At 41.6% G+C, this 144,179-nt stretch overlaps 1 protein-coding gene and 1 pseudogene across 1 annotated transcript; one reads left to right on the plus strand and one right to left on the minus strand.

Annotated features, from left to right (window-relative positions):
* Window positions 1-19,069: 19,069 nt before the first annotated feature.
* On the plus strand, window positions 19,070-62,377 carry LUZP4 (leucine zipper protein 4). Its single transcript, XM_032331756.1, has 8 exons — window positions 19,070-19,160; window positions 42,116-42,247; window positions 43,596-43,711; window positions 43,964-45,246; window positions 50,693-50,774; window positions 55,260-55,312; window positions 60,103-60,226; window positions 61,834-62,377. The coding sequence occupies exons 1-8, from the start codon at window positions 19,070-19,072 to the stop codon at window positions 61,930-61,932; spliced, it is 1,980 nt and encodes a 659-aa protein (XP_032187647.1). The 3' UTR covers window positions 61,933-62,377.
* Window positions 62,378-130,681: 68,304 nt separating this feature from the next.
* LOC116582333 lies at window positions 130,682-140,229 on the minus strand (annotated as a pseudogene).
* Between the last annotated feature and the right edge of the window lie 3,950 nt (window positions 140,230-144,179).

The raw sequence follows: 144,179 nt of genomic DNA on the forward strand, positions 1-144,179 counted from the left end.
TTAATGCCCTCAATAGGATGTTAGAAGAAAGTAAGAAACTGGTAGAAAAACAAACAAATTATAGGGTACTGAATGTTTTTCTCAATTATTTCTATTCTATTTGCTATCTCCTATTAACCTGGTTTGTAACCCAGCATCGCAACATAGCAGGAAATAACAGATTATTTACTTTCTAGGAAAATACTCATGGAACAATTTTGAAAAATGTGAACACAAGCTTCAATAAAAAGTTCAGAGATTACTGGAAATTTTTTAAAAATTTTCTTTGAAAGTTAATTAATCCACTCTTTATATGATTGTATACTCATACCACTAAATATCTGGAAATGTATTTGGCTACCTAATACACAGAAAAAGAGTCCTTTAAAGAAAGTGTTTTTAAAATATTCTAACAATATAATTAATAATCATGTTAGAAATATTAACCTTCAGGATGCCTGAGTGGCTAAGTGGGTTAAGCCGCTGCCTTTGGCTCAGGTCATGATCCTGTGGTCCTGGAATTGAGTCCCACATCGGGCTCCTTGCTCAGCGGGGAGCCTGCTTCCCCCTCTCTCTCGCGTGTCTCTCTGCCTACTTGTGATCTCTGTCTGTCAAATAAATAAATAAAATCTTTTTAAAATTTATTTATTTATTTATTTATTTATTTATTTATTTATTTATCAGTGTTGGGGAAATCTGAAGTGACCAAGGAAACCCAAGGGGCACATAGAAGTTAGGGAGAACTCAGCTCTATTATCACTGGCAGTCTCAATGGGATCGTTTCCCAAAAGCTGAGCATTCAACAGGGTTAAGGGTGAGTTTTTATGGTTACGGGTGATGGGGAATGGTAATGGGAAGTTTTCACCATCTCTCAGGGCCAATTGGTCCCCTTTATGTGGAAGTATAATCTATACGGAGGGAGGTGTCTCAGGAAAGTGCTAAATCATCTTGGAAGACTTACTTTTTTCTTTTCTTAACCAAACAGAATGGCCATTTGGTCTTTTCTTCTACCTCAGCAGGAGCAATGGAGAGCAGGGGACAGGAAGGGGCTGTGACCTGGGGGTTTCTATCCCAAGAGAGAAAGAGAGAGAGAGAGAGAGAGAGCAAGCAGGGGGAGCTACAGGCAAAGGGAGAAGCAGGTTCCCTACTGAGCAAGGAGCCTGATGCAGGGATTGATTCCAGGACCCTGGGACTATGACCGAGCCGAAGGAATAGGCTTAACCAACTGAACCACCGAGGCTGGGAATGTAATTTTTAACCAGTCCGACTAGAATTACCAGCTCAGTTCTAGTGAATAAAACTGCCTGACAGTTCCATCACTCCTTGGAAGGCAACCTTGCCTGAAACAATGCATTCTTTGCTAATAAACTTCCATTTCCTTTCCCCTTTCTACCTTTAGAAACTTTTCTTTTTCTACAGCTGTTTGGAGCTCCTTTCTATTTGCTGGGTGGGATACTGCCTGATTCATGAGTTGTTGACTAAGGCCAATTTTATCTTTAAATTTATTTAGTGGAATTTTGTTGTTTAACAGATTTGGTGGCAGTGCAGGGCTGAGGGAGTCTTCCAACAGCTTCAGGGACTATGAGAATCATGGGTTTGGCACCCAAAACCCCTTTTGAGTTCTCTTTCTTGCTATTTCTGAGAGCTATGGGTAAGTTCCTCTCAGTTCTGAGCTTGATTCTCTTTACATGGAGCTCCCAATAAAAGTGACTTTCCACTGGTCCCAATGCAAAACCTGGATTTAGTCCAGGATCAGAATGGGTCCAACTTAAAAACCAGAATGGGTTTGGATCCACACTGGATTCAATTTAAACTGGACAGGGTCCAGTGAGAGGCCTCAGGGGAATAACATTTTGTTTTAAGTAAAGTCTATTATTAATGGGAATCTTGGGGGCAAAAAAGAAGTCACAAAGTTGATGAACCTGGGTTGGGCACTTAGAAGCTGATACAGTACTTGCCTGCCACCTAGCTTGAAGAATCCCATGTTAGGATAAGTTGATTACAAGACAGTTTAGATGGACACTAGGTCACCTGCCAACCTCAAGAGAATTACCTTGCAGCAAGGTACATCGTAAAATACCATGCAATCCCCAAACCAGTGGCACATCCTTCTTGGGTGTTTGGTTCCAAGCGACCCAAACGTTTAGCCAGAAAAATGAGATTGTTAAAAGAGTTAAGTACAGGGGCGCCTGGGTGGCTCAGTGGGTTAAAGCCTCTGCCTTCAGCTCAGGTCATGATCCCAGGGTCCTGGGATCGAGCCCCACATTGGGCTCTCTGCTCAGCAGGGAGCCTGCTTCCTCCTCTCTCTGCCTGCCTCTCTGCCTAGTTGTGATCTCTGTCTGTCAAATAAATAAATAAAATCTTTAAAAAAAAAAAAAAGAGTTAAGTACACCACCTTCCAGCATGCCTCCCTAAGGCCATCAGCATAGTTCTTAGACATAAAATAAACCCAAGAGCTGTGCTTCCAGAAGCTATCAATAGCTGCAAAAATGGCAATATTCGGTGCCTGGGTGGCTCAGTCAGTTAAGTGTCAGCCTTTGGCTCAGGTCATGATCCCAGGGTCTTCAGATTGAGACCCACGATGGGCTCCCTGCTCAGAAGGGAGCCTGCTTCTCCCTCCTCCTCTGCCTGTTGCTCCTCCTGCTTGTGTTGTCTGTCAAATAAATAAATAAAATCTTTTTGAAAAACGGCAAAATCATGCTAAGTTCTTGTGTCCTGCAAACTGGGCTTGATAATCGTGCATTTGAAGGTTCTAAAATATGGCTGGACATGGGATGCCTGGGTAGCTCAGTTGGTTAAGTGTCTGCCCTTGGCTCAGGTCATGATCCCAAGGTCCTGGGATCAACTCCCGCATTGGGCTCCTTGCTCAGCGGGGAGCCTGTTTCTCCTTCTGTCTGCCTCTCTCTGTGTCTCTCTCTGGCAAAATAAATAAACTCTTTAAAAATATAAAATAAAATATGGCTAAATAAAATAAAATATGGCTAGATAGAAATGTAGGCTGTACCCTTTTTGTGGCTCAATTTGACTGGACCAAAATGTGGGTTAAATTCTAATTTTGGCAAGGTTCCTACCTAACTGCTGCCAGTCTTTAAGGGAATTACAATGGCTGTTTTGAGGAATGTTTGAATTAGGTAAGTTCACTTCTAAAAGTGCACTTAAAAGCAAGGGTTTCCAAATCAAACAAACAGAATGGGAAACCTATTTTAATTGGCATACAGAAACCTGCAAAGTGCTTCAAAATTCCAAAATACTTATGATGAAAGTTCTGTTGTGAAAGGCAATGAAAAATTAAAAATATAAGAGGGCCCTAAAATAATAGACTTTAAGACTAATGTAACCCCTACCACTTCCCTCTATCTTCCTTTATCTGAGTACTTATTCAAGTAATCCTCTGTCTAAATAGCTTTATTCACTTTAAAAAGTCTATTAAACTGTTTTACCTTTTACAGTAAGACCACCTAAGGCTACAGGTGACCCTGTTCAGCTATCTTTCACTTCTTGGTCAAAAGCCAAACTAAGGGCCATATTTAAAAATTTCCTAAACCCACAGAAAACCCTCAAAAATTTTTGTAAATGTAATATCTCTTAAGACTAATTGATAACGGGTGCCTGGGTGGCTCTGTGGGTTAAAGCCTCTGCCTTTGGCTCAGGTCATGATCCCAGGGTCCTGGGATTGAGCCCCACATCGGGCTCTCTGCTCAGTGGGGGGCCTGCTCTCCCTCCTCCCCCTGCCACCTGCCTCTCTGCCTACTTGTGATTTCTGTCTGTCAAATAAATAAATAAAATCTTAAAAAAAAAAAAAAAGAAGACTATGAGGAATTTTCTGATAAAGTTCTACATAATTCCCTTAAACAGCCAAGGGGAAACTAAAAATGAATGAAAAACTGGTGAATTCTAGTAGATACTAGAGCTTCTCTCTACTTTAAACCCTACTTGGAGCTTCTTGGGGAAGCTAACAAAAGCTGGCTAAGGGTGAGAATTCTTACCAGACTTCACTCTCCCAAATCTCAATAGAAAATGGAAAACAGGACGCCTGGGTGGCTCAGTGGTTTAAGCCTCTGCTTTTGGCTCAAGTCATGATCCCAGGGTCCTGGAATCTAGCCCCACATCGGGCTCTCTGCTCAGCAGGGAGCCTGCTTCCCCCTTTCTCTCTGCCTGCCTCTGTGCCTACTTGTGATCTCCCTTACTGTCAAATAAATAAATAAATAATTTTTTAAAATTAAAAATTTATAAAAAAGAACATGGAAAACAAAATATCTTTTGCATCCTCTTTCTAAATTTCTCTTGAATCCAAGGGGTTGTTAAATACTGCCAGAAATATTTACTGTTCCTTGCAGCTGAAAACCAACAAGCTATTTAAAGATATTTTTTAGCTGTTGGCTAAATTACAAGCTGATATTCAGAAGCTGATAGGACTTTTTTTAGGCCTTCTCCCTTAAACTACAATAAAACTATGTCTCAGGGCAAGTAGAGGGGCAGGGGGGAGTCTTCTAAAGCCTTTGTGGAAGTATTCCTAGAGCTCTTAAAAATAGGAAAACTAACCACCACCCCCCAAATTTTTAAAGTTCACATGTTCTAAGATAATCTTCAGTGAATAAAAGCTAGTTTAAATTTGTTAGTTTAATTTAAATAGACAGGTCGAGGCACCTGGGTGACTCAGTCTGTTGAACATCTGCCTTTGGCTTAGATCATGATCCCAGAGTCCTGGAATCAAGCCCCATGTCTGGCTCCCAGCTCAGTGGGGAATCTGCTTCTCCTTCTCCCTCTGCAACCCCCCTTGCCCCGCACATATTCTCACTCTCGCTCACTCTCTCTCTCAGATAAATAAATAAAATCTTAAAAAAAAAAAATGGACATGTTCAGGGGCACCTGGCTAGCTCAGTTCGTGGAGCATGTGACTCTTGATTTTGGGGTGTGAGTTTGAGTTTCATGTTAGGTGTGAGATTACTTAAAAGTAAATAAAATCTTTTTAAAAATAAAAAAATAGACATATCTGTACAGTTATCAACACTGAATAAATGTAATGTAGACATATAACTTGTATTCTACCTGAGTTTACTAATCTAAAAAGTAAATGGTTTCTCTGTTACAAAATTTATCAACCAGAAAAATAACATGGGATAGTGGGTAACTTTGTCTAATGTCTAGTGAAGTTTTCATAATTCTAAACATAATCTTAAGAACAAATGTTTTACGTCAATATAAATGGGATAAGAGTTGCTAGGTGAACTTTCAAACATCTTCCAAACAGCTGTTTGGTTACCCAAAAACTTAGTTTTGGTAAGTTAAGTTAAATGATAAGTTAATGCAAGTTCATTGAATATCTAGATCATCTCCAAATAAAATAAAATACTGAAACATTACTGAAAATAAGTTTATCCATGTTTGTCTTCCTTTTCAAAGGAACTAATGATATTCGGGTCCATTAGTAAACACATTTTGTGCCATACTGAAAAATTTACTATGAGAAAGCATGTGATTCTGAAAATTACAAAACGTATTTCTGTATTTGCCAAACCACAGAATGTTAGTGTAAGAGACAGTCCACAATGGTTTACTTCTTAATTTTCAGTAGATAATTAAGTTTTTAAAGATTAAAAACTCTAATATAATTAATTAAAGTTACTAGAAATTATAAAGGAAACATCTGTGTGTGCAAGGAAAGTAAAATCTATAATTTCAGTAAGAAAAGGTACAAGGAATGGAGATGCATTCTGTTGAAGGAAAAGAAATTAATTTTGTCCTAAACTGAAGCTGGCTTCAGAATGGGAAAGAGTAAAAACAGAACAAAATCTGAATGTAAAAAAGAAATTCACAGAGGGGCACCTAGTTGGCTCAGTCAGTAGAACATCCTATTCTTGATCTTAGGATTGTGAGTTTGAGCCCCACATTGGGTGTATGTATGTATGTATTTAAAATAGATTTAAAAGGGGCGCCTTGGTGGCTCAGTGGGGTAAGCCTCTACCTTTTGCTCAGGTCATGGTTTCAGGGTGCTCGGATAGAGCCCCATGTTGGGCTCTCTGCTCAATGGGGAGCTTGCTTCCCCCTCTCCGTCTGCCTGCCTCTCTGCCTACTTGTGATCTCGCTCTCTGTCAAATAAATAAATAAATAAAATCTTTAAAAAATTTTAAAAAATAGATTAAAAAAAAAGAAATTCCGGGGCACCTAGCTGACTTAGTTAAGTGTCTGCCTTTGGCTCTGGTCACAATCCCAGAGTCCTGGGATCGAGCCTTACATTAGGCTCCCCGGTCAGCTGGAACTTGCTTCTCCCTCTCCCTCTATCCCTCCCCATGCTCGTGCCCTCTCTTTCTCTCTCAAATAAATAAATTAAAAAAAGAAAAAAAGAAAAAGCAAAAAAAGAAATTCATAGAAAGCTTATGGGACAAAAAATCTTGGGAGTAGAAAAGTACAAGATTGCAGCAAAAGAAGAGTCTGAACCCACTTCCTCCCACAGACACACCAAATCTATATCTATGTATACAGCAATTTCTTCTGAAGAGGAACTGAGGATTGACTGAATAGCTTCTGCACAACAGGGATATAGGGACCACACAAAGAATGGCAGGAGAGATCGAAACACAGTAACAACAAAAATCTCTCCCCCGATGTCATGAAGTGTAGTGGAGATGGATAGCCCTGAGGGATCCACGTGCAAATTCACACTTTCTAGGACACAGAAAAAAAATCTGCAGTTTAAAGGGCAACTAGATTACAAGTAAACTAACCTTAGAGTTCCCACCAAATAATAAGGAAACTGCTGGAACTTTCTCTGGGGTCAGATGTACTGTTGAGCAAGATTGTTTACATTGTTTTTTAAATTGTTTTTTATTTTTAAGTAATCTTTATACCCAACATGGGACTTGAACCTACAACCCCACATCAAGAATCACATGCTTTACCAACTTAGCCAAGCAACTCCCCATCTATCTTTTTTTTTTTTTTAATATTTTATTTATTTCTTTGACAGAGTGGTAGAGAACCAGAGAGCACAAGTGGGGGAATGGCAGAGGGACATGGAGAAACAGGCTCCCCACTGAGCAGGGAGCCCGATGCAGAGCTCAATCCCAGGACCCTGGTATCATAACCCGAGCCAAAGTATTCTTGGTTATAAGAAAAGGTTTTTTCCTTTCAGCCCTTTGAATATCTCATGCGACTTCCTTCTGGCCTGTAAAGTTTCAGACGCTTAACCAACTGAACCACCCAGGTGCCCCACCCCATCTAAATAATACAAATGGGAGTAGGATCTGGTCACTGTAGATGACCTGCTGCCTCAGCAAGCATTGCCCGTTAGCTCACATCAGCCCCAGCTGATCAACTGAGCCACCCAGTTGTTTTGGAATGAAGCACCCTTCATTGTTTTGGGGTTTTTTTAAGATTTTTTTTTTTTTTTTTTTTTTTTTTGACAAAGAAGCAGTAAAAGAGCCAACACAAACAGGACCCTGAGATCAAGAGTCATGTGCTCTACCTACTGAGTCAACCACATTCTCCTATCAACTGATTTTTTTAAAAAAGTTTATTGGGAGGAGAGAGAAAAAGGGCACCAGCCAGGGGTGGGGGAGATGGAGTGGGGGAAGCAGACTCCCACTGAGCAGGAACACAACACGGGGCTCCATCCCAGGACCCTGAGATCATGACCTGAGCCAAAGGCAGACACTTAACCAACTGAGCCACCCAGGTACCCCTCAGCTCATTTTTAGCAGAAACTTTACAGGCAAGGGGCACCTGGGTGGCTCAGCTGGTTAAGCGTCTGCCTTTGGCTCAGGTCTTGATCTCAGTGTCCTGAGACAGAGCCCTATGTTGGGCTCCCTGCTCAGCAGGAAACTTGCTTCTCCCTTTCATCCCCACTCTTGCTATCTCTCCCCCTCAAATAAATAAATAAATAAATAAAATCCTAAAAAATAAAAGAAAGAAAGAAAGAAAGAAAGAAACTTTATAGGCCAGAAGGAAGTCGCATGAGATATTCAAAGGGCTGAAAGGAAAAAACCTTTTCTTATAACCAAGAATACTTTACCTGGTAAGGTTATCATTCAGAATTGAAGGAGGAATAGTTTCCCATAGAAACAAAAGTTAAACAAGTTCATCACCACCAAACCAGCCTTATAAAAAATGTTAAAAACTTCTTAAAGTGGAGGGACATGGGTCGCCTGGGTGGTTCAGTGGGTTAAGCCTCTGCCTTCGGCTCAGGTCATGATCTCAGGGTCCTGGGATTGAGCTCTGCACTGGGCTCTCTGATCAGTGGGGAGCCTGCTTCCCCCTCTCTCTCTGCCTGCCTCTCTGCCTACTTGTGATCTCTCTCTGTCAAATAAATAAATAAAATCTTAAAAAAAAAATAAAAAGAAACATTGACTTTATTACCTAGACTTTGACTGAAATGTCATATTTGTTTTGAAATGTCATATCTGGGCAGAGATGTGTGCAAACTCAAATATGACGAGAGAGGTTTTTTTTTTGTTGTTGTTGTGCTTTTTTAAAGATTTTATTTATTTATTTGACAGATCACAAGTAGGCAGAGAGGCAGCCAGAGAGAGGAAGGGAAGCAGGCTCCCTGCTGAGCAGAGAGCCCGATGCGGGGCGCGATCCCAGGACCCTGGGACCATGACCTGAGCCGAAAGCAGAGGCTTTAACCCACTGAGCCACCCAGGTGCCCCTGACCAGAGAGTTTTAAAGAAACTGTGTTTGAGGGGCACCTGGGTGGCTCAGTTGTTAAGCATCTGCCTTTGGTTCAGGTTATGATCCCAGGGTCCTGGAATTGAGCCCTGCATTGGGCTCCCTGCTTGGCGGGAAGCCTGCTTCTCCCTCTCTCATGCTTCTCCCTCTCTTACTCTCCCTTCTAATGTTCCCTCTTTCGCTGTGTCTCTCTGTCAAATAAATAAAATCTTTTTTAAAAATCTTAAAAAAACAAACAAACAAAAAAACTATGTTTGACTTCTTGAAGCCACTGTGTCCTTTGGAAAAATCAGCTTGGTACCTTGCTTATGAGGTTTCAACAAAGCAGCCTTAAAAAGACCTTAGGAGTGCCTGGGCGGCTTAGTTGGTTAAGCAACTGACTCATGATTTCCGCTCAGGTCATGATCCCAAGGTCTTTCAATCGAGCTCCATGTCAGTCTCTGTGCTCAGCAGGGAGTCTACTTGGGATTCTCTCTCTCCCTCTCCTTCTGCCCCTCTTCCCACTCTCTCCATCTCTCTGTAAAATAGGTAAATAAATCCTTAAAAAAAAAAAAAAGCTTATAGGGCCAATCACTATTCTTACAGCATTTATGTAAATAATCATAGTAAATTTAGTATAAACAAATTATCTTGGGGAAAAAAGGGAGGCTTAATTATAGAAAGGAAAATTATGTTAGCACCTTTTTAATATTAGATTCTAATTGTATTAATTGCCTTAAGGTTTTATTATACACCTATAACTGGACTGGGTTCTGAATTCTTCTGGTTTCCTCAATGATCTGGCTACAACTTTCCAAACTAACATTTCCAAGTTTCTCCCACCCTTCCAATTTGGAATCACTCAGGACAAAGACTACCCTTGAATCTTCTTGGAAAGGACTTAACTAGGTCTTCCTCATTAATAATATGGCAGGTAAATTTTAGGGCATTTAACCTTGGTTATATATTTCACAGCTAAAGAAGTCTCCACCTGATATCTACCCCTCAACACAGCTGAAATCTTCAAAATCAAATTGGGTAGGAAAAGAAGTAGATGACATCAAGGTAGACTGCTTCCTCCCAGCACTCTGGATCAAGACTTCTTACTTTAACTAAACATGAAACCCTTTCTTTTTCTCTTTCTTTCCTTTACTCTGTCATTGGCCTGAAAAGGTAATGTCATCATCTCTATCTCCCAGACAATTGCTAAGGAAGGCAATCCAACCTCCAAACAACTGTTGAATTTGCACAATGCTTCTGCTTTCTCTAGAACAGACTCAGCCCCCTCACTACTCTGTCATACTGCTTACCTGGAGGTCCATTTCGTTGTCTCTGGTTAATGATCCCAAACCCAGGGAAGCTTTAGTCTAAGCTCTACACAAAGAAAGAGAAACAAGGGCACCTGGTTGACTCAGATAGTTAAGTGTCTGCCTTAGACTCAGGTCATGGTCTTGGGGTCCTGGGATGGAGCCCCACTTCAGACTCCCTGCTCGGGGGAGACTGTTTCACCCCCTCCCTCTGCCTGTTCATGCTCTCTGTCTCTCTCTCAAATAAAGAAATAAAATCTTGAAAAAGAGAGAGAAAGCAAGCAAGCAAGCAAGCAAGCAAGCAGAATAAAACCACTGGTGTGGTCTATAGACCCTTACATTTTACTTACCCATGTGGCTGTACCAGAGGTCCTCGTGAATTAAAATTAGCTCCCTTTGACAGGTCCCAACTTCCCCATTCAGGAATAAATGTAAATAAGGTTATGAGCAAGAACATCTTCTTAATTCTTGAAAATATTACAGAATCTGTTGCTAATGCAACAGCTGTCTGACAAAAATCCTTGGACTTTCTGGCCAAAATTCTTCTTGATTATAGGATAGCCATTGATTATGTTTTAGCTGAACAAGGAAGTGTCTGTGCTGTGACCAAATACCATATGCTACACCTGGATTAACACTTCTAGGGAAGCTGAAACTTAGTTGCATAAGATCACTGAGCAAGGCACTTGCTTAAAAAGGTGACCCCTTCAATGGGGTCTTTGACTTATTTGATTTTAATTGGCTTGGGCCTTGGAGACCATAGCTTTGAAGTGCACTCCAGACATGGGTAATTATCTGCTTGTAATAATCATAGTAATCTCCTTGGCGTGCTATATTCTTTCAAAAGTTTAAAATGCATGTTTGCAGCTGCTAACCACCAAAAAAAAATAAAAATAAAAATAAAAAAAAATCCCTAAAACTGGAATGCCAGAAAGAGAATGAAGAAAATGACCAAACGAAAAATTGTGAGTCTGAAGATGCGACCTGTGTCAGCAAAATTGTTGTGACCTGTGAGTACCACACAAGAATCAGCAAAAACTGGGAGATCTTGAGAGGTCGCTGGAAGAAGCACTAATGCCTTAAAATTTGGTTATGTCTCTCAGCTGAGAGTTTGATTAAAGGGGCTGGGGATTGTTAAGAAAGAGACAATGGTCCAAAATGGAGTCACTTATGCCACATCCCGCATCACCACATTGAGACTTAATACTTAATGTAATGTGGTTTCAGCCTCTTCCAAGAATGTAATCTTTAACCAGTTGATCTGGAATTACTTAGTCAGCACTAGTGAGGAAATCTGTCATTAGACCCCTTCCGTAGGAAGGCAACCTTATCTGAAACAATGCCCTCTTTGCTAATAAACTTCCTTTTCCTTCCCCTTTTCTGAATTAAAAAGCTTTCCTTTCCTACAGTTCTTTGGAGGTCCTTTCTGTTTGCTAGGTGGGGTTCTTCCCAATTCATGAATCAATAAATAATGCCAATTCGATTTTTAAATTTACTCAGTTGAATTTTGTTATTTAACACAAGTAATAAGAATCACTGTATTCCCAAAAGTATGTTTTTTTTTTTTCCTTTAAGATTTTATTTATTTATTCACCAGAGAGAGAGAGAGAGACAGCAGAAGTAAGGAAGCCTCAGGCAGAGGGAGAAGCAGGCTCCTTGCTGAGCAAGGAGCCTGATGCAGAACTGGATCCCAGCCCCTGGGATTACAACTTGGCATTACAACTGGAGCCAAAGGCAGATGCTTAACCCACGGAGTCACCCAGGTGTCCTTCAAAAGTATCTGTAAAAGGGACATCTGGGTGGCTCCGTCGGTTAAGCATCTGCCTTCAGCTCTGGTCATGATCCCAGGGTCCTGGGATGGAGCCCCACATCAGGGTGACTGCTCCTCCCTCTTCCCCACCAGGGCTTATGCTCTCGTGCTTTTTCTCTCTGCCTCTCTTTCTCTCAAATAAATAAATAAAATCTTAAAAAAAATTTTTTTTTTTTTAAAAACCTGACAGACTGATAGTGGTCTCTAAGTCATGTGACTGCACTCATTGGCCAGAGAAGTCACCAAGTGTTTGTTTCTCCTGTAGACTCAGATTTAGAAGGAATCTCAGAGGTCATTGAATGTAAGCCATTGAAGTAGTCAGTAATTTAGTTTCTTTTTTTTTTAAGATTTTATTTCTTATTTATTTGACACACAGAGAGGAAGAGAGAGAGCGCACAAACAGGTGTAGCATCAGGCAGAGGGAGAGGGAGAGGCAAGCTCCCAGCTGAGGAAGGAGCCCCATGTGGGGCTGGATGTGGGGCTCTATCCCAGGCCCCTGGGATCCCGACTGAGATGAAGGCAACTGCTTAACAGATTGAGCCACTGAGGTGCCCCAGTAATTTAGTTTCTGCTACAATACTCCCAGCGTCAATACCTCAATTCGAGGCAGTTTATCTCATTGTTGTGGTTTTGTCCCACTATTGTAGTGTCTTGGAATGTCTCTGTTGAGTACAGAAATGAATTTTCCTGTAACTTGAACTTGTGCTGCCCTCTAGCGCTGCAGAAAATAAATTCTTTCCCTCTTTCCAGGATTTTTTTTTTTAATTTCTTTTCAGAATTCATTGTTTTTGCACCACACCCAGTGCTCCATGCAATACGTGCCCTCCTTAATACCTACCACCTGGCTCCCCCAACCTCCCCCCCTGCCCCTTCAAAACCCTCAAGTTGTTTTTCAGAGTCCATAGTCTCTCATGGTTCACCTCCCCTTCCAATTTCCCTCAACTCCCTTCACCTCTCCATCTCCCCATGTCCTCCATGCTATTTGTTATGCTTCCCCAGGATTTTTTTTAAAAACAATTATGTTCCCCTGAGATTTCTACAGGCTTAAACATCTGCAATTTCTGCAATAATGTTTTACATGACATGATTTAAAACCCCTTGCAAAATTAGTTGATTTCCCTTGTTTCTATCCGGTTTGTCAGTTAATATCATGGCAGCCAATACTAAAGCAAAACTCAACTTAGAGAAGTATTACTTCTCTAAGGATGTGATATTGATACCAGTAGGAACAGTGTTCTTAGTTGAATGGGATTAACTCTGGTTGCCTTAAGAATGGAAGGATTTTACTGGGAGTCAGTTGGGTAGCTCAAGAAATAGCTACAGACTCTAGAGAACCAGGCTCAAGAAATAGGACAGGAACAAGAAGGGATAGAAATTCAGAATTGTCACTAAAATCATACCTCAAAATTAATCTGATGGCTCCACCAATGCCGTATGCTGATGCTGGAATCATACCTCTGCCATTGTTGGCCCTAGGGACTGGCTGGCTGTTGTCTCCAGGATGAAATCTACACTGTCCCTACTTCTGTGTTGTACAATACCAGCTTCCATGCAGACCAAGTCTAGGTCATATGTTTTTGCTCAGTTTCTTGGAAATTTTCTTGATTTGTAATGGGAGACAGGCTCTGCCTCTCAATAAGATTCAAATGGTCAGATGTTCACAAGAATAGGAAGGGACTTCATTTGCTGAGCAGCTGACTAATGTTTTAAAAGCCTCATTTTAGCTTCTGTGTGGTGACTACACCAAGAGCCATGGCAGAACTGTGAAGAGTAGTTAGAATGCTATTTAAATAATCAAGGCAAGAAATGAGGTTGGCAGGAATCAGGATGGTAATGGAGGTGGAAAGAAGTGGTGAGATTCTGGATACATTTGGAAGGTAGAGCTCACAGCATTTGCAGATGGACTGGATAGGGCGTGATAGAAGGAACAAAGTCAAGAATGACTTGGAATGTTTGGTCCTGTGCAAATAGAGAATAGAGGGACCATTCAAACCGTAAAACAGACTCTGGGCTAGAGAGAACAAATTAAGGGTTGCTGGAGAGGAGGTGGGAGGGAGGATGTGTTAGATGGTGATGGGGATTAGGAGGTCACTTGTGATGAGCGCTGGTTGTTGTATTTAAGTGCTGAGTCACTGAGTTCCACACTTGAAATTGATATTACACTGCATGTTAACCAACTGGAATTTATTATTATTATTATTTTTTAAAGATTTTATTTATTTGACAGATGGAGATCACAAGTAGGCAGAGAGGCAGGCAGAGGGGGAGGGGGAAGCAGGCTCCCCACAGAGCAGAGAGCCTGATGCAGTGCTCCATCCCAGGACCCTGGGATCATGACCTGAGCCGAAGGCAGAGGCGTCAACCCACTGAGCCACCCAGGCGCCCCAACCAACTGGAACTTAAATAACAACTTAAAAAAAGGAAAGGATGGTGTTGCCATTCACTGAAATGGGACAGAACATGGCAAGAGCAGATTTTGTGAGGTAAGAATTTGGTCTGGAAAAATTAAACTGGTAATGACCATTTTATATCTGAGTAGAGATGCTGAGTAGGCATAGCAGTCACACTAACTCTCTGTAGAGAGGTCTGAGCTAGAGATTCAAGGGACAGCTCTGTATAGCTGCTTTTGAAAACCACAAGACTGGATGAGATCACAAGGCGATATATGTAAATACGGAAACTGAGTATGGATTGGGCTCTTGCTCCAGTGGCTATAGCAGTGGTTCTCAAAGTGCGGTCCCTAGATCAGTAACATCAGCATCATATGGAAACTTGTTAGAAACACACATTTTTCTTTCCTATTGCTGACCCACTGAATCAGAATCTCTGGGGGTAGAGCCAAGAAAGCTGTGTTTTAATAAGGTGACTCGAACATATGGGACAGTTTGAGCACCAGTGGTTTAGAGGACAGGGAGATGAAGAGGAGCTAGAAAAGAAAACATAAATGGAGCAGCCAGTAAGACAGTACTGTAGAAGGAAGCCCAGGAAACCAAAGTGTCTTAGTGATGTAGTTTTGGTATGTAGGTGAGGTTTGGTGGGGTGAGGTCAAGAGCTCCCAGCCAAGAAAGAATTCTTGAAATGTCTTTGGTGCAAAAGGGTGGTTTTATTAAAGCACCAGGACAGGACCTCTGGGCAGAAAGAGCTGCACTGGGGTTGTGATAAACTATTGATTACATACTATGGGATTGGGGGAGGTAAGGAAAAAAGGAGGTATCCAAAACGAATTTCATATGCTAAAGACCTTCACAATACTGGATGCCTGGCTATTATCAAGCTAAGGTTGTTTTTCCCTCTAGCAAATCATTAACATTAAGATAGTTGGAGGTTTCCTGGAGGAATGTCCCACATACCCCACCCAGGAGTGTATATGTGTGGGAGAAGGGGAGGTTGCAGGGTGTCATCTTATGCTTTGTCCTCAGCTAGACTTCTGCTCCTTTGTCATTAGGAGTCAAGACAAGAAAACATTTCAAAGAGGAAAGAGTGCTCAATTGCATCAAAGACTGCAAGTGTATCAAATAAATAAACCAGTTCCTGTCTTTTGGGAGGATAAACAATACTTCACACTCTTGGCCTTCACTTGATTCTTCTAATAAATCTTCTTTTTCATTTAACCTAGTTGGAGTAGACTTCTGTTATTTCCAACCAAAAGATCCTTGACTAAAAGATAACCAATTGTTCTACAACTGATTTAGAGAAACAACATTCTGAATTGTACATTAATCTTTAAGTAGCAGGGGAACTCTGGACCTAAGCCTATTTGAATGAAGGCAGAGCATTCTTCCTTAAAAAATTATGGAAGGGGGGCGCCTGGGTGGCTCAGTGGGTTAAAGCCTCTGCCTTCGCCTCAGGTCATGATCCCAGGGTCCTGGGGTTGGGCCCCACATCCGGCTCTCTGCTCAGCAGGGAGCCTGCTTCCCCATCTCTCTCTCTCTCTCTGCCTTTCTGCTTCCTTGTGATCTCTGTCTCCCAAATAAGTAGATAAAATCTTTTAAAAATTTTAAAAAAAGTTATGGAAGGCCAAACTCATTAAATAACAAAGTGTTGTCAGAGGAAAGAAGCAATTTCATGCAAAGCAATGTTATATGGAGTGCTCCCTCCCTCTCTCTCTCAAATTGGTCTCCTGGCCCAATTTCTACTAGACTTGATAGAGAACACTGTACTCTAAGTTGGTTGACCAAACCAGCAAGGGAATTCCAGTCCCTGTCTCAAGACCCTTCCGGGTTCTTCTTTCCTACCCCATTTCTGCACGTGCCCAAAGTACCAAGTATGTGGAAGTAGAAGGGTATAAATTCCCCTCCCAGTTTGTGCTCGGGGCTCACACCTTTGGAGAATAACGTCGTCTGAGCCCACAGGTGTTAAATAAACCCCCGATCCTCCAAAGTCCCCGAGTGCTGCTTGATTCTTCCGCCAGGATCCACTCCAGTTTCTGTAACCATCTCAATTCCAAAACCTAAGGAGGAAGGGGACTGCAAATTTAAAAACAGAACAAAACAAACCCCAAATTAACAACAACAAAAAGGTTCCAGTAAAACTCTTTAGGACATTGGGATCTAGAAGCATCACTTTGGGGTCCCTCTAGTAGAAGGGACCCAGAAGGAGAGACAGAAGTTCTCTATGTCAGCATGTGGCTTTTGACTTCTCAAGGGCTCCAATTCCTTATTTGTAGCAGGAGATGATGGAGCTTAAAGGAGATGGTGGTACCAGAAAAAGGGGTCCAGAGGAAGATAAAAGGAAAGAAATAGCGGAAGATAAAAGGATTACTGGATTGTTTGAGATTACATTTATGAAAGAACCCCCCCCCCAACTCACCCAGGAAATATTAGAGGAAACATATTTCAGGGCTCTAGATCCTAACCTTAACCCTACAAGATTATAGGGAAACAGAAAATATTGAAATTTATTACTATTAATGTACTACTACTGATATCATAGACTGAAGATGAGGCTTGGAAAAACGTGTGTGTTACACAGGGAATTTTTCACTTATTAAAATTCATCTTTTTAGTATATTTTTTCCCCTCCTATTCAAGACGATTCTTTTAATTGCACTCTTTAATTTCATCTTTCCTGTCTCCTCTAGGATAGGGAAATTGTTCAGTGATTATTTCCTATTCTCTTTATTTTTAATCCTTCTCCTTTCCTAGCTCCTTTTCCATAGCCTGTAAGTATGTTTATTAAATCTTTTCCACTAAAAAAACCTACTGTATAGGTGCTTGACCAGCTCAGTTGGTAGAGCATGGTAGGGCATGTGACTCTTGATCTTGGGGTCATGAGTTCAAGCCCCAAATTCAGAGTAGGGATTATTTAAAAAAAAAAAAAAAAAAAAAAAAAGCCAAACCCACTGTATTCTACCTTGTGAGAGTAGTGCTTAAAAGCATGAATTCCAGGGGCACCTGGGTGGCTCAGTGGGTTAAAGCCTCTGCCTTCGGCTCAGGTCATGATCCCAGGGTCCTGGGATCCAGCCCTGCATTGGGCTCTCTGCTCAGTGGGGAGCCTGCTTCCTCCTCTCTCTCTGCCTGCCTCTCTGCCTACCTGTGATCTGTCTGTCAAATAAATAAATCTTTTAAAAAAAAAAGCAAAAAAAAAAAAAAAAAAAAAGCATGAATTCCAGAGACAGACTGCCTGATGTTGAAAACTCTCCAATTTATTAGTTTTTTGTCCCTGGACGAATTTTGACATGCTCTGTGACTTCATTTCCTTACATGCATAAAGGAAATAATATTAGTTCTTACTTTCTGGGGTTATTTTGAGTATTAAGTGAATGGATATTTGTAAAGTTCTTAGAACAGTGCCTGGCGGATGATAAATGTTAACATGCATTCATGAAATAAAAATCAACGAATCGATCAATCCTCAACTTACAGCCTGTTAAAAGTCTACTAAAGTTTAGAAAAACAACAAACCAACTCTTAATTACTAAACTTAAGGAGTTTAGTAACTCCTTAATGAAATAACTGCAGACAGTTCTTAGCTAACCTGATTGTTTAGCAATACTTGACTTGGTGGTCCCCTAGTTTCTTCTTAGAACTCTCCTTTTATTTCCTGGATATTTCTTTCCTGGTTCGTCCCATATCTCTCCGATGTTTTCTATTCAATTTCCTTTAAAATTTCCTTGGTATTATGTCTTTGGTCCTCTTCCCTTCTTACTCTTAATTACTCTGTAATTCAATAAAAGTGATATTAAAAAGCGCTCCAAACCCACTGCAGGAAATTCCCTCCATAATCTATTCTCTGCTGATCTTTCAGATTCATCTTTCAGTACCCTACCACATGAAGTGGTTTGAACTTTTCAGAGTGCTGGTAGGGCTGTTTCCCCCGAGAGTAAATACCATTCCTACCCCTAAAATTATTCCCTAATTTGTCAAATCTTAAATGAATTTTTCTTGATACTTTAGGTGATTTTATCTTGTAATTCTCATATATATTTTATAGATAACATTTAAAATATAACTAACACAGTAAGGAGCTCAGTATTTACTGACAGACTGAATTATAACATCTACATTAATATTTTACATGTAATATTGCCTTCACCAACTGTATAGGCTTTGAGAAAAAGATTTACTTATTAATCTTTAGGTTCCTTGTGCTAAGTAACGACTTAAATACAACAGTTAAACAATCTGTATTTTAAAATCTCTTCAGATATTTATGTTGTGATTTCTGCAACAAATTAAATAAGTTTTCAGCTCTCAAAATCTATTAACTTGATTTTTATTGCCTCTGAAGACCCAGTGACATCCAGGATTCTTCTAACATTTAAAAAAATAGTGTGTAGTGAGCAGTATTAACATGGTAGAGAATGATTATATTTTTTTCTTAAGAAATGTCATGGACAATCTTTAGGGAAGTCTTCGAAAAGTTTGTGGTGCTGCAAGTTTGTGGGTGGACCCTAACTACTAGATTTGTGATAGATCTTCAATTTTGAAGGAATCAGAGAACCAGTCTATCACGTCAAGAACATAAGGTCCTAGTAACCAAGAATGCCAACAGCCAAGAGGACAAATGGTTTTTTCTTTGTTATGAAAGGAGGTCAAGAGGTCACAGAAGAAAAAAAGTTGCAACTGACTGAGTGGCAGATGTACACAAGAGACAGTTTCCAGAAAGCGCGGGAAAGAAATGGGCGTGTCTTTTTTTTTTTTTTTTTAATGAGCCAAGTTCCTGATAGGACTTCTGTGGAGGGGTAACTGCTAAGCTCCACCCCCTGAGCCTCAGCAACAGTGAAGGGAAAGACTGTGATTGGGTGACAAGTTTAGCCGAAACCTAGGAAGTACTGAGGGTGCGTGATATAGAAACTTACCTCAGAGCTGGGTGCAGTTACGCTGAGATGGCTTCGCTTTCCAACCCAACTGTTTCTGGAAAAGTGCTGAAAGAACCCAACAATGGGGGAAAGATGACCTATCTAGATATGTCTCTAGGTATGTAGACCCCAGACTCCAGCCCCCGCTAGTCTGGGCTCACTGGCTTTGAATAGCCGACCTCGGTTTAAGGCATGCTGAAGTGGCCCCATAAGCCATATGCTCCTGGGCAGCGAGGCTTGCGCTCTGTGTACTACTCCTGCCCCAACGTGGATAAAGTCCAGGCCAGCTTAGATCCCCTTCCTTTCTGCTCCCATATTCCTATGACTCCTCTTAGGTGGGAAACGGGCGAAAGCTGACAGGAATTGTGTGAGGCATAAGGATTGCTGCCAAGATTTAGGCTGAGGGAAATAAAAAGCCAGCGATCTCCATATATTTTGTTCTCCTAAGCATTGATAGCAAGCTACCCACCCAGTTAAAGCGTGGGGCCACAAGCTCCTCGAAATCACTCTTTGAATCTAAGAGCCTGTCACAAACGACTGTTTTCCAGGGGCTAGTTTACGAAGAGTGAAAGCGGGCAGCAAGACTGGGCAAAGAGGGGGGTTTATTTGCTTGCTTGCTTGTTGATTGGTGCTTATACACCTTAAACCAACTTTCCCCTCCCCTGGAACCCTCTAATCTCTTAACCTCAGACCTCTTCGGGACTATCACCCACTTTGGAAGTGGGAAGGGGGCGGGGGATGGGAGGGAAGACTTCATAAATGTGGGAGAAGGAGCGACGCTGGGAGGCTGACTTTTAAAATGGCGAGGGATGGGGTGGAGTGGGGATGGGAGGGCAGGAGAGCGGGGAAAGAGAAAACTTTAACAGTGGGGAAAAGAGCTGAAAGGCAAGGGCCTTAGAAATGAGAAGGGGAGGAGGATGAAGTTCTGAACTTCGAATGGGAAGAGCAACATAAAGAGATTTCATTTTGAGTTGAGGGTTGGAGAGCTGAGCAGGGAAGGTTGAACTTAGAAATGGCGGAAGGATCTGTTGGTAGGGGTAGGAAGGAAGATGCGAGAGTAGGAGCGGGAAGCCGGGGAAGGAGAGTGTGCCATAAAAATGAGGTGAGTAAGGACATGGAGGATGTACCTTATTATGGGAAGGGAGAGTCGTGAGGGTGGAGAAGAGCGAGATAGGCAAATATTAGGCATGGGAGGAGCAGAGCAGATGGAGAGATTTGGAGATGAATGGGAAAGAGTTGGAGAAGAGGGAGGCAGACTTCCAAAAATAAGAGGGAAAGCAGACTGAGCAGAGTGGACCTTAGCGAGGAGTGAGGAGTAAGGAAAGCTGACAGTAGACGTGGGTTTGAAGAGGAGCAAGACCAAAGACCCTAGAAATAGAAGGAGTAGAGTAGGGATGGAAGACCCTAGAAGTGGGAGGCTGGAGAGCAGTGAGGGTGGAACTTTGAAATGGAAGGGCACAGAGCTGGGAAAGTTGACCTTAGAAGTGGGGAAGGAGGATAGACTTTAGAAATGAGGAGGACAGCTCAGGTCATGATCGCAGGGTCGTGGGATCGAGCCCCTCATCAGGTTCCCTGCTCGGCAGGGAGCCTGCTTCTCCCCACCCCTCCCCGCCTCTCTGCCTGCTTGTGATCACTGTCTGTCACATAAATTTAAAACAACAACAACAAAAAAAAAATGAGGAGGAAGGAGCAGGGGTTGTGATATAAAATATGAGATAGGGGGCAGCTGTGAAGGTAATCAGTAGAAATGGGAAGAGAGAGGAACCGAAGAGTGGACCTTAGGAATGAGAGTGAATGAGCAGACAGGGAGGGCAGACTTCAGAAAGGAGCTGAGAAGTGCAGTCAGGGAAGATCTTAGATGTAAATGGCGAGGAGCAGGTAGAGTGGACCTTAAAAATGTGGTCTGAGGGAGTGGACTTCTGAAATGAAAGAGGGTTATCTGCCTTTTTATTATTGTAATAATTATATATATATATATATATATATATATATATGGAATGGTAGACCTTTCTCAGGTATACAATTTACAAATATTTTCTTCTGTATTGTGGGATGGCTTTTTACTTTCTTGATAGTGTCCTTTGAAGCACAAGAGTTTTTCCTTTTGATGAAGTATAATTTCTTTTTTTCTTTTATTGTTCATGATTTGGTATTCTAGCTAAGAAATGATGAAGATTTACCCCTGTTGACTTCTAGGAGTTTTCTAGTATTGGCTTTTACATTTATCTTTGATCCATTTTGAGTTAATTTTTTCCAAATGGTGTGAGTTAAGATCCAACTTCATTCTTTTGTATGTGAATATCCAGTTGTTCCAACATCATTTGTTAAAAAAACAAAACAAAACTATGGTTTCCCCTATTGAAGGGTCTCGGTAGAATTGCTTTCTTAACTTCATTTTTGGATAGTTCATTGCTAGTATATAGAAACAGGATTGATTTTTGTGTGTGGATCTTCTAGCTCACAACCTTGTCAAGCTTGTTTATTAGCTCTAATTTGTGTGTGTGTGTGTGTGTGTGTATCTTTACGATTCTCTTTATATAAGATCATGGCAACTGAGAATATAGATATTTTCACTTCTTTCTTTCAAATCTGGTTTCCTTTTCTTTCTTCTTCTTCTTTTTTTTTTAAATATTTTATTTATTTATTTGACGGAGAGAGAGAGATCACAAGTAAGCAGAGAGGCAGGCAGAGAGAGAGTGGGGAAGCAGGCACCTTGCTGAGCAGAGAGCCTGATGCGGGGCTCGATCCCAGGACCCTGAGATCATGACCCGAGCTGAAGGCAGAGGCTTAACCCACTGAGCCACCCAGGCGCCCCTTTTTCTTTCTTTTTCTGGACTAATTCTCCTGGCTAGAATTTCCAGTGAAATGTTCGATATGTGTGGTAAGAGTGGGCATCCTTGACTTCTTTCTGATCTTACGGGGAAGGCTTTTGTCTTCCCTATGAATCATCATTATAGCTGTGGGTTTTCCTAGATGCTTTTTATAAGGTTGAGGAAGTTTCCTACCCTACCCTGTCACCTCTGTGGGGGAATGGCCCCGAATAGCACCTAAGAGATTTTCTTGTTTTTTTTTTTCTTTTTCTTTAATGTGTTTTTAACAATCTATTTCATGATGGGTAACAATACGCCTTACTATTCTAAGACGTAAGCCTTGTGGATTCCAGGCTGTGGCTTGCCCTCCACCTCAGGCTCCAACATGAATTCTGAAGTATTTTGTGACATTAAAGTGACTTTTAAAAAATAATAATTGGGGGCGCCTAGGTGGCTTAGTCATTAGGCATCTGCCTTTGATTCAGGTTATGATCCCAGGGTCCTGGGATCAAGCCCCTTATCAGACTCCTTGCTCAGTGGGGAACCTGCTTCTCCCTTTCCCACTTCCCCTGCTCGTGTTTCCTCTCTCACTGTCTCTCCCTGCCAAATAAATAAATGGAATCTTAAAAAAAAAAAATAAAAAATAAAAACCTTACTTTAAAAAAAAGATTAAAAATTAGTATTTGGTGACTGGGCAGGATTGGGACTAAAGTGAGGCAAGTGAGGAACTTGCCAAGGGTGCAAAATTTAAGAAGGCAATAAAAATTCAATGATTAAGGGACGCTTGGCTGGCTCAGTGGGTAAGCATCGAACCCTTGGTTTCAGCTCAGGTCATGATCACATGGGTCGTGAGATCAAGCCCTGAGTACAGTGAGTCTTCTTGAAGAGTCTCTCCCTCTGCCCTCCACCCCCACTCTCTCTCTCTAAAATAAATAAGTAAATTTTTAAAAAAATTTGATGGTTGAGATAATTTTTTGTTTGTTTGTTTGTTTGTTTTAAGGAGCCCAGTGTGGGGCTTGAAGTCACAACCCCAAGGGATGCCTGGGTGGCTCAACTGGTTAAGCATCTGTCTTTGGCTCAGGTTATGATCCCAGGGTCCTAGGATCGAGCCCTGCATTGGACTCCCTACTCAGTGGAGAGCCCGCTTCTCCTTCTGCCCCTCCCCTGTTCATGATTTCTCTCTCAAATAAATAAATAAAATCTAAAAAAAAAAAAAAAAAAAAAAAAGAACTCACAACCCGGAGATCAATACCTGAGCAGAGATCAAGAGTTAGTCACTTACTGACTGAGCCACCCAAGAGCCCCAAGATAACATATGTATTTTTAAGATTTTTATTGTTTATTTTATTTTAGAGAGAGAGAGCAGGAAGAGGGGCAGAGGGAAAGGGAGAGAATCCTGAGCAGAGTCCATGCTGAGTGCAGAGCCAGATGTGGAACCCAATCTCATGACCCTGAGATCACGACCTGAGCTGAAATCAAAAGTCAGAGGCTTAACCAACTAGGCCACCTGGGCGTACCCTGAGATAATATCTTTAATGAAATATTTTTTTAAAGATCTAAAGGACAAACTAAAGCCCTCTGGCTGGTCACATGTTTTTGTAAATAAGGGAAAAGGGTGAAGCAAATTTGGCCATGTTGTGTGTGTACGGGGTCTGATCTGGTTTTTGTTGTTGATATTTTTTTCATCAGGGATTGTTCTTGCATTGATTTTTATTTTAAAAAATATTGTGTTGGGGTGCCTGGGTTGCTCAGTGGATTAAAGCCTCTGCCTTCGGCTCAGGTCATGATCCCAGGGTCCTGGAATCGAGCCCTGCATTGGCCTCCCTGCTTGGCAGGAGGCCTGCTTCTCCCTCTCCCACTTCCCCTGTTGCGTTCCCTCTCTCACTGTGTCTCTCTCTGTTAAATAAATAAATAAAATCTTTAAAAAAAAGTAAAGAAAGGCCCTTCCAGTTTGAAGCCAAGAAAAATACATCATAAAGAACAAATACATGTTGCTTCTGTGAGTTGATGAGAAATCCATACTCTTCCAGTAAATTTCCCCATGACCTTATTAAAGTGAAAATATTACTTTTAACAATGCATGTTTGTCTTTGGATAACTACACATGTACATATGAAAAGCAATTTTATGTTTACTTATGTCATTTATGTATAATTTTATATTATTTATGTAATTTATATTGAATGCAAGATACTTATTACTTCCATTTTTAGAAAAGATTTTATTTATTTTTACAAGAAAGAGAGCAAGAGAGAGAGCACACAAGCAGGGGGAGTGGCAGGCAGAAGGATGGGGAGAACCAGGCTCCCTGCAGAGCAGGGAGCCCAATGCTGCAGGGGTTTGATCCCAGGACCATGACCTGAGCAAAAGGCAGACACTTAAGCAAATGAGCCACCCAGGTGCCCTCTGCAAATTTATTTTTGTTCTTGTCCCTAGTAAACATTTTCAGAAGGTATTACAGTGCTTTATTAGAAACAAAAGGCAAAAATATGGGGCACTTGGGTGACTCATTTGGTGGAGCATATGAATCTTGATCTCAGGGTGTTAAGTTTGAGCCCCACACTGGATATAGAGATTACTTAAAAATAAAATATTAAAAAAAAAGAAATAAAAGGCAAAAGTAAAACCAAAATTGGAACTGGCAATTGCAAGAACTTAATGGGAACCCTACCTCTGTCTTTACCACTTCTGTTTAAAGGAGACTAAGCCCAAAGTACTGTAGTCTGAGAGAAAAACATCCCTTTCTCAGTGTAGTCAATCATGGATCCATAAATATTTATAAAACATCTACTCTGTATTAAGCACTGTGCTGGGTACTTGGTACACTGATAGATAAACAGTGGCTTCTTCTCAAGCTGATCATAATCCAGTTGGGGAGGCAGCTAAGTAAACATGTGCAATTATATGTTGTTTTCAGTGTTCTGGAAGTATGCATAGTCAGAAATTGAGAGGAAACTAAGTCACATTTTTTGAGGCTTCTGGTATTTTACATATTTAAAGAATGATAGAACAATGTTTACAAAAATCGGGATATATTTTTAACGTTCACAGATAATAAAATAGTGATTTCAACACCTTCTAAAATACAAAACAATATAATTGTGCTTTTTACAAGAAAATTGGTTCTATGACTTATATCAAAATTTGATTATATGGTACCTCAAGCTGGGTGATCTGTTGTTTCTTAAAGTTTATTTATTTAAGAAATCTCAGCACCCAACATGGGACTCAAACTCACAATCCAGAGATCAAGAGTCGGACGCTCTTCCAGCTGAGCCAGCCAGGTGCCCTGGGTGATCTATTTAATTTATTTAATTTTATTTATTTATTTATTTGGGAGAGAGAGAGAAAAAGATTGGGAGGACAAGTGTAAGGAAGAGCAGAGGGAGAAGTAAACTCCCTGTGGAGCAGGGAGCCCAACAGGAACTTGATCCCAGGCCCCTGGTATCATGACCTGAGCAGAAGGCAGATGCTTAACCCACTGAGCCACCCAGGCACCCCTTGGGTGATCCATTTTAAACTGTTTGAGGAAGGTTGTCTTTCCTTAATCCTCACGGCGTTTTTCTGACACAAATCTTACTTAGGTCAAGAATTCAAATTTGAGGGGTACTTGGATTGAGTCCCACATCAAGATCCCTGCTCAGCAGGGAAGCTGCTTCTCCCCCTGCCTTTTCTCTTGGCTTGTGCTCTTGCTCATAAGCTGTGCCTCAAATAAATAAGTAAAAAATCTTAAAAAAAAAAATTAAAATTGAGGGTCTTTGGGCCTGAACCAAATGGTTCTTGAGAGACTGGCTAGGTAGTCTCCAGATGGAGTCAGTGGAGAATATCATCACAGACAGTACGCAGGAATATAGCACCATGTCTCTGTAATGATGTCATATCCTGAGAACTAAGGGAAAGGATGTGAAAATCTGGAAGGTTGATTATTATGTTAAAGATACCTTCCGGGGGCCCTTGGGTGGCTCAGTCAGTTAAGTGGCTGCCTTTACCTGGGTCATGAACCCAGGGTCCTGGGATCAAGCCCCGCATCAGGCTCCCTGCTCAGTGGTCAACCTGCTTTTCCCTCTCTGCTCTGTTGCTTCCCCTGCTTGTGCTCTCTCATTCTCTCTCAAATAAATAAAATCTTAAAGAAAAAAAAAAAAGACACCTTCTTCGTAACCTCAAAGACTATGCTATGCTGAAAAGGTCTTTTCATACCTTATCTAGGTCTAAAAGCCATTTGTTTTCTTGTCTCTGTGGACGGGCTGAGCAGCAATTGGATTTCATCTCTAAATCGTAGCTGATAAGATCTTTGCTTTCTACATGTATAATGTATATTCTTGTGCAATTTCATCATTATAATGCAACAAATGAAATGGTGGTCTCTTGGAGTTATGAAGTCCAGGGGTTAAAATAATGTATAATTGAAACTTTAAAAAAAATTGTTTTTCTTTCTTTCTTTCTTTCTTTCTTTCTTTCTTTCTTTCTTTCTTTCTTTCTTTCAAGATTTTATTTATTCATTTGAGAGACAGACAGAGAGAGCACAAGCAGGGGGAGAGGCAGAGGGAGAGGAGAAATAGGCTCCCCGCTGAGCAGGGAGCCCGATGATGGGGGGCTTGAACCCAGTACTTGGAGATCATGACCTGAGCTGAGTGACTGAGCCACCCAGGCACCCCTTCTTAATAGAATTTCAGAGCTGCACGGGCACTATATGGACTCTCTTGTCCCTAAAGTCAAATAAGAAACCATTTAGAAAAAGAATTAAAAGAATGTCATTGTTCAATTTATTGATACTTTCACTGAGTCACTGAGGCTATACCAGAGGTTTTTGTTTATTTGTTGTTGTTGTCTTTTTTTTTTTTTTTAGTCTCATGGTACATTTCTGTATTGGGGCATAGATACATTTTCCTAATACCATTTTTCTTCCAATTATATCTCAATTTGAACATTGGTTAATTTAATATGAAGTATTTATGAAATTGCACTAGGTTTATTTCTAGAAAATCCGGCATAAGGGTGGACGTTCAAGATTAAAAACTAAAATGTATTTCTTCTCTCCTTTTTGAATCGGAAGTACTTTTCAGATTAAAATTTCCTACTCGCTTGACTTTAATCACAGTTTGTATCTTAGATACTCATATTTGCATCATGCAATAGTTTAGGCAGGTACTATGCCATACAAGCCTGTCCTGAGGTGACGCCACATTGGTGTCAAGTGCGAAGAGAAATGGAATAGTTAGCATTTGGCAAGAGGTGAGATAAAAGATCTGTATTATATAAAGCTTTTCTACTTGATTGGGAGCCATGCACAGTTGCACTTCGGAATATACCAAACACATTTGCTTTTAAAGATGTAATGTTATATTTAAATACGCGTAGCATTTACCTTTTCTTTGACTACCTTCCTTTTGTAGCCTAAGCAGCTTTCCAGCTTTTGCTAAAACAAGTTGCCTTTAAAATGTGGACTTAGTCTCTAAACACAGTCAAATGAAATTAAAATTATTGGATCACAGAAAAGAAGGCAGTTTCCTTTCAAATGGCTGTGCAGTGATAATATCAGTTCTTTATAATTTTTAAAAGTTTTTATTTGTTTAAGTAATCTCTATACCTGTCGTGAGGTTCAAAGTCACGATCTTGTGATTAAGAGTCATGCATTCCTCTGACTGAGCCATCCAGAGGTCCCCTCTCTATTATTTAAAAAGCACTGGGGCACCTGGATAGCTCAGTCGGCTAAACATCTGCCTTTGGCTCAGGTCATGATCTCAGAGTCTTGGGATCGAGCCTCACATCAGGTTCTCGGCTCAGGAGGGAGTCTGCTTCTCCCTCTCCCTCTCCCTCTGTGCTCTCTCTCTCTCTCAAATAAATGAAATCTTAAAAAAAAAAATAAAAGCATTGATAACTTTCCTGATTTCAGATAACACCTAGCATATTGCCAAGCACATAGAATGCTCTCAGTAAGTGCTTATTATTTGACAGATTGAGACGGCACTGCTTGAGGTTCTATGGGGTTCTCCCCTCACCCTCATCCATAACTCTCACTACATGTGCCTTAGTTCCTATCCCTTACTGTACATTCAGATACTGATACCCAAGGCCGGCCTGCCTTTCTTTCTTTCTTTCTTTCTTTTTTTCTTTCTTTCTTTCTTTCTAATATTTCTTTATTTACTTGAGAGAGAGAGAGAGAGAGAAAACACATGAGTGGGGAGAGGGGCATGGGGAGAGGAAGAGAAATTTCAGCAAACTCCCTGCTGAGTGTGAAGCCCGACACCAGGCTGGATGCCAGGCTCCATCCTGGGTTCCATCCCAAGCTCCATCCCACAACCCTGAGATCATGACCTGACCCAAAGCCGGGTGCTTAACTGACTGAGCCACCCAGGTGTTTTGATACTCAAAGCTTTTCATCATCTCCCTTGTCTATCTAACCTCTCCCCCGTAACTCTCCAGCACTAATCTTCCATTCTAGCCAAGCTGATCTTCTCCCTGAACATACTGTATTAATTCCTGGCTCCAAGCCTTTTCTTGCATTGTTTCTTTTTTCCAGTGTTGGGGTCTTTCCCCTGTTTCAGGTCCTATCCTTACCTGTCTCTGCCACAAAGATGTTCCAGCTGTTCCAGTCCACAGTAGTCTGTATTTTCTCTGCAGACTTGGAGTATTCTGTCTCTGTGTTATTCAGTTGGTACTTAATCATATATAGGCCATTCCCAGCTGGCAAAGTGTTGTGCTCCAGTACCTCATTTGTATGCCATTTGTTGGATGCAGAAAGAATTTCCTGTAGAAATAATAATATAAAGGGTGAGTGGGATTCTAGGGCAGTGCACAGAAGTCTATTCAGGACTATTCGGATTGCAACAACTGTTTATAATATGTTATGCAATAATGTTTTTCAGAGTGAAACAGAATTCTAGGAAGACCACTTCCTTACTATAGTTCTAGGAACATCTCTCTCTTTTTTTAAAGATTTTATTTATTTATTTGAGAGAGAGAGAGAGAGTGAGAGAGAGAGAGCATGAGAGGGGAGAGCGTCAGAGGGAGAAGCAGACTCCCTGCTCAGCAGGGAGTCTGATGTGGGACTCGATCCGGGGACCCCAGGATCATGACCTGAACTGAAGGCAGTTGCTTAACCAGCTGAGCCACCCAGGTGCCCCTAAGAACATCTCTTAATGGGTTCTTCTCCCTTCTCAATAGAGCCTCATTTGCTTGGTGGCTTGAGGAGTTATCTTTGGTAAATGGTGGATCAGGGAGAATAGTGTGAACTCTGGGGAAGAGCTTTGTGCTTGCAAGCCGATGAGTAGAAGAGGGTGACTCTGTGGAGACCCCTCCCGTTGCATCTGAGGTGAATGGGGAGAGGACTTCTTGTTTCTCTTTTACATTTCCCCCTGGCGCTACCTTAGGATAAACTTTGATCTCTACCTGCTTAGACTATTGTCATCCTTCTGCCTACCCCAAAATAATTAGTTTTCTTTCTTTTTTTTTTTTTTTTACAGATTTTTATTTATTAATTTGTGAGGGAGAGAGCACATGAGCAGGGGTTAGGAGCAGAGGGAGAAGCAGGCTCCCAGCTGAGCAAGGAGCCAGGACCCGGGGATCATAACCTGAGCCAAAAGCAGATGTTTAACTGACTGAGCCACCCAGATGCCCCTAGTTTTCCTTTTTGTCATCGGACATTATTCTACAATTTACTACCGATCATAAATGGCTATTTCCCAAACCATCAATTCACCATAATTTCACTTATATTCTCTTTGAAGTTCTTCATTGGCTCACAGGGTTGCTGGGCAGTTTGGGCTCAACATCAGACTTCCTTGGAAGACTCTTAAAAAACAAATACTTGAGTCCCATTCTAGTACTACTGAGTCATAATCTTGCATAGGGACTCAGTATTTTAAAATAAATCTCTCCAGGTGATTCTGATGCACAGTCAGGGTACAGAACTACCTGAACTATAGGATACAAAAAATGTTGAAAAATTTTAGCATTGGGGTGAGTGGGTGGCTCAGTCAGTTGGGCTTCTGCCTCAGGCTCAGGTCATAATCCCAGGGTCCTGGGATCAAATCCCATATGGGGCTACTTGCACGGTGCAGAGCCTGCTTCTTCCTCTGCCTCTGCCTGCCCATTACCTTGCTTGTGTTCTCTCTCTCTGTCAAAAAATAAATAAAATCTTAAAAAGAAAAGAAAAGAAAAGAAAAATCTTAGCATGACTTTATTTTTTTTAACTGTAATCTTTTTGTTTATTTTTAAAATCAACTTATAATGTATTATTAGCTCCAGGGGTACAGGTCTGTGAATCGTCAGGCTTACACACTTCATAGCACTCACCATAGCACATACCCTCCCCAATGTCCATAACCCAACCACCCTCTCCATACTCCCCTTCCCCTGGGAACCCCCAGTTTGCTTTGTGAGATTAAGAGTCTCTTATGGTTTGTCTCCCTCTGATCCCATCTCGTTTTATTTTTCTCCTTCGCTATCCCCAAACCCCTCACTTTGCCTCTCAAATTCCTCATATCAGGGAGATCTTATGATAATTGTCTTTCACTGATTGACATATTTTGCTCAGCGTAATACCCTCCAGTTCCATCCACATCATCGCAAATGGCAAGATTTCATTTCTTTTGATGGCTGCATAGTATTCCATTGTATATCTATACCACATCTTCTCTATCCTTCATCTGTTGATGGACATCTAGGATCTTTCCATAGTTTGGCTATTGTGGACATTTCTGCTATAAACATTCAGGTGCACGTGCCCCTTCAGAGCACCACGTTTGTATCTTTAGGGTAAATACCTAGTAGTGCAATTGCTGGGTCGTAAGGTAGCTCTATTTTCAACTTTTTGAGGAACCTCCATGCTGTTTTCCAAAGTAGCTGCACCAGCTTGCATTCCCACCAACAGTGTGTAGGAGGGTTCCCCTTTCTCCACATCCTCACCAGCATCTGTCCTTTCCTGACTGGTTAATTTTAGCCACTCTGACTGGTGTGAGATGGCATCTCATTGTGGTTTTGATTAGTGTTTCCCTGAAGCTGAGTGATGTGGAGCACTTTTTCATGTTTCTGTTGGCCATCTGGATGTCTTTTCAGAAATGTTTGTTCATGTCTTCTGCCCATTTCTTGATTGGATTATTTGTTCTTTGGGTGTCAAGTTGGATAAGTTCTTTATAGATTTTGAATACTAGTCCTTTATCTAATATGTCATTTGCAAATATCTTCTCCCATTCTGTCAGTTGCCTTTGGGTTTTGTTGACTGTTTCTTTTGCTGTGCAAAAGCTTTTGTTCTTGATGAAGTCCAAATAGTTATTTTTGCCCTTGCTTCCCTTGCCTTGGTGATGTTTCTAGGAAGAAATTGTTGTGGCTGAGGTCAAAGAAGTTGCTGCCTGTGTTCTCCTCAAGGATTTTGATGGATTCCTTTCTCACATTGAGGTCTTTCATCCATTTTGAGTCTATTTTGTGTGTGGTATAAGGAAATGGTCCAGTTTTCATTTTTCTGCATGTGGCTGTCCAACTTTCCCAGCACCATTTGTTGAAGAGAGTGTCTTTTTTCCATTGGACACTTTGGCTTTCTTTTTCAACATTTCTCTGGCTATTCGAGGTCCATTCTGGTTCCATATATATTTTAGGATTATTTGTTCCATTTCTTTGAAAAAAAATAGATGGTATTTTGATAGGGATTGCATTATATGTGTAGATTGCTTTAGGTAGCATAGGCATTTTCCCAATATTTTTTCTTCCAATCCATGAGCATCGAACATTTTTCTATGTATTTCTATGTATTTTTCTTTGTGTCTTCCTCAATTTCTTTCATGAGTACTTTATAGTTTTCTGAGTACAGATTCTTTCCCTCTTTGGTTAGGTTCATTCCTAGGTATCTTCTGGTTTTGGATATAATTGTAAATGGGATTGACTTTCTTCTCTTTCTTCTGTCTTGTTGGTGTATAGAAATGCAACTGATTTCTGTGTATTGATCTTTATATCCTGACACTTTACTGAATTCCTGTACAAGTTCTAGCAGATTTAGAGTGGATTCTTTTGGGTTTTCCACATAAAGTATCATGTCATCTGCAAAGAGTGATAGTTTGACTTCTTCTTTGCCGATTTGAATGCCTTGAATTTCTTTTTGTTGTCTGATTGCTGAGGCTAGGACTTCCAGTACTATGTTCAATAGCGTGGTGATAATGGACATCTCTGCCGTGTTCCTGACCTTAGTGGAAAAGCTCTCAGTTTTTCTCCATTAAGAATGATATTTGCTGTGGGTTTTTCATAGATGGCTTTGATGATATTGAGTTATTTACCCTCTATCCCTACACTTTGAAGTGTTCTGATCAAGAAAGGATGCTGTACTTTGTCAAATGCTTTTTCAGCATCTATTGAGAATATCATGTGGTTCTTTTTCTTTTATTAATGTATTGTATCACATTGATTGATTTGCAGATGTTGAACCAACCTTGTAGCCCTGGAATAAATCCCACTTGATCACGGTGAATAATCTTTTTAATGTACTGTTGGATCCTATTGGCTAGTATTTTGGTGAGAATTTTCGCATCTGTGTTTATCAAGGATATTGGTCTGTAATTCTCCTTTTGATGGAGTCTTTGTCTGGTTTTGGGATCAAGGTAATGCTGGCCTCATAAAATGAGTTTGGAAGTTTTCATTCCATTTCTATTTTTTGGAACAGTTTTGGGAGAATATGTATTAATTCTTTTGTAAATGTTTGGTAGAATTCCCCTGGGAAGCTGTCTGGCCCTGGGCTTCTGTTTGTTGGGAGATTTTTTTTTTAAGAGATTTTATTTATTTATTTGATACACAGAGAGAGATCACAAGTAGGCAGAGAGGCAGGCAGAGAGAGAGGGGAGAAGCAGATTCCCTGCTGAGCAGAGAGCCCGATGTGGGCCTCGAACTCAGGACCCTGAGATCATGACCTGAGCTGAAGGCAGAGACTTAATCCACTGAGCCACCCAGGCACCCCTGTTGGGAGATTTTTGATGACTGTTTCAATCTCCTTACTGGTTATGGGTCTGTTCAGGTTTTCTATTTTTCCTGGTTCTGTTTTGGTAGTTTATATGTCTCAAGGAATGCATCCATTTCTTCCAGATTGTCAAATTTGTGGGCATATAGTTGCTCATAATATGTTCTTGTAATTGTTTGTATTTCTTTGGTGTTGGTTGTAATCTCTTCTCTTTCATTCATGATTTTATTTATTTGAGTCCTTTCTCTTTTCTTTTTGATAAGTCTGACAGGGGTTTATCAATCTTATTAATTCTTTCAAAGAACCAGCTCCTAGTTTCATTGATGTGTTCTACTGTTTTTTTTTTTGTTGTTGTTGTTGTTGTTTTGGTTTCTATTTCATTGATTTCTGCTCTGATCTTTATTATTTCTCTCCTCCTGCTGGGTTTAGGTTTTTTTTTTTTTGCTATTCTTTCTCCAGCTCCTTTAAGTGTAGGGTTAGGTTGTGTATTTGAGACCTTTCTTATTTCTTGAGAAAGGCTTGTATTGCTATATATTTTCCTCTCAGGACTGTCTTGCTGTGTCCCACAGATTTTGAACAGTTGTGTTTTCATTATCATTTGTTTCCATGATTTTTTTTTCAATTCTTTAATTTCCTGATTGATCCATTCATTCTCTAGCCTCTGTGTATTTGGGTTCTTTCCAGCTTTCCTCTTGTGATTGAGTTTTAGCTTCAGAGCATTGTGCTCTGAAAATAATGCAGGGAATGATCCCAATCTTTTGGTACCGGTTGAGACCTGATTTGTGATCCAGGATGTGATCTATTCTGGAGAATGTTCCATGTGCACTAGAGAAGATTGTGTATTCTGTTGCTTAAGGATGGAACGTTCTGAATATATCTGTGATGTCCATCTGGTCCAGTGTGTCATTTAAGGCCTCTATTTCTTTGCTGATCTTTTGCTTGGATGATCTCTCTGTTTCAGTGAGGGGAGTGTTAAAGTCCCTTACTATTACTGTATTATTGTCAATGTGTTACTTTGATTTTATTATTAATTGGTTTATATAGTTGGCTGCTCCCATGTTAGGGGCATAGATATTTAAAATTGTTAGTCTTCTTGTTGGACAGATCCTTTGAGTATGATATAGTGTTCTTCCTCATCTCTTATTATAGTCTTTGGCTTAAAATCTAATTTATCTGATATAAAGATTGCTACCCCAGCTTTCTTTTGATGTCCATTAGCATGGTAAATGGGTTTCTACCCACTCACTTTAAATCTGGAGGTGTTTTGGGGTCTAAAATGAGTTTCTTGTAGACAGCATATTGATGGGTCTTATTTTTTATTTTTATTTTATTTATTTTATTTTACTTTATTTTACTTATTATCCATTCTGATACCCTGCATCTTTTGATTGGGGCATTTAGCCCATTTACATTCAGGGTAACTATTGAAAGATATGAATTTAGTGCCATTGTATTGCCTGTAAGCTGACTGCTACTGTATATTGTCTCTGTCCTTTCTGGTCTACTACTTTTAGGCTATCTCTTTGCCTAAAAAACCCCTTTCAATATTTCTTCTAGGGCTGGTTTGGTGTTTACAAATTCTTTTAGTTTTTGTTTGTTCTGGAAGCTTTTTATCTCTCTTTCTATTTTCAACGATAGCCTTGCTGGATATAGTATTCTCGGCTGCATGTTTTTCTCATTTTGTGCTCTGAATATATCATGCCAGTTCTTTCTGGCCTGCCAGGTCTCTGTGGATAAGTCTGCTGCCAATCTAATATTTTTACCACTGTATGTTACAGACCTCTTGTACCAGGCTGCTTTCAGGATTTTCTCTTTGTCACTAAGACTTGTAAGTTTCACTCTTAGATGATGGGGTGTAGACCTATTTTTATTGATTTTAAGGGGTTCTCTGTGCCTCCTGGATTTTGATGCTTGTTCCCCTTGCCATATTAGGAAAATTTCTACAATAATTTGCTCCAATATACCTTCTGCCCCCTCTCTCTTTCTTCTTCTTCTGGAACCCCAATTATTCTAATATTGTTTCGTCTTATAGTATCACTTATCTCTTGAATTCTTCCCTTGTGGTCCAGTAGTTGTTTGTCCCTCCTTTGCTCAGCTTCTTTATTCTTTGCCATTTGGTCTTCTATATCACTAATTCTGTCTTCTGCCTCATTAATCCTAGCAGTAAGAATCTCCATTTTTGGTTGCACCTCATTAATAGCTTTTTTGATTTCAGCTTGGTTAGATTTTAGTTTTTTTATTTCTCCAGAAAGGGCTTTTATTTCTCCAGACAGGGTTTCTGTAATATCTTCCATGCCTTTTTCGAGCCCAGCTAGCACCTTGAGAATTGTCATTCTGAACTCTTGATCAGACATATTACCAATATCCATATTGATTAGGTCCCTGGCCTTCGGTACTGCCTCTTGTTCTTTTTTTATTTGTGGTGAGTTTTTCCCTCTTGTCATTTTATTCAGATAAGAATATATGAACGAGAGAATAAAATACTAAAAGGGTGGCAAAGACCCCAAAAAAATGTATGCTAAACAAATCAGAAGAGACCCCAAATCGGGGGGAGAAGAAAATCAGTAAAAAGAAATTAAAAAAATTTTTTTTAATTAAAAAAAAATATATATATTAGAATGGTGAATAGAACAGAGCCACCCACTTGATTTTGGGTGTAATAGAAGAAACTACCTCCCAACATTTTTAGAAGAAACTACCTCCCAAAATTTTTTAAAGAGGGAAAAACGTATATATATACAAAAATAAAGGTAAATACGATGAAGGGATGGATTATGACTATAAGCATGAAAATTAAAAAAAAATTCTAAAAAAAAGGAATTGTTAAGATAAGTTGGTTGGAAAAAGAAAGAAAAGAAAGTGGGGAGAATTTTCTCAGGCTGGAGAATAGAACAAAGCCCTGTGCTAAATTAAGGGTATACTTTGATCTATTAGAAGAAATTGTATCCCAAAAATTTTTTAGAAGAAAAAACCCTATATGTATTCAAAAAATAAAGTTAGTTACAATGAAGGATAAAATATGACTAAAATAATGAAGGTTTAAATAGATTTTTAAAGAAAGATATTGTTACGATACACTAGTTAAAAAACATTAAGAGGAAAGATGAGGGGTGCCTGGCTTGCTCAGTGGGTTAAAGCCCCTGCCTTCAGCTCTGGTCCTGATCCCAGGGACCTGGGATGGAGCCCTGCATCGGGTCTCTGCTCCACAGGGAGCCTGCTTCCCTTCCTCTCTCTGCTTTAAATTTAAAAATATTTAAATTAAAAAATTTTAATTAACTTTGCAAGACTAAAGAATCATGGGGAGAAAGCCATGAATTCCATGCTTTGCTTCCCCCTCCTCTGGAATTCTGCTGTTGTCCTTGATCAGTGAGCTTGGTCTTGGCTGGATGTTCTTGCTGATCTTCTGCAGGAGGGATCTGTTGTAGTGATTCTCAGATGTCTTTGCCTGAGGTGGAATTGCACCGCTCTTGCCAGGGGCCGAGCTAAGTAATCTGCTCAGGTTCCCTCCCAGGAGCTTTTGTTCTCTGAACACTTTCCATAAAGCTCTGAAGGACAGGAATGAAAATGGCGGCCTCTCAGTCTCCTGCCTGGAGGAGCCGAGAGCTCGGGGTCCCACTCCTCCATGCACCCTTAGAAAAAAGCACTTAATCACTCCCGTCTCTCTGGTCTCTGGCTGAGCTCTGAGCTCACCCGGCCTATGACCAAAGGTTTCTGTCTCGGGCACACAGTCCCATTTGGAGTCTCCAAACCCAGCAGATTCCTGCCTCCAGAGAAGGAAGGTGAGTCTCCCCGAATCTGCCACTTGTGGGGTCCCTGCTCAAAGAGCAGTGGTCTCAGTGTGCCGCGGATTACAGTTTAAGGTATCCCCAAGCTGAGAGCTCACTCTTTGGCTCCATCTCTGTAGCTGGCTTCCCCGCTCTGATACCTGTGAGCTCTGTTACACTGAGACAGCCCTGATCCTTCTGTGACCCCACTGGACCTGAGACCACGCTGTCCCCGTGAGGACTCCACCCCCGCTTAGCCTCCAGAGCAATGTCCCTCAGTGGAGCAGACTTTTAAAAGTTCCAATTTTGTGCTCCATTGCTCCACTGCTTGCCAGCCTCCGCCCCACCCTGTCTATCTTTGGATTCACTTCTTCGCACATCCTACCTTTCAGAAAACGGTCGATTTTCTGTTTCTAGAATTGCTGCTCTTCTCTTCGATCGCCTGTTTGATTTAACTCTCTAGCTGAACTCCTGTGACCTGATGTCATCTCAGTCTGCTACTCCTCCGCCATCTTGACTCCTCTCCCTCTCAGCATGACTTTAAAAACCCTTTGTGTTGAGCAGATCTCTGTTCTAATCCCAGTTCTGCCATTGTTTCCTCTCTTTGGGCCACAATTTTCTCATTTATGAAATAAGGGATAATTGCTTTTCCACTCAGTTGTTTCCATTGCAGTTTCAAGTTGATTCTGGACTTCTTTTTACCTTTATATTTTAGTAAATGTGGTCTTTTAGTCATATTTCAGGAAAGCTGATGTAGGAGGCAGTTTTGGGGGGTTTTTTTGGATGCAGTTTATTTTATTCTTTTTAAAATATTATTTATTTTGAAATAGAGAGAGAGAGCATGTGCACAAGCAGGGGGAGGGCTAGAGGAAGAAGCAAACTCCTTGCTGAGCAGGGAGCCTGATGTGGGACTGGATCCCCAGTCCCTGGGATCATGACCTGAGCAGAAGGCAGATGCTTAACTGACTGAGTCACCCAGGCACCGTAGGGGGCAGTTTAAATGAAACATACATGTGGATGATTATTTTCAAGCCTAAAACATACTGATGATGTCCTTTTCAGCTTTTAAGCAGTTTCATTTACGTGTGTTATAGATTGTCAGAACAAATTCCTGCTATGTTCTGTCTGTGTTTCCTGCATTCTACTTTGGTGTGCTTGTCTTCCCTTGCACGAGTGAGCCCTTTGACATGAAGTTTAATTGTGGGAAAATATAACAAAAATGGAAAAATACCAAAGCCAAAGTTGAATTTCCTATTAGTTAAGTGAATTTTTTTTTTAAAAGATTTTATTTATTTATTTGAGAGAGATAAATAGAGAGAGATAAACAGAGAGAGAGGAATCACAAGTAGGCGGAGAGGGAGGGGGAAGCAGGCTCCCTGCTGAGCAGAGAGCCCTATGTAGGGCCCGATCCCAGGACCCTGAGATCATGACCTGAGCTGAAGGCAGAGGCTTAACCTACTGAGCCACCCAGGCGCCCCTAGTTAAGTGAATTTTATATAGCAGCTATGAGCTTGGTCATTAAACCCGAACCCATATTACAGCACTGCTGATATTTTAAAGATTTGTTTATTTTGGGGAAGGGGGGGAGAGAGAGAAAATGCAAATGAGAGAAAGGGCAGAGGGATAGAATCTTTAACCAGACTCCCCACTGAGAGTGGAGCTCAAGGGACATGGGGCTTGATTTCAGGACCCATGAGATCATGACCTGAGCTGAAACCAAGAGTGAGATGCTTAACGCACTGAGCCACTCAGGTGTCCCAGGGCTGCTGATATTTTAAAGAAAAGCCTGTATTATCACTTATGAAGCTAAATTGGTGAAAGCAGTGACTATTTTTATGAAAATGTAAATGTCAGTGCCATCACAAAAGACTTAAGGTCATAGGGACACCTGGGTGGCTCAGTTGGTTAAGCAGCTGCCTTCGGCTCAGGTCATGATCCCAGAGTCCTGGGATCGAGTCCCACATCGGATTCCTTGCTTGGCAGGGAGCCTGCTTCTCCCTCTGCCTCTGCCTGCCACTCTGCCTGCCTGTGCTCGCTCCAAATGTAACAAAACAAAACAAAACAAAACAAAAAAGACTTAAGGTCATAAAAAGCCTTGGATAAGGCTAAATAGGTGAGAAAATAATGTATTTTTCACCCAGAGAGTCTCCTGTTTGTAGATTTGGATGGATATCATAGTTTATTTCTACCTTCTCTCTTCTAGAATAATTACTCTAAGTGAAAATATCTTGATGCTGTTAGTCACGTAACAGATATGAAACCTATACCTATTGGTTGAATGTGAACAATGACAGTTAATCTCTGCAAAGCCTGTTTGGAAATGGCAATTATTATTTAAAAAAAAAATCTTGCCTGAAATGTACAACATTTTGCTTCCTATTGTACTCCACTGTTCACTAATTTTTTCCCCCGGTCATTTGTTCATTCATAGTACTAGGGAGTTGTATGATATTTGGGTTGGGTCAGATTGTGATGGGAAAATGCTTCCATGTACTAATATACTCAAAAGGAAAGGATTCAAAAAATCCTGTGGCATTAATGTGGCACTGTCAGAGTGACACTAAGACTGAAGTCTTTATAATGTTATCTATAAGCACAAAGTAAACTGAGACAGATTTGCTTATGGGAGAGGAGGAAGCTTGGTGTTTCTAGAGCCATGTTATATATATTTCCCTCATGAATTAAAAAGGCTTATGTGAGTTGCAAGGTGATTGGTTGGAAAGACCAATCGACTTCAGTCCTATTGTGCAAATGTGGCCACTGCCCAGAGTCTCACCATAGCTCTCCCATGGCACTCTATGGTTCCCAACAAGCCTGAGAAAGGTTGTAAAGGGGACAGGGCAAAATGAGTGCTCAAATAACTGTGTTAGAAGTAGCCTTATACTACCTGAGTGCTAAACTTGATGTGCAATTAATTGGAAACAATTGAAAGGAGAATGCTATTTTAATAAGAATATTAATTCAAATGGAGGTTACTAGCCTAGGTGTTGCTCTCCTCATTCTTGGGGTAGCCAAGAGGTTTTTTTGTTTGTTTTGTTTTTAAGATTTTATTTATTTGAGAGAGAGAGAATGTATAAGCAGAAGGGAGGGGCTGAGGGAGGGAGAAGCAGACTCCCTGATGAGCAAGGGGCCAGAAACCAACTCCAGCTCCAACTCCAACTCAGTGCTCTATCCCAGGACCCTGGGATCATGACCTGAGTTGATACCAGATGCTTAACTGACTGACTCAGACCATGATCCTGGGGTCCTGGGATTGAGTCCCAAGTCAGGCTCACTGCTCCATAGGGGGCCCAACTTCTCCTCTCCCTCTGCCTGCTGCTCTCCCTGCTTGTACTCTGCCTCTCTCTGTGTCAAATAAATAAATAAATAAATAAATGAAAGAAAATCTTCAAAAAGAAAAAAAAGAAAAAGTCATGTAAGTCTATTTCCTTCTTTAAAAAGTGAGGATAATCTCTGCTGCCCTTTAAGGGTGGGGGTGCACTACCTCAGATATATGAGACCCTTGATAAACATCTGTTCATTTATTTTCTCATTTATTGAGTGTCACACATATGCCGGTACTATGCCAAGAGCTTTTATATGGAAACGCTTTATAAACTTTCAAATACTATCCAACTTAAAGGTGTTCTTAGGAACCCACCTGGTTTATCCATTCAGCCGTCCCTGCAACAAGGTACTGGGTTGATGTTTCTCAACTGTAGCTGTATCTTGCATTAGCCCAAGACATTTTCCAAATTACTTAATCCTCATGGGATTCTAAGACGGAGCTTGCCTTATTTTGGGTGACTCAGAAGTGAGGAAAATGAAGTCACTGAAAATTGTCCGTGAGGACCACAGGACGGACTGGTCCCGGAGCACTCCCTCATGGCTTCATGGCCTTGTGAAACCATTGACTCAGGGAGGATCTTGCTCCTCATTCTCCTCTCTGAGGTTTTGCTCTCCTATTTCAGAAGTCACGCATCTCACCCACAAGTCTGCTTGGCCATCATTTCAGGGCTGACGAGGAGGAGGGGTTGGAGCTTAAAAAACCTTCACTGTCCCAGCACCCAGCAGCACCTGGGCTAGTGACCCTCCCTTTAAACATGATATTCTTATTAAAATAGCATTTTCCTTTCAATTCTTTTTCAAATTCATTATACAAAATAACATCCTGAAAGATGTTCTTATTATACAGTAATCAGAACTCTCTTATACTGTAATGAGGAAGAACCCTGTATAGAGATTTGTACAGATTTTAAACATCAAATACAGGGGAAGGAATAGAGGGGAAAAATGAGAAGGTAACACAATGCAGAAGGAATACAAAAAACAGAATGTTAAAGGCTATGTCTTTGCAAGATGTTATAACCATTGGCTGCCAACAGGCAGAAAGAACAAAGGCTTAAAATGGGCTTGTCAGGAAATGGTACTCAACTGATTTGAGATTTACCCTGACTTTCAGGTTTGAAGACACCAGCCATTTCAAGATTTTTGGAGAACCTGAGGCAGGACTAGTAAAAAGCAAAATAATGAAGGAATTAGTTAATCTCTGGTGTACAACTGTCTCCTCTTTTGTACCCTTCCCAGCTCCCCCTCTCTCTTCTAGTATTCCTAGCTCTTTCCAAATACCTAGCTTGTGCTTATCTTGAAGGGTCCCTTGACCTAAGTGAGCTTTCATCCATTGATAGAACATCCCACCGTTAAATCTTCCCATCCCAGATGTTAGGAGAGGTGTTTTAAAGTAGGTTGTACCTGTCTCTCATCTTTCAGTTCATGCCATGTAAGTGCTCTCTGCATGAGTATATGAAAACATGCCTGACTACGAAGTAAAGTCTGATTGCTTCCTGCTACTATACTAATCTTAACTTCCTTGCCTCTTTGGTATCTCCTCTGAATGTCCATCACCACTGCATCATCATCATAACTTTCTTGCAGTTCACAAAAATAAATTCAACTAATTGTCTAGCACTTAACGTTTCATCAGGAATGACACAATTGCTCTATGTTTCTCTGAAACTACAACGTTTAGTAAAATCATCTATTTAAATGATTTCCCCTTTAGGCTACTTTACTCTGAAAGTATTTTATTTTATTTTATTCATTTATTTATTTAATTTTTGCGAACGAGAGGGAGAGAGATCATGCACATGCAAGAGCATGAGCAGGGGGAGGAGCAGAGGGAGAGGGAAAAGCAGACTCCCTGCTGAGCAGGGAACCCCATGTTGGACTTGATCCCAGGACCCCAGGATCATGACCTGAGCTGAAGGCAGGCATTTAACCGACCAAGCCACCAGATACCCTGAAAGTATTTTATTTTTTCAGGAATGAAGTTATTATAAATCTATTTAACAGGAATCTTTCTCTTTATTGCTCTGGAGATCTAACCGTAAAATGTCTGCATTGTTTGGTCTTTGTTATGGTTTTACAAGTTAATTATTATTATGCTGTTATCATTTTTCAGGGCTACCAATTTTTACAGTGTTCTGAAATATGATGAGGTAGAATATAGATTATTCACTTGAGACATGCTGTAACTTGGCTTTTTCTATTGTCTTTGTTTTTCATGTGTTTCCTAATACAGATGACATTATAATCCTTAAAAAGTTAGAAAGTAAAAACACTGAATCAAAAAAGAATGGGACACAGAACCGTAAAAAAAAGAACCCAATTTCAAGACAGCGAGCAAATGCTCGTAGGCATCGCCGGCAAAGAGGTAAAGTATACAAAAAATCAAACAGCGCAAAGAATCTGAAATATTTGTGAATAACTAGGTAAGCAAATTCGCAAACTTGGAATGTATTCGAAAGTTGCATTATGTTGCTAGTTTTATTTTTCTTGGAACTGTAGGCATTTAAGGTTGGTAAGTATTTATGCCATGACAAATGAAAACAATTTTAAAAATTTATATGTGTTTCTTCCATAAGGGAGAGCAGGATGAGAATGACAAATGTTTTATACCTGTTCACAAACCTGCCTGGTTGGTCCAGTTCCACCCTTAGGAGGCAACACAGGAGGTATAAGAGCATGGTTAATAATCTGGGCACCATGGCCTCTCCGTTTTGAAAAAACAAATACTGTACGGCAGAGTACAGAGCACGAAGAAAGCCTTTTTTTGGTATTTCTAATCCGATGGGTCACTGCAGTCTGCATATTTTAACAACACTGTGCTGCAGACTGCCGTTGTAGAGAAGTCTTCCCAACAATTAAGGCTCTCCATGGTTTAGTCAGCTGGCTGGAATCATCTTGACAGTGTGCATTCTACTCCAAGTCCCTGCCAGTTGTGTATCCCCTGCCCCCCACCCCAGCTTCATTATAGTCCTTGTTTGAATCCTTCAGTGGCTTAGCGGGTTCTGAGAAAAGGAGGGATAGTGGTTATTATAGGAACAAAGCTGCTAGGAATGGTGAGGTGGCCTATTCTCATATTTCTTTTTTTAAAATTTATTTTAGAGAGATAGCACGCAGTCGGGGAGGAGTGGAGGGAGAGGGACAAGCAGAGTCTGCTCTGAGCACATAGCCCATTGTGGGGCTCGAGCCCACAACCCTGAGATCATGACCTGAGCCAAAACCAAGAGTCAGATGCTTAACCGGCTGAGCCACCCACACGCCCCTCCCCATTCTCATGTTTCTAACTAAACATAAATTTGATCTTTGTGGGCCTTTTGGAGATCCATCTTTTTATTTCTTAAGCTATCTTTACACCCAAATCAAAGGAGACAACTGAGGCAAATATTCACATGATTAATACAAAGCAGACAGTTTTTCTCCATCTCTTTTCTTTCTAGTAGATAAAAGATATGCCCCAACTTTGTTGGCGTTTGAAAACAAATTTGAGGTATTGTATACAAAGAAGACTTCTTTATTAAGGTATGCGAATAGAAACAGTATGGCAAAGACTTCCCTAGAATTTGGTGAGACTCTCAGATGATATCAGACTAATGAAATGTCAAGTTTGCAAAACCCAGTGAATAGCCTTAAAGCAGTGAGATCACAGATAATACTGAGAGATATGTTGAATTTACTGACATATTCTGAAAAATACGGAAAATAATTATTTTTCAAAGGATACTCAAGATTCAGAAAGAACACTGAGGAAGGAAATGATACAAAACTGTACCAAAAACCTTCTGGATTCAAGCCTGGACAAAGCTCTTTAAACAAGCAGCCTGTAAATAAGCAGGTAAATAAACACTGAGAATTAACCGATATAAAAGATCCTAAATTCAATATAATTTTTAATATTAAGTAAGGATTATTTTAAATTCCTTGAGAGCAGAGGTTGTTTCTTAGTATTCCCTCCTGGTGCCTTGAACAGTTCTGAGAACTGTTTAGTTTATAAAAATAGGGGCAATGAAGTTCTAAAAAACATAGCCCATAGAAATGGCTTTGACAAAATATTATATTTGTTTTGCAAAATTGTGATTCTTTGCAGGAGAAGTGCAATGAAAATTCTAAGTCCCAAGCAGAGAGGAGTGGAAGCCAGTCAGAAGGGAACCAGAATCAATTGGAAGGATCTCAAGGCCAATCATCAAAAAATCGACATCATTCAGAGAGATCTCGTGGCCAGTCAGAGAGTTCTTGTGGCCGGTCAGAGAGTTCTCAGGGCCAGTCGGAAAGATCTCATGGCCAATCAGAGAGTTCTCATGGTCAGTCAGAGAGATCTCCTGGCCAGTCAGAGAAATCTCGAGGCCAATCAGAGAGATCTCGTGGTCTGTCAGAGAGTTCTTGTGGCCAGTTGGAGAGATCTCCAGGCCAATCTGAGAGATCTCGTGGCCAGTCAGAGAGAGATCCAGACCAATCAGAGAGATCTCATGGTCAGGCTGAGAGTTCTCGTAGCCAGTCTGAGAGTTCTCATAGCCAGTCCAAGAGTTCTTGTAGCCAGTCCGAGAGTTCTCATAGCCAGTCCGAGAGTTCTTGTAGCCAGTCCAAGAGTTCTCATAGCCAGTCTGAGAGTTCTCGTGGCCAGTCCGAGAGATCTCGTGGCCAGTCTGAGAGATCTCGTGGCCGTCCCAAGAGATCCCAGGGCCAATCAGAGAGATCTCATGGTCAGTCAGAGAGATCTCGTGGTCAGTCAGAGAGATCTCGTGGCCAACCAGTGAGATCTTGTGGCCAACCAGAAAGGTCTCGTGGCCAACCAGAGAGATCTCGTGGCCAATTAGAGAGACCTCATGGCCAGTCAGAGAGAGCTCATGCCCAAACAGAAAGATCTCGTGGCTACACAGAAAGATCTCGTGGCTACACAGAAAGATCTTGTGGCTATAGAGAGAGATCACGGGGCTGCCAAGAGAGATCTCATGGCTATAGAGAGAGATCTCACAGTTACCCAGGGAGATCTCGTGGCTACACAGAGAGATCTCGTGGCTACACAGAGAGATCTCGTGGCTACACAGAAAGATCTCATAGCCAATTAGAGAGATCTCATGGCCACACAGAAAGATCTCATGGTCACTCAGAAAGATCTCATGTTCCATCAGGGAGATCTCATGTCCTATCAGGGAGATCTCATATCCTATCAGGGAGATCTCATGTCTCATCAGGGAGATCTCATGTCTCATCAGAGAGATCTCATGCCCCATCAGGGAGATCTCATGTCCCATCAGGGAGATCTCATATCCTATCAGGAAGATCTTATGGCCAATCAGGGGGATATCGAAGACATTCATCAACAGAAAGAGTCAAAACATCACCCAAAACTGAGAGAGCTGATTTTGACAGGTAAAAACATAATAAATACTTAATCATTAGTACAATGTGTTGAGTAATGTGGAAATGTAAGGGCATGCTTCTTTTATAGATCTATATTTTAGTGACTAAATAGGTTTTTGTAACACACGTTGTATTGAGACTGAGATATTAATAGAATGGAGGTAACATATACATGGCATCAGTTATCTTTCAACTTGCTGACTACCTCTCCTATCATCCAGTTTTCCAGTGGGCCCTCATGAACTTGTTACATCTAGGTTGGCTTTCCCTGGTGGAGCCCCATTTACTCAGCCTTTCCTACTGAGCCTTCCCCACAATAAAAATATATTGACTCAGTGTCCCATTCCCTTTGAAACTTCCAGCTTGTTAGGCTAGCTAATCTAACAACAAACTGTGCTAGATTCGATAGTACATCTTCTCTGATAATGAATTTCTGTGCTTCTTTCCTCTGTCTCCTTCCTAGAGAGTATTCTGAGTTCTCAGCACACAAATGATCGTTGTATCTTTCGGCAGCTGAACTTTTCTGTTTTCTTCTAATCAGACCCTAGAAGAGCATGTTATTCTATGCATAGATCAACACTAACCTTCTGAATATATTTTGAATATATTGTGTATATTTACTGTTACTGGATAAAACTGTTAGGCTAGGTCTGTCTGCCCTGGGTGGGGCCTATGGTGGGGAAAGTAATTTAATAGTATTGCAAATTGGTTGAGTTTTAAAAACCACAAGACATCTTTATTATGATTAACTAGTTAACTGAGTAAAAGTTTATTTTTAGTTCAAAGTCCTCGGTAATTGCTTTCAGTTTGCATTGCCTATAAACTTCTAGTCAAGTATTCTATAACATATTAACAACTGCATGGAATTAATAGTTTTAGCTAAAAAATGATTTCCAAAATGTATGTGTGGGTTATTATGTATATAGACAATGTCTGATGTAAGCACCATTTTAATGCTAAAGGCCCCATCATACTTATATTAACAGTATACAAATAATTTGCTATAAAAAATTAAAATTTAACACTGATGACACATAGTTAATATTTCTGCATTTCTCAGGGATTTTCATGTTTTACTTCATTTTAAACAGTAATTTTTGTTTGTCAAATGGCATAATACTTCCCCTGAGGCCCAATGCCATATTTCTGTCATTTTACATTTTAAAATGCAATGAACAATTCTGTTCATTTTATTTCTCCTTTATCTTCTATCATTATGTTTTTTTGTAGTCTCAGCACAAATAACTAGTACTTGATCAGTTAAGGTTGAAGTTATCAAATGCTGAACTATTATAGAAGAATAAAAGAATACATAAAGTACAGAAAATTAATATACTTTTATAATTGATCCCTTGGAGATGAATTCTTCTACTCCGTAATTTTGCATTCTCATACTATACATAAGTTGACCAATTAGGTGTAATAATACTCTTCAGATCTGAAGTTGGCTTCTCCACCTGGTAGAAAATGAAGACTTCAGTGATTTCATGCCCTCACACCAAATCTTCCTCTCAGGCCAGCTTCACCAGGAGCTAAAGACAAACCAGAAGTTCTCCGTACATTTCTGCCTTAAACAAGCCACCAATGTAGTAGCCCAGTGTGGTCTAAATAAAAGTAGTTGTGCAAATATCTGGAATAAAGAATGATAGCATATTCAGAATATTATTTATTTATGGAGATTTACAATAACTTTTTTCAATTTTGAAAAACCAATATGATTCTCAAAAACTCTACACAGGGACGCCTGGGTGGCTCAGTTGGTTGAGCAGCTGCCTTCGGCTCAGGTCATGATCCCAGTGTCCTGGGATCGAGTCCCACATCGGGCTCCTTGTTCGGCGGGGAGCCTGCTTCTCCCTCTGCCTCTGCCTGCCATTCTGTCTGCCTGTGCTTGCTCTCTCCCCCTCTCTCTCTCTGATAAATAAATAAAATCTTTAAAAAACAAACAAACAAACAAAAAAACTCTACACAGAATTTATTGTAAACAAGGTGTGGATTTGGGTGTTTCACACCTCCAAAATACTGGATTTCAGCTTTTGCTCCTTTTTCCTGATACAGTAATGATATCCAGAGACAGATGCCTGCCTTGGCCGGGAAAGTGGTGTGTAAATAGAGAAGCAGAACAAAAACTGTCTTTTGTACTCTCCACTAAATAATTTACATGAAATGAATGGCAAAATGCGCATGTCTTTACATTAATTGGGCTGTCCCCCAGACAAAGCTTTTCTAAACACAGATAACAGCTTCAGAGGAAATGAGGTACTTAGTTTTGGAGTGCTTGCCATTTAAACTCCAATTATAGAGTGACAACTGACATCTTATTACCACACCAGCATTCCAAGTAATTCTTGCAACAGATTCAAACCTGAGTACAACTGACAAATCAATTTTGGGTCTAGAATCTCTAATTTACTATGTATTGCTCTAAAAACAGAAGTCTTTTCAGACCGGCTGATTTCCCTCTCTGTATTCCCAAATTCTTCACTACTCCTTAGCTCTGTTTGTTACCCAGTTGTTAGTTTTATTCTTATTTCTTGAAAGAAGATGCCAGTGAGAATCTGATCTATGTTTTTAAATGAAAGGCTCCTAATGGAGTATAAGTAGCATGGGTGAGTGGAAACAACATAAGAATATGAAGACATGGCTTTGTGTCCCAACTCTGTCACTAAATATATCAAGCAAATTATTTACTCTTTCTGGATCTCAATCTCCTATTATGTGAAAGGAGAAATTTGGACTATGTGACAGGATCTATGGCAACTGGCAACATCTTAAGAGTTTATGAGTTTCATCTTTTTATTTTTTTATTTTATTTTAATTTATTTTTAAAGATTTTATTTATTTATTTGACAGACAGAGATCACAAGTAGGCAGAGAGGCAGGCAGAGAGAGAGAGATGGGGAAAGCAGGCTCTGCACTGAGCAAAGAGCCCGATGCGGGGCTCGATCCCAGGACCCCGGGATCATGACCCAAGCCGAAAGCAGAGGCTTTAACCCACTGAGCCACTCACACACCCCTCATCTTTTTATTTAAAAAAATTGTAAAATACAACATGAAGTTTACCATCTTAATCACTTTCAAGCATACATTTGAGTGACTTTAAGTATAGTCACAATGTTGTGAAACAAATCTGCGTAGCTTCTTCATTTCACAAAATGGAAACTCTGTACCCATTAAATAATAACTTCCCATTTTCCCTCTATCCCTAATCCATGGTGACTATCATTTTCCTTGCTGTTTCTGTGACTTTGACTGCTTTAGATACCTCCTGCGAGTGGAATCATGTAGTTCTTGTTTTTTTGTGACTGGCTTATTTTACCTAGCATGATATTCTCAAGGTTCATCTGTGTGGTAGCATGTGACAGGATCTACTTCCTTTTAAAGGCTGAAAGATATTCCATTGTGTGTATATACCACACTTTATTTATCCATCAATGGACATTGGGCTTGCTTCTACCTCTTCAAATAAACTCTCTGCCCCCCTTCCCTTTTGGGATTCTCGTAATGCGTATATTGGCCCTCTTGATAATGTACCATAAATCCCTTGGGCTCTTTTCATTTTTTTTCATTTGTTTCTGTTTTTGCGCCTCCAAATCAATGATTTCCAGTGACCTGTCTTCCAGTTTGCTGGTTCTTTTTTCGGCCGAATCCAATCTCCTGCAGAAACCCTCCAACGAATTTTTCATTTCGGTTATTGTATTTTTCAGATCCAGAGTTTGTTCAGTTATTTTTTATAGTCTCAGTTATTTTTTATAGTTTCTGTTTCCTGGCTGATGTTCTTATTTTGTTCATGCACCATTTTCCTGATTTCCTTTAGTCATGTACCTGTGTTCTCTTTTAGCTCATTGAGCATTTTTATGACCATTATTTTAAACTCTGTCAGGTAGTTCATAGATCTGCATTGCTTCAAGGCTGATTTCTGCTGTCTTATTTTGGTCCTTTGATTGGACCAGGTTTCTGTTTCTTTGTATGTCTTATGCTTTTGGCTGAGATTTGGGCCTTTTTTGTGTGTGCGTGTGATTTTTTGGGTTTATTTGAGAGAGAGAGAGCACAAGCACCACAAGCACAGGGAGACACAGGCAGAGGTAGAGGGAGAAACAGGCTCCCTGCTGAGCAGGTAGGCGGATGCAAGGCTTGATTCCAGGACCCTGGGATCATGACCTGAGCTAAAGGCAGGCAGACGCTTCACCGACTGAGCCCCCCAGGCAGCCCAAGGAATTTGGGCATTTGAAACAATAAACACCTTCCTTAGTTTTTTAATACTGGCTTCATGCAGAGGAAGACCACCAATCTACTGCCTGGGGCCTCTAGCACCTTTCAGACCTTTTATAATCTTGTACCGCTTGGCATCTGCCTACAGAACTGCAGCTCTACTGTGCTGCTTGCCTCTGTTTTCAGTAGCTTCCAAACTCTGGCACCGGTCCCACGGATGTTCTGAATCTGGTGAGACAAAAACCAGTCCCTCAGACAGCCCCCAGAGAAATCAGAACATTGCAGACATGGTCCACTTCTAGTTTCCATCCCAAGAGAGAAGCCCTAGTATGGGTTTTTCTTATCCCCAGTTGCTCTCTGCTGGAGGCATAGGGGGAGGGACACAGATGGGCACATTAAATGTTGTGAATATTCCTACCCTATTCCCTGGAATCCCTTCTTGGTTTTATAATGGCCTGGGTGCTGTAGCTTCTCAGCTGGTCTCTAGAGTTCTCATAGAGGCATTCTAGTCTATATATAGCTTTTAACTCAGTGTTATCTCTCAGGCAAGGAAGGCCTATAGCTTCCTCGTCTGCTGTTGTCTTATTTAGTCTGCTTGGGCTGCCATGGCAAAATACCTCAGACTGGGTGCTTTAAATGACAGGAATCTATTTCTTCCAGTTCTGGAGGCTGGAAGTCTGGCATCAGGGCACTAGCATGGCAGGAGTCTAGTGAGGGCTTTCTTCCTGTCTTGTATCCAGCCACCTCTCTCTGTGTTCTAACGTGGTGGAGAGAGAGCAAACTGATCTCTTCCTCTTCTTATAAGGACACTAATCCCATCATGGGGCCCTCGCCTCGTGACCTCGTCTAATCTTAATTACTTACCAAACGACCTCTGTTCCACATACTATCACATTGGGGGTTAGGGTTTCAATTCAGGAATTTTGAAGAAACAAAGCATTGAGTCTCTAAGTATCATCTTGCTGACATCACTCCTGAAGAAAATTTTAAACAAAAATAGTCACCCAAATGCCTGATTAACTTCTGATCTTTGTTATGCATGTGGTAAGTAATAATTCACACCTAAGCTGAAAAATCACTTATCAAAACACTCTTTTGTATTTTAATTGTCTCTAGTATTCTGTTTCAGATCAGATGTTGAAATATGCATAATAAAATAATATTGCTTGAAAACATGCATTTTACATAATTTCTTTGAAAATAAAAGTTTGCCTTTTAAATTATCAACATTTATGATTTGTATCAGGTTTTTAGTAATGAAAAGAAGGAATGAATACTTCCAGAAGCAGACGCGTCAAAGACATGATCAAATGGACAAGAATCGAAGGGTAACTATCAGTGCTTTCAATTTTATAGCTCAGAGTCTCCGTAGTTTTTTAATATCATTTGCATTTGAACAGGCTTTTCTTTTTGAAGCGGCTTTCCTTCTGGTAGTTAGTTTTGACATCTGCTTGTACTGATGATTACTTTAATACATTGTTAAAGCCTTTTTATCAACAATCAGCAAAATCTTTTTATCAGCAATGTAGGAAGAAGCCGTGTATGCTGCACATGTCGACTTGACATGAGTCAGGTATTTCCAGCTTTGTAGTATAATTGCTTGCAATAGGTTTCTACTTCTGTTACCCTCATTCTACTTTACTTTATTGAGCTTCTAAGTGGGCACTAGCCACAAGGGAGATAAGATGATACAGGTAAGACTTTTTTTATTTTAAAGATTTTTATTTCTTTATTTGACAGAGAGAGAGAGAGTGCACAATCAGGGGGAGTGAGAGAGGAAGTAGCCAGGTTCCCTGCTGAACAGGGAGTCCAATGCCATGCGGGGCTCAATTCCAGGATGCTGGGATCATGACCTGAGCCAAAGACAGATGCTTTACAGACAGCCACCCAGGCTCCCCACAAATTAAACTTACAATAGAATGTATTACTTTTTTTTAAGTAGGCTCCACAACCAACATGGGTCTTGGACTCACGACCTTGAGATCAAGAGTCCCACGGTCTACCGACTGAGCCAGCCAAGTACCCCTATAGCATGTGTTATTTTAAATACTCTTCACAATCTTTAAATATTCTTTACTATCCCTAGGGTACTGTCTTTATTTTATTTATTATTTATTTGCTGAAGTTCTATGAATAACAGTTACAAGAAATGCTGTCTATTGATTAAGCCAATTAAATCTATTTTGTGGGAAACTTCCATCTTTAATACAGAGCCCATGTGTTTCACAAGTATTTATTTATTTATTTTTAAAAGCTTTATTTATTTAAGTAATCTCTACACTCCACATAGGGCTTGAACTCACAACCCTGAGGTCAAGAGTCACATGCTCTTCCAACTGATCCAGCCAGCTGCCCCTGACATAAACATTCTGTTGAGTAGATTTAGCTCCTACATAAAATACCTAATACTTATTCTTACACATGGCACTCTGGTATTTTTCCCAATACTTCTTTACCTATAGGAAAAGACAGGGTAGCTTAAATGACAGCATGTAAAGTGTTCTAGCCTGGGTCTCAGGGACTTGGCTTCCCTTCCTGGTTAATCTGCTTACTAGCTGCATGTATGACCTTCTCCAAGTCACCTCCTCTGCTCTCAATATTAGTTTTCCCCCCGAGAAATAAGATTAGAACGAAGGACATCTATGAGATAGCTAAAGAAATCTAGGTGGTGTGGTATGGTGACTAATGACAGGAGCTTTGGACTCTCGTTTGGATGAAATCATATCTAATCAATTTCAAGATACACATTTTTTTCAGGTTTTAATATCTCTGAAATCAGGTAGTGCCTTACATTCAATGATATACCATAGTTAAATTGAAAAGCGTTAAAGGATTTCTCAGTGATATGTAAAATGACAGCCCATTTTATAACCATGGTGTCATGGTTATGTCCAGCTGAGGAAGCCCGAGGCAGTCACTTGGAGCCTGTTTTCTCAGCTATAAAATGGGAATAATATTGCTCTCCTACTTTGCAATGAGCCACCTAGGTGCCCTATCAACAGATTTTCAATGCGAAGTAAAAATCTCCACGAGGGATGCCTGGGCGGCTCAGTTGGTTAAGCGTCTACCTTTGGCTCAGGTCATGATCCCAGGGTCCTGGGATCCAGTCCCAAATCGGACTCTCTGCTCAGTGGGGAGCCTGCTCCTCCCTCTCCTTTTGCCTGCTGCTCTGCCTACTTGTGTCTTCTCTCTCTCTCTCTGTCAAATAAAATAAAAAATTTTAAATCCCCATGAGAATATAGGGGCAAATATGAATATTTTAAAAATAGGAACAAAATCTCTAATAGGCTTCCATATAGACACAGCTACAACCTCCTAAATGTTTCTGTTTGTCCATTATTTCTTGAACATGACTTCAGTTCCTACCATTCTAATAAGATAGAGGTGGTCCCAAGGTACTAACCAGCTAGGGAGGTCAGGGAAGGCATCCAAGAGGAGAGAAAGTGTTTGCCTTGGGTCCTAGAGGCAGAGTAGAGTTAAGCAAAGCAGAAAAGGTAGGAAAGGCATTCTAGTCAGAGGAAACATCATGTATAAAGGAATAGAAGCGAAAAAAAGCCCAGCATTTTTGGCAAACCTCAATTAGCTTCGTTTGACCAGCCTGCAGTAGTTTTCCAAACTTTATACTGCAGCGTACTAGCGTTTTCAAAGCAGTACCCTAGGGGCCAATGAAGGCAGTTTTACTTTCCTGTATTTTGCATATCGGGGTACCTAAAAAGACTTTGTTAGAACTCGGTAGTCTACCACTTAAAAAAAAAAAAAAAAGGTTTGAAAAAAATCCCTGAGCTCAAGTGCCAAGTGTGTGGGCAGAGCTATTGAGAGGCAAGTGTGAAGAGGTAGAGTGTCAGGAGCCCGATCACGGAGGGCCTGTGTGCCATGCTAGAGTACGGATTTTATATCGAGGGCAGTACAGAAGTATTGGAAGACCTTAAGGAAGGAAATGGCATTAATCAATTTATTTTAGAAATAATTACATGAGCTCAAATCCCTTTCTTTTTTTTTTAAAGATTTTATTTATTTCTTTGACAGAGAGAGAGAGATCACAAGCAGGCAGAGAGAGAGGGGGAAGCAGGCTCCCCGCTGAGCAGAGAGCCCGATGCGGGGCTCGATCCCAGGACCCTGAGATCATGACCTGAGTTGAAGGCAGAGGCTTAACCCGCTGAGCCACCCAGGCGCCCCAAATCCCTTTCTTTTAATAGCTTTGAGTTGTAATTCCTGCTCCTTTCCCCCTAGCTCCATGGCTCCTATTCTCATTTCTCCTTTTTTGGCTTCTCTACCACCCTGTTAAGCTCCTGGGTAATCTGCTGTGATTGCCACTAGTTTGGGTGTAAACTGTACCCCCATTCTAGGGGCATCCTTATCCTTCTTTAGTTCTTGTCAAGGACCCTATTAACTAGTGTAGCCATATGTGAGGCTCTGTTTCGCTCATGGAGTCACTGCCCTTAGACACACATGCATCTTGAATTCAGGGCTGCCTTCGTAATAGGTTTAGTTACGAACACTAATATGTGCTTCCAACTTGAACATGAACTTTCCAATAAGAGCATATTTGACCTGTAACCACTAACACTGAGAAATACCTTCATGTGTTATGGTCCTTTTAGAGCCTACTGGCTTGATGGACTTTTTGGCTGCTATTACATTGTTTTTAAGGCTCTTAGTACCAAACCTGCTTGCAAACTAACTGTGGTTAGCATTGCGTATAAAAAGAGCCGAACCACTAAATACCAGCTACACATAACTGGACGCACTGAAACCAGCTCAGCTGTGGAGTGATCTGGACCAATTAACATTTGAATGGAATGTTTTCATTATGCTTTGGTTAGTTTCATTGACCACATGTAGGTGCAACCTGTGTGGTCATTTACAAAGTCATTACAGGCATAAGGGATTTAAGCTAATTATTGGAAAAAATCCTAACTTGCCCATGAAATGGCTGATTAGAATACAGGTTAGATTTTCTAAAATTAAGTTATTAGGATAATACAGTTCTCTATCTCACTTAGCTATCTTTTTAGTTTTGTGGGTTTTTTGGTAGGTTTTATTTTTTTTTAAAGATTTATTATTTGTTTGACAGAGAGAGAGAGAGAGATCACAAGTAGGCAGAGAGGCAGGCAGAGAGAGAGGGGGAAGCAGGCTCCCTGCTGAGCAGAGAGCCCGATGCGGGGCTCCATCCCAGGACCCTGAGATCATGACCTGAGCTGAAGGCAGAGGCTTAACCCACTGAACCACCCAGGCGCCCCTATCTTTTTAGTTTTTTACATTTTTTTAAAAGTAATCTCTATACCCAATGTGGGGTTCAAACTTAAAACCCCTGAACAAGAGTCACTGGCTACGGATGGAGCCAGCCAGGCATTTCCCCCCACCTACCTACCTTAGTTACCTTAAATGCAGTCGAATCACAGTCTTATTAAAGAAAAGTTATAAGGACACATTGGTGTATTTTAGCTACAGTTATTATCTTTCTCCTGATCAAGACAAGTACCATGGGGATCCAGACCACATCTAGATCCTAAAAATTTTCTTCTGGGTCTCCACGAACTATAAGGCCTTTGGGAAGACATCTGACTTTTCTGAATCTTCATTCCCTAATTTGCTGTCTGAGGGGGTTGGACTGCTTGATCGCCAAGGGACCCCTGGCTTTGACATTCTTACATCTGTGAATAGGGGAGGAAAATCTGCAATTGAATGGTAGACTGAGGATCAAGCAAAGAGAATATTGTTACAGAAAATGTTAATTGAAGATGCAGAAAATAAGCACCTTGTGCTGAGGACAGAAGGCTTTTGCATGATTTGTTTCAACTTTTCCCATTTAGATGTCACCAGAAGATGACCGCAGCGTCCGTGAAAATGATCGAAGACATGAAAGGTAATTGCTGATAGACATCTGTACAATTAAATTTTGTTATTCTTAGGGGGAAAATGAAACAAAAACAAATACAGATAACTTGCAGCAAGGGGCCTCTGATTCTGAACAATCCATAACAATTTCTGTTAACGATCCTAGTATAGAACCAGAAAATTCCCGAGTAAAACTGCCCGGCTTGATTTTATGTTTATGTTTGAGATTTCCATGTTTCATTTTGCTACGGTGAGCATAAATGTCTTGAGGTTGTATCCTTTCTACTTAAAGCATGCAGGAATTATCACTCTGAGGAATTCGGTGCCATGAAGATTCTTCTTCATTTTCAGTCTTAAGATTAAAGCCCTCTGCTCTTTATAATCAATACCAGACATACTAAGTAAATTTCAGTGTTCCACATGATCTTAGATGTAAGCATAGAGGACATTGCCAGGTGAAATTATCAGGAGTGCTGTTATCCTCCCTTCAAAGGGGGTCTAACTAAGGACATCTGTGGAAGGGTTGAAATAGCTGTGGACATAGGAGCGGATTAATTATAATCGATGGCATTTACTGAGGGCCTGTTATGTGCTAGGCACTGTGCTAAGCCCTTTCACATTTGTGCTATAATTTAATCCCCAGCAATCCCGTGAGGTAGGTATGAACATTTCCATATTACAGATGAACAAAATAAGCTCAATAGGGTATTTAACTTCCTCAAAACAGTACAACTACTAACATAATTCAAATTTTGAATGATATATTCAAATTTGGTTTGTGTGGCTACAGAGCTGTAGGCTTTCTACTCTTCTTTATTTTTTAAAGAGACTTTTATTTATTTATTTGACAGACAGGGAGAGAGCAGCAGTAGAGGGGGGCAGCAGACAGAGAGAGAGGGATGAGCAGGCTCCCTGCTGAGCAAGGAGCAAGGACCCTGGGCTCATGACCTGAGCTGAAGGCAGATGCCTGATGACTGGGTTGCCCAGGCGCCCCTCAGACTTAGTTTTTTTTTTTTTTTTTTTTTTTTTTTTTAAGATTTTATTTTTTTATTTTACATACAGAGATCACAAGTAAGCAGAGAGGCAGGCAGAGAGAGAGAGGAGGAAGCAGGCTCCCTGCTGAGCAGAGAGCCCGATGTGGGGCTCGATCCCAGGACCCTGGGATCATGACCTGAGCCGAAGGCAGAGGCTTAACCCACTGAGCCACCCAGGCGCCCCTCAGACATAGTTTTTTAAAACTCTCTGGTCATATTTGAGTTCGCACACTTCTCTGTCAGATATGACATTTCAAAACAAATACGACATTTCAGTCAATGTCTTGGAAATATAACCGATGTTTTTAATTGTGTCCTCTTTCAAGAAGAACAGATTTTTTTTTGAGATTTTATTTATTTTTTATTTTTAAATTTTTAAAAAGATTTTATTTATTTATTTGACAGACAACACAAGCAGGAGGCACAACAGGCAGAGGAGGAGGGCGAAAGAGGCTCCCCACTGAGCAGGGGGCCTGATGTGGGGCTCAATCCCAGGCCCTGGGATCATGACCTGAGCTGAAGGCAGGCGCTTAACTAACTGAGCCACCCAGGCGCCCCTATTTACTTATTTATTTATTTAGAGAGAAAGAAAGCCTTAGTAGAGGGTGGGGCAGAGGGAGAGGGAGAGAAGCAGACTCCTCCTTGAGCGCAGAGCCCTGGGGGGTAGGAAGGGTGCTCAGTTCCACGACCCAGAGATCATGACCCAAGTGCAAATCAGGACTCAGATGCTCAACCAACTGAGCTCCCCAGGCGCCACTCTACTCTTCCATAGTGTCTCTCCACCAGTATAGGTAAAGACAAGGTTCAATTCTTTAAAAGCCTAGCATATTAGTTTTCTATTGCTGCTTAAACAAATCACCACAAACCGCTTAGAACAGCACTCCTTTATTATCTCAGAGTCCTACTTCTCAGATGTCCAGGTACGCTGGGCTGGTTTTCTACCTACGGCCTCCTGGAACTGAAATCCAGTTGCTGGCCCTGGGCTGTACTCTTATCTGGAGGCCCTAGGGAAGAGTCCACTTCCAAGCTCGCTTTAGTTATTGGAAAAATTTAGTTCCTGGAGGTTCTAGGAATGAGGTTTCTGTTTCCCTGCTGGCTGTCAGCCACGGGTCACCCTGCTTCTAGAGGCAGCCTGAATTCCTTTTCTTGTGGGGCCCTTTCCATCCTCAAACCAGCAACAACATGTCATGTCCTTCTCATTCTTTGTTGTTGTTGTTTTTAAAGATCTTATTTATTTATTTATTAGAGAAAGAGAGAGAGAGAGAAAGCACAAGCAGGGGAAAGGGTGGGAGGGAGAGGGAGAAGCAAACTCCCTACTGAGCAGGCAGCCCGATGTGGGGCTCAATCCCAGGACCCTGAGATCAGGACCTGAGCAGAAGACAGAGGCTTAACCCACTGAGCCACCCAGGCACCCCCAAAGGCAGACATTTAACCAACTGAGCCACACAGGGGCCTCCTCTTTGTTTTCTTTCTTTCTTTCTTTTTTTTTTTTTTAAAGATATATATATATATTTTTTTTAATTTTTATTTTTTTATTTTCTTTTTTATTTTTAAGTAATCTCTACACCCAACATGGGACTTAAACTCACACCTGAGATCAACAGTCCATGCTCTACACTTGAGTCAGCCAGGTGCCTCTCCTCTCTGAAACATCCTGACTTCTTATTTTGCCCCATCTTTTGTTTTTCTCATATGATTAGATTAGGCCAGACCAGATAAATCAGGATAATCTCCCTCTTTTTAGTCAGTTCACTGATAACTTCAATTCCATGTACAAGGTCTCTTTTGCCATGGATGTGATTTCTCATCATATTCACGGTTCTGAGGCGACCCTTTGGGGATTGATTTTGGAATTTCGCCTACCATATCTAGAATATTACACTTACCCGCTCTTCAGATGAAGACTGTAATATATTCTGTGTTCAACAAATCAAAAAAACATGTCCACGGTCTCTGGAATGTTGTCAAAGAAAAGGAAAGAGAAAGTATAACTAAGAGTTAATTAGCAAACCAGTATTTATTTAATCACTCAATGCACTCTCTCTTTTTGCCAAATCAAACACGGGTTTTGGTCCAGTTGGATCCTCAGAGCAATAGTATTTATAACCAGAAAAAAAGCAACAGTGAAAACAACACCTGACTTACTTAAAACTGCTGCGTACAGGGGCGCCTGGATGGCTCAGTGGGTTAAAGCCTCTGCCTTTGGCTTGGGTCATGATCCCGGGGTTCTGGGATTGAGCCCTGCGTCGGGCCCTCTGCTTAGCAGGGAACCTGCTCCCCCCCCCCCCCCCGCCCTGCCTGCCTCTCTGCCTACTTCTGATCTCTGTCAGATAAACAAATAAAAAAAAATCTTAAAAACTGCTGAGTACAGCAGCTTAACTAAAAATATCAAGATAACCACACAACAGACAGGCTTTTGTTGTTCTCTACGTCTCATAAAGTATGACTACATGCTCTGGTCTGAATGTTTGCGTGCCCCCGAAATTTATATGCTAAAATCCTGATGCCCCATGTGAAGGCGTTAGGAGTAGGGCCTTTGGGAAGTGATTAGATCCTAAGGGTAGAGCCAAGCTGGATTAGGGTTTTTATTTATTTATTTATTTATTTATTTATTTATTTATTTTATTCATTTATTTTTAAAGATTTTATATATTTATTTGACAGAGACATCACTAGTAGGCAGAGAGGCAGGCAGAGAGAGAGGGAAGCAGGCTCCCCACTGAGCAGAGAGCCTGATGCGGGGCTCGATCCCAGGACGCTGAGACCATGACCTGAGCTGAAGGCAGAGGCTTAACCCATTGAGCCACCCAGGCGCCCCTGGATTAGGGTTTTTATAAAAGAGACCCCGCAGAGCTCCCTGGTCCCTTCTACCACAGGAGGCCATAGCTAGAAGTTAGCAGTCTCTAGTCCAGAAGGGGGCATTTATCAGAACCTGATCGGCCCGCACCTCAATCTTTGACTTCCCAGCCTCCAGAACCATGAAAAATAAATGTTTGCTGCTGATAAGCCACCTAGTCTATTTACTTACAGTAGCCCAAACAGATGAAGACCATCCTGAAATAACAGTAAAGCTTCTTTGGCGTTTAAATAGAAGCAAAACTCATCGAGTGGTTTTGAAGTAACAATATAAAAGAGGCTAGATTAAGGCACGCTGGTGATCATCTTGGATACTATGCAAACATCCCTAGTTTCAATACTTGGAGTCTTTTTAAAAAAAGATTTCTTTATTTGAAAGAGAGAGCGAAAGTGGGGGGGAGGAGCAGAGGGAGAGAAAATCTCAAGCAGACTCCCCACCGAGCACGGAGCCTGATGTGGGGCTCCATCCAGCACCCTGAGATTACGAACTGAGCCAAAATCAAAAGTCAGCTGCTTAACCGAATGAGCCACCCAGGTGCCCTAGAATCTATTTTTTTTTTTTAAAGATTTATTTGTTTATTTGAGAGAGAGAAAGTGGGGGGGGGGCGCAGAGGGCGTCTTAAGCTGTGGAGTGTCTGTGCACGGAGCTCCACATGGGGCTTGATCTCACAACCCTGAGATCATGACCCTGAGATCTCAACTTGAGCCAAAACCAGGAGTCAGATGCTTAACCTCCTGTACCCCCAGGAGAACACAGTACGTGGAATCTTGATACTAAAAGGAACTTTGAGGATTCTTGAGTATACCTTTTTCATTATATAGCTGGTGGAAAAGAGACCTAGAGAGGCTAAATTGAAGGGCCCAGAGTTGCTCATCTACTTAGTGCCTGTCAAATATATTTTTATTAAATATTATACTTAATTGACAGAAGCACGAGACGGACTAAAACTTCAGCTTCACTTCCAACAAGTAAAAAAAACTCAACCAAGAGTTCCCGGCAGCAGGCCAGAGGAAAATACCTGAAACTCAACTTTCGAGCGACTGGTAACCAGGTAAATGTAATACAATTGCAGCATAAGTTTGCCCATGGGATGTTCAAGAATCCATGTCTATGTTAAGTACATACAAGGGTTATCTTTTTTTTTTTTTTAAGATTTTATTTATTATTTGACAGAGAGAGATAGGGAACACAAGCGAGAGAGGGAACACAAGCAGGGGGAGTGGAAGAGGAAGAAGCAGGCTTCCCACTGAGCAGGGAGCCCGATGTGGGGCTCGATCCCAGGACCCTGGGATCATGACCTGATCTAAAGGCAAACGCCTAACAAGTGAGCCACCCAGGTGCCCCAAGGGTTATCTTTTATGTATAGGAAAAAAATGGTTAACCAAAGCCTATCTGGAGCCCTTTAATACACAAGAAATGTCTTCCCTGTATTTCTCGTTTGTGAAAGACCTGAAGGTCAAGAAACTAAGCTGACCTCCATTACATTTTGTTAAAGTGAACTCAAGTCAAATGAAGATTTAGCTCCGTCCACTGTGCATTTACATCTGCAGTGGCCTTAAAGCTCAACAGGGTTCCCACTTGCCAAGGAGACATTCTGTGCATACTAAAGAAAAAACAAAAGCGAGAACGAAAACAAAACTAAACAAAAAAACCAATGTATTTTCACAGATTTTCACAGCAGGGGTTGAAATCAAAAGAATGATCTGCCAACTTTCAACTTTCGGTTAGCAATAGGTTAAATTAACCAGAGCACCCTCTTCCATTCGTATTCTGATTAATTATGTTCCACATAAAACCAGATGACCCAGACATGGGAAAGAGGCAATATGTAATATTGGAGAGATGACCTCCGCTTCAGAGCAGTATCAGTCTGGCTTCTGACTTAGGTTTTGGGGTGGTGTTAAGAAGCTATTTCTTTCTTTCTTTCTTTTTGTTCTTAAAAGATTTTTTTTTTTTTTTTGACAGAGAGACACAGAGAGACAGGGAACACAAGCAGGGGGAGCGGGAGAGGGAGAAGCAGGCTTCCCCCCGAGCAGGGAGGCCCGTGCAGGGCTGGATCCCAGGACCCTGGGATCACAACCCAAGCTGAAGCTACCCAGGTGCCCCTAAAAAGCTATTTCTTAAGCTGGAGAGAGAAACTTAGGCTCAGTGGCAGTCTATATAAGGAAGACCCTGGAAGTTAAGTCTCCGGAGATCTCTGAGGTATTCCAGATGGTTAAGGACTAATAATACCAATTGGAAGTCACTTAGCCCTAGGGGGTGTCTTCACAAGGCAGATGACCAGACTCCTGGGCATAAGTGAGGCATTTAATCTCCACTGCATAGAAGTAAGCCCGCCCCTCATTCCGCTGTGGAAGCTTACCCACTTACTCTGTGGACAATTGTGTGCTTTCTTTGTTACCTCTTCAGTTAAAGCCCTTTGAGGACACGGTTTAGCCTAAGAACCCAAGAGCTGGTTATACCATAGATCAGGCAAACTCCTTCATGATTTTAGGGTCACAGAGAAGAGCTCTATGAAGTCTCTTCAAACTCATGGTCTTGCTCTGGTCACTCCTAGCCTTCTCCAGCTGTCCCCTCCCTATCTAATTCAATAACCAAGTTCCCTGAGTGTTTTTTAACATTCACCCACTGAAGTCATAGCTTTTCTTTCCTTCACAGACTAAGCTTTCACTCAATGAAAGATTCTCTAAGCTAAAAATGAAGAAAATGCCAGAATCAATCGTCAGTTCTGAAGACCCAAAAGCCCTTTCTTCTTAAAAGTTGGCTGTCAACAGGAATATCGTAGTGAATTAATGCTAGAGCCTAGATGCATTGTTCCAATATTTAACTTTTTGCTGCTCTTGTTAATGTATTTCTTTCTTAAGTAAGTTTTGATGCAAATAATCTGTAACAAGTGTTTACCTAAAAGAAAAAAGATGTTTAATCTGTTTGCCGAAAAGAACAGAAAGATGAGTAAGAAGTAGGAAAGATGATTTGGAAGGAAAGCTGTTAGAAAGAGAGCTATGTTTTCAGAACGACGTGTCTTTTGAATATTAGAGAATTTGTTTCTTTGGTTTAATTTGTTCCTTGAGCTCTAGAGCCCGCATATGAATCCCAAGTAGACTCTCTTTCAACAATAGAGCAAAATTATTGATAAGTATCTTTTGTGATAAATAATCTCTGCCTCAAGTTAGTAAGATTGAATCCTACTCTTTATTAAAAGGAAAAAATTGTATCCAAGACTTTTCTTTTCTTTTTTTTTTTGAAATTATGCTTTTGTTTTGGACATGAACTTGTAAGAATTTCAAATTGTTCTATCATTTTCCGTGAACACGTTACATTAATAAAGTTTAAATACAAACGTGACTTTTTTCCTTTCCATTGATAGTTGGGGTCCAAAGTAAGGATCCTGATGTAGACGGGTGATCGAAGTGTAATCTGGATGTCAGTTGTGGTCCCACCAAGCCCGTCATTACAATACCCTAAAAATACTGTTTTATAATTACCTGGTACTTCCACATAGGGCTGGTGGTTTTCCGCTTAATTTAATAAATCCTGTCCTCATTTGTAATAGTTATTTGTGCAAGGAACATGAAATACAGTATAGAAATACAAGAATAGGTGGATTTTAGTCTGGCTCATTTATACCATTGTTTTCTGAACCAAATTAACAAGTGGTAAAGACTCTCCCACTAATAACATCGTGTTGAAAAGCCAAGCAATTGCGAGTTTGACCAAACGTCCGTATACTTTGCGGTAGCTTTGCCGCCAAATCCTAATCTTGAATATGGAGAACGACAATATGCAAGAAGCTTCAGAGTGTAGTTTGTAGCAAGTGATTTGGGGAAAGAATGTCTCCTCAGATGGCAAAAACAATGCATGCTCATTGAAGGAATTTTAGAAAACACAAAATACAAAAATATATATATATATGTATATGTATATATATATGTATATGTATATGTATACGTATACACACACATACACATAACACCTGTGAGCTCTACCTCCATATTTATTTTCCGGACACTAAGATTTCCTCAGTAGCAGGGCTTTCTTTCCACAGTATGTACCCAGTTCCCCAGTGCTAGACATTTAGGCTGCATCTAGGTTGAATTTTTGTAAATTAAACTTGTGATGAGCATCTGTGTAGCTCTATCTTTGCAGTGTGACTCCAGTTTGTTCCATATGATCATTTTCTGGAAGTAGAATTGCTAGATAAAATAGTACTTATTTAGAATGCTCCACATATTGATAAAGTGCTGTGCAGAATATATACAGAATAGGAAAGGCTTGTTTTCTCATACCCTCACCAACAGAGAATGTGGGATAGATATATTGTTTTCAGTGTCTTGCCTGCTGATGGATAATGTTGAGTAAAGAGGAACAGCATAAGTCAACGAACTTTGTAATATCTTCCAAGCTCCAGATGGCCTCTTTTCTATTTTAAACGGTATCCATGGTGTCTTTTCTATATTAAACAGCAGCCATACAACTCATACATCTCTCCCTCTCTACCTTGAATAGCGTAAGAAGTACAGGAGTGTAAACAACCAGTATGGTCAATGCCAAGAGAGAGGCACTCTAGCTATTTGTCAGTACAACCAAGAAACAGGCTGACTGAATTTTCCATGTTTGCCTCATTTGGCACAGATCATAGCATAGGTTTTTTTTTTTAACTTTTCATTTTTTTTTTTTAAGATTCTATTTATTTATTTGACAGAGAGAGAGACAGCAAGAGCGGGAACACAAGCAGGGGGACTGGGAGAGGGAGAAGCAGGCTCCCAGCAGAGCAGGGAGCCTGACGAGGGGCTCGATCCCAGCGCCCTGAGATCACAACCCGAGCTGAAGGCAGATGCGCTTAACCAACTGAGCCACCCAGGTGTCCCACCATTAATTTTTATTTTTACGATTATTTATTTATTTATTTGAGAGAGAGACAGAGAGAACAAGCAGGGGGAGCGGCAGGCAGAGGGAGAGGGAGAAGCAGGCTTCCTGCTGAGGAGGGAGCTCGACAGGGGGCTCCACAGGGGGCTCAATCCTGGGACCCTGCGATCATGACCTGAGCCAAAGGCAGACACTTAATTGATTGAGCCACCCAGGCGCCCCCATATAGCATTCATTTTTGAAGTGAGGTCCTTAAACCAGTGTCATCAGCATCACTCAGCACTCTCCAGGCTCACACTCTCCAGAGTCAGCGCAGCCCTACTGAATCTGAAAGTCCAGGTGTGGCCCCAGCAGTCTGTGTGATGCAAGCTATAGTGTGAGATTGTGCACTACCTGGCTCCTCGGTGGCAACTCAAAGTCCCACCCAAGACCAGGTAGAAATTGTAGGGCCCACCCTATCTCCCTGTCTTCTGTTTCAACCTCTCTGCTTACTACTTTTTACGGATGTCAGGTACGCGCTCTCCCCCTTCCTCTCCATCTCTGCTCTAACGCTCTCTCCAGGGGACAGAGAGGACGTTGGAGAGCCCCTGCTTGTCTGTATCTGCGGTCCTCCCTCCATGTGGCCACATTCTGATCTTAGGTTTTCTAGAGCTAGGGCCTGGGACGTACCAACAGATCCCACTCTATTTACTATTTGGGGTGGGGGTCGTCGTGGAACTGGACATGGCAGGGCTGGCTTTTGAACCCAAATCTCTTAGCATGCACGCGTTTGCTTCAGTCACGCCTCTCTCTGGGATGTTCTTTTGCTCCTTTGCGGACTTTGGATCCTGCTTACTCCTTCAAGATGCAGCTCTGCCATGTCACGTGAGTTTAAATGCGGGAAAACTACAAAGTTGTCTGTATGTGATTTGGCCCCTTTGTCATTTGATGCCTGGCTTTGTCCTCTTCTCCTCTTTACTTCCAATTTTCTTCTCCCACATGCCTTTCCAGCAACTCTGGCCTCCTTGTTTTGCCTCTAACCAGGATGATGCTCCCGCCTCAGAGTGTTTGTTTTTTTTTTTAAATATTTTATTTAATTATTTGACAGACAGAGATCACAAGTAGGCAGAGAGGCAGGCAGAGAGAGAGGAGGAAGCAGGCTCCCCACTGAGCAGAGAGCCTGATGTGGGGCTCGATCCCAGGACTCTGGGATCATGACCTGAGCCGAAAGCAGAGGCTTTAACCCACTGAGCCACCCAGGCGCCCCTCAGAGTGTTTTGCACCTGAGTTCTATCCACCTGGACGCTTTCCCCCAGAACACACTTCCTTCAGACGTTTGCACGGCTCCCTCTGATCATGCAGGTTTCTGTTCAAATGTCACTTCTCAGTCGCCCCTCTCCTGTCACCTGTCATGCAACGCACATTCTTTCATGGGGGAACCTGGTGCCAAACCATTTGTAGACAACTTGGGTCAGGGGATTTTGTATGGGGAGAGCAGCTCTCTCCTTGCGATCTATTGAAAGTCAGACCTCAACACAAGGGTTTGTCCTAAATAAATAAATAAACAAACGAACCAAAAACAAAGACAAATATCACTTCTACCACCTCAGAGACTGTCCATGACCACCTACCTAAAATAGTACTGCAATCCCTCTGTCCCCTTATCAGGCTTTCTTTTTCTTGACAGCATTTTTTAAAAGATTTATTTTATTTTATTTATTTCTCAGAGAGAGAGAGAGAGAGAGCACAAGCAGGGAAAGGGGAAGAGGGAGAGGGGGAAACAGAGTACCTGCTCAGCAGGGAGCCCTACAACAGGGCTCAAACTCAATCCCAGGACCCCAGGACCATGACCCAAGCGGGAGGCAGACGCTTCATGGACTAAGCCGCCCAGGTGCCCCTTTCTTTACAGCATTTATCATTCTATAGCATTTGGTGCCATCTTCATTTGGTGGTTTTTGCCCCTACCCTTGAATGTAAGCCCTATGAGGGCAGGGATTTCCTTGATTTTTTTTTTTCTTCAGTGTTTTAATCTCCAGTGCATAACAAAATGCCTAGCACATAGAAGGTGCTAATCAATATTTGTTGACTGAAATTCAGAGTGTTGCAAAAAAAAAAAAAAAAAAGGCCTTAAACAAAGACTGGGAAAAAGGCACCATTGTGCCTTAGAATTTGAGAACTGTAGGAAATGGGTGTTTTCCCACACCAACCTTTCCAGACTTCACACATTTTCTGAAATAATCACATTTTACTTATATATGAAAAAAATAAATGCATTTGTGAGTTAAATAAGTCTTAAATTTGCTTTTTGGATTGTACAGCCAAGTACCTTGAGTTGGGGGGGGTGGTTTTGTCTGTCGGCTGTGGGTCAGGAAGGAAGATTTCCTTTCTCCAGCCGAGTGCTGCCCCTCGGCCAGCAGATGGCAGTATTCAACTTGTAAAAGAGCCTTCCACCAACCTGCCAACACCCATTACAAGAACAAAAAGGTAGGAGGAAGGAAGGGGAAGGGAAATGGGGGGCGAGGGGAGGGAAGAAGAAAGATATTTTCTGGTTAAACAAGTTGTGGAGTGTTTGCATACTTCAGAAAACGGACATTTGTTTGAAGCTAAAAAACAGCCTTACAGCAGTTTTCTGGTTTAGTTCAGATGGGTTATCTTCAGGCTAGTTGTTTTCTGATGAAACATTTTATTTTGAAATAGCTAGAGGCACCTGCAGTCGTTAGAGGCAGGACAGACCACATGTGCCCTGGACCCGGTTTCCCTGGTGGCACCACCTGCAGAGCTAGAGTCTCGACCTGGATCCACAGGCTTTTGTAATGATCAGAAGTGCGTCATCACACCCAGCAGATTTAAGTTATAGCGATAGAAAACGTGCAGGTACAATCTGTTAAATTCTTTAAAGGCTAATTTCCTCAAGCTCCCTTCTCACTGCCCCCCAGATATTTGGCTAAACCAACATGTGAGTTTCTCATGCATGAATGGAACAATAATAAAATCTCCCTCGCTTTCATTTTCTTCACAATATCCTCATTAAAATAATTTCAGGGTGCCTGGGTGGCTCAGTAGGTTAAGCAGCTGCCTTTGGTCTTCATCGCAGGGTCCTGGGATCGAGTCCTGCATCGGGCTTCCTGCTCATCAGGAGTCTGCTTCCCTCTCTCTCAAAAATAAATAAAAATACTTTTAAAAAAAGAGTATATACCTTGCCAGGTAGTACTTGCTTTAACATATTCTAGCAATAAAGAAACAAGTAAGGAAGGGATAATTATATGTAATTTGTAAATAAGTAAAATGCATGAATATTCTATAACAAAAAGGTTTTTAAAATATTTTATTTTTTATTTATTTAGAGAGAGTACTCATGTGTGAGCATGGGAGAAGGGGCAAAGGGAAAGAAAGAGAGAGAGAGAATCTCAAGCAGACTCTGTATTGAGTGTGGAACCCAACCCGGGGTTCAATCTTACAACCCTGGGATCCTGACAAGAGTCAAAATCAAGAGTCAGACACTTAACTGACTGAGCCATCCAGGTGCCCCTATAATAAAAAGTTGTTTGTTTGTTTTTTTTTTTAAGAACATATCTTATTATACCTCGGTTTATATAAGTGTACTAGATATTCTCTTCTTAAAGCACATCCAGACTGGAGAACTGAGCAAGAAATACCAGAAAAGGAAGGAGGAAATGCCGAGGTTGAGGGTGAGGACAAACTTCTTCCAGTTACTTCCTTATCTAGTCTTGGTTCTTGACTGAACCAGCTATAGGATCTTAAACAAGTCACTTCTCTTCTAGAGGCTTCAGTTTCTTCATCTGGTATGATCTTTAGAAAAAAAAAATGGTCTTTCACATTCCTAAAAGTAATACACACCTTGGCTCCCTACAAAACCTGAATATTTAAATTCCTCTTTGAATTTTCTGAAAAAGATGCCAAAGGAAGCCTCAGATCAGAAAAAAGCTCCATGGTCCTGGCTTCATCATTTCATTTTTTTTTTTTTAAAGATTTATCTGTTTATTTTAGAGAAAAAGGGAGAGAGAGCACGAGCAAGAGGGGCAGGGGGAGAGAGAGAGAGAATTGTAAGCAGACTATGTGCCCAGTGTGGAGCTTGAGGCTGATCCCACCACCATGAGATCATGACTCAAGCTGAAAGCAAGAATTCCAGTCTCAACCAACTTTGCCCCCTGGGGCCATTGTCGTTCTTTACAGCTAAGCAGCCCTACAGCCCCATGGTTCTTCAGAAGGCCTAAGGCCACCCGCTCTGGAATGGGACTGAAGTCTTGGGCAAGCAGACATACTCACCGTTGAGGTCTCCCCATGGCCCGGGGGTACCCAAGGAACATGGCTATGTACCACTCCCATGGCTACCCTCAGCTTCCACTGACTGTAAGAGCAGAGGCTGGAGTAGACTGGGTCCCATCTCTGGCACTTCCGAGCTGTGTGTGATCTTGCTTGGTTTATTCCTAGTTCTCAGTCTCCCCACAGATAAAATTGTTGTGAGAAGCAAGGTAATAATAAATGGGTGTTGGAAGATAGACAGAGAGGTGATGGAAGCCTACATTTGAAATACTATGAGCTTTCAGGGTTTACCCTTCAGGGTTCACCCCCTTTCCACTCAAGTTGTTAGTCATGGTGTAAGTGGTAGCAACGAGGGTATCAGAAGGCATGAGCAGTGGGATCTTCCTGAATTTAGAGGAACAAAGTTTTTAGGCAGTGGTGAGCTAGATCCAGCTCCAGATGGCTCTTGGTGAAATTAATATAGAATTAACCACTTATTTAATTTTTAAAAGATTGTTAAGAGAGAGAGCACAGGGATGCGTGTGCGAGTTGGGGAGGGGTAAGGCAGAGGGAGAGAGAGAATCTTAAGCAGGATCCCCGCCCAGTGCAGAGCCCAATGTGGGACTCGACCTCATGACCTTGGGATCATGACCTGAGCTGAAATCCGGGGTCTGATGCTTAATGACAGCCACCCAGGGGCTCCTAGAATGAACCGTTTTGAAGTCAACAGTTCAGTGACATACATCTAGTGCCCAAACGTTTCCATCACTCCAAAATAAAACCTCATGGCCATTAAGCACTTACTCCCCCTTTCATTCACCCTCACCCTGGCCTCTGGCAACCACCAATCTGTTTTCTGTTTCTATGGATTTATCTATTCTGGATATATTAGAAATGGAATTATGTGACCTTTGTGTCTGCCTTCTCCCACATAAATAAATCTCCCATCATGTTTTCAAGACTAATCCATCTTGAAGCATATATCAGCATTTTATCCCTTCTTACTGCTGAATAATACACACCACGTACCACATTGTTTGTCCGTTCACAGTTGATGGATATTTGAGTGGTTTCCACTTTTTTGGTTATTATGAATAATGCTAACTTGAACATTCTTGTATCATTTGTGTGCGCACGCGTGTGTGTGTACACGTTTCAGTGCTCTTGGGTATGTACCTACGAGTAGAATTACTGGGTCATATGGTAACTCGGTGTTACCAGGGTTGGAAAAAAAAATGTCTATAATCAGCTTTCATGGCCAGCTGGAAATAAGCACATGAAAAGGCATGCCACATCATTAGCCAGCTGGGAAACGCAGACCCAAACCACGATGAGATACAGCTTCACACCCGCTAGGATGGGTATAATTAAAAAGACACAGGGGGCACCTGGGTGGCTCAGTTAAGCATCCAGCATCTGACTCTTGGTCTATGCTCAGGTCTTGATCTCAGGGTCGTGGAGTCTACTTAAAAAAAAAAAAAAAAAAAAAAAAGAGAAGTGTTGATGAGAATGTGGAGAAATGGGAGCCCTTATACGTTGCTGGTGGGACTGTAAAATGGTGAAGATGCTTCAGAAAACAGTCTGGCATTTCCTCAAATGGTTAAACATGGAGCCTGTGCATTTGTGAATGTTTCCTGGGCACGGGGAGGGGGCAGTGGTCAGAGTCTGAATAGAACAGCTGGAGATCCTTTTCCCTTTCCCAGGGGTGGGCTAAGCATTAAACACATGCCTGTTTTTTGTTGTTGTTGTTGTTGTTGTTGTTAATATTTTATTTATTTATTTGACAGAGATCACAAGTAGGCAGAGAGGCAGGAAGAGAGAGAGGAGGAAGCAGGCTCCCCGCTGAGCAGAGAGCCTGATGTGGGGCTCGATCCCAGGACCCTGGGATCATGACCTGAGCCGAAGGCAGAGGCTTTAACCCACTGAGCCACCCAGGCGCCCCTAAACACATGCCTGTTGAAGGACTATATGGGGATGACATTCATCTCCTTGGTCCCCTTGTCATCTCCCCCAACCCTACCTCCACCTCTCACTTCCCCAAATGACGGGATCCTATTGCAATAGGAATTCTTCTCCCCTAGACAACTGGTACAGAAAAGGCCACTTGTGGTTTTCCTTTTTTGGTGATAACTGATTTTTTTTTTTTTTGGAAGGGCTGGCAGAGGCTTACCATATAATCCACATTATGTATTTCATATATGCTAGTTCACATTATGTATTTTCCTGCTTCTGGATCTTATTCCCACTGTCCTACCTATGCAAATGACTGACTCATTCCTTTCAGCCTGTCTAGATCATTCCCATCCTGTGAGGTCCCAGCCAAATCCCACTCCTGCCCCCTTGTAAACTCTTCCCTCCATCAAACTCAGGATGGAAGAGCCCAGGGACTCTGGAGCAGAACTCCTCAATATCATAATACCCTTAACCAAACACCGTAAAACACTGTTGTATTTTAACCGAATACAGTTACGTATATCATTTTTTTGGTATATGTAGTATCATCATGTGCTGTGGAAACTGAGGCAAAGGCAAATAGTTCAAGAAATAATTAAGGTGGGTAAATTTCAGATGGAGCAAATGTGAACTAGATTTTTTAAAAAAATTTTACTTGGAATGGTTTGATTTTAGTTGGAGGAGCACTAATGCTTTGTAGCTGTATCGTGTCACTTCCTTTGGGTGCCCACATAAGGGGGATGAGAAATTGACAGGTTGAGGTTCTGGTCCTAGCTTTCATTGTTAACTAGGTATGTAATCTTTGAGCTACCTTAATGCTCCCTAAGGATCAATTGGAAAGTGGGGATAATATACCCACAAATAAAGAATTTCTGTAGATTCTACCTTCCTTTCTCTGCTACTCCTTTGGTCCAGTCTTTCTTTCCTGGTTAAGGTCACATCATCCTCAGACCAGGTCCTCGCTACTCCAAACATAGTCTGTGGCCAAGCAGCAGCATGTTAGACATGCAGAATCTCAGGCTCCGCTCCAGACCTACTAAAACAAAATGTGTGTCTAACAAGATCATTACGTGACCCCTATGTCCGTCAAAACCTGAGAAGCAGTGGCCTTATGTTCACTGTAGTCTCTTAGCTGGTCTCTCTGTGTCCACTCTGGCCCCTTCCGGTCTCTCCTCTACACTGCGCCTAGGAAGATCTCTTCAGTGGGCCAAGCAGATTTTATTACTTCCCTATTTCAAATCCCTCAGGGATTTGAGCCACCCGGGTGGCTCAGTCGGTTAAGTAAGTGTCTGCCTTCAGCCTCGGTCATGACTTCGGGGACATGCGTCATGCATCAGGCTCCCTGCTCAATGAGGAGCCTGCTTCTTCCCCTGCCCCGACCCTGCTCGTGTTCTTTCTCAAATCAATATATAAAATCTTAAAAAAAAATCCTTTAAAAAAAATCCTTCAGGGACTCCCAGTGATAAAATAGCAATATGGAAAGAGCATAGGCATAGTTTAGAGAATGTGGCATGCTGTTTTATGCCTCTGAGCTACTGTCTATGTTACTTCTTTTTTGGGGGAATGTTTGCCCATCGTCGTTTCCTTACACTCTTTTAATATTCAGCTCAAGTGTAGCCCCATCAGGGAAGCTTTTTCAGTCCTTCCTGTAGTCAGACCCCTACGCTAAACAGACTTTTTTGAAGGCATGGGCACTAGTTTATTATGGTGATGTGTGTACTTGTCTGTGTCCCTTTCCAGGTTATGAACTCTACCCACACTGTGCTATGTGTGGAGATTCTGTGGGGAACAGGACAAAGTCTCAACCCTCCCGAAGCTCCCAGAGCAGGTAGGGAAAGAAGACAACAAACCAGTAAATTCTCAAATTAAATTGTGAGGGGCAGCCGGCTGACTCAGTTGGTTAAGCATCCAACTCCTGATTTCGGCTCAGGTCATGAGATCGAGTCCGTTTCATGCCCAGCACAGTCAGCTTAAGATTCTTTCCCTCCTTCTCCTTCTGCCCCTCCCCCTGTTCTTTCTTTCTCCTCTAAGTAAATAAGTAAAATCCTAAAATAATAATAATAATAATAATAATAAACTGTGCTACGTCCTATGATGGATTCAACCGGGTTATGGTAAGAGTTGAGGGGTGGGGAAGCAAAGTCCTTCCTGAAAAAGTGACATTCACAATGAGATTGAAAAGGCCTAGTAGGTGTTACCCTTGTTCATATGCTTATGTTGAAGCCTAGCATAGCACCTGGCATGTAGTAGGGTGCGCTAAATACTTAGTGCATTGTTGCAGGGGGCCTAGCTCACAAGATTCTTGAGAGGGTCACGTGTGGTAACATCTGCAAAAACTCTTAGGAGAGTATAAAGTGCAATAAAATATAACTGTATTACAGACTCTGTCTTCAGAGGGTGGGAAGCAGAAGTGACTCTTTTACTGGAGGGAGCCTTAGGAAATTTCTACAGACCAGCCGGTTCTGCCCCGGCCAAGTGTACTCAGGCATACAGTCTTCTCCCCAAACATAATTTTCCCATTCTGTTTGGATCATCAACATGGCCTTAAATAAGATAGAGGAGGGAGCAGACCCATGGCTTGTGTGGGTGTAGTTTTGGATGAAGTCCTGTGGCGGGAAGGCAGCCAGCTCTGGCGCATTGACTTGAAGATCAAACTGGATGACCTTCAAAGGGGATGGGGGGAGGCTGAGGGCAGTGGGAAGTGGGGAAGGTGATTAAGAAGAATATTCATGGTGTTTTGGCCCCCAGTACGATCGGATTCTATGTTTAAGTGCTTGAGTTCCTTTCCTTCACCTCCCTGACTTATGGCTGTCCAAATATTTCCCATTTCCAGCAAGACCGGAAGAGAATTAACATAAATTTAGCATCTGCTGTGTGAAAGACACTATAGTATGTGCTTTTAAAATATGTAGAACACAGGCTCCTGAGTCACTGTCTAGACTTGAACCCCCTCCCATTCCATCACTTTACGCTAACCATCTAACCTTAGTCAGAATGCACTCTCTCTCTGAATCTAGTTTCCTCCTCATTGATGGGGATAATATCTTATAGAGCTGTGAACAAGACTCAGGTAAGAATGAGATATAAGATCTACTGAGTATCAGTACTTAATAAATGAGCGTTCTTATGGCAGCTATTATTGGTTGGTTGATTCCTGGATTGAGCCAAGGTCAGGGTCAGAACTCCCATTGACCGCCAACAGTGCTGTTGTCATGGAGTTGAGGCACATGATTTAGGGAAGTGATATTGTACTAGCTCCTTAAGATCTTTGTCGGTTACCTAATTAAGGATTTAAATCTTCACTGACTGTGAAGTACTATTGAGTACCTACTACATGCTAAATCCTCAGAATCAAAGAATAAGATAGTCTGGGGCCTAGTTCAACAGTTGCTTCTTGAAGATTAGGATGGGGCTCTTTTTTGGGTCTTATAGAGGACCAAAATTTAGCATCAAGGATCTCAATCTTGGGGGACCAAAAAGAGATAGAAACAGAAAGAACACTATGGTAAATGTAGCTGGCCAGTGTTGCTTGTAAGCTCTTGTATTTCAGAACATAATGAACATAGCGATCCTAGGTAGTTTGATGCTGACCTTGGCTCCATTCAGGAAAGACAGATAGAAACTGAAAATAAATTGCTTCTAATGAGTTCTTACAGGAAGAAAGATTAGCTTTCCATCACAAATTCTTTAGTGTGCCTTGACTTGTTACTGGGTGCACATAGTATTTGACCTTACTTTGATAAAGTTCAGAACAAAATTAACAAAATATGAAACTGACTCTAAAATATGAGAGCCTAACACTTGGTATTTCCATTTGGACCAGCCATTGGATACATCTAGGGCTTGGGATGAGATAAGGCTTTGGAAAAAAAGATATTTATTGGGCAGGCTGCTTGACAATGTTTTATTTAAACTTAAAAGTTTCTTTCTTCTTATGGCCAAAATATTTTCACATCAAAATAGCTGAATCGAAACAACCTACTTAGTGTATTTACCCTACTGTCAATACTTGACGTCTAGTATATTATCTCTCTAGTACCTACGGAAAATATATTGCCAAGTTGTATATGTCTCATGGGCTTTCTGGTCCCAGCTATTCCTCCTCTGAGTTGGATGGCACTAGGCAAATTCCTTTCCTCCTCTGGATCTTAGGCCCGTCTGTTCATGGGATTGTGGATTGTATAAGTAATTTTCACAGTCGCAAACTTGAGTTTCTGTGGTAATTGAGCAGGAACTTCACACGACTTAAGGAGGGTAAAGGGGAGCAGAATTGCCAGAACCGAGAACATTCACCTTGGCTTCAACCAGAGCAGCTAAATCCTGCTTCCATCTTTTATTTATTGCTCTTTCGAATAAAGTTTCTACTGAAATAAGGCTTTTATTTATATAAAGTATTTTTCTTTTTTTCTTATTTTTTTCTTGAGAGTGAGAGCCCACGAGCAGGGAGGAGTAGAGGGAGGAGAGAGAAAATCCCAACCAGGCTCCACACTCAGTGCAGAGCCCAGTGCGGGGCTCCATCTCAGGAGCCTGATATCATGACCTGAGCCAAAATCAAGAGTCAGACACTCAACCAACTGTGCCACCCATATTCATGGGATCATGACCTGATGACCCTGGGATCATGACCTGAGCTGAAGGCAGAGGCTTTAACCCACTGAGCCACCCAGCGCCCCCACATTTGAAGTCTTGACCTTTCATTGTAAAAAAGTTTATACTCCAATGATTTGAAATTCATATTTCCATACCCTCGAGGTGGCCATGCTAACTATTCTAAGGGTACTATCCTAGAGTACCAATGAGTTTGCTTGACTCATCTTAGAGGCAAAGCTTCCTCTGTCATTTGAGAAGAATTAGGTCTCTTAGAAAAAAACCCACTTCAGACCTAGGCCTGGTTTTAAAAGATATAAACAGGGGCGCCTGGTTGGCTCAGTCAGAGGAGCGTGGACTCTTGGTCTTGGGGTCATGGGTTCAAGCCCCATGTTGGGTGTGGAGATTACTAAAAAAAAATAAACTTCAGAAAAAAGATATAAACAAAGTTGTAAATAGTAAGGAAAAAGATGCTTACTGACCTCAAGATTTACAAATTAGTAACTAAAATAGCGCCTAATACTATGGTCAAAAAATAGCTGAGGAAAGGGGTGATGAGAAAAAGTGACGAATAATGTGTGGCTGGGGTGGATATGTTTTAAAAAGGAATTAGCGTGTCGCCTGGGTGGCTCAGTCAGTTAAGTGTCTGCCTTTGGCTCCCGTTATGATCTCGAGGTCCTGGGATTGAGTCCCTCCCCCACCCTGTTGGTCTCCCCAGTCAGCAGGGGGTCTGTTTGTTCTTCTCTTTGCCCCTCCCCCCTGCTCGTGCTTGTTCTCTTTCTCTCTCTCTAATAAATAAATAAAATCTTTTAAATAAAAAGAAAAATTAAAAAAAAAAAACAACCAACAGTGGTTCTTAATGACTGTTCCTGTAGGAAAGAGGCAAGTCTTCCAAAAGGGCTTAACTGTCTGTGTCTCTATCTTTTTAGGCCTAGTGAAGATGCTAACGATGAACGAGGTGTGGGGCAGAGAGCTGAAAAGGGCCCGAGGAGGGCAAATTTATCAGACATCTGGAATTCTCTTGAAGCTGCTCTGAAACCACCCGAGGAATCAAGGAAGAGAAGGGAGGGAACGACTTTGGGTGTTGCTGAACCACAGCCACAGGCAAGGGTGTTCCGTGCCCGGACTTACGTATGCAATTCCGTAGATTCAGGCAAAAAGTCAGGTCACAATCCTGCGTAGATGAGTTCTCCAGTGACACGTGAAATCCTTCTTGGACAATCTGTTGATTTGGATGTAGTTTCTTTTTATACCCCAAGATGGAGCTAAAGCAATGGCGTCCTCCTGAAACTCAGTGGATTTACTGCTGGAAGAAGAGGGGAGATAATGGAAGCTTCTGCCTGGCCACTGGCCACGGGGCAAGTGCAAGAGAAGGGAGGCATGGGGTTTTCTGCTCATAAAGCATGATGTTTCCCAGCGGAGGAACATGCGGGAGCCTATGAGAAGCACAGAATCATTGTAACTGTTCGGACTGGCTTCTTTTCTCTGCAGCGTCACACTGTTTTCTCTGGGAAGGCAAGCCCCCTTTCCACAGGTGCCAGGCCACAGGTGAGGTTTTGCAGACAAAACTGTCTGCCCAAAAAAGTCCTGTTCCCAATCCTAGCACTGACAGGTGTGGGCTGGACTACCTCCCGGGCCTTAATAACATCAATACTTAACACGATTAGTGAGGGCTTATCCCACGCTAGGCCCCATTCTAAACACTACACGTATCCACTCACGTCTCACAAGCCCGTGAAAATGGTACGATGACAAAAGGGGAGTACGGAGAACACAATTTCCGACGTTCGGAACTGGTAAGTGATGCTGGGCTACCGCTCAGGTGGGCTGACTCCAAAGACCATCCTCTTTTTTTTTTTTTTTTTTTAAAGATTTTTATTTATTTATTTGAGAGAGAGACAGTGAGAGAGAGCATGAGCGAGGAGAAGGTCAGAGAGAGAAGCAGACTCCCCATGGAGCTGGGAGCCCAATGTGGGACTCGATCCCGGGACTCCAGGATCATGACCTGAGCCGAAGGCAGTCGTCCAACCAACTGAGCCACCCAGGCATCCCCAAAGACCATCCTCTTAACCCCTGAGCCCTGATGAAGGTGATATGTTCATCTCTGCGGGAGCCCGCCTAGTCCACTTGGAGCATCAGTTTTCTGGTCAGACGGTTGGGCCTGTAACTTCTCTGAAGCCAACGGTAGAGTTCAAGAGGCAGAACTACAGCTGAGCCTCTTGTTCAATTCCTTCCCTGAATGCTTGTCCCCATCACCCCTGACCTTGTGTCTTCGAACAGACTGGTAGATGGGGAGATGGGCAGGCAACGGCAGTTTTCGCCTGTGCCTGTCACATCCGATGAGTCTGCTAGGGCGCCATATTTTTCACTGGATCTGAGGGAGATCTAATGAGAGATCATTTCCTGATAACACATAGTCTGCTTTCCACATCACCAGGAAAGCATTCGGCAGCAAACAGTCCCCATTTGGGCATAATTGCCTTTGAAGGGGGTGCCCAAAGAAGTGGCAGAAACGCCGCCTCAATGTTTGGGTCTGATTTCCTGAGGTGTTCCATTTCAGAAGAGGCCCCTGACAACAGGCAGAGAATAAAAACAAGTGTGGTCTGGGGCAGACAGTGTTTTTCAAACAGTTGGCCAAATCTCTCCTGGCAGCCGGGAAGCAGCTGAATCATCAGACGCCAGGCCTCTAACGACATGGGGGCTGGGCCGCACTGCAGAGCATTCCAGACAGACTATGACGCCCGCCCCAAGCTGCTGCTTTACCAACGCTGGCTCCCTTCCAGGGGGCTGGCCAGGCCCACACGGCACGACACGGCCCAGGTTTCATCCCCTCTCTCGCTCGATTTTCCTCCTCATTGTGATTTCCCATCCAGCGTTTGCCTGCCTTTGGGCGGAATATTTGAATGACTTTTGGGGGGGGCACCCCAGGTCCAGCCTGGGCTCTGCAAGCTGAGGCTAATAAAATCCATTTCCTGGTCGGAAAGTCACTGAGATGGAGCACTCGGGGACTGGACAGTCCTTTCCAAGATGCAGGAATGACCTAGGCATTCCAAAATTGCAAGCCAGATGTTTGGACAAAACCCTAGACCCCACTAGAACCTTCAAAGTGTTGAAATCCCTTAGGAAATCCTTTGACTAAAGCTTCAGAGCGTGGAAGGTAAGGAAGGCGACCTAGGTAGGGTCATGCTCCTTGAAAAGAAGTAGATCCCTCCATCTAGATCAGAAACAAAACAAATGTTTGGCCTCATTAAGCATGAAGAATGAAGAATGCACGATATTTTCTGTCTTGTAAAAATTACGGGCTTGGTTTCTCCATCTCTGTGACGGTGCATAGAAGTATTGTGTGATTACATTAGTCTCTAATAAGTAAGAGGAAAGTAAGTCATAGATAGATAGGTATAATCAGGAATAGGTAAGGGGAAAGATTCAGGGCTTTGTAACCCACAGTGCCATCTTGGGCAGTGATCACAACCTGCTCAGACAGGGTTCTCATCTAAAGGAATATAGTGGAAGAGAGGCGCCTTCTTTATCACTGCTAACAGTAAACTGTGAATGCATGAAGGTGGGGTGGGTGGGGGGAGAGGGAGGTTGTGACTTGGAAAGAACCTTGAAATTCCACCAAACTCTAATCCATGGTCTGGACTCTGATGGGAAAGAGAGAGAAACTGGATTCTCATCCCTTCAGTCCTTGCCAGCAGCATTCCTCCTCCAGTCTGTTCTCCCTGACCCCGCCCATAATAATAATAATGTGTGTTATTTTTATGAAACTCTAAATAACTTTCACACACGTTTGTATTTGGCCTTTATAACTTTGAGGCAGTGGAAGGAAGAGATCTTTCCCTTTTCTCAGGTGACAAGACCAAGGTCCAGAGAAGTTACGGGACTTGCCCAAAGTCACCCAGGTAATGAGTTATAGGGTCGGGTCCCCTGGGTCGTCAGTTCTTTTTTTTTTTTTTTTTAAACCTTTTTTTTTTAAGATTTTATTATCTATTTGACAGAGAGAGAGAGAGAGATCACAAGTAGGCAGAGAGGCAGACAGAGAGAGAGGGGGAAGCAGGCTCCCTGCTGAGCAGAGAGCCCGATGCGGGTCTCGATCCCACGACCTTGGGATCATGACCCGAGCCGCAGGCAGAGGCTTTAACCCACTGAGCCACCCAGGTGCCCCTGGGTCGTCAGTTCTTGATGCTATTCCTTTTTTTATACACCAAGCCACGTTTGTTTGGAGTGCTGATTCTCGAATTGTCAAATACCTCAGAATCACTGGGAAGTATTTCACAACTGCTGAATTATAGATTCTACTCTCAGAATCAAAGTAGGTCTGGGCTAGGGGTCCAGAATTGCATTTTTCACTCTTTTATTTTAAAGGTGTTATTCATCTGAGAGAGAAAATGAGCCAGGGGGCTGGGCAGAGGAAGGAGGAGAAGCAGACTCCCCAGTGAGGGGGAGCCTCATGTGGGGCCCGATCCCGGGACTCCAGGATCATGGCCTGGGCTGAAGGCAGACGCTTAACCACCTGAGCCCCCCAGGCATCCCGAGAGAGCTATTCCTACGAAGACTGTGAGATGAGGGAGTAGAGGAGAACTGATGCTGTCTTTGGCAGCTCCCTTCCTCTAAAACCCCATTTCCACACGAAGGTGGAGTCAAATGAGCATCAAAGAAAGCCTTGAAGATAAGGATATCTTGCACACCGGCCCCTAGATATGTGGCCAATGGCCAAAGAAAGGGAGTTTGCCAACCTGGCTCAGGGGTGGTTTTGTAAGGATAGACATACTCGAGACTCGGGCCTTTTTTTAGCCTGGTTGGTAGGGTTTGAATCCTCCCTTGGCCAATTATTGGCTGAATAACCTTGGGGGAGTCACTGAAATTTTCCATGCCTTAGTTTCCTTATCTGCACAATGGAGATAAAATTACTATATATTTCCAAGAGGCGTTGTCGGGATTAAATGACTTAACGTTCCTCCATTAGCAAGCCGTAATAGTATGACGTTAATTACAGTTTCCCTGAGTCATTGCTGAGCTGCAATCAATGAGGGATGGCTTGTGCCTAGAATTAAGCATTTCTGTGGTTTTCGTGTCTCTGCCTTAGTGAGCGAAGAAACAAAGGTGCTCTGAAGAGCCATGGATGGCGGCTTTATGGCACTCCAGGAAGTCCCTTCTCCAGGCTAGAAAGATGAATCGTGATGGCCTACATGGCTTCAGGTGTTTTCTGTGGCAGCACCAAGGGGCAAAGAGATATGTGACGACCAAACACGATACTTTTTCTCTCTTCTTAAAAATTATTTAGTGGGGGCACCTGGGTGGCTCAGTTGGGTAAGCGTCTGCCTTCGGTCAAGTTCATGATCCCAGGGTCGTGGGATGAGGCCCACCTTGAGCTCCTTGCTGAGCAGGGAGCCTGCTTTTCCCTCTCCCTCTGTTGCTTCTCCTGCTTGCACTCTCTCTCTGTCAAATAAATACATTTTTAAAAAGTCTTAAAAACATTATTCAGTGGGATTTCATATAAAATCCGGTCAGTGTTGGTGTATAGCAAAACACCCAGTGAAAATACCATAGTGCAATGCTATCATTCCTCTTTTAACTTTTCCATCTCAAGACTGCTCCATACGTGATGAAGCATGGTGATGATGATGATGGTGATGGTGATGGTGATGAGGATGGAGATACCAGGGGCTGCAGCTCCTTTAAGAGTATCAGGAAGGCCTACGGGGACACAGGCTCAATGCACTGCATCAGTGGCATGGTGGCTGGTTATAGAAGGTATACTCAAGGACTGGCTTCCCAGAATTTGCTCACGGGTGACACTTTGGGATTTTGGCAGGGTTTCAAATTTGGTAGGTTTATTTAGAACGTATTAGGGTCTGGAGACCCTAGGATACAGGTGTGTGTGGCAGGGGAGGGTAAGATGGGGGGAGGGAAGACTAGAGAGACAGAAGTTGGAGGAAAGAAAGAGAGAAGTTAATAGAGACAGAGACGAGGTTGAGGATGCAAAACAAGAGAATTTTTGCAAAGGGATTGTGGGAGACAGTGAGGGGTCTAGCACTGCGTCTAGAATCTCCTAGAAGCTTCTGAGCACATCAAGTCTCACAGGGAAAGCAAAGTTTCATCCCAGCCTGACTCAGCCCACCTACCAGCAGCTTTGCTCCCTGCTGTCTGTACTGTCACTTAGGTCCAGGCACATCTGTTCCGGTACCCCCAAGCCATTTCGTGGTAGATTCATCTGTGAGGTGTCAGAGTACCAGCAAGTAGCCTAGGTGGGAGTGCAAAGAAAACATTGACAAATATAAAATACCTACATGCAGACGCGTCTGGTACTAATTACAGCCAGTTAGCACTTAAAAATTCAAGCAGTGGTATCAATACGGAGGCCCAAAGTCTTGTGCCTTTGATTATGTGCATGTGTGCATCTAAAGAACACACTTGCACATAGAAATCTTTCAGTAACTGGCAATTTTCATGAAAATGATGTAAGAAGGGTAGTCCATTCCTGGCTTTCTCTTTCAACAGGTTTAGTTACATAGTGCAAACTGTTTGCAGATCAGACCATTTATTCCCCGATGAGTGTCTGTTTGGCCTGGGCCCAAAGCCCGCTAGGCTGGGGGGCTCTGGGGGCTGTGGGAGCAGCTTTGGCTACTGGGCTTTTTGTGTGCAAGCAGCCCCCACATATTGCCCTTGGAATTGGATAGCCCCATGTAGAGTACATTGAAATTGGAGGACTCTTTCCCATGTATTTTGCAGTCTCCGAAAACTCCTAAAGCTGGCCTTTCTTTCTTTCTCTTTCTTCTTTCCTTTCTATCTTTCTTTTTCTCTCTCTTTCTTTAATTTTATTTTATTGTATTTCAGTTCAATTAATTAACATCCCAAGTCTTTTCTGATCATCACAGTTCACCAGTTCATATACAAAGTTTAGTTGAATCCATTAAACAGAAGGACATCAGGAAATATGTTTTCATTCTGATTATTTTGCATCTACCTGGGAGACAACCACCAAATAAAAAGGCTTTCAGGATTTTTTTTTCCTACTAGACTATAAAATCTCTTTAATTCTTCCATGGATGTATAGTTTGGATGAACTAAAGCCAGGGTTTATAGGAGGTCAGGAAAGAAGGCTAGAATTAATGGAAATTAATGGTTTTGTCTTTTGGAGACAAACTGAATCAGACAGAGCTATTTATCCAGAGCCAGGTTCTTAAAAAATACCCAGTGAAACAGAGAATAGAAGCATATCATTTCACACTTCAGTGTAAAAAGAATTAAATAAGTGGCTTTAGTGATATACACCATTGAGATCATTTCCAGCAAGTTACATGTACCAGGATAGTTTGGAAAAGTAAATCATCTGTGTCCTGTGTTCCAGACATACATTGTCAAAATCCCAACCACATATCTTAGGGCAGTCATGAAGATATACCTTGGCCCTGGTTTCAGACCTTTTTAAAAAGCTGACAAGTCTTGAGTTTTGGAAAGCCTTCTCTCATCTGTACAACGCCCCCCACCCTGCCCCGAGTTGGGTAAAATGTCTGTCAATATGTTTCCAAGTATTTAACTGTTTAGATGTCTGTCATTCATAGCATGTGGTGAGATCCTTGAGGGTAAAGACCATGCTCTACTTGTATTTAAAACACAACTACCAATATCTGCATGGTCTAGAGTAGGTGCTAAATAAATAGTTGTTAAATTTTTGAAGGAAGTCAGGCAGGGGGACAAGTGAAAATTGGGCAAGGGAGTGGCCTAAAAAGAACATTAAAAATATGGCCCACTTTCTACTCTGAATTCCTTGATTTGTGTAAAAATGTATACATCTGGATCTGCATGAAAGCTGGGTTTATATAACATGACTAAAAAGCCCATCTCACTAAACATTATTTTATTCTGTCATTTTTGCCTGCAATCTTAGGAGAACGACTTCCCATTTATAAAATCTGAGAATCCTTGAGGGCCTTCCCAGTGATCAATCCTTCATATCTTAGTATAAAACTGTTGGAGTGGGTTGCTCTACTTTTAACACCTAGCTGACATTAGCACTGATGTTAAAAGAAAAAAATTTTGGCTAAAGAGGTAGGAGGATGAGAGAGGGTGCCCAATTAAAAGAGAGAGGGAGAGAGGGGGCGTCTGGAAGGCTCAGCTGGTTAAGCATCTGATTCTTCCCATCCAAGTACTAACCAAGCCTGACCCTGCTTAGCTTCTGAGATCAGAGGAGATTGGGTGTGTTTGAGGTGGTACGTCTATAAACAAGCGATTGACACTTGATTTCAGCTCAGGTCATGATCTCGGGTTTGAGGGATCAAGGCCCTTGTGGAGCCCCATGTTGATCCCCACGTCAGGCTCCGTGCTAATCAGGGAGACTGCTTCCTCCTTCTCCCTCTACCTTTGCCCTCCCCCAACCCCACACACCCCTCTTCCTTCTTCCTTAAATAAATAAAAGAGAGACAGAAAGAGTGTTTTGGAGCATGCAAAAATGGAGGGAAAATCCAGGCAGGGTGGTTCAAGGCAGAGCCAGGTTCTGGGTGAGGTAGGGGCTAGAAGTGAAACGTAAGTACAGAAAAGAATTTGATGAATGACAAAGGCAAGTTTATAATCCTCAAGTCATAGACTATGAGAGTTAGAAGGACGGCTACACGTTCTTAATGCCAACAGGATGTGGCGAGACAGAAAGGTTGAATAACTTTCCCAAGGTCACATGACTATTTCTTGGTTGAGCTAGCAATAAAAACTTAGTACATCAACAATTAAATTCAGCTCAAGTATCTGTTAAGCACCTACTCTCTGCTCAGGACTGCACACGCTGCTGGAAGTTCAAGTTCTATTCAGGCCTTTTATCATCAAGAAGTCTTCCGTGTTCCTTTTGTAATAAGGACTTCCTATTGTGAAGGCCACAATACCTGAGCACTACTGCCTCACTTGTGCTGGGATATTCAAATTTAAAGACAGTAAGTGAATGTCTCTGTCTCAAAGTATATTCAAATTGATCAAGGGAACAAATACAATAAAGTCAATCATAAGGAACTAACTTCTTTGTTTGTTGTGAAATTCAACATCTTTCACTCCAGACTCATGTAGTCACCAAGTTTCTGCCTTCATAATCTCTCCCAAGTCTGCCTCTTTACTTATATAGCATTCGTTGTCATCTTGGTCCCCATTCTCATCACCTCTCACGTGGATTACGACAATAATCTCTACTAGAGATTCTAGACCTATCTCTAGACCTATTGTCTCTTGTCGTCCAATCAATGTACACCCGTGACAGATTAATATTCCTAAAACATCCCTTTAGGTACATAAATCACAAATCTTTCCAAAAGCATTTTGTGCTCCTTGTTGACTGAGATGAAAGGTCAAATTCTTATGCTGGCTTCACAATCACCCCTTTGTTCTCCTTTGAAGTCATCTGCTTATGGATATGTCTTGTTCCTGACCCTAGATTCTAAATTCATAAGGGCAGAGACTCTAGCTTCTTGTCTTTCAATTCCCATATCCTAGCACAAGTTAGGCCCTCAGTAAATGCTTCTTCCTGACAATGATCACTTCCTACAATATAATATTAAAATATTTTCATTTAATGTCCCATAATCCAACTTACAGAAGACGTTTCTGCATTTGCTAAAGGCTGATGTTACTAGTTATTTGATTTAATCTTTTACCATTAGTTTTCAGAACATTTCATACTATGTATTATTTTACACACATGCTCACATTCATGTAGATTTAAGTCAGGTTCTGGCAGAGACTGGTCTAATTCCTTCATATGTATCCCAAACACCTACACTGTTAGGATTTGACTGCCTTCCATTGTTTAGGCTTAAATTTTGTCTTATCGGGCGCCTGGGTGGCTCAGTGGGTTAAGCCGCTGCCTTCGGCTCAGGTCATGATCTCAGGGTCCTGGGATCGAGTCCCGCATTGGGCTCTCTGCTCAGCAGGGAGCCTGCTTCTCTTCCTCTCTCTCTGCCTGCCTCTCTGCCTACTTGTGATCTCTCTCTGTCAAATAAATAAATAAAATCTTTAAAAAAAATTTTTGTCTTATCACTACTAAATACACAACCCATTCTGGGCAAGAATGCCAGGAGGGAGCAAGTAACTCTCCCTTCCTTTTGTGCTTTGTGTTTTTTCTTTGTACTGGTTCCCACAGTAGGTATATTCCCAATGGATCCACAGGGAGTCAACAAGAGTTTAGCTGAAGGCAAATGACAGATTACGCTCACTTGGAGAAATTCCATACTCATTTTTAACAAGCTGGGAAACAAGATGTCATGGAGAAATCATTGACTTGGCAATCGGAGTAACAGGGATCCAGACTTAGTTTTGCCAGGAATTAGCAATATAATCTTAGAGTTGTATAAGTACTTGCTGTGACTCTATTTCTGCAAACGCCGAACAAAGGGGTGGTGGATCTCATTCATTCGTTTTACAAATCTCTGATGTTTGCTGAATACATGACAGGCAAGGCATGGGGCAAGACACTTTAAAGAAATGGAAAGATGGACCAGACATGAGTTTCTGTCCTTGAGAAGATTATAAGTCTGCATGGCAGAAGGTACACACTCAAGGGACTGAAATACAAAGTGGGCAGAACCACAAAATAGGTACCAAGAAAGTATGTAATGATCTCACAGTTCCCTTCAGCTTCAACATTCTATGATGTATTATTGCTTTTACATGGAGAAAACTCTTCTCTTCCCCAAACTGAGATATTATCCTTATTTATTAAAGTGCTTTCTTCATTAGCATTACCTCCCACATCAACGAGAATGTTAGGAAAGTCCAACTGAATGATTTTGGGCCTTAATCCCAGGGAAATGGAAAAAGGCCATGTTGCAGAGTTAATACTCTATAACAAGTCAGCAAAAGAAAACAACAGGAACTTTTAAAATGAGTTACACTTTTTAAAGTAACTATTTTATTAAAAAAAAATGTCGAACACACACACACACAAAAATTAGTCAGGCATTACTGAGTCCCTGCTGTACTTCTAGCCCTCCTCAAACACTTGCAGGAGTTAAAAATTAATTTCAACATCTGGTGCCTCCCCTCAACCTAGTTAGCATGTAAGTAGGTAGATAAGGAATAAACACACAGAGGATGATTTTTTTTTCCCAAAGATTTTATTTATCTATTCCAGAGAGAGAGAGGAAGAGGGAGAGGGAGCGTGTGCATGACTAGGGGGGAGAGGCAGAGGGAGAGAGATAAGCAGACTCCCCACTGAGTGTGGAGCCTGATACAGGGCTGGATCCCAGGACCCAGAGATCTTGCCCTGAGCCCAAACCAAGAGTTGGACACTTAACTGACTGAGCCACCCAGGCGTCCCAACAGAGGATGATTTTTAAACAGTTCAGTATAAGATTGCAATAACAGAGAAAGATCTGTCTTTGAAATCTGTCGAACTAGGGTATCTGGGTGTCTTGGTTGGTTAGTGTAAGCGTCTGCCTTTGGCTCAGGCCATATCCCAGGTTACTGGGCTTGAGCTTCATGTCGGCCTCCTTGCTCAGCAGGGAGCCTGCTTCTCCCTTTTCCTCTGCTTGCTTCTCTCCCTGTTTGTATGCTTCTCCCTTTCCCTCTGCTTGCTTCTCCCCGTTTGTGTGCTCTCTCTGTCAAATAAATAAAATCTTTTTTTTTTTTTTAGAGAGAGAATCTGTTTACAATCTTCTCCGCCACTTACTGGTTATACGACCTTGGGCTCACTGCTTAACCTCCTTCTAACTCTAACTCAATTTCCCCCACTGTACAATAAGGGTAGTTATAGGACCTGCACGCAGCTTCATTGGGAAGGTTAAATGAGCTAATGCATGCTAAGTGCCAAACACAGTTTCTGGCCCCCAGGGAGGCTTAATGATTATTTGTTGATTTTGACAATCAAGGTCAGTTAATACCTGAGGAAGAAGTTCAAACCCAAGATGGGCATTTAAACATGGCAGAGAAAAGGGAGTAGGAAAATATATAAATGAAATCTGGTTGCAATTTTGGTCTGTAAGGACAAAAAAAATCAAAAGAGAAGACTATACCCTATCTTATACAATTCTGCAATATATGTACCAAGAAATTAAGGTCAACAAAAGCCAGCTAATAGCTCATGATAATTAACAATCTAGTACTGGTCTGGTTGGCATGTCTCTTATCCACTTAGACACTAAACTCTCTCATCAGTGGATCTCTGTCATTGCCTTGATTATGAGATTATCGATTATGAGAATAAACACCAGCATAGATTATTATTTGCTAAGTTTGACACATTTTCTTTTGATCCGCTAGCAGCCCCAAATGACTAAAGCTTTGAGAAATATTTCCAAGTAGCATAACTCTTTCTTACATTGACCTTTCTAAAATTGTCAAAACCAGATGAAGTATTTGACCTTTTTTCTTACAGCCTTTTTTCTTTTCACATAGGTAATATTATGATGACTGGCAGGCCAAAAATATCTCAGTGCTTTGGGATGAAATGTATTACAGGAAACAGAAGATACAAATCAACAAAGATAATATTTGGAAGAAAGAGGCTTATCTACAGAATTCAGATCCAAGGAAGAACACCAAGCACATTATTGAAAATAAGTTGTCTTCTGAGTTTGATATGAACTACAGACACTATTTACTTGGAAGCATGAGCAGACCACAGTCTTGTGGTCTTTGACACACTGGAACTGTTGTGAAAAGATCACATCCCACTTTGTTTCAAGAGAATTAATTTGGAAAAAGCCAAATTACTTTTTTTAAAAAGATTTTATTTATTTATTTGACAGAAAGAGAGTCAGCAAGAGGGAACACAAGTAAGGGGAGTGGGAGAGGGAGAAGCAGGCTTCTTGCCGAGCAGGGAGCTGGATGCAGGGCTTGATCCCAGGACCCTGGGATCATGACCTGAGCTGAAGGCAGATGCTCAGATGACCTGAGCCACCCAGGTGTCCCACAAAATTCCTTCTTATTTAACTTTTCAAATAAATTGGATTCCTTTTGTGTGTCCCCATTACTTGACTTTGTCTTTTTTTTTTTTTTAAAGATTTTATTTATTTTTTTGACAAAGAGAGACACAGCAAGAGAGGAAACACAGCAGAAGGAGTGGGAGAAGGAGAAGCAGACTCCCCATGGAACAGGGAGCCCAGTGTGGGGCTCCATCCCAGGATCCTGAGATCATGACCTGAGCTGAAGGCAGACACTCAACAACTGAGCTACCCATGCGCTCTGCCATTACTTGACTTTGAATGGAGGTAACCATACTCTTCCTATGGCCCCTCATGAGTAAAAAAACTCACAGCAGCACAGGCTATAGATTAGCTTAGCCTGACCCAAGCAACCATCCCTGGGATCCCAGTAAGACATATTTCCAGAGGTTAGAAGAAAGCCATCTTCTAAGGAATTGATGGCATTTTAGAAGAGAGGAAAAAAATTCATACAAGTATTTGCAAAGACTGAACATTTTATTTATTTATCTTTAAAAGATTTTATCTCTAAGGAATCTCTATACCTAATGTGGAACCTGAAACCACAACCCTGAAATCAAGAGTCACATGCTCTATGGACTAAGCCAGCCAGGTGCCCCAAGACAGAACAACTTTTTTTTTTTTTTAAGATTATATTTATTGATTTGAGAAAGAGATGGAGAAAGAATACGAGCAGGGTGAGCGGCAAAGGGAGAGGGAGAAGCAGACTCTCTACTGAGCTGGGAGCCTGACATGGGGCTTGATCCCAGGAATGCTGAGATTGAATTCTGAGCCAAAGTTGGATGCTTAACTGACTGAGCCACCCAGGTGCCCCAAGACTAAACACTTTATTTATTTACTTAACCTTCTCACCTCTATTTTTTAAAAAAATTAACATGTAATGTATTATTTGTTTCAGGGGTACAGGTCTGTGATGATTCATCACTCTTACATGCTTCACAGCACTCCCCACAGAACATACCCTCCCCAATGTCCACCACCCAGCTACCCCATCTCTTCCACTCCCCTCCCTTCCAACAACCTTCAGTTTGTTTCCTGAGATTAAGATTCTCTTGCACTTTGTCTCCCTCTCTGGTTTCATCTTGTTTCATTTTTCCTTCTGTTCCCCTATGGTCCTCTGTCTTGTTTCTCAAATTTCTCATATCAGTGAGATCATATGATAATTGTCTTTCTCTGAATGACTTATTTCGCTTAGCATAATACCCTCTAGTTCCAGCCACATTGTTGCAAATCGCAAGATTTCATTTTTGATGGCTGCATAATATTCCATTGTAGATATATACCACATCTTCTTTATCCATTCATCTATCGATGGACATCTATGCTCTTTCCATAGTTTAGCTATTATGGACATTGTTGCTGTAAACATTGGGGTACATGTGCCCTTTCAAATCACTACATTTGTATCTTTGGGGTAAATACCCACTAGTGCAATTGCTGGGTCATGGGGAAGTTCTATTTTCAACTTTTTGAGGAATTTCCATACTGTTTTCCAGAATGGCTGCACCAGCTTGCATTCCCACCAACAGTGTAGGAGGGTTCCCCTTTCTCTGCATCCTCGCCAGCATCTGTTTGTTCCTGACTTGTTAATTTTAGCCATTCTGACTGGTGTGAGGTGGTAGCTCACTGAGGTTTTGATCTGTGTTTCTCTGATGTCAAGTGATGTGGAGCACTTTTTCATGTTTCTGCTGACTATCTGGATGTCTTCTTTGCAGTAATGTCTGTTCATGTCCTCTGCCCATTGCTTGATTGGATTATTTGTTCTTTGGGTGTTGAGTTGAATAAGTTCTTTATAGATTTTGGATACTAGCCCTTTATCTGATGTGTCATTTGCAAATATCTTCTCCCATTCTGTCAGTTGTCTTTTGGTTTCATTGACTATTTTCTTTGCTGTGCAAAAGCTTTTGATCTTGATGAAGTCCGAATAGTGTATTTTTAGCCTGGCTTCCCTTGCCTTCGGTGATATTTCTAGGAAGAAGTTGTTGTGGTTGAGGTCAAAGAGATTGCTGCCTGTGTTCTGCTCAAGGATTTTGATGGATTCCTTTCTCACACTGAGGTCTTTCATCCATTTTGAGTCTGCTTTTGTGTGTGGTGTAAGGAAATGGTCCAATTTCATTCTTCTGCATGTGGCTGTCCAGTTTTCCCAATACCATTTATTGAAGAGACTGTCTTTTTTCCATTGGACATTCTTTCCTGTTTTGTCAAAGATTAGTTGACCATAGAGTTGAGGGTCTATTTCTGGGCTCTCTATTCTGTTCCATTGATCTATGTGTCTGTTTTTGTGCCAGTACCATACTGTCCTGATGATGACAACTTTGTAATAGAGCTTGAAGTCTGGAACTGTGATGCCACCAACTGTGGTTTTCTTTTTCAACATTCCTCTAGCTATTTGGGGTCTTTTCTGGTTCCATATAAATTTCAGGATTATTTGTTCCATTTCTTTGAAAAAAGTTGATGGTATCTTGATAGGGATTGCATCAAATGTGTAGATTGCTTTAGGTAACATAGACATTTTCTCAATATTTGTTCTTCCCATCCATGAACGTGGAATGTTTTTCCATTTCTTTGTGTCTTCCTCAATTTCTTTCATGAGAATTCTATAGTTTTCTGAGTACAAATTCTTTTCCTCTTTGATTAGGTTTATTCCTAGGTATCTTATGGTTTTGCGTACAATTGTAAATGGGATCAACTCCTTAATTTCTCTTTCTTCTGTCTTGTTGGTGTATAGAAATGTTACTGATTTCTGTGCATTGATTTTATATCCTGACACTTTACTGAATTCCTGTATGAGTTCTAGCAATTTGGGGGAGGAGTCTTTTGGGTTTTCCACATAAAGTGTCATATCATCTGCAAAGAGTGAGAGTTTGACTTCTTTGCTGATTTGGATGCCTTTTATTTCTTTACGTTGTTTGATTGCTGAGGCTAGAACTTCTAGTACTATGTTGAACAGCAGTGGTGATAGTGGACATCCCAACTGCATTCTTGAACTTAGGGGAAAAGTTCTGTTTTCCCTCATTTAGAATGATATTCACTGTGAGTTTTTCATAGATGGTTTTTATGATATCAAGGTATGTACCCTCTTTCCCTACACTGTGAAAAGTTTTGTTCAAGAAAGCATGCTGTACTTTGTCAAATGCTTTTTCTGCATGTGTTGAGAATATCATATGGTTCTTGTATTTCTTACACTGTTGCACTGTATCACACTGATTGATTTGCAGATGTGGAACAACCCTACAGCCCAGGAATAAATCCCACTTGGTCATGGTGAATAATCCTTTTCATATACTGTTGGATCCTATTGACTAGTATTTTGGTGAGAATTTCATCAGGGATATTGATCTGTAATTCTCCTTTTTGGTGGGGTCTTTGTTTGTTTTTGGGATCAAGTTAATGCTGGCTTTATAAAATGAGTTTCCTTCCATTTCTATATTTTGGAACAGTTGCAGAAGAATAGGTATTAATTCTTTAAGTGTTTGGTAGAATTCCCCTGGAAAGCCATCTGGCCCTGGACTCTTGTTTGTTGGGAGATTTTTGATGACTGCTTCAATTTCTTTACTTGTTATGGGTCTGTTCAGGTTTTCTATTTCTTCCTGGATCAGTTTTGGTACTTTATACATTTCTAGGAATGCATCCGTCTCTTCCAGATCATCTAATTTGCTGGCATATAGTTGCTTATATGTTCTTACAATTGTATTTCTTTGGTGTTGATTGTGATCTCTCCTCTTTCATTCATGGTTTTATTTATTTGGGTCCTTTCTCTTTTCTTTCTGATAAGTCTGGCCAGGGGTTTGTCAATCTTATTAATTCTTTCAAAGAACCAGCTCCTAGTTTTGTTGGTGAGTTCTACTGTTCTTTTGGTTTCTGTTTCATTGATTTATGCTCTGATCTTTATGATTTCTCTCCTCCTTCTGTGTTTAGGCTTTCTTTGCTGTTCTTTCTCCAGCTCCTTTAAGTGTAGGGTTAGGTTGTGTATTTGAGACCTTTCTTGTTTCTTGAGAAAGTCTTGTATTGCTATATATTTTCCTCTCAGGACGTCTTTGTTGTGTCCCACAGATTTTGAACAGTTGTGTTTTCATTATCATTTGTTTCCATGATTTTTTCCAATTCTTTAATTTTCTGGTTGACCCATTCATTCTTTAGTAGGATGCTCTTTAGCCTCCGTGTATTTGGGTTCTTTCCAGCTTTCCTCTTGTGATTGAGTTCTAGCTTCAGAGCATTGTGCTCTGAAAATATGCAGGGAATGATCCCAATCTTTTGGTACCAGTTGAGACCTGATTTATGACCCAGGATGTGATCTATTCTGGAGAATGTTCCATGTGCACTAGAGAAGAATGTGTATTCTGTTGCTTTGGGATAGAATGTTCTGAATATATCTGTGATGTCCATCTGGTCCAGTGTGTCATTTAAGGCCTTTATTTCTTTGTTGTTCTTTTGCTTGGATGATCTGTCCATTTCAGTGAGGGAGGGTGTTAAAGTCCCCTACTATTATTGTGTTACTGTGGATGTATTTCTTTGATTTTATTATTAATTGGTTTATATAGTTGGCTGCTCCCATGTTAGGGGCATAGATATTTAAAATTGTTAGATCTTCTTGTTGGACAGACCTTTTGAGTATGATATAGTGTCCTTTGTCATCTCTTATTATAGCCTTTGGCTTAAAATCTAATTTATCTGATATAAAAATTGCTACCCCAGCTTTCTTTTGATGTCCATTAGCATGGTAAATGGGTTTCTACCCCCTCACTTTAAATCTAGAGGTGTCTTTGGGTCTAAAATGAATTTCTTATAGACAACATATTGATAGGTTTTGGTTTTTTTTATCCATTCTGATACCCTGTGTCTTTTGATTGGGACATTTAGTCCATTTACATTCAGGGTAACTATTGAAAGATATGAATTTAGTGCCATTGCATTTTCTGTAAGGTGACTGTTACTGTATATTGTCTCTGTTCCTTTCTGGTCTTTGTTATCTTTAGGCTTTCTTTTTGGTTAGAGAACCCCTTTCAATATTTCCTGTAGGTCTTGTTTGGGTTTTGCAAATTCTTTTAGTTTTTGTTTGTCCTGGAAGCTTTTTAGTCCTCCTACTATTTTCAATGACAGACTAGCTGGATATAGTATTCTTGGCTGCATATTTTTCTCATTTAGTGCTCTGAATATATCATGCCAGTCCTTTCTGGCCTGCCAGGTCTCTGTGGATAGACCTTCTGCCAATCTAATGTTTCTATCATTGTACGTTACAGATCTCTTGCCCCAAGCTGCCTTCAGATTTTCTTTTTGTCTCTGAGACTTGTAAGTTTTACTATTAGGTGATGGGTGTTGACCTATTTTATTGATTTTGAGGGGCATTCTCTATGCCTCCTGAATTTTGATGCCTGTTTCCTTCCCCAAATTAAGGAAGTTCTCCACCACAATTTGCTCCAATACATCTTCTGCCCCTCTCTCTCTTTCTTCTTCTTTTTGGATCCCAATTATTCTAATATTGTTTTATCTTATGGTATCACTTATCTCTTGAATTCTCCCCTCATGATCCAGTAGTTGTTTATCTCTCTTTTTCTCAGCTTCTTTATTATCCATCATTTGGTCTTCTATATCATTAATTCTCTCTCCTGTCTCATTTATCCTAGCAGTTAGAGCCACCATTTTTTATTGCACCTCATTAAGAGCCTTTTTTGACTTGGTTACATTTTAGTTCTTTTATTTCTCTAGAAAGGAATTCTTTAGTATCTTTTATGCTTTTTTAAGCCCAGCTAGTATCTTTATAATCATCATTCTGGATTCTATTTCCAACTTCTTACTAATATCTATATTGATTAAGTCCCTAGCAGTCAGTACTGCTTCTTGTTCTTTTTTTTTTTTTTTTTTGAGTTGAGTTTTTCCATTTTGTCATTTTATCCAGAGAAGAATAGAAGAATGAGAGAACAAAATCTTAAAAAGTAACAACGACCCCAGAAAAATATACACTAAACAAGTGGGAAGAGACCCAAAACTGGGAAGAAAAGGAAAAAAAAAAAGAATATGATCACGCTGGTAAACAGAACAGAGCCATAAATTAGATTTTGGGTGTATTTTGGTCTGTTAAAAGAAACTGCCTCTCAAAATTTTAAAGAAAAACTTATATGTATACAAAAAATAAGGTTAAATATAATGATGGGATAGAATATGACTGTAAAAATGAAAATTAAAAAAAGATTTTCAAAAAGGAATTGATAAGATAAGAAGTTGGTTGAAAAAAGAAAGGAAAAAATTTAAAAAAAAAAGGAGAGAATGTGATCAGGCTGGACACTAGAACAAAGCCATACACTAGATTTAGGGTATATTTTGGTCTGTTAGAGAAAAACATATATATACAAAAAATAAGGCTTAAATACAATGATGGGATAGATTATGACTGTAAACATGAAAATTAAAAAAGACTTTAAAAAAGGAATTGATAAGATGTTGGTTAAAAAAAGAAGAAGAAAAATTTAAAGACATAGAAAAGAAAAAATAATTTTAAAAATTAACTTTGGAAGACTAAGGAATCATTAAAAAAAAAAAAAGCCATGAAATCTATGTGCTGTATTCCCCTACCACTGGAGTTTTTGCAGTTCTCATTGACTGGTAAACTTGGTCTTGGCTGGATGTTCTTTTTTTTTTTTTTTTTTAATTATGTTAGTCACCATACAATAAATACATCATTAGTTTTTGATGGAGTGTTCCATGAGTCATTGTTTGCATATAACACTCAGTGCTCCATGCAATACATGCTCTCCTTAATATTCATCACAGGGCTAACCCATCCTCTACCTACCCTCCCCTCTAAAACCCAGTTTGTTTCTTAGAGTCAATAGTCTCTCATGGTTCATCTCTCCCTCTGATTTCCCCTGCTTCATTTTTCCCTTCCTTCTACTAATATCCTCCATGCTATTCCTTATGTTCCATAAATAAGTGAAACCATATGATAATTGACTTTCTCTGCTTGACTTATTTCACTTAGCATAATCTCCTCCAGTCCCATCCATATTGATGAAAAGTTGGGTGTTCACTCTTTCTGATGGCTGAGTAATATTCCATTGTGTATATGAACCACATCTTCTTTATCCATTCATTTGTTGAAGTGCATCTCAGCTCTTTCCACAATTTGGCTATTGTGGACATTGCTGCTATAAACACTGGAATGCATATGGCTCTTCTTCTCACTCCATCTGTATCTTTGGGGTAAATATCTAGTAGTGCAATTGCTGGGTCGTATGGTAGCTCTATTTTTAATTTTTTGAGGAACCTCCACAGTGTTTTCCAAAGTGGCTGTACCAGCTTTCGTTCCCACCGACAGTGTAAGAAGTTTCCCCTTTCCCCACAGCCTCTCCAACATTTGTTGTTTCTTGCTTTGTCAATTTTTTTGACTGGATATTCTTGTTGATAGTCCAGGGGAGGGGCCTCTTATAGTGATTCCCAAATGTTTTTGCCCGAGGCTGAATTGCACCACCCTTGCCAGGGGCCAGGCTAAGTAATATACTCGGTTTTGCTCTTGGTAACTTTTGTTCCCTATACACTTTCCGTAGAGCTCTGGAGGATGGGAATGAAAATGGCAGCCTCCCAATCTCCAGCCCTATAGGAGCTAAGAGCTCAGGCCCCACTCCTCAGTGCACCCTCAGAGAAAAGCAGTCAGTCCCTCCCATCTCCCTGGTCTCCGGCCATACTCCATGCACACCCAGGCTGTGACCAAGCATTTCTATCTCTGGTGCACGGCCCCATTTGGAGTCTCCAAACCCAGCAGATTCCTGCCACACACTCCTGCACCTCTCTTCCCGGAGGAGGAAGGTGAGTCTCCCCAGATCTGCTCTTTGTGGGGTCTCTGCTTGAAGAGCAGTGATCCAACTGTGCCTTGGATCACAGTCTAAGGTAATCCCAAGCTGAGAGCCCCTCCTTGGCTCCATCTCTGCAGCCAGCTTCCCCGGCTCCGATACCTGTGAGCTCCGCCACATTCAGACACCCCTGGTCTTTCTGTGACCCCACAGGTCCTCAGACCACACTGTCTCCATGGGGGGGTCCACCCCCCCCCCCCCAACTTCTTAGCCTCTGGAGTGACATCCCTCAGTGGACCAGACTTCTGAAAGTTCTGATTTTGTGCTCCACTGCTCTCTCACTTGCCAGGAGCCATCCCTCCCCTGCCCCCCACCCCTCCCCTCAGTCTATCTTCCCATCGCCTTGGATTCACTTCTCCACACATCCTACCTTCCAGAAAGTGGTCGTTTTTTCCTTTATAGAATTGCTGCTCTTCTTTTCTTCGACCTCCTGTGGAGTTTGTAGGTGTTCTGAATGGTTTGATAACTATCTAGCTGAATTCCTGGGACCAGATGAAATTTAGGACTCCTACTCCTCCACCATCTTGCTCCTCCCTCCACCTTCTCACCTGTAAACATTAAGACTGAATGCTTTAAAATGAAGTTCTTTTCAGAGAGTTCATCTTTCCGTATACAGTCAGTACTTCTGAGAAGTAAACATCACCTCCCCAATTCTCCATAACTGAAAGACTTCTGTCATTTAGAGAGATCACCCCCAGAGAGGTGCATTTATTGTTAGAAGATGAGGCGTATGTCTCATTATTAAAATCAATTACTTAAAATCTCTCAGGTTGATCAGGAGTCAGGCAGCAGTTTTAGGAGTTAGTGATGCAAGTGTCCTTAAATAAACTTGAAGGTTGAGCCACAACCAGGAAGTATGTCATGTTCCTGTGGGGGACAAGCCCATTATTTCCTCCAAAAGACTTTTACAGAAATTTTTAAAATTGTCAAGTATGTCTTATAATAAAAATAATAGGACATATTTTGAATAAACAGGTAATAAGATGCAGGCACACAAAAGATATAATAAAATTGTAATATCCTTCCAGTGTCTAATATTAATAGACATTTTTCACAATTAAAGATTTTACAATGTTGTCTTTCCATCTGGAGATGGTTTTAACATAAAAACATGGTAAATGAAATGGATAATTCAGGTTGCACATCAATGAATTTTATATCCCTTTCCAACTGCATGTTGTTTCCCTCCCCAGATACCGTCTCAGAGGTTTGCCAATTACAACAGTGTGACTATTTTGAAAGAATGTTCATTTGAGTTCCCAGCAAAAATAAGTTTAAGGAGACACTGCCATTCAAAACATTCACAAATGAACTCCATACTTCATTACCTCAGCTGCAGGCACAAATATAAAGGCAATCTGTTTTGGACTGAAACAAACAAAAAATCACACTCTCCATTGGTGAGAGATGCCCCGGGAAGGGGAAAGGTAGACTGTCTCTGCTGCTAATAGGAACTTGAGCTTTGTGTTCTGTTACTGACAATGACACATACATTTTGTTCCCAGTGGAGCCTGTTTTACTACCTCCGACCATTTTATGACTATTTAGGTTTGTAGGCTGTCTAATATCTGTGCCCATGGCAAACCACTGGAGATCAAATGTGCAGAGGAAAGAGAATGTGGTTTATTGGATGCTAAACTGAACTGAAAGCCAGCAGACTTCGGTTCTATTTCTGGCCTCTCTTTGGACATACCATACCTTTCTTGACCTTGAGCAAGTCATTTACTATAACTCCACCCCAGATGGTGCAATTAGGCCTCATTATGAGACAACTCCAATGCCACATTTTTTCCATAGCATAATTTATAAAGTAGGAAATAAATGTAAAATGCATTCATTGAAGAATGGCTCATTCAAGATACTTCCAAGCCCCACTGCCTAATGGTACCATCAACAGCATAGCTGTCCTTTGGTGAGGTCTGAGGGGCAGTGATGGGGAGAAAAGGAGAAAACCAGGACAAAGATGTATTGTTTTTCTCCCTCCTTCCCTTCCTTTTTTCTAGTTCTTCCTTCTGTGGTTCTATTGGAAAAGGAACGGGAATCGCTGAATGTTGCCTGAACTGGGGACATCCGCAGTGATGACACCACTGACCAGAGTTCTATAGGTGAGAGGAAGGGGGAAAGTCCCATCATTGACACCTCCAGTAGCAGAATCAAAGTTTCAGAATGGGAAACCAAAAGGATTGCCAGAATATCTGAGGTTTTTAAGCAACTAGACTATAAACCAAGGTGCTCTTTTGGGGCAAACTTTTTTTCGAGTCTGGAAATGTGACTTAAAAATGCGGTGCCATGCTCTACCAAAAAAAAAAAAAAAATCTAAGGATGCATTTATTTTGCATATTGATGGATAGTTAGACCTGGTGATTATAATTCCTGTTCCATTTTATGGCATCATCTGTATTCAGTATAATAAAATAATAAAACAGTGAGTTTGGGAACTTGAAAATCTGTATTAGGACTAAGCCCAGGCAAATAAACTGAGGCACAGGAAAAGGAAGTGAGTTGCCCAAGAACACCACTTAGTAAACATTGAGATGAGAAATCTAATATTCTGAATCTTTTTATAGCAATGACTATTTCATTGCTTCGATTTGACATCATATGAAATGACAAGTTCCTAGAAGTAGTACCAATTTAAGTTTTCCTTCTTTCCATAAGAGGTCCAACTACTAAATGTGAAACTAGTTGCTGAAACCATAATTGACTTTAGCTGGATGTTCTTTAGTTTTCATTTTGGCTTTAAATTTTATACCCGTATGACATAAGTTATTGATTATTATGGTTGTTATGATTAGTCCCCACAGAAGAAAGGAAGAGAAAAATATTAAAAGACTAAAATGTGTTGCCCAACAAAGTCAGAACACCTTGTACAGAAAAGTTTTAATAGGGAAAAAAATTACTGATTATTTACTTTTCTGCAAGCAAAACTAACTCTTTCTTTCTTTCTTTCTTTCTTTCTTTCTTTCTTTCCTTCTTTCTTTCTTTCTTTCTTTTTTGTAAGTAACTCTACACCCAAAGTGGGCCTTGAACTCACAACCCAGAGATCACACAGTCCACTGTTCAGTCCACTGACTGAATCAACCAGGTGCCCCCCAATTAATCTTTTCTAAAGTGGCACTTCCTGTAGGCAGATGAATTGAAAAAGAAAAGAAAAAAGAGTCCCCTCTCAGCACAAGCTTCTGGAAGCTCCTGTGCCAGTGGGATTTCCCTACTTCCTGCCCATCCACCCAACACCTTTGTGCAGTGTGCAGCCTACACAACCTCAAGCAGAGACCCTGGGCATTGTCCTCCTTATTCCAAATACTATCACTCCTGTCAGCATCTTTCCTTAGTAATAAGTTAAAATTCAACTGTGGACAACACACAGTCTTGAGTTTCCTTAGCTTGACTTCAGTATCAACAGGGACAGGAGCCCCAAGGCTCTGTAGTGTCCTAGCAGTAAGCAACTGTAAGCAATGATGTTAGTGAATGCATCAACCCATTCCCACCCATTTGCCCACTGCCCTGCCCACCCCTTCTCTCTATCCAAACCCCACTGATGTTTTAAGAGCTCCTCTTCTCTTCCAAGTCACCTTTGCTGACTCATTCCAACCTTCACTGATACTTCTTTCTGACATCAACTAAGACTCATGTCTGCTGAGGGATTTGGCATTGATTAATGTGGTGGGGGCTGGCATTTGGGGAGAGGACCCTGCAATGCTTAAACCATGAGGCAACGTGAAGTTGACCATGGCATTGCTGCAAGAGGTTTCAGGGCAAGGCACAAGTCCATCTGCAGACTGTCTAGCAGCTCTTGTGCGGAGTAACGTAGACTTAGAAAACAAGCACCTGGCTGCCCATTGCACCCAGTACCAGTATATGCTGCCCAGAATTCCTGCACCCTGCCTGGGCTTCTGAAAACGGGGGCAGGGGGCGATCCCTCCCTGTGACAGTTGTAAATAATAATTGAAAGTATATCTCCTAAGTCCTGGAGGCAGGGCTTTTGTATCTCCGTTACCTTCAACAGGAGAAACTTCTACAGCCTATTTAAAAATGTGAAGAAAGAGGAGCGCCTGGTTGTCTCGGTTAAGCATGGCACGCTTGATTTTGGCTCAGGTCCTTGAATTCCGCTCAGGTCCTTGATCTCAGGATCTTGAGATCAAGCCCCACCTTGGGCTCTACACTTAGCATGGAGCCTGCCTAAGATTCTCCCTCTCTCCCTCTGCTCCTCTCCCCACTCTCTCTCTCTCCCAAAAACCAAAAACCAAAACAAAACAAGAAAAAACCTGAAGAAAGCTACTAAATTACCTGTCCGATTAATGAAGTTTATTTTCATAATGTATCTAATACCCTAAAACAGTTGCCACCAGATGCCCCCTTTCTTGAACTTGGTGTATGTTTGAGTTAAACAGATACAAGCATTTCAAATCTGCTTTTTAAACTAGGAAAGGGCTGAGCAGAGAGTGAAAGGAGTAATAGTAATTGATGGGACTCCTGCTGATAGCCTTATCAAATATGCATGCGCGCTTATTCTTTTCTACTGGCTTGTATTGTGGTGCTAATGACTCTTACTTTTGAGGTCGCTTTGAAGTATACTTGCCTTTCTATGAAATAACAAAGCAATCAAAAAAGGAGAAAGGGAAACCATTGTTGTTCTCTTTCCATCCCAAAACCCACTGCAAATCTTAGCACTTCAATTGAGGAAATGCCCAACAAGCAGTTGAAATAATGGAGGAAAAACTCCTACTGGGTAGATCCAGTGCCTAGATGGGGGTGTGGGGGCGGGGGCGATTGGCTTACCTAGCCACCTGCGACTGAATGCAGCGTGGTAAGACAGCACAGCTTGCTCAGAGCAGTCCTTAGGCTCTTGGGGAAGGGAAAGAGGCACCCTTATTCACTTACTCTAATCACAGCAGAGTGAGCAACCGCTAAAGGCTATAATTATTTGGGGGGCATTTGAGTATATTCAATGTAATGCACATATTAGAACCTAGGGTGGTCTTTCATTGTTTTATAAATGTTTGCCTTGAAATCCCCAGAAAGATTCAAAACTCATTCACTGAAAGCCAGGCCAAAAGCTACACCATTTCTATTTTCTAAAGGGCTGAACTGAGACACATACTAAGTGCTCAGTCAATAGATGTGTGATTTAATGTAAAAACAAATCTTGGGGCGCCTGGCTGGCTCGGTCGATAGAGCATGAGACTCTCGATCTTGGGATCATGAGTTCACGCCCCACGTTGAGTGTAGAGCTTACTTAAAATATAATAATAATAATAAATCTTTATTTTTGAAACTCAATATAACCTGGTTTTATAGATATGAGGATCATGGCATGGCATAGTCTATTCAGAGGTAGAAAAGAGTTAAGAACTGGCAAAAGAGTTTAAACCATCAAGAGTAGTTTCAGTGGATGAAAAAGGCATACCCTCAAACCTTCTAATTATAGCCTGGGCTCTGTGAGTTAATGACATTTCTTTATAAGACATGTGATTTTTTTCCTGTCTGGAAGCAACACACAGTCAGGAATTGAGACAAACATCAATAGAACAAAAGCTGTAGCTCAGCTGTTTGGAGGAAATCAATTCAAACAACTCATAATTTGCCGGATGACACACCATGAAACACGAAGCTAAGTGGCGACACCTGGCTTCAGAAGCGTGATCTCTAGGACAGCTACCAATTTATTCATCCTGAAAAGGAAAGGCTTCCCCTCCCCACCCCTTTCATGTAAAGCTTATAAACCAAAATGAGAATGATATCAAAGAGCTCTAAGAAAAAAAAAAAAGGCTTCCCAAAAGACAGTTATCTCTTTGTCAGGTTACTTCACCCAACTTTCTCAAACAAAGTGAACAATAAGTTTTACCAGGGAAATGTTTTGAGATCTACAAGCTGCGAGCCGAACCGATGAAGCTCAGTAGGGAAGGGAGGCGTACAGGGTGAAAAACTGTCAGTATAACGGAGTAACGGTATAATGGAAGTCCGGCTCACAACCTGGTGAGGTCATCAGTGAGGACATTTTCATTGGTACCTGGGTCAGAGAAGGGAAGCACAAGCACCAGCAGACAGAGTCATGGGCTCTGGTTCATCATGATCGTTACTTACTGTTTCAGAGAAACCAAAGAAAGTGGAGTTCCCAGAAGGGAAAAGGGGTGGAAGACTGACCTTAGATAGACTGAGAATGATGGTCAATAGGAGTACAGTTCCTGACGAAGAAGGTATTAAGTGTCATGGAGAAACTTTGGGGACCGTGACACCATGACATCATTGGCCCCAAGTCCATGTTGAATGAAGACTTACAATATGGTGAGTTTGAGCTAGTTGAGATGGGGCATAGAGAAGAAATGTAGCCACTTTCCTCAAAGAATATATCACCTATTGGAGACAAGATTAACGGTGACGATTGAGTATGTACCATGTGCCAAATAGTGCTTTATATATGTTCTCTTACAACGTCATCCTCACAAACCTCCCAGTGAGGTGGGTACTCTTATTGTCTGCAATGCATAGTTGAGGAGACTGAGTTCAAAAGATTTACGCATCTCGTGCAAAATCATTCATCCCGTAAGTGACAGGGCCAAGAAGTGAATCATGGCTTTACTCTAGAGTCTCTGCATTCAGTCACTAGAGCCAACTGTAAAGTAGGGATAGAAAGGTTGTCAACCACAGAGTTGTTAGGAGAATAAATGAGTTACCACACGAAAACGACAAAGAGAGTGATTGGCATGGAGCCAATGTTCAAAAATGGCCCGCTGTCATCAACTTTAATGTCAGCAGTGTTTCCCTACATCTTCATGCATAATAAACCCTTTTTACAACATCTTTGACGGATAGCTCCTAGCTCCTGACTATACATCTCCCCAGGGGCAAGAAGCCCAGGACTCGAGCAAGCTGCTTCATTGGGCACTAGCTCTTATTGTTTAGAGGGATTTCCCTTGATTGGCTGAAACAAACCTTCCTATAACTTTTGCCTACTGGCCCTAGTTCTGCCACTGGGAATAACACAGAATAAGCTGACACCCTTTTCCATTTGACAGGAGAGATTACATACGGGAAGAAGAAGAAAATCATTTAAGATTTTTGAACTGGAGAGCAACATAAAGGGAAGACACGTCTAAGGAAGATGTGTCTGATGAGGATAAGCAAAGCTGGGTTGGGGAGTGGTGAGAATGGAGACGGGGGACCAGTGAGGAGTGGCAGGGATCTGGATCACACGGACCAGGACAAGAGCCATGGCAGTGAGGATGGAGAAGCAGCACAGACAAAGGAAAGGGAAAATTTCATGGGAAATTTGTCAGGGCTTGGACCTTGGCCGGGTATGGGGTTAGGGGCGATAAATAAAATTGCATTGATGGTTCTAAGTTTTCCAGTCTAGCTACTGAGAAGAGCCAAGTTGTTGGGTTGTTTGGTCCTTTTTTTTTTTGGTTTTGTATGTTTGTTTGGGATGTAGGATGCCTTTGGAGGGTGGAAATATGATGAGTTTGGGTTTGAGCTGACAATTAGATAAGCCAAAGAGATCTCTAGTAAGTAGAGATCAGTGACTGGCAAGAGATATCTGGGTAAGAGATACTAATTTTTTAAAAAGATTTTATTTATTTATATTAGAGAGTGAGAGAGTGAGCAGGGGGAGGGGCAGCGGGAGACAGAGAGAATCTCAAGCACGCTCCACCCTGAGCATGGAGCCTGACGTGGGGTTCAGTCTCATGACCCTGAGATCATGACCTGAGCTGAAACCAAGAGCCCAGTGCTTAACTGACTGAACCACCCACGTGCCTGGAAATACTAATTTTAAAGTCATTAGCCAGAAGGGTTAAATAGGTTACATAAAGTGTTAATTCAGGGCTTTGGATGGTAGGGTGAAAAGTCGAACGTGGTCTAGTAGGTAGGGTTGGCTCCGTGTGAAACCCTGAAGGACCTGACATTCAGAAGCCTCTGGCTGCCCTCCCACTCTTGGCTATCCTTTTCTTTTCTTCTGTTGCAGTGTTTTACTGTTGTTGTTTTGTTTTGTTTTGTTTAAGTATGTTCTATGCCCCACGTGGGGCTTGAACTCATGACCTCAAGATCAAGAATTGCATGGTCTACCAACTGAGCCAGCCAGAAGCCCCTGTCCTTTTCTTTTGAAGGTGGCTGCTTCCATACCACTTAGGTCTCTGATACTCTTATCTCCTTCCACTTGCTTTCCAATTAATATTATGATGAAGGCAAAACTAATCTTAGTGGTCATGCAGCAAGAACATAAACTAGTAGTTGAGAAACCTGGGTTCTCATTTGAACACTACCATTCCTCCTGAATCCCAGAAGGGCCCAATTGATCCCTAAAGCTCAAAAAAGAAAAAAAAATCAACATGTGTCCAGCCTGCTTGTACTGAACATTGCCCCTGTTCCCTGGCTCAGTGCCATGAACCTGTTTCCAGATTCTCCATTCAACCTAAGGTGGAAAAGATAGCACACAGCTTAGTGCATCTTGCTGGAAAGAAAGCAATAGACAATATGTTTACTGAACAATCCCAAAATAATAGTCTCTGGTCTTGAAAGGCAGTCTGATATAGATGTCCAAACACATGCCTTCTAGTACAACCACTCATTCACCCTCTCCTGAACTCAGGTGGATGGGTCACTGCTGGGGCTGGGGAAGGTGCAGATAAACAGGCAAGTAGTTGAGTTAAATAGACTTCTCATAGGGAAAACCCAGAGTTATCTGTTATATCTCATTCTTGGGCGAACCTGCCAATAAGTATAAAAAGGCCTGGAGGGTTAGAGATGGAATAATTAGCAGCAATTCCCTCTGGGGACCAGAATAAGATCAGAATGAGAGTAAAGGGAGACACATTTCACACAAGATCATTCAGAGTGTGAACTTTCACAATGAGAATGTATTCCTGCATTACTTGTATAATACACAAAACAATCAAAATGACCTTCATTTATTTATTTTACTATTTTATTTTTTAAAAAGATTTTATTTATTTATTTGAGAGAGACAGAGAGAGAATGAGAGGAGAAAGGGAGAAGCAGACTCCCCACTGAGCAGAGAGCCTGATGCTGGGCTCCATCCCAGGACCCTAGGATCATGACCTGAGCCGGAGGCAGACGCTTCATCACCAGAGCCACCAAGGCACCCCATCAAAATGATCTTCATTTAAAACAGGACAATTGTTGGGGCGCCTGGGTAACTCAGTGGGTTAAAGCCTCTGCCAACGGCTCAGGTCGTGATCTCGGGGTCCTGGGATGGAGCCCCACATCAGGCTCTCTGCTCAGTAGGGAGTCTGCTTCTCCCTTTCTCCTCTCAGCAGAGAACCTGCTTCTCCCTCTCCTTTTGCCTGCCATTCAGCCTGCTTGCTCTCTCTCTCTCTCTCTCTCTCTCTGTCAAATAAATAAGTAAAATCTTTAAAAAGAAGAAGAAGAAGAGGAAATGCAGTGTTTCAAGTGGATTCTCTGGAAGGATAGCTGGTGGGCCACAGTCCCTAAAGGTTAGCCAAGCAGCGTGTCAGGCAGAAAACCAGAAGGGCCCCTTTCACCTCCTCCTACCAACTGACAAGCAAACAAGTGAAAATGGGGCTGGTGTGAGTCCACTGGAGAGGTGGGGAGTTCTTTTTCGCGGGAGTGACAATGCCCTGCTTCCCGAGATCTGGCACATTTCAGAAGAGCTGACGTGTTGATGCCTGCTGAAACATGATGTGGGAAGAAGAATGAATGTGGGCAAGCTCGGCTAGCCACTCAGAGGGAAATGATCTCATTTCCCCTGCTGGGCAACCCCCAGTTGATGGTAAATGGAATAAGACAGGGTAGCATTTAAATTCCATCATTATGGCCTTTTTTTTTTTCTTGAAAGCCACAACTTTACAGATGATGGCCTCTATTGTCTCTTGAGCTCTTTATCATAGCTGTAGCCAGAAAAGGAGAGAGATTCAGAAACACTGTGTTGGCCAGAATTTATTCTCCTGCTTCTCTTTCAGGGATATTTCTGCTCCCCCCCCCCACCCCAAATACAGGGGTGGACTTTGGCACTTGTTATGGTCTTATATCCTGGCTGGTTGGAAGTCGTGAATATTGGAGCCTTTAATCCATAATCTCTCCCAGTACAATTTGTCTATGAGATTCCTTTCCTGTCCTGCCAGAGGGTAGTAGAGTTATAATTCATGATCCTGTGATCTTCAACATGGCTTCTGGCATAGTGAGTAAGTTCTTTGTTCTTTGAGGACAGAACTGTCACTCATCACTAAACAGCCCTTCATTTTTTTCCTGAACACTGACTCATAGAATCATAGATTCTCAGGGATGGAAGGAAGCCGAGAGGTCGTCCAATCCAACCCCTTATTAGTTGACTCCAGGCGGTGCCTTGGCATGGTGAATTACTTCATGCCCCAAATAAGTAAGAGTTAGTGAAATAAACAGGGTGATTTGTGAGGGTCAGAGACGGAACACCTCCAAAAGGTCTTTAAAGAGATGAATGCTAAAAGGTAGATGCAGGGAAAAGGCATATTTAATAACATCTTTGTTTCTGTGAGAATCAGATAGCAACCCAAATTCAAAACTGAGCACCTCCTAATTACATAATAATAGTGATCATGAGGAGGAGGAGGATAATTAGAGTGATTAGGATCAGTCAAGATTTTTCTGAACACTTGCTCTGCGTCTCACAAGGAGCTAACTTATTCATGTGAGTTACAGAATCACCCAATCACTCCAATGGGCCTGATATTATCCTCCATTTCACAGATGAGGATGCCAGGGGTTTAGAAAGGTTGGAGCAGTTTACCCAAGGTCAAATACCTATCAAGTGGCAGATCTAATGCTGGATCCCCTATTACCCTCGAAAGAAGACAGCAACTATAGAAAAGTAGTTCTCTCCTGCATGAATCCCCAGCTACCTGGCTAGTGAGGGGATATGTTTCATAACCATTTCCCCTAGATCCCTTGAGATCCTTCTCAATTTATAAAGTCCTCATTTGAGCTGAAGCAGAAATAGTTCTTGCTTCTAACCCTTCACACAAAGGATGTTTTGGTTTCAGCCAAGAGCAAGAGAAAGGGATAATCATAGCCTATGGTCCTGGACAGCTGGTTTGAGGGGAATTAAAACCCTACTCTCATCCAAAGAATAAGGACCTTTCATACAAACTCTCCGTGCAGCCAGTCAGAAACCATCAATCCGTCAAAGAGAGCGAAGTTTTTGTCTTAAAATGTCTCAAGGATAAATTTTTCTATTAACGGCATCTTCCTTTGAATACTGTGCTTTAAAAAAAAAAAAAAACTGGGTTGCTGTGCTGTGAGCAAAAGAGGATGCCACAGAAATGACCAGAATCATGGGTGACAAAGAACCCAAGCCTTGGTCTCATATTCATACTTTACCAAATGCTTTCCCATGCTTTTATTTAATCATCGCAATACCCTATGAAGTAGGCAAGACATATTTTAATTTCCTAATTTGGTGAGAAAGAAAGAACAGAGTTTATAAGGATCAAAGTGGTGAAATGACCCCCCCCCCAAAAAAAAGACAGAACTGGGACCTGGGAATCTTTTTATCTTGTTCTAGCCACATAGTTCTATACTGATGGACACTGTGTTTACAATTTCTTAATCATTATGAAATATCCTGAACAATTTTATTATTCCTCTTTGGCCTTAGAGGTCTTGGTATGAACAATGTCCTTGTTCTTTGATCTTCATAGGGAAATTAGTATATGTCAAAGCATTAGTATATTAAGTCTGTGCTGGAATTTCTTGAATCTAATATTTGAAAATCCAATATGTGGTCTTTGTCTTCACTGAAGGTTAGCACGTCATTATTTTTGTTGAGTTTGTAAATGGGATTGCTTGTACATTTGGAAAGAAGAGGGAAAAAGAACTAATTGAATATTGATTACATGCTGGTTATTTTACATTCATTATCTTGTTTAATGTTCTTAATACCAAAGCAGGAAAATGATACTATTGTCCCACTTCACATTTAAGAAATTGACTTTTGGAGATGTTAAATAACAGGACCAAGAGCCCAAAGATATCAAATGATGAAACCAGGACACAAATCACTAGAGTCGGACCCCAAAGTCCGAGTTTTTAACAACTGTGCAGACTTTCCAGTAGCTGAAGCTAAATTGATACCACTAACTCATCTTGAGAGTTTATTATCTGCCAACCAATGTGCTAAGGACTTTGCTTTTCTTATCCCTTTAATTTTTAAAACCTATGAAGTGGGTACCAATATTAGCTCCAATTTCTAGATGAGGAAACTGAGACTAATAATGTCAGGTGATGGGGTCCCTGGGTGGCTCAGTCTGTTAAGCGTCTGCCTTCAGCTCAGATAATGATCCTGGAGTCCTGGGATGGAGCCCCGCATCAGACTCCCTGCTCAGCGGGGAGTCTGCTTCTTCCTCTGCCCCTCCCCTTGCTCATGCTCTCTGTCTCAAATAAATAAATAAATAAAATCTTTCAAAAAAAGCATAAAAAATAATGTTAAGGGACTTAAGTCACACAGCTAACAAGGGGAGTTAGCTCACACAGCTAACAAGGGGAGTTAGATGAAGCACTAAATTCTACCCCAGGAACTAATACTACAGTTATGTGTTACCTAAACTGAATTTAAATAACAAATTTAAAATAAGACTCCCTTTGCAGCAATAACTTGAGTTGGTATGTATATGCACAAAATCACATATCAAAAACTCAAGGCCCACGAGAAACATTACTCTTTTGTTCTCAACGTTGCTGACCAGTTGTGTGTGTGTGTGGGGGGGGCATTTTTGACATGTTAAGAAGCTCCTAGTGAAGACGGAAGCCATTAAATAAATCAGTAAGGTTAAGAACCGAAGTGTCAGCTGGGGCACAGTTTATCAGTTTGTAGGCTGTGGTGATATTAGCCAGTGCATGAACTTGAGCCCCGACATATATAATCTCTTGTCTTGCTTTGGATTTGGAAATTCTATAGATGAAAAGATTAAAATGATGATGTGATGAATTGCTATGTAATGACACATGAGCTCTGTTGTCAAAACACCCAAGAGATATGCCTGGGTGTCTCAGTCAGTTGGGTGTCTGCCTTCAGCTCAGGTCATGATCCCAGAGTCCTAGGATGGAGCCCTGCCTTAGGCTCCCTGCTCAGTGAGGGACCTGCTTCTCCCTCTCCCTCTGCTTGCTGTTCCCCCTACTTGTGTTCTCTCTCTTTCTCTCTGTCAAATAAATAAAATGTTTTTTAAAAAGTGCAAGAGATAGACGTATATACAGATGGACAGATATCAACTGGGATCCCAACTCCGCAACTTCGTAGCTGTGTGATCCTGGTCAAGGTTCTTGATTCTCTGAGCCTTTGTCTCTTTGCCTTTAAAATGAGGCAATCAGGGGCGGTTGGCTGGCTTAGTCAGAGGAACACGTGACTTTGATCTTAGGGTTGTGACTTTGCACCCCAGGTTGGGTGTAGAGATTACAAAAAATATATAAACAAAAACCAAACAAACAGACTTAAAAATAAATAGATAAATCAAGTGAGGCAATCCTACCTACCCCCATACCGTTGCTGTGGGTCTCCACTGGCTTTCAAATACATAAGACACCGACTCCTGTATTTGGCAGATAGCAAGAACTCAGTATTTTATCAGTGTCCTTTGCCTTTCCCTTGAGAAGAATTATTTAAAATTCATCTCTGCACAGCCAGGACTTTTTCAAATCTGAAAAATCAACATGTTTATATGTATTTATTAGCAGTCGTAGTTTCCTATTATTTCACCATTTTTGCTTCGTTAGGCAGCTGTGGCTATGCCAGATCCCAGGCAAAATTTTTTGCAAAAATTGACTCACACAAAATGGATTCGTTTGTGGCTGACTTAATAAGATTTGCACAGAATTATTGCTGCATTTTAATTTGTTGATTCTTTTTTTTTTTTTTTCATCCTGCTTGGCAGAACTGCCCAAATAGCACTTAGACAACCAGAAATACATGGGAAAGTAAGTTCTCCAAGCAGACGCTCAAAATTGTTTGGCACCCTTTCCAACAACTGGCAAACGAACTTTCACACACTCTGATAATACTGCCGAGTTAAAGAAGGGACTGTATGCGCCTCCACACAGCTGTCTCGTTTGCTACTGCCTGTTCCTAAAATAAAAATTAGAAAAAAAAAAAAACCCCACACACTAATTGTCTTTTTCCTTCCAACAATCCAACTACTCAGCCCTTCTTCTGGAAGCCCATTTTCGTAAACACTATGTTGACCAAGAAGTGTCTGGAGATGGGATGATGGAGAAAGCTTGTATTGTTTATTGAATATCAGAGGACATTTCCTTCAAGCGACCTCAGGCATGTGTGACTGCTATCATAAGAGCCACATTTTAAAGGGATGAAGTCATCGCAAACGCAGTCTTAGAGGAGTGTGTTGGTGCCAAAGGCTATCCTCAACAGCATTTCCAGATTTGCCTTTTTAAAAATCCAGAGTTTTTTTTTTAAACACATAAATCAAGACTGAACACAGCAAAGGTTCAGCAGTTCACTTCCATGCATTGCTACCCTTCATCTTGGAACTCAATTTCTTAGCCAGGTTGCCTTTTGGGGCTAAAAGAAGGGAAAACAGAGATGGCGGAGCGGGGGGAGAGGAGAGAGACAGGGCCAAGAGTCCAATAAAGGGATAAGCTGCACAAAGGTATAGTAACCAGTAATCCTAAGCAAGAGAAAGCAGAGGAGAAGGAAAGTTACTTAAAATCAGAGAAAGTGGAGGGGGGAAAAGTTACTTAAAATTGGTATACAGCAAAAAAAGTAAAAAAAAAAAAAATCATAATTTCCATTTTACTGATGAATGCCTTGTCGTTGAGAATTAGAATTCTATAAAGTCAAACAAAGAGCCACAGTTAATTCCCTAGAAGACTCTAATTTCAACTTATATTGGTCTTAACAATAAAAAAATATTGTGCAAATTTGGAAAGCAGAGCACACAGAAATAAAAGAATGTAAAGGTCTCCCTAGGTGAGCAAGGTAGCCTTGCAGAAAGAGGAAATGAAAATCTTTTCACGCAAATGCTTTTCCCTTCGAATTCTATTAATCCTGACCTTTTGTGTTTTGTAAAGCATCACATGCAGATTAAATAAAAATCAAATCACCAGGCTTTGGGTTTTAGAGAAAAGAAAGGCCAGCCAGGAATACTTGTTATTCTCAAGAATTGTTCAGATGAATATGGTGCTTGGTAATTGTTCAAGCAAGAAAGTGGGCACAAGCTTTCTCTCCTACCATGAGGCCATGTGCACACTTTGTTCTCTAGGGACAAAAAAATCTGTACATATTAAATAAGAGAGCCATTTACCTTGGACTTTAGTGGGAGTCTGGCCAATAGAGCTCTGGCCCTTTCTGGAAATATGAGCAATTCCCAGTGTAGAGAGTACATAAACACACCTTCGGACATCACCACCCCCTTGCTCTCATTTTGTCTCCAAACATAAGGGACCGGCCACACACCATTTTCCTTTCATAGCCCCCCCATTGGACACTCTGGCATTTCAGGTTTATCCTGGAAAAGCCCATATTTAATATTCTAGAGGAAAATCAGAGGAAGTTAGAGCTGGAAGGTACCATATAGAGAGTTCAGCCAGTCAGCTACTGGCCTGAACCACTTATGCCCTCCGGTCCCACAAGGGCTCATCCTTTCCATGATAGGCAACATTGTCCCAAGTGAAAGTTTAATGGGCAGAGTCAAAGTTCCTCCCTCTTTACTGAAGAAAAAACAAAAACGAAACCAAAAGCTATGATGTCAAGTTTAGGTTGGATTCTCTACTGTATCTGTGCCTTAGCTATAATTTAGCCCATTCATTTTAGGGATCATTCCTGGAAACAGATAATTCCAAGTCCTGTTAGACATTTAGAGGTGAATCGAAAATACTTATTTCGCAATGAGTTTTGCCTCTATTTCTTACGCTTCTATCTCCCATACACGTATACCTGAGAAAAAGACTGGGAAAATCAAAAAGAAAAGAAAAATAGATGGTAGGAGAGGCTGAAGGTGACAACTGGGAGTTCCCCTGAGTTGTACTGCACATTGAAAATGCCTAGTTGGCTGCCGCTATGATAGATTTCCCTTGAAGCCAAACTTACTAGTTTTGCCATTTCCCCCAAGTTAAGAGTGAGAGTTGGGATCAACCTGAACAATAAACAACCATGGAAAATGCATAATACTCAATATGAGTTCAAAGTTTCCAGGAATGAAAATGTGGAAAAGCACATTTAGGGAAATGTTCCCTGTTTAGGGAAAAACAGAAACCAATCATATCCCACTTATCCAATCACCAAGCATATAGTCGTGTACAGAAAGGTGTGTCATTTCTCTTGGGACTAAAAAGTGTGTTACCTTAAGCCACCCATGGCCAGGTGATGGTGTGGAAAGTAAAAAGCAGATTGGAAGGGATGCAGCCAGGCATGAAAGTGGATGCTGAGAGTAGAAGAAGAAAAAGTGCAAATGCCAGGGTCCAAGATTAGGACACTACACTTCCCTGTGGAGTATAGTGATGGCTGGTGAGTCTTCAAGGGGCCCCAGGGCAGGACCATGTAATACACGATGTGACCATTGCCTTGAGGATGCTGCTTGTGTCCCCTCAGGTATCATACTCTTTCCGGGGCATTTAGCGTCCTGCTGTTGTGTGCACTTCCCCTGAATGGCTCCAAGTTTCAAGGAAACATCTGAATGGAAATATCTTCCCTTCACTAAGGCCCATGTCCGCTTTCAGGCCATTTTCACCCTCGAAAACAGGCTAAGTCCCTTCTTACGTGTTCTCGCCACACCCTGAAGTTTTATCAAAATTGTAATTAAGTATGTGGGTTATCATTTCAGTAACCTACAGTTTCCTTCATTTGCCATATATTTATTGTTCATCTACTGTGAACCAGGCGCTGTGCTAGGCCCTGAGCTGAATGGACCCGGGCCTTGCTCTCATGAAACATCGAAGAAGACTGACTAATGGCACATTGCATTACTTAGGCGCATTGACCTCAGGACATTTATTTCTCTTTTATGAGACTATAAACCCAACGAGGAAGGAAGTGTTCTTGTCTCGCTCAGTCTTAGAGTGTTCTCAATGAGAAGCTGTTTGGAAAGCTTTGCTTCAGTACAAAGCATCTCTTGGGCTTCTGAGGTAGGCAAGGAGGCTGACTGCTCCCATTAGTTCTCAGAAGGTGACACACTAGGCCCTTGTCTGGCCAAGAGAGTCCACTTCCCGAGTTCCACAGGTTCGGTGGGTCAGGAACTTGAATTAAAACTAGATCAGTGAGGGTTCTGACAAGGGGAACTGGGCTTGGAATTAGGAATTTACTGGCTCCTGACTTGGCTGCACTGTTAAATGGTCAAGATTGACCCAGGGGCCCCGAGGACTTAACAGAAATAGTTTTGCAGTATTTCAGGGCCTCAGGAAAGGAGGATGGTCTCCACAGCTACACATGAAGAGCTCAGACAAGAATAAGTACGGGTTTCTAAGAAAAGTAAAGGAAGTTTGTATAAATCCCCAGGCATGTTGAGGCTTGGGTTCTGAGGTTCACCAGGAATGGCTTTCTATTCTCAGCAATTCATTCATTATCTCGTGGGGTCAAGTGGGGGGAAAGTTGACTGCCTGGCATCACCCTTCATGAATAAGACACAATTATTACTGTCATTTCTGATCACCCAAAACCAATCTCTGGTTTCAATTGCAGGTAAGCTAAATTTGTCACAAGAGTATTACCAGCAGCTCCAGAAGACAGTGGAAGGTTCTAGGACCATGAACTGTCTATTTATATCCTTGAAAGAGGTAGTTCTCAGTCTGTAGATGGTACTTTTTTAGAATTCAAGAATAGTTTATTTTTATTATAAAAATAATGTATGTTCCTATAGATGATCTGGAAACATATTTTAAAATGTGAGAAAGAAAACAAAAGTCCTACCTCCCAGAGATAATCACTTTTTTTTTTTTTTTTTTAGAGAGGTAGGGAGAGAGAGAGAGAGAGAATGAGAGGGAGAGTGAGAGCAAGAGCTGTGGAGGGGAGGGACAGAGGGAGAGAGAGAATCTTAAGCAGTTTCCATGCCTAGCATGGAGCCAGAAGTAGGACTTGATCTCATGAACCTGAGAAGGGTCCTGAGCCAAAATCAAGAATCTGATGCTTAACCGACTGAGCCACCCAGATATCCCAAGTATGAACATCTCAGTACACATCCTTCCATTTTTTCCTATGGAGAGAGCCTGTAATGCAGCAGGGTCAGTACAGTGTCAAAACCAAGATCCAAGCCACTGTCCTCTTGCCAAGGCTCTCATAAACAGTTCCTATAATTTCCCTGACTTGACATCCCTTCAGATCCCTGAGAAAGATTTCAAATGACTGAGCTGGAGCGATCAATCTGGGAGCCGTCAGCCCAAAATTGTAGCAGAGGCATTTGGAAGCAATACTGCCCGCCATTTATCAACAACTTACGGTGTGTCAGATGCTGTGTTAAAATAACATTAAATACCTTCCCTCTAATCCTCAGAAAAGTCTTTTGAATCTGTATCTTCTCCATTTGCGAATGAGGAAACTGAAATTCAGAAAAAAAAATTGGTGGTGTGTTAACCCTCTAATGCCACTAGTAAAAATTCCTATGCGTTTAGTGGTCAAAAACACCACACGCGTATTGGCTCACAGTTCTATAGGTTGGAAGTCCAGGCACAGCATGGCTTACCTGGTTCTCTGCCCAAGAGTCCCACGGGACTGAAATCAAGGAGTTGGCTGGGTTGCATTCCTCTCTGGAGGCCGCGGGCAGGAATCTGCTTCCAAGCTCATTGAGAATGTTGGCAGAATTCCATTCCTTCCAATTGTAAGACCAAGGTTCCATTTTCTTTGCTGGCTGTCAGCTGAGGGCTGTTCTCAATTTCTAGAGGCTGCCCTTCTTCCGTCTTCAAAGGCAGCAGTAGTGGGTGGGGTTTTTCTCACACTTCAGATCTCTCGGACCTCCCCTCCGCCTCCTCTTCTCTTTTTGATTCCTTCCAACCACTCAACAGAGGTATGATCCACATATAAAAGGAGGTACGTGGGGCGCCTGGGTGGCTCAGTGGGTTAAAGCCTCTGCCTTCGGCTCAGGTCATGATCTCAGGGTCCTAGGATTGAGCCCCATATCGGTCTGTCTGCTCAGCGGGCAGCCTGCTTCCCCCCCACCCCCCGCCTGCCTCTTTGCCTACTTGTGATCTCTGTCTGTAAATAAATAAATTAAAATCTTTTAAAAAAATAAAAGGAGGTATGTATCGAATGTATATAACTTGATGAGTTTGAGGATAAGGACATACCTGTGAAACCATCACCACCAGCAAGGCTGTAAACATACCCATCACCTCCCAAAGTTTCCTTCAGATCTCCCTATTATAAGGTCTGCCGCCGATTAGCAAATTTAGTTACAGTTGAAAAGTCCCTACGCAGCTGTACTGAGACTAGCATTTGGTTCAATAACGAGGGGATGGGAAACTTGGGGAAGCATCTTTAGAATTTTGCCAACCGTAGGTGATTTTTGCCAAGGTCACATAGCTAATTAAGCGGTAGACCTGGGATTAGAATGTAGGTTTTCTGTATCCCAAAGAGTTTGCTCTGTGAGTCCTAATTCTTTTTTCGAAATTAATTAATAAAAAGGAAGCTGGATGACATTTCAAGAAAGACTATATAAAGTGCAAGGGCCAGGGCCAAGAAGTTGGGAGCGGCTGGCAGAAGACTGTGGAAAGTAAGTTCAAAAATATTTTATTCAGCTACACTGCACATACTGGGGCCACTCCCCTAGGTGACCGTCCTTGGGTGTTTTGTTAAAACCAGGGTAGTTTTTGGATTAAAAAAACAAACAAACACCCAAAAAGCTGAACTCAGAGAGAATAGAATGATGGTTATGAGGGGTTGAGAGATGGAGCAATGGGAAACTGCTGGTCAAAGGAAACAAACTTCTAAGTCAGAAGATGAATACATTCTGGGAATCCAATGTACAGCTTGGTGATTAGAGTTAGTAATACAAAAAGTTTCTAAGAGAGTAGGTATTCAGTGTTCTCACCGCAAAAAAGAAATGGTAATTATGTGACGCGATAAAGGTATTAGCTAATGTCATGGTGGTAATTATTTTATGGCTATAAGGATAGCAAATCCATACATTGTACACCTTAAGTTTATGCAGTGTGATATGTCAACAAACCTCAGGGGAAAAAGAAAGAAAATCTGAATATTCTTGGGTACTAACACTTCCCAATAAAATTTAGAGTCTGTTTACCAGTTTAAAAAGAAAAACAGGATCGTTTTATTTATTTTTTATTTATTTTTAAGATTTATTTATTTGTCAGAGAGTGCGCGCGTGAAACCAGAAGCAGGGGAGAGGGGCAGAGGCAGAAGGAGAAGCAGGCTCCCCGCTGAGCAGAGGCCCGATGCGGGGCTCAATCCCAGGACCCTGGGATGTTCCTGTCCTTGCAGTCTCCCAAGCAATAGCAAACGATTCTGTCAGCACCTGGGACAAGCACGGTGTCACTGCTGCCTCTCCGTCTGCCTTCTTCAGTGATGAGGGGCCTTCTCTGCCTCCATCTGGCTTTGGGGCAAAGCTTGTCACATTTGATCAAATTAAGATTTCATCAAGTGCCTAGGTATTTCTGGGAAATGCTTTAGGTTAACCTCTTGACCTCTGATGTGGGATATATTGGAATCCGTAAATGGGTGAGCCAAGGGCAAGGTGGTCACAAGAAATACCACAGGAAAAATGTGTCAGGAACTGGAGGTGGAAGATTAGTATAGGCTCATTGAAATTGCATGATTTTTCTCTTTGGAATAAAAATCAGTGACAACGCCTTGACTCAGTTCGATCCCTTTCTTTGCCTCCTCTATCCCACCACCTTCCCAAACCGCCCCCTCCACATTCACATGTATGTGTATACAGACCTTCATGCACACATATGTGCACAAAAGAATGCAGGAATAAGCTTGTTGAGAGTAAGAAAAAGGGGGAGTTCAGAATTTAAAGGTTGTCGAATACCCTTAGAAAGATCCCGAGATAAACCCTAAAAGCAGTCTGGTAGGCAATGGGATACTGACCAGTCCCTGTCATCTGGTAGAAATAACTGAGCACCACAGGTTACTATTTTAAAGTCAAAGACTTTGCATGCCCTTAACCTTGCTGTGCAATATTACCATTTACTCAGACCTATAAATCCTTTATTTCCCTTAGAAATTCCATCAGTTAAAAAGCCAAATACTTGGCCCTTATTAGATCCAGAGCTTCATTATTTTCTGGGACCTGTCTGCACTTTTGGGTTTAGTTTGCTAAGACCTGGTCTGACTTAAAATGGGAATGAATGGGATATAAATATAAGAAACAGTTCATTTATTCATTTTCTGCTTCTGTTTAGAGGGTAGATGGGGATAGCTACATAGCATAATTTTAAAAAGATTTTATTTATTTATTTATTTATTTGAGAGAGAGAGAGAGAGAGAGAGAGAGCGAGCATGAGTAGGGTTGGGGCAGAAGGAGAGGGAGAAGCAGATTCCCCGCTGAGCAAGGTGCCCTATGCGGGACTCGATCCCAGGACCCTGACATCATGACCTCAGCTGAAGGCAACTGCTTAACTGACTGAGCCACCTAGGCACCCCTACATAGCACAATTTTTTAAAGCTGATGATTCTCTGAGGCAAGTGAATCAGAATTATGTCTCCCTTCCTTATGTCCAGAGAACTCATAGTACAAGACAATCCAGCTAGTGTTTATTGAGCACCTCATAGCGTCTCAAAAGGAGATGCTCAATTGTCATTTAAATCAACCTGCTATTAGCTAATTTTATCAGTTAAGAAGGCAGATGATCAGAAAATGTCTTCATCGGGGTGCCTGGGTGGCTCAGTCAGTTAAGTATCCAACTCTTGATTTTGGCTCAGGTCATGATCTCAGGGTCACGAGATAGAGCCCTGGGTCAGGTTCCGTGCTGAGTGTGGAGCCTGCTTAAGAAACCCTCTCTCCCTCTCCTTCTGCTGCCCCCCATCTCCCCTTGCACTCTCTTCTCTCTCCGAAAGAAAGGAAGAAAGAAAAGAAAGAAAGAAAGAAAGAAAGAAAGAAAGAAAGAAAGAACCTTCATCTCTCTGGCTGGCATCTGAAAGGTTTGGAAAGAATCAGGATTCATTCCTAGAAATGGTTACGTCTGCCAATCAGGATTCTGGACTGGGAAAAAAAAAAAAGTTGCAGCTCAGACCAGATACATAGGTGAAGCTTATTTGACCTCCCTTGATTATTTAGTTTTAGTCTTATGCTGCCCCCTCCCTTTAGCGCATAAGGAACATTAATACACTTGCCTCTGCCAAATCAATAGAAATAAAAATAAACTTTGAGAATTGAAACTTGGTAGAATTGATTCTTAATAGGTGACCCCGGTCTCCTTAGAAGGGATTTTCTTAGGGAGAAGTCCTAGAAATGTGTCATAGACAGAAAAGTGGTCACTAGAATCCTGTGAGGAAACACTTGAGTCTTCTTCAAGGTCAGCAAAGAAACAAGAGTGACGGGAATGGGAGAGCGGTCAAAAAACCGTGATCTCTTCACCTACCTTGGAACTTGCCTGGCATGACATGAGGTCATGATGAAAAATATAAAAGGGGAATGGGAATAAAAAAATGGAATGGACAAAGTGGGGAGGGAGGAATGGCAATTAAAATGTACGAGGTTCTTGGCTGGCTCAGTGGGTAGAGCATGTGACTCTTGATCTTGGGGTTGTGAGTTCAAGACCCATGCTGGGAATAGAGCTTACCTTAAAAAAAAAAAAAAAAAAAGGAAATCCTAGGGGAAGGGAGGGGTAAAAATAGGATGAAATCAGAGAGGGAGACAAACCATAAGAGACTCTTAACTCTAGGAAACAAACAGGTGCTGGAAGGGAGGGGAGTGGGAGATGGGGTAACTGGGTGATGGCACTAAGGAGGGCACGTGATGTGATAAGCACTGGGTGTTACATGCAACTGACGAACTACTGAACTCTACCTCTGAAACTGATAATACAATATATGTTAATTGAATTTCAGTTTTTAAAAAGGGAAGTCTGAGGAACAGACATTAGATAAAAACTAAAGAAATCGGAACAATGCATGGACTTTAATAATGACATACCAATATTGATTCATGAATTATAACAAATGCACGACACTAATATGAGATGTTAACAGGGACAATTAAGGGTAGGGTATATGGAAACTCTGCACCATCTTCACAACTCTTCTATGGCTCTAAAACGGTTCTAAAAAACAAAGTTTATCTAAAAAAGAAAAAAGGTGGAAATTAGAATATGGGAGTAATTTGCCAGTTTTCAGAGCAGAGTGGGCTCTGGCCCTTGCTATGAGTTACTGAGAGGAATAGCCCTATAGTAGAGAAGGAGGTCCATCTAGCTATGTTTACTTGATGAAAATAAAACTATAGAACTCAAAACAACCTCCCCCGCTCCCTGCCCCATTCAAGTTCTGTGCTTTCCAAGCAATCTTCTCATCTATAATAGGTTCTCAGAGTGACACGCCAGAGGGGATGCCTGAGCCGACAAATGTGTCTTATTCTACTAGATCCAGCTGTAAATGAATAAATGACTCCTTCGTCTAGATATCCATCTTTTTCAAGCATAGTTAGTATAAAGCAGCCCCCAGGACCTCACTGCCTTGGGTGCACCAAATCAACTGAGTTTCTCAGTCTGCAAAGCTGAAGTCTGACCTTGAACCCATGAGGAACTTGCAGTCAGCCTGCCAAGCAGTAAGCTTGGATAAAAGTGGCATAGCAAGGATTCTCATTGGTTTTGTTTTGTTTTTAAAGGTTGTATATATTTTCTTGACAGAGAGAGAGAGCACAAGCAGTGGGACCAGCAGAGGGAGAGGGAGAGGGAGAAGCAGGGAGCCTGAGTGGGGCTCGATCCCAGGACCCTGGGATCATGACCTGAGCTGAAAGCAGACTCTTAGCCGACCAAGCCACCCAGATGCCCCAAACATTCTCATTGATATTCTGTAGCTCTTGCATGACCTACAGGTCACACTTACTTCTGCTGGAAATCAATATGCAAAAAACCAAGAAAGTTTTTTGGGGTGCCATGGTGGGGGTGGAGGGAAGGGGAGTGATAGGGGGGTGACGGGAGGGAAGTTGATGTAACAGAAAGAGAAAGGGCTTTAAGGTCATAAGATCTGAATGTGGATAAGATGCTTATGCTCCTATTTTCTCATTTGAAAATGGGGTTAATAATCCCCATTTATTATGAGATTAAATGAGAAAAAATATATATATATGGCAAATGGAGGGTGTTCCATAAGCTACAAGTTTTGTTACTCCCACCCCAGGCTGACTTTATATTTTCAACATACATTATCTTGGGGAGTCTTGGGGAGTCCTTTTGGACCCCAGCCAGGAAGTAAAGTGGCAAAAGAATTTGGGAGACCCAGTGCCCTCAGGATTTCTGGAAATCACATTCCAGTGGCGCCCCAAACTAGGTCTTCTCATCGTCCACTAAACCCACTCAAGGAGGCTGAAGGAATTAGGGGACTACTGGTGGCATAGATTTTGGTAACAGCGTGCTTCGTAGAGATAGGGTACTCCCACCAAAGTGTCACAAGATACCTTCTACTTTCATCTAGGGAAAGGTTGCTGGAAGTAACGAAGATACTAACAGCTGACATTTGCTCAGAGCTACCTTTTGTTAACATAGTTGCAAGCACAATCTCTTTCTAGAACTACTTTCTTACGTATTTGTTTATCTCCCTAAGAACATCCTGTGGATGATGATTTTGAACTAATATGAACCGATGGGTTCCCACAAGCCAGGCAATAAACTGAAGTGCATGTACATGCTTTAGCTCATTCAATTCTGCTGCCCTGATAAATTCATCCAATAAACTGACAAATGAGGTACTAGTGCTATACCTCTGTTACAGATGGTTAGGTCACTTGCTTAGGTCACACAGCTATCAACAGCGGACTATAGATTCAGTCCAGGTTGGTGATTCCAGAGACCATTCTAGTTCAAGCCTCTACCTCCAATTTGGCATTACCATTTTCCCCAGGCAAGCTATATAATTTTTTTTTTTAGATTTATTTATTTGAGAGAAAGAGTGTGTGAGCTGGAAGGGAGGGGCCGGGGGGGGAGTGGGAGACTGTCAAGCAGACTCCCTGCTGAGCATGGGTCTCAGTCCTAGGACCCTGAGATCATGACCGGAGCCAAAGTCAAGAGTCGGAGGATTAACTGGCTGAGCCACCCAGAAGGCCCTGAGCTATTTAATGTTTTTAAGGTCCATCTATAAAACTGAAATAACAGTTCCCACTATTGCCCATTCAGAACATTGTGAGTTTGTCATTTGACCCTAAGAATGATGAAGTACTCTCCTTAGACTGGGACGCCTGGGTGGCTCAGTTGGTTGGACGACTGCCTTCCGCCCAGGTCATGATCCCAGAGTCCCGGGATCGAGTCCCGCATCAGGCTCCCAGCTCCATGGGGAGTCTGCTTTGCTCTCTGACCTTCTCCTTGCTCATGCTCTCTCTCACTGTCTCTCTCTCAAATAAATAAAATCTTTAAAAAAAAAAAAAAGAGTACTCCTGGAATATCTAATTTCATAATTTCTCCTGGATTAAATAACAAATAAATAGAAAACTTTCCTGCTTTATCCAATTCATAATTATTACTGATAAAAAATGATCACAAAATAAGCCTGGGGAAAAAAGATAATTGTTAAAAATTATTCTAAAGGAAAATTATTATAGAGGAAAAACTAAGAACTGCATCTTTCCACTGAGAAAACTGCGAAAATTGACCTGATTAATTAGACTTGGTAGACGTTATCAAGGCGAAGGAAACAAAATGGAAAATGGATAAAAACACACTAGGAAAAATCTGTCATTAACTGAAAACTGAATAGGGAATCTTGCAAAATATTTATAAAATATGAGCCAGGCAAATTGGACTGTGTAGATGGTCACAAAAGTAAAACTATATATACACACATGAATTTCACTATAACCTTTATAAAGATTAATTCGTTTTGACAAAAATAAGCAAATTAAAAGTGAAAATGGAAACATTTTGCCTTTTTCAACTTCAGTGCATAGAAAAATTGATAAAAGTAATAGAAGGGCTTTAATGGTGTTCTCTCCAGAAAATACTTGAATGAAGAAAATTCATTGATGTGGTTATAATTAAGAATCATGACAGCATCATGATTCTTAATTATAACCACATCAATAAGGGCGCCTGGGTGGCTCAGTGGATTAAGCCGCTGCCTTCAGCTCAGGTCATGATCTCAGGGTCCTGGGATCGAGTCCCGCATCGGGCTCTCTGCTCGGCAGGGAGCTTGCTTCCCTCTCTCTCTCTCTCTGCCTGCCTCTCCATCTACTTGTGATTTCTCTCTGTCAAATAAATAAATAAAATCTTTAAAAAAAAAAAAAAAAGAATCATGACAGCAAAATGTTTTAAGAAGTGTGGGCTCTGGAGCCAATTCCAATTCCAGGTCTACGGCCTGACTGTAACGGTTAGCTGGTGGCTGAAACTCTCTATACCCCAATGACCTCATCTGTAACATGGGAATAAAAACAGTAAGCACCTCATTAGGTTCTTGTGAGGAGTAAATAAAATGGTATACAGAGGCACACCTGGGTGGCACAGTTGGTTAAGCATCTGACTCTTGGTTTTGGCTCAGGTCGTGATCTCCGGGTCATGAGATCGAGCCCCGTGTCAGGCTCTGCACTCAGTGCCGAGTCTGCTTGAGATTCCCTCTCCCTCTCCCTCTGCTCCTACCTGCACTCATTCTCTCTCTCTCAAATAAATAAATTCTTTTTTTAAAAAAAGATAGTATATATAAAACACTTAAAAGAGTGCCTAGCACATTGTAAGGGCTAAATAAGCATTAGCTAAATATATAAATACACAATATTTATAATCATTGCACAACCATTACATGACAAGTTGTTATAGGGTCACTATGATATGCCCATAGTTGAAAGAACTCACATGTTATCAATGACCAATTTGCTTCAACTGCCAGAATTTAAGATTGCAATGATTATAGGAAGGTAAATCAGGGGTTTCTCAAGAGTTTCCTGCATTGCTTAAAGGTACTATTTTGGTTTGTTTTCTCTTGTTGGAGAGGTGCGTGGATGGCGTCTGTGGATAGAAACTGGTTTTTGTAAAAACAGATAGTGTGATTTAAACACATATATATTCAGGTGGTAAATTTGCCCTTTGATTCAAAGATGCTATGTCTGGACACATTTCTACTAGGTATTTCTGTATTCTGCTCATCTTGATCCTTTTGTTAAGTGTGTGTCTCCCTCAATAATGCATTCTGGTGTTTAATTATGTAGCAGTGTTTAAGGCCTGGGTGTGGCAAGGGGGAAAATCCAAGGGGAAAATGGGCCGGAGAACATCTTCCCTTCGCCACCAGTTTTTTTCTATTCCCATAATGCAGATTTTCATATTTTTCCATTTGCCCTTACCCTGGTACTTTTTTGACTCTTCACATGCCTGTCACCCTCTCCTAGGCCCTTCCTCTCCTTGCTGCCCACTTTTCAGGCTCAATTCATTTTCCATCTCTTCCTTCCTTTAATCATAGACACCCTCTCTTGTCTGAATTCCCATCCTGTCCCATTCCTGATCATGGCCATGGAACTTCAGATCTCATTATTTGGTTTGTGTCCTATATTCTTTTAGTCCAGAATTCTCAACCACAGCTGCTGACCTGGGGAGCTTTGAAAATACAGACACCCCAGCAGCACCCTAGATATTCACATTAAGTTGGGTTTAGATTGGGATTTTTATTTATTTTATTTATGTATTTATTTTTAAAAGAGTTATTTATTTATTTATTTGACAGACAGAGATTACAAGTAGGCAGAGAGGCAGGCAGAGAGAGAGAGAGGAGGAAGCAGGCTCCCTGCTGAGCAGAGAGCCCGATGCGGGACTCGATCCCAGGACCCTGAGATCATGACCTGAGCCGAAGGCAGAGGCTTTAACCCACTGAGCCACCCAGGCGCCCCTAGATTGGGATTTTTAAAAGCTCCCCGGGAGATATTAACATACAGCCGGGGTTGAGAACCACAATTTTTGTCCCTTGTGAAGGTGAGCTCCTTTATAATAGAGAATGTTTTCCATTAGCAGCCCTTGAACTTGTTCTGATGCTGGTGTACCTGCAAGTTCTGGTGCTCTTTGAAGACCGCTATAAAATATTGATGTATTTAATTGATTCATATAAACAAGGAACAATTTTAGCGGCAAAGAATCTACTGTGGTTTGGGTATAAAATACAAAGGCATAACCCTGAGCGCATTTAACCAAAACAGGCTTTTGAACTAATCATGATTGGCCGATTCCCAGTTTCCCCCCTAATATTCTTTGACTGTTTCTTTCGTCATCTGTTAGCATTCGCTAACAGTCTATCAGGAACAGGTATTGAAGTGTTAAACAAAACTTAGGAGCCCCCCCCCCGGAAGTGATTAAATTCCATCATTTTCTCTTTTTTTTTCCTACAAAGTGAGACAAGCTGACTGTGACTAGACTTCTGGTCTTAGAACACTTCCGTTCAGGCTGCAGAACACCCAATACATTAATACTTGCTGACATTTATGAAACTCTTAGTTCAGGGCAGATGCTCTACTTTAAATCCATGCTTTATAATTTACATAGTTTATAGATTATAAAGGTATAGATTATTCTGTAAGGATAGTTCTTGTCAAAAGGGATGAAGGCTATGCAAAAAGTATTTTATTTAGAAATAACTAGTCCAAAGGAGGCCCCTTAGATCTCATTTGGAAAGCATTTTCTATTTTATTAATAACAATGGCATGGACATGAATTTGTAAGTGGTACTAGTTATACAGGTAAGTTATTATGTATTTATATACAACCTTTGAAGCCCTGGGACTGACTCCATACTTGGTTAGTAATCGGAGGCCTACGGGTTGAAAACTAAATGTGGACCTGCAAATTTGGAGTCTGTGGTAGGTTGAATAATTGCCCCCCCCCCCAATTATCCAGGTCCTAATCTCTGGAACCTGTGAATGTTACCTCACAGGGCATAAGAGCCTGTGCCAGTGTGATTAAATTAAGGCTCTTGAGTTGGGGAGATTAATGGGATGATTCAGGTGGGCCCTAGGTGAAATAACATATATCCTTATAGAAGGAAGCAAAAAGAGATTGGACACAGAAAGAAAAGGCAGAGTGATGGGGCGCCTGGATGGTTCAGTCGGTTAAGTGTCTGCCTTGGTTCCGGTCATGATCTCGGGGTTGTGGGATCAAGCCCAGCGTTGGGCTCCCTGCTTGGTGGGGAGTCTGCTTCTCCCTTTCCCTCTGCTCCCCCCCACTGCTTGTTCTCTCTCTCTTTCTCTCTCTCTCTTAAATAAATAAAATCTTTAAAAAATTAAAAAAAGAAAAGGCTGTGTGACCATCTCAGCAGAGAATGGGGGGAGGGGGAGGGGAAAGAAAGAGAGAAGGAGGGAGGAAGGGAGACAGGGAGATGAAAATGCTATGCTACGGTCATTGTAGATGGAGGAGAGAAAGGGACGCAAACCAGGGAATGCAGCTCCAGAAGCTGGAAAAAGCAAGAAAACATTCTTCCCCCCCATCCCTGCCTTGAGTTTCCAGGGAACATGGCCCCACTGGTGCCTTGATTTGAGCCCAGTGAAACTGATTTTGGATTTCTGGCTTTCGAAACTGTAGAAGAATAAACGTGCATTGTTTTAAGCCACCAAGTTTGTGATAATTTGTTACAGCTGCCATAGGAAATTAATACAGAGTTGTTCCCTGCTTAGATATTGTCAGCAAAACTGAAGGTCATGATTTTAGGTATAGGCCATTACTACACACATTAAAAAAAAAAAAAAAAGGAGGGATACTTCAAAACCAAGGAAATATTGACTGAACCTATTGCCTTTTTTTCTAAATTGATGTGGTATGCAATGGAAAACTGGGCTTATTGCTAATGTAGAAACTCCTTTAATTGAACAGTCTTTGAAGAAATTTGGCTCTATTTTTGGATTGTGTCCACTCAGTCTGCGATGGGCCAAACCAATCCCATCTGTGTGGTTTACATCAGGAAGTGTGTTTTTTAAAAGGATGTTTTGGGAAAAATTACTAAAATCCTTACATGGTAGTTAAATTTCAACTGGAAATTCTTTGTAAAAGATTGGAAGGCAATATGTGAGCTATGGATGATCAGTTGTATGGAATTAAACTACGACAAAGCCATTAGACCAAGGTGGTTCTAATCCCTTCCAGGCTGATATAAGCAAACCAGAACCTAAGCATGTGAATGCCTCAAGATAAAGAAATCAACACCTAAAGACAACCACCTAGGGGTCTCCAACCAAGGCCCATGCTTAAGCTATAGCCAATCAAATCATTTCCTTCTTTGCTTCCACTTTTACTCTGTGGAAGTCTTTGACCTGGCTTCTATCTGGGGGGCACTCCGAACCACTTTCAGCTTCACATTGCCTAATTTGAATCCATTTTTGCTTACATAAAACTCCTAAAGTTCTTTTTTTAAATGATTTTATTTATTTATTTGTCAGAGAGAGAGACAAAGCGAGAGTGAGCGAGAGAGCGAATAAAACCAGGGGAAGTGGCAAGCAGAGGGAGAACCAGGCTCCCCGCTGAACAGGGAGCCTGATGGACTCAGTCCCAGGCCCCTGGGATCATGACCTGAGCCGAAGGCAGATGCTTATCCAACTGAGCTACCCAGGTATCCCCAAACTCCTAAAATTCTTAATATGTCTCAGTTTATCTTTGACTAGTTCTTTGCTTCTAAATGTATTTATGGATCAGATAGTCTACTGATACTCAGTGACTCAGAAAGTCATCAGATTTACTATTGCCTGAGGAATTTGTTGTTGTTTTTTCTCCCCACTAAAGGCCCTCTATAAACAAGCTACAAGAGCGAACTCACATCTTGGTAGCAACAGATTGACATGCTCCTCATGTATTTGGCTTGCTTAAATTTTCTGGAAAATAAACTCACTTTATCCAGAAGTCAACATGGATGTTGGAGGGTCATTAGTAATTAAAACAGGGGGAGTCCATGAAGAAGACAAAAATAAAACATCTCTTAATGAAACAGGTGTTCTCTTGGGAAGTGTTGTGGGGGTTGGGCTGGGGAGTGAAACGACTTTTCAAAAAGCTTGGATAATTTGAAAATGACTGACCCCATTAAGGGTCAGTTTAATGGCCACTATAGAAGGCTAATAAAAATAAACAACTATCCCTACGAGTACCAAGCCATAAATTCTCAACCAGTGAGGCTATGTTTTGCAAAAAGAAGAAAAAGATATCTGTGGATTTTTGTTTGGGAAGTTTTTTGTTTTGGTTTTCTTCAACAACAATAATATGTGCCCTGGAGACTAATTCTTGGCCTTCCATTTCCTGGTCACAGATTCATCTTTGTTTTAATATCCATCTCGTAGCCTAGCTTCCTATCTTTTCACCATGAATACAGATACTAGAATAAGGACATGTAGCTCTTCCATAAGCAGGAAGGACGTAAAGCAGTTTGTACATACATACCCGATGGTTCCGTCGCGACAAGTGTCTTATGCTTGTAAAAGCAAATTATTTGCCCTTTCTACATCCGCTGAAACTCACTTTCACCAAAGTGGTCTTAGAGTAGCATAGTTACTGAATTAGATACTGCTGAATTAGTAAGTTTATACTCCCCCAAAGAGTATTTAGTAACTCAGCACATCTGCAATTTCTAAATTACTGCTCTTATAAACAAAGGCAGAGATAACTGGAGGCTACAGTCTAATAGCTCTCTAGGCCCTTGTCTAGTCCCAGTTCATCCCTGGGTGGGTGATATTTTGTGTGGGGATTCTTTATATCATGAAACGTGATATAGGAACGAAAAGGTGATGGTGGCAGAAGGTAGTATAGTAACAAGGTCTCTGTTTCCCTAGCGAGGACCCCTGAACCACAGACCTAGCCTCAGAAAATCTGGATCGGTGTTGATAACCAGGAACCCTAGTCAAATTAGTACCTGTTGGGCCTCTTAGGAGTAAAACCGAAGAGGACTTTTTGGCGGACAGTAGGATCCTGTGCCACAGACAGTAAGACCCACAAAGAAAGGAATGGGGCATTCGTTGCTCCCATCTGAGGGGACATAGTGAGTAGTGCTAAGAATGACCTGGGAACCCCAAAGGAGAATAGGGTTAAGAAGCCTTGTCGCAGACATAGGTTTCGATCAGACTCTTTCCCAGTAAAACCCAGGTGGCTATCACTCAGATGCCTATGGAAGGGTCTGCGAGCTTTTTCCATAAATGGGCAGCTAGTAAATGCTGAGCGCTTTGGGTACCAGGAGGTCAAATTGAGGATATTCTGTAGGTGTTCATATAACAAAAGAGAACAAATGTGGAAACAAATGTTTCCACACATTTAATCATTTAATGTTCAATAATAGCGATTAAGGGCAGATCTCCTCATTCAGAACAAAATCCAGTCTTGGATTTTTGGGAGCTCCAAAAAAATCTCTATAAAACTTTAGCACTGCTAAGCCAACAAACTTCAGCTGCATCCGGCAAATCAGGATATTGGATTTCTATTCTTTTTTTTTTTTAAAGATTTTATTTATTGGTCAGAGAGAGAGAGAGAACATGAGCAGGGTGAGCAGCAGGCAGAGAAGCAGGCTCCCCGCTGAGCAGGGAGCCCAAAGCGGGGCTCGATCCCAGGACCCCCGGATCATGACCTGAGCTGAAGGCAAATGCTTAACCGACTGAGCCACCCACGTGCCCCTCAGTTTCTATTCTTGAACTACAACTCACAGAGCCATCAGTGGCTAAGTCCAGGAGAGCATACTAGTGGTTCAATAACACACGATGGACTCAATTATTTTCTGCAAAGTACCTACTGATGAATAATGCGATGAATAAACCATAGACTGTAGACAGCTTACATTTTCACACGTTTTGTGAATTTGTTCCCCTAGGCCTTTTTCTGTTCCACACAGATTTTCACCATCAGTTGTAACACATCTTCCCATATTTCTACTTCAAGTGGTACTGAATGAGTGTTTTCTCAATGTTGAAAACACTCTCTCCCGTAATTGTTCCACACAGACCATTCATAAAGGCTAGGTCTTCGATCACTTCAAACTTAGCACTCTCTCCTCAAATAAACAATTAAGCAGCATTGATAACATCTGTCAACTCATTGGGACCCAAGGAAAAGCACTCACAATCATTTGCTTGTTTTTAATTGACCACTGATGTTGCTTTCACGAGCCTCAACTCTTTGAACAACTGTTCTCACCAAAAGGCTAATAGCTTGAAACAAATTTATTTTCTCTGGATACTTTTCCTTAACTGTTGCAATCAAACATGGTTTAATTAACCCACCATCAGTAAATGTCTTTCTTTGTTTGGCTAAGAAATGAGCCACTTGGAAACTTCCTTTGGTGACAGGCTCATTTATATTGTTTAGTTTTCTGAAGAAATTCTGCTGTGATGAGATATTCCATTTTAAAGGTTCCAATTTCTCTGACCGTTGCTTTCGTGTAGGTTGGGATTACTGTGATGAGTGTTTAGTCTGGTAATGCTGACATATGTGGTATTCTTTTAACACAGCTATCGTGTCAGTGCATAATAGACACGGTATTTTGCTATCTGCTCTGGACTCTATCATGCTTCCCCCAAATTCATATGTTGTAGTTCTAAACCCTCATGTGATTGTATTTGGAGATAGGGCTTTTAGGAAGCACTGAAAGTTAAATAAGGTCATAAATGTGAGGTCCTAATTCTATAGGATTCTAAGATAGCCTTGTAAGGAGAGTGAGAGTTCTCTCTCTCCCCCACATGTACACACAGAAGAAAGGTCATCTACAACTCAAGGAGAGAACTCACACCAGAGATTGGCTCTGCCTGTGCCTTGATCTTGGACTTTCCAGCCCTCAGAACTGTGAAATTAATTTCTGTTGTTTAGGCCACGCAGCCTATGGTTTTTTGTTATGACAGCTTGAGCTAATACGCCATTTAGTTGGATAACTAAGTAATCCCCTCACTGGTGTGCCTTCAAAGTACAACCAAAATCCACTTCACTTTTCTTGTTTCGACATAATGGGTATGCCCTGGTAATTTAAAAAAAAAAAGTGCAGTGTGGAGTTACACATGACACTTTAAATGCTGTGGAGTTATAAATATGTTGCTGTGATTTATAGTACACTAAGCAGTAGTACAAAGAGATGAGCAAGCCATGTTTGGTCTCTGTTGCAAGTCCTCAGCTCTGCGGTTACAGCTCAAAAGCAACCATAGACGATGTATAATGAATGTATTTGACTCTGTTCTAATAAAACTTTATTTATGGGCATTGAAATTTAAATCCATATGATTTTCACACGTCAGGAAATATTTTTCTTGCCTTGATTTTTTCCCCCCGAATCATTTAAAAATATTAAAAAATCTTACTCACAGGAAACATAGGAGGAAAGCTTCATGGTGTTAGAGTTGACAATGATTTCTTGGATATGGCCCCAAAAGCATAGGCAACAAAAGAAAATATGGTACATGGGACTATATCAAACTAAACAATTTCTGTACATCAAAGGGCACAAACAAAGTGAAAAAGTAGTCTATGAAATGGGAAAAAAATGTCTAAATCACTATATCTGTTAAGGGGCCAATATCCAGAATAGGTAAAGAACTCCAATGAGGAAACGACAACAAAAACAAAATAACTTGATTTCAAAATTGGTCAAAGTCCTTGAGCAGACATTTCTCCCAAGATGATGTACAAATGGCCACTAAGCATATAAAAAGATGCATAACCTTACTAACTGTTAGATAAATGCAAATCAAAGCCACAATGAGATGTCATCTCATACTTCTCAGGATGGGTACTATTAAAAGAAAAACTAGAAAATGACAAAAGTTGACAAGGATATGGAGAAACTGGAACCCTTGTGCATGGTTGATGAGACTATAAGATGGTACAACCACTCTGGAAAACAGTACGTGGTTCTGCCAAAATTTCAAAATATGACAGCTGTATACCCACATTCGTAGCATTATTCATAACAGCCAAGACATGGGAGCAGCCCAAACGTCCATGGATGGATGAATGGATAATTAACACGTGGTGTATGCCTACAATGGAATATTTTTTTACCATATTATTTTTAACGACCAGCATTTATAATATGAGGGCCAGCACTTCCTCCCCAACTCAAGTTTATACATTTTTGATTGGCTTATGAGACCAATAGAGATACTTCTCTCATCTGATTTGGTTTCTGGAAAGTCTTCATTCAAGTGCTCAATGGTCATCTGATCAAATGGAATTATGTTCTTCACCTTCTCCAGCTCTATTTCACATTCCTCAATCCTGGCCTTTGAGAGAGACAAAAACTCAGCACAGCTTTTCACATCTTTTTCTTTGGCATCCACCTGAACAGTATATTTATCCTCTGGCACAGAAAATTTAAGGGCATTGAACTTCTTCTCAAAGTTCTCTACCAAGCCACTTTTTGCCACATTGGCTTTGTAGTAAGCCCAGTTGTTAGGAGGTGGATTCTCAGGGAGAGTAGCCAACATGGAGGTAAGGTGTTCATTCTAGGATTTCGGGGAGTTAGCAATGGCCTTCTGGTTTGGGGCCTTATGACTGCCACAAAAGCTACCCAGTCAATGACTTTTAGAGCAAGTTCTTAGACCATCTTGAGAGCTTCACTGACCCTGGCAGCCCACAGCTCCCCCCCCCCCCAATGGAATATTATTGAACCTTTGAAAGGAAGAGAATCCTGTCACACACTACAACATGGGTAAACCTTGAAGGCGTTATTGCGGTTGAAAACAAATGAGTCACAAAAAGACAGTGTATGAGTCCATCTCAGGTACGTAAATTAGTCAAATTCATCCAAATAGAAAGTAGAATGGTGGTTACCAGGAGCTGAGGGAAAGGGGAAATGGAGAGTTGTTGTTTAACGAGTATAGAGTTTAATTTTTCAAGATGAAAATGTTCTGGAGATATGTAGCACAACAGCGTAAATATACTTACTACTACTGAACTACACTTTAAAATGGTTAGGATGGTAAATTTTGTGTCACATGTTCTTAACCACAAAAAAGAAAACATTTTTAGATCACACGCCATACAAAAACAGACAACAGGCCAGACTTGGTACACAAGTTATAGTTTGTCAACCCTTCCTCTGTGGCCCAGCCTCAGGAAAGTTCTCCCAGGTTCCATGCCCAAGGGAGCTCTAAACTGAAAGAATCACACAGCTTTGGAGAACGTAATGGAACACCTGTGGCAGTGGGCAAAAGAACCCTTTCTTCTTTGAACACCTGACAGTGGAAACAATGGCAGGAAGATTAGCAGAGTTGGAATGGGAGCCATGAAGTGGAGACTGGATAGTGGTGGGAGGAGGATGCATAAATGCTGAGGAATTTGAGGGCCTGCCTGGAGGAAGAAGACTGTGTGTGGCCATTGACAGTCCATTGCTCACCTTACCCCAGGATGGTGTAGTTCACTTGAGCAGGAGTTCAGCCATTCATTCCCTGTGTCAACCTAGGCTAGTCAGTGCCCCTTGCCTTCCCTTTGAAAGGGGGAGGGTTGGACAACATCCCTGGCACCCCTCCTAGCCTTAAAAACCATAAGACACTATCTGACCAAGCTGGTACCGTGCCAATGTCTTTATCCCTTCATTAGAACAGCTTTCAAGACCAGAGACCCTCCGTGTCTCCTATGGAGTTGACATTTTTTTGTTTACTCTAGTTAAGTAGGGGTAAAAAACTAATTAGACTCTATGGAGTCCCAACTAACTCCATTTCCACAGCTGGGCCTTCTCTTGATACCTCAAGTTCCCTTTCCCCTGGGAACCTGAGGAAATCACGCAGACAAGGAAGGGAATTGGGGGCCATTGTTAATGTGTCTGTCAGTCCCACAGCAGCAACCTACTCCCACTAAAAATCTCTGATGTTTCTTCCAGTTCTTTAACAAGAATGGTTGGGGACTGGGTTTTGTTTATAGGAAGAATTTAAGTCTTGGTGTTCACTTTGAAAAATTACCCTTTGGTGTGACAGCCTTGTCCAAAATGAGAGCCACATTGCTTTAGCTTTTTAAAGACTTCCTCTCCTCCCTCATCTGTGGCTGTGCAGGGAAAAGCAGGCGTTCAAAGGGACTCACAGAGCTTCCTCCTGCCAGTTGTTCACCAGGCACTGTGTTCCAGAAAGGAAGAGGCTGCCTCGCTCTTGGCCTCTAGGGCGTTCTGGGAGAGGGCTTTGGTGAATCGTAGTCCGGTAGCTGTCTCATTTGCTTTGCCGTTTTTAGCGGTCCCGTGGTGTGTTTATTTGAATCTTTCACTCAGAACTGGCTTGCCTTCGTTTCTGGCCTGAGGAAGCTCCAGTCAGAATGGAAAAGTTCAGCCACACTGCTCAAGTTCAACGCCCTGAAGTGGGAAATCACGAGCGATCAAGCGAGCGTGGAGACTGTGAGACTAGGTTAGGCTTTTCAAAGGAAATGCCTTTCCCTGTGGCTTGCTTTTATATACTGCTGGGGCCGGCTGTCCTGTGAACCTCAGGTTTGCTCAGAAATGTTCCTGGGGTGATTTCATTGCCATGATGTTTTGTCCCAGAGAAAGGAAGCTAAAAACTCATTGACTAGCTTGGTGCCGTTCATTAACATGTTACACAGGAATCTTAATAATAAAAATAAAAATCTTAGGTCAGGAAATGCCAAATATTGGAGAGGATGTGGAGAAAGGGGAACAGAAAGAACTGTTGGTGGGAATGCAAGCTGGTGCAGCCACTCTGGAAAACAGCATGGAGGTTCCTCATAAAGTTGAAAATAGAGCTACCCTATGACCCAGCAATTGCACTACTTGGTATTTGCCACAAAGATACAAATGTAGTGATCTGAAGGGGCACCTGCCTCCCAACGTTTATAGCAGCAATGTCCACAATAGCCAAACTATGGAAAGAGCCCAGATGCCCATTGACAGATGAATGGATAAAGAAGGTGTGGTGTGTAGACACACACACACACACACACACACACACACACACACAGGAATACTAGGCAGCCATCAAAAATGATATCTTGCCATTTCCAACAACATGGCTGGAACTAGAGGACACTATGCTAAATGAAATAAGTCAATTGGAGAAAAACAATTTCACGCATATGTGGAATCCAAGAAACAAAACAGAGGATTGTAGAGGAAGGGTAAGAAAAATAAGATGAAAACAGAGAGGGAGACAAACCATAAGAGACTCTTAACTCTAGGAGACAAACAGGGTTACTGGAGGGGAGTAGGGGATGGGGTAAATTTGTGATGAGCATTAAGGAAGGTGCTTGATGGAATGGGCACTGGGTATGATATGCAATCAATGAATCACTGAACTCTACTTCTGAAACTAATAATACACCATATGTTAGTTCATTGAATTTTTAAAAAGATTTTATTTTTATTTATTTGACACAGAGAGAGAGAGAGAGAGAGAGAGATCACAAGTAGGCAGAGAGGCAGGAGGGGTGGGGGGAAGCAGGCTCCCCACTAAGCAGAGAGCCCGATGCGGGGCTCGATCCCAGGACCCTGAGATCATGACCTGAGCCAAAGGCAGAGGCATAACCCACTGAGCCACCCAGGTGCCCCTGTTAATTAATTAAATTTAAATAAAATTTAAAAAAATACAAATTATTAAGAATGACATATTAAGCCTGCCGTGCAGGCCCAAGGCATGATTGGTTCTACACTACTTGCACCTACACATTTCTGTTTCGCCCAACAAGCAGAGTAAGAGTTTTCTCCCCACTTTACCAGTAGTGAAAATAAGGCCAAAAGAAGTTAAGTGACTTGCCCAGGGTGGCGGTTAAGCTAAGGCTTAAGACATGTCGCAGAATGTGGCGCTGCCTACCTTTTCTCAGAAAAGCAGAGGCGTTGCCTACCACGGGGCTTACAGTTCGGCCTGGAGGCAGGAGTAGTCATTCAAACAGCAAAATACTTATGCACTGGTTGTTGCAGTGTGGCTGCCCTGAGCCCTTCCAGTGGTTGTCCAGATGGTCCCAGCAAGGGGGAGTCCCGCTGGTGCCAGCCAGCTCCCTCGTGCAGGCTCCCATCCATATGCATCCAAGTGACCAGAGGAGACAAAAATCGGCTACAGGAGAACCAGCCCCCTCCCCCCAGCAGGAACGCTGGCTCACCAGGGTGCACATAGGGTTAGGGTTAGAGAGGTGGTTCTCCATTATCTGCCAGCATGCCCCTCGAGTGCCCCCACTAAGCCACTGATGGGAAATCAGCCTCCCCAATACAGCATACCACTCCTGAAATGTTATTTATCTATTTATTTGATACAGCACGTGCAAGCAGGGGGAGAGACAGAGAGAGAAGCAGACTCTACGCTGAGCTCAGAGCCCAATAATGGGCCTCCATCCCAGGACCCTGGGATCATGACCTGAGCCGAAATCAAGAGTCAGACACTTAACCGACTGAGCCACCCAGGCGCCCCCTGAAATATTTTTGATATCATTCAGATTTCTGATCCAGAGCCAACAGCAGAACTCTGAAGTAGATCCCTGTGTCTGAGAGCAGAGCACCCCCAAAGAGGTGTCTGGTTCCTCTCGTTTCCCCGCCCCTCCGCCATAGTTGGCTTCAGGTCACTACCCTTCAGGGTCAACTGCGGGCTAGAGCTTCTCAGGCACTTCCTCTCTTGCTTGTATCCTAACTCCCTACCTAAGCTGTCAGAGTCTGATTTTTGGAAGTGACTGGCGAGGGTTACCTATGATACTTAAAGACACCAGGTATGGGAGGTGGGAGAAGAGTTTGTTTCCAACAGTTGTTTTTCTCTGCCCTCAAGTCATGTCATGTAATAAACGCCTACAAAACAAAGCGGCTTTTTGATTGTTCGGTGTTTCCAATGAGCACTGAAACGTTCCTAAGATCCACTTTTAATGTGTGATTACCTCCTATTCCCCAGGAAAATAGAGAGTCATATTTAATACAAGAAATATGTTGGGGAGGAGGGCATTCCCTCCCCAGGCATAATTTTTAAAATGGAAATAAGATTCCGTATCATGTGGTTAAGAGCATAGGCTTTCAATTTCTTTTTACAAGTGGCAAGAAAAAAAAAAAGAGAGAGAGAGAGAAAAGAACTCTATAGATGAAAAGAGACTTCAGAGACCTATTCACCAAATGCTATTATATGAGCTAGACCTTGTTTGAATCATGAAACTGCTGTGAAAAAAAGAAAAAAGGGAAAAAATACAAGACAGTTGGGGAAATATGAACATGGACTGGATATTTGATGAGACTAAGAAATGATTATTATAGGTGTTATGTGTTTTAAGAGAGTCTAAGTCTTTTGAAGACATATACCGAAATATTTACAAATGAAAATATGAAATTCTGTGTGTGTGTGTGTGTGTGTGTGTGTGTGTGTGTGTGTGTGTGTTGGGTGGTAACTGGATGGGGTATGGATGAAACAAGACTGTCCATGATTTGTTAGTTGTTGAGGCTGGGTGATAGACACATGGGATTAATGCTACCTTATCTACTTTTGTTTATGTCTCAACACTGTAATAATAACAAAGACTTTTTAGATGAGACCATGAGGTGACTGATGTCAGGCCTCCATGAATGCAAACCTTGGGTCCACTTCCTAGCCACGTGATGTCCTTAGAGAATGACCCTAACTGTCCTCATCGGGAAGACAATGCAAACGTGAAGTCTGGATGAAATAATATATGTCAAGAATTGAGCAGGAGCCTAGCACATAGTAAACAATCAATAAATAGTAGATCCTCTTATAGCCATTCATTTTGTCTAGTTTTCTGAACCTATAATTGCAGGTCCTGAGAGAATTTACACCCTAAGAAGCTCTTGCCACTGAAGTAGAAGAATTTTGCAATACACGAGATGTCTACTGCTGTTTTCCAGATGGGGAGCATGTCTGGTAGCAGCCCAAATGGAAATAATGGCAAAGAATCAGGCAATTGGTTCTAAGAAATAAGAATGTCTTGCATGGCAGCACTCAGCCTTTAAAAGCCTCTCTGAGTGGGGCACCTGGGTGGCTCAGTGGGTTAAGCTGCTGCCTTCGGCTCGGGTCATGATCTCAGGGTCCTGGGATCGAGCCCTGCATCGGGCTCTCTGCTCAGCAGGGAGCCTGCTTCCCTCTCTCTCTCTCTCTGCCTGCCTCTCCATCTACTTGTGATTTCTCTCTGTCACATAAATAAATAAAATCTTAAAAAAAAAAAGCCTCTCTGAGAACACACAGTACTTGACATTTATTTCTACCTGTTTCCCCCTCTCCATCCCGCCTATACTGCCCAGAGTTATGCGGAATACAGATGAGAGAAAGCCTGGTTTGTCCTTGCAGCCGGTTAGGAGTCCATCCTGGGCACAGCCTTCATGTTTCATGTGGGACTAGGATACTCCGTAATAGTACGTTAATTCTTCTAACAAAAATGTACCAGATGCTTACTGTGTGTTGGAATACTGTGAGACATGTAACATGTAAGATCTCAATATCTGGCCCAACCCTATTTTATTTTATTTTATTTTATTTTATTTTATTTTATTTATTTGAGAGAGGGAGAGAGAGAACGTGAGATGGGGGAGGGTCAGAGGGAGAAGCAGACTCCCCGCTGAGCAGGGAGCCCAATGCAGGACTTGATCCTGGGACTCCAGGATTGTGACTTGAGCCAAAGGCAGCTGCTTAACCAACTGAGCCATTCAGGTGTCCCCGACCCCATCTTAGACATGAGGAGACAGAGGAATTAGAGAGATGAAGTGGCTTGCCCAGAGTTCCACAGCTAGTAGGTGACAAAGCTGTTATTCTGTGTGTGTGGTTTTTTTTTTTTTCCAAGATTTTATTTATTTATTTGACAGGGACAGCACAAGCAGGGGGAGTAGCAAGCAGAGGGAGAGGGAGAAGAAGACTCCCTGCAGTGCAGGGACTCTGATGCAGGACTTGATTCCAGGACCCTGAGATCCTGACCTGAGCCGAAGGCTGATGCTTAACAAATTGAGCCACCCAGGTGCCCCCAAATCTGTTACTCAGATCAGAGTTTTCAGATGCAGAAACCATGTTCCCTTGATTAGCTTGACCCTAGTAATCCTTTCACTATTTATGTGTACCAACACATCATGTTGCATACATGAAGTACATACAACTTGTATTAAAATAAGAATACAGAAACTATGTCCTTGACTTCTAAGTCTTTAACTTCATATCCGTTACCTGAATAAGGAGTAGGCACAGAAGGTTCTAGGTGATATTTTTGTTTCTCTCTCTGAGCTTCATTAATATGTCAAAGATTCCTTCCCAGCACGGTTTATTTATGTTGGGAAAGCCGCGATGCACAGAGGGAAAGGCACTTTCAGATGGGCAGGGTCCTGCATTGATTTCCATTGGGTTTCCAGGAACTTGAAAGAAGCACAGAACCTTCTTTTGCTGTCGGGTCATCCCTGCTTCCCAAGGCCACGTGGCCTACGTAAAGGAGAAAGTTGCAGAACAAAGAGGCACTTCATGTGCAGGCTCCACCTCCAGCTCCCCCCCTCCCCAAGCTGCACACGAGGGGGTCCAGGGTGAGAGAGCAACATGGAATCCATTGAGCTCGGCTGTGAGGGAGAGGTGGGCTGCCAGACAGGCCCCTTGCCAGCTCTGAGTCATCGCAGGCTTCTGAGCCCAGCCAATTTACCTGCTTTTCAATAAGATCTTTATTTGTCCTTCTATTCTCGTCAAAAGCTGTTGTCATTTCCTTTTCTGTCTGGAGACACTGGGAGCTGCCTTTGGGCGGTATGACCACGCTGGGGCCCCTTGTGCAACCCCCAACTCACCCAGATGAAACATCTCTTAGAATTTCCCCTTGTTTGGCTTGTTCTTCCTTAGTGGGCAGAAAGCGTCCTATTTCTCGCATTTCCAGAGATTTGGCTATGCAAGTTCTTTATCGGGTCAGCGAGCAGCTTGGGTGTTGGGCTACATGCTGTCTTGTGGAGACCTATGGAGTCATAGGAAACTCTCATCTTGAGGGATGGGGTGGACAGACAAGTAAACAGAGGATCATAATACAGGATGGCCCATTCTGTGAAGGAGAGGCAGTGTCAGTGGTTGAGAATGTACATTTTAAAATCAACAGTCCTGGTTGAAACCCCAGCCTTGCCACTTATTTCTTAGCTTATGTCACAAAATCGCCTATGTTTCTTCTAGAGCATAAGGATAATGGATGTACATAAGTACAAGGCACCAGACCCACATGGATGGTCAGCAGAACATCTGTACCTGACTACTGGGGTTCCAGCAAGCCAGGATGTTGGGATTAGTTAATAAGATAAAATTTTATCCTTCAGAGTATCCTATGGTGAAGGCAGGTGGCCAGCAGGTGGATGGTGAGGGTTTCCCCTTGGGACTAGAGGAGCTGGCCACGAGGGCTCTGGTTCAGGGTTCAAATTCCTAATCCATAAAGGGATCTAGAGAACAAAGGAGACCTCGGTCCCAGAGGATATCTGTGGCTGAGTTTGTGGAGGAAGGGTATTAAGGAGGACTTGAAGACAGGGATGGAGGTAAAAACAATATTCTAGATAGTAACTAGAATATGGGGGAAGACACAAAGCAGGATGGGAGCCATGCTCACAGTAGCGGAGCTGGCAGGCATGGCAGCCATAAGAATGTCCTTCTCAGATATCTCGCTGCTGGCAGAGGGACCAAGCTGCTGCTGTCTTCTGAGATCTTCACTGCCTTTGCATTGAGGCCACACTTCCTACAGACTGCACCTGGGCAGGGAATGGGCACAGTAGGGATATTAGACAGGTCTGTTCTTGGGAGACACTGGGCTCCTTTGACTGTTGACTTTGTCTCAAAGACGCCATGATGAGATGCCATGTCTCAAAGACACTTCCCTCTGACCTATCTCCCTCCCTTCCCTCCCCCCTCCCTCCTTCCCTTCTTTCTTTCCTTCCTTCCTTCCTTCCATCTTTCCTTCCCTCTCTCCTTCACTCAAGGTCAGACCTGCTTTGCATTGCAGTACATACTGGTAGCGCTCCCAGACTCTCCCCTGGCCTTCCATTTTCTATCACGGAAGTTGCCCCTAATAAATTTCTTATGCTTATTTAAAAGATTTTATTTATTTGTTTATTTATTTATTTATTTATTTAGAGAGAGAGATAGAGAAATAGTACAAGTGAGGGGAGGGGCAGAGGAGAGGGAGAGAGAGAATCCCAAGAAACTCTGTACTGAGCCTGGAGATCACATCCTGAGCCAAAATCAAGAGTCAGTCACTCAACCAACTGAGCTACCCAGGCACCCCAGATTTCTTAGGCTTTTAATCCTATCTTTTTGCCTGCTTCTTGAAGCTCCTGGACCAACATAGGTGTGGTTTACGGGACCTCAACTGAAAAGGAGAGTTTCAGTGACAGAGAGTACATTGGACAGTTGGCCTAATGTTTTCACAGTCCATTTCAGGAAGAACATAGATTTATTGGGTAAATCTCAGGGCTCAGGCACAGTGCTAGGCTCTAGGAAGACAGTAAATGAACAAGATTAACAAACAAGATGCCCTTATGAAATGTTTCCGGAAAGACAGCAGAGATTCAGTAAGTAATCAAGAAAATATTTTTGTTGCTTTTTAAAAAATAAATCTAGGGACGTAGCCCAAACCCTTTACCACGGCCAACAAGTTTTCATGATCTGGCTCCTACCCATCTCTCCATCCTCCTTTCTCACCAGGTCCGTATTGCACTCTGCATCAGCTAGCATGAAATAATTGCATTCCCCAGAGCTCTCCATCTTCTTATGTCTAGGCTTTTGCCCAAGATAACCCTCACCCACCAGCCTTCGACCACATCCACATCCATCCACCAAGCTTGGCACAGTCCTCTCTGAGCAACTGAAGGTGCTCCTCCTCTGTACTCCTATCGCACCCTGTACCCTTGTCATTGATTTTGTTCCAGGCAAGTAAGTAGAAAACGGCAGAAAAGGAAGATGCCAGGGACAAGAAATAGGCATTCTTGTTTTCCAAATCAGTTGGCTCATATTTAAGAAATGGTATCTCCACTCTTTATGCTCAAGCCAAACTTGACTTCTGCTTTGTTGCCGAGACTGCTAACTGCCTCCCCACTACCTGTTCTTCCCTGCCTCTTTGCTATAATAATGAGCCTGGCTAAAAATATCTCTACTTCATAGTCTCTTGCAGATAGAGGTGGACAGTGACACATGAGCAGAAGTCTCAGGGTGGGGTTTCTAGGAAGCCCTTTTTGCCTTTGATCCTCCTTTCTACCCACTGTCTGGTATTTGAATGTGATGCTTAAAGTTCCAGCAGACATCTTGGGACCATGGGGGAAAGGTCAAGAGAATTACAAACAGCCCTGACATTCTTGAGATGCTAAACCAACACCAGCAACCGCCTACCTTTGGACTTCTCATTACATGAGACAAATAAACCCTCGTGTGCTTCAGCCACTGTGATCAAATTTTCTTTCTCTTTCTTTCTTTCTTTCTTTTCTTTTCTTTTTTTTTTTTAACCCACGGATTAATGCAATTCTGAACCAATCTACCTCAACAAGTTCTGTTCTTTTCTCCCTAGCTGTATTCATGCCTCCTACTATCCTTTCCCCTCAATCTCTGCCTACCAAATCTTTTTCTTTTCTATTCTTTTTTTTTTTGAAGATTTTATTTATTTACTTGAGAGAGAGAGAGAGAGAGAGAGAGAGCATGAGCTGGGGGAGGGGTAGAGGGAGAGGCAGACTTCCTGCCAAGCAGGGAGCCAGTGTAGGGCTCAAGGCCAAGACCTGAGCTGAAGGCAGATGCTTACCTGACTGAGTCACCTAGGCATCCCTCTGCCTACCAAATATTCTCCATCACTGAAGACTCAGTTCAAACAACAGCTGCTTTATAGGATTTAATTTTATCCCCTCCAAATCTAGGTGTGCTATTTCCCTCTTTTTGACTCATTTTTATCTGGACATCTGAACCTCTTTTGTGAAATGAATATATATATATATATGTCTATATATATTCATTTAAAATTAGGGAAGTTTATGATATACTCATATCACATTCATATATATGAATGAATGAATGAATGAATAATATATATTCACATTCATATACATACATAATTCTGTCTGTGTAATAAGTATTAATGATCTTATTTGTGTTGTATATTTCTTTACATTTTTCTGCAACAAATAGCACAGACACATAGTAGACATTTAGTAAATCTTTGTTGAATTAAATATAAACTTGCAATAAAAACATAACTTTTGGGGGCACCTGGGTGACTCAGGCATTTAAGCATCTGCCTTCAGTTCAGGTCATGATTCCAGGGTCATGAGATGAAGTCCCACATCGGGCTCTCTGCGTAGCGGCAAACCCACTTCTCTCTGTCCTCTCCCTCTGCAATCTGTCTTGCTCTCTTTCAGATAAATAAATAAAATCTTAAAAAAAGAAAACATAACTTCTCTGGGGTGCCTGGGTTGCTCAGTCAGTTAAGTGTCTGACACTTGATTTCAGCTCTGGTCATGACTTTGGGGATGTGAGTTTGAGCCCCGTGTCAAACTGTGCACCCAGCATAGAGTCTGCTTGGGATTCTCTCTGCCCCTCCCCCTGGTTGTGTGTTCTCTCTCTAAATAAATAAATAAATAAATCTTTAAAAAAAATCTTTTTAAATACACACATTTAACTGTTGACAACAGTATTTTTTGGAAGCAACTACATAGATAAAATATGCCTTCAAATGATAATATTCTATCATTGATTTGGAATACGGAATTATTCACATGACAATGGAGGATATACTTCTATTTCATTATATATTGACATTCTTTCATTTCAACTCTTATTTATTGAATGTCTCCACTATAAAGCCACGGTGTGTGAACGTTTGAGGGGGAATAACATGATCAGAGCTGAAACCTGGAGATTATTAAAAGCCCAGGTGATTGTGGTGAGACGCCCAACCAAGCGGGGTCAGGGAGAATAGGAAGAAGAAACAAGCCTGTACTCTTTGACCCAATCTCTCAGGCACAAAAATGTTATTTGAAGGTCTGCCATTCATGCTCATACCAGATATTGGAATGTTCTTGAATATTGCATGCCTCAGAATGATGTAGATAAATCAGAAGAAAGAGCTGACCATATGTGTTTAAGGGGATATTCTGATGAAAGCTAAATATTTATTTCAAATTCTTAAAAAGTGACCATGAGACAAATAGCTGAGGAGAGCTCATTAGAGAAATCATCATCACACAAAAGAAACCTCCTTCCCTCTGTTCATGGCCCATTTGGCTCATGTTTATTACAGCCTTAGTCACATTGGATTGCAACCTTTTATTTACATTTCTTCCCTAATTTTAAGTCCAAGAGTTATGCATTAAACATCTTTGGATCCGCCCAGCACCGTTGTCTGACGTATAGCAGATACTCAGTGATTACTGATCGTCACCTTACTTGATGTGTCTGCAACATTTAGAGTTATTGACCATGGCCTTGCTGAAACATACTCCCTCTTCGCTTTCCAGACACTGAATCTTCTTTGTTCTTCCTCCTTCCTCATAAGTCATTTTCAGTTTTCTTGGCCGGTTCCTCTTCCTTCCAACAGCCCTTCCAGTTCTTCAAGACACTGAGATTTTTTTTCCGTCTCGTTTCATTTTTATTAAATCTCAGAAAGTTATCACCACCTTATCTCCTTGAATAGATCATTCCTTTAACATTCTTTCTACGCTTTCCTTTTTAAACTTGGTTAAGATGTATTTCAGACATTTTGCCATCTTAAGCTCATTCAGACTTTTTTCCCCCCCCATATCTTTGCCTCCTCGTGTTTTTGACTACGTAAAATCATCTGACCTGTTTTCCGTGCCACAGATTCTCTTTGGCTCTGTTTAATCCGTCAAGGGAGGTTCTAGTTTTCTACTTAAATTATCATATTTTTTATTTCTCAGAGTTCTATTTAGTTCATTTTTTTTAAACCTGTTACTCAGTTTTCATAGTTGATTTGTTTTTTTTAAAAAACGTTTAATTTTAATTCCACTTAGTTAACATATAGCATCCTATTAGTTTCAGGTGTCAATAGTACCGTATGGTCACGTAGTACTCATCACAACCAGCACACGCTTAAATCCCCGTCACCTATTTCCCCCTTCCCCCATCCCCTACTCCTCTGGGGACCATCAGTTTGTGCTCTATAGTTAAGAGTCTGTTTCTTGATTTGTCTCTCTCTCTCTGTTTTTGCCCCTTTGCTCATTTGTTTTGTTTCTTAAATTCCACATGAGTCAAATCATACGGTATTTGCCTTTCTCTGATTGACTTGTTTTGCTTAGCATTAAGTTCTGTCTATGTCCTTGCAACCAGCAAGATTTCATTATTTTTATGGTTGAATAATATTCGAATATATATTAGAATATTATATATATGCCATACATACACACACAAACACACACACACACACACACACACACACACACATGCCACCTCTTCTTTATCCATTCATCAATTTCATCAATCAATGGATGCTTGGGCTGCTTCCATATCTTGGCTATTGAAAATAATGCTGCTATAAATATAGAGATACACATATTCCTTTGAATTAGCATTCCTGTATTCTTTGGGTAAGTACCTAGTACTGCAATTGCTGGGACACAGGGTAGCTCTATTTTTTAACTTCTTGAGGAACCTCTGTACTGTTTTTCCAGAGTGGCTGTACCAGTTTGCCTTCCCACCAACAGGGCATGAGGCTCCCC

Source organism: Mustela erminea, chromosome X (assembly GCF_009829155.1).
Source record: "Mustela erminea isolate mMusErm1 chromosome X, mMusErm1.Pri, whole genome shotgun sequence".
NCBI lineage: Eukaryota > Metazoa > Chordata > Mammalia > Carnivora > Mustelidae > Mustela > Mustela erminea.

Excerpts from the sequence above, each read along its gene's own strand:
- LUZP4 (XM_032331756.1), top strand. The coding sequence starts at position 19,070 with ATGGCTTCGCTTTCCAACCCAACTGTTTCTGGAAAAGTGCTGAAAGAA. Across the intron at positions 45,247-50,692 it reads GAGAGAGCTGATTTTGACAG|GTTTTTAGTAATGAAAAGAA; the intron begins GTAAAAACATAA and ends GATTTGTATCAG. Across the intron at positions 50,775-55,259 it reads AAATGGACAAGAATCGAAGG|ATGTCACCAGAAGATGACCG; the intron begins GTAACTATCAGT and ends TTTCCCATTTAG.